The 132,993-nt window shown below is 36.7% G+C and overlaps 4 protein-coding genes, 1 long non-coding RNA gene and 4 pseudogenes across 16 annotated transcripts; 6 read left to right on the top strand and 3 right to left on the bottom strand.

Moving 5' to 3' along the window:
• Positions 1 to 2,236: 2,236 nt before the first annotated feature.
• Positions 2,237 to 2,982, bottom strand: LOC138899531 (uncharacterized). The gene is made up of 2 exons (XM_070186070.1): positions 2,569 to 2,982; positions 2,237 to 2,485 (listed from the first exon to the last, which is right to left on the bottom strand). Exons 1-2 carry the CDS (start codon positions 2,980 to 2,982, stop codon positions 2,237 to 2,239), a joined length of 663 nt encoding a protein of 220 aa, XP_070042171.1.
• Positions 2,983 to 28,471: 25,489 nt separating this feature from the next.
• LOC104086214 (putative late blight resistance protein homolog R1B-16) lies at positions 28,472 to 59,779 on the top strand. Of its 8 annotated transcripts, XM_070186049.1 has the most exons (8): positions 52,977 to 53,143; positions 53,382 to 53,446; positions 54,433 to 56,702; positions 56,781 to 56,846; positions 57,557 to 57,799; positions 58,678 to 58,742; positions 58,871 to 59,008; positions 59,253 to 59,779. In XM_070186049.1, the coding sequence occupies exons 2-5, from the start codon at positions 53,437 to 53,439 to the stop codon at positions 57,623 to 57,625; spliced, it is 2,415 nt and encodes an 804-aa protein (XP_070042150.1). In that variant the 5' UTR covers positions 52,977 to 53,143; positions 53,382 to 53,436; the 3' UTR covers positions 57,626 to 57,799; positions 58,678 to 58,742; positions 58,871 to 59,008; positions 59,253 to 59,779. The 8 variants fall into 8 exon arrangements, with proteins under 8 accessions (XP_070042156.1, XP_070042150.1, XP_070042149.1 ...); XM_070186048.1 differs by having other exon boundaries at positions 57,557 to 58,742; XM_070186053.1 differs by having other exon boundaries at positions 52,978 to 53,143; positions 53,382 to 53,502; positions 54,422 to 56,702; positions 57,557 to 58,742.
• On the top strand, positions 34,721 to 39,040 carry LOC104086213 (putative late blight resistance protein homolog R1B-12; annotated as a pseudogene).
• Positions 39,504 to 99,469, top strand: LOC104086216 (putative late blight resistance protein homolog R1A-3). 5 transcript variants are annotated; one of them, XM_070186046.1, is made up of 4 exons: positions 39,505 to 39,714; positions 40,087 to 43,924; positions 44,007 to 44,064; positions 44,666 to 44,905. In XM_070186046.1, exons 2-3 carry the CDS (start codon positions 40,103 to 40,105, stop codon positions 44,037 to 44,039), a joined length of 3,855 nt encoding a protein of 1,284 aa, XP_070042147.1. In that variant the 5' UTR covers positions 39,505 to 39,714; positions 40,087 to 40,102; the 3' UTR covers positions 44,040 to 44,064; positions 44,666 to 44,905. The 5 variants fall into 5 exon arrangements, with proteins under 5 accessions (XP_070042145.1, XP_070042147.1, XP_070042146.1 ...); XM_070186047.1 differs by lacking the exons at positions 40,087 to 43,924; positions 44,007 to 44,064; positions 44,666 to 44,905 and adding exons at positions 90,398 to 90,455; positions 96,074 to 96,990; positions 97,174 to 99,469 and having other exon boundaries at positions 39,512 to 39,714; XM_033653407.2 differs by lacking the exons at positions 39,505 to 39,714; positions 40,087 to 43,924; positions 44,007 to 44,064; positions 44,666 to 44,905 and adding exons at positions 89,466 to 89,543; positions 90,398 to 90,455; positions 96,074 to 96,990; positions 97,174 to 99,469.
• LOC104099122 (putative late blight resistance protein homolog R1A-3) lies at positions 47,834 to 102,569 on the top strand (annotated as a pseudogene).
• LOC108943385 (uncharacterized) lies at positions 69,917 to 87,581 on the bottom strand. Its single transcript, XR_001967296.3, has 4 exons — positions 87,216 to 87,581; positions 84,294 to 84,626; positions 82,681 to 82,748; positions 69,917 to 70,097 (listed from the first exon to the last, which is right to left on the bottom strand). It is a non-coding gene; the product is annotated as an uncharacterized lncRNA (long non-coding RNA).
• A 170-nt stretch (positions 102,570 to 102,739) lies between the features above and the next one.
• LOC104086217 (organic cation/carnitine transporter 3-like) lies at positions 102,740 to 106,248 on the bottom strand (annotated as a pseudogene).
• A 3,997-nt stretch (positions 106,249 to 110,245) lies between these two features.
• On the top strand, positions 110,246 to 117,987 carry LOC104086211 (putative late blight resistance protein homolog R1A-3; annotated as a pseudogene).
• Positions 117,988 to 124,742: 6,755 nt separating this feature from the next.
• LOC117274191 (putative late blight resistance protein homolog R1A-10) lies at positions 124,743 to 127,582 on the top strand. The gene is made up of 3 exons (XM_070186071.1): positions 124,743 to 124,937; positions 125,820 to 125,909; positions 126,647 to 127,582. Exons 1-3 carry the CDS (start codon positions 124,743 to 124,745, stop codon positions 127,565 to 127,567), a joined length of 1,206 nt encoding a protein of 401 aa, XP_070042172.1. The 3' UTR covers positions 127,568 to 127,582.
• The last annotated feature ends 5,411 nt before the right edge of the window (positions 127,583 to 132,993 follow it).

Here is a 132,993-nt window from a genome sequence, read left to right on the forward strand (position 1 = left end):
TCCTGGATCAACTAGAATTGAAGCATCTCTATGGCAAACAGGGACAATACCTGTGATCACAACATCGGATGACTCGGCCTTAGGTTTAGTTGGAAAAGCATAAAATTGCGGTTGGGCCCCACCAGTCTGAACTACATCTCTGGGATATGCCATAACTGGGTGGCCTCCACCTCTAACTGTCTGACCTCCACCTCTAGCAGTCTGACCTCCGCCTCTAATAGTCTGACCACTGCCCTATCACGAACCAAACCGATTGGCCGCGACGGGCACCCGATACCTTACTCAATTGAGTACCACTTAACGTATCTTTCTAATTACATCATCATAGGTAAGTGGGTCAGAAGGGGCGTCATTAGATAAACAGAGTAAACATGAGGGAATACCCGACATAGAATGACCCAACCTGATATAAAAACTTATACATGTGACATACGGGCCTATAAGGCCAATATGATCATTTATAAACTCAAAACATAGGCCGACAAAGCCATACAATTATCCGTACACATGACATCTATTTACAAGCCTCTAAGAATACATAACTGTCATAAAGGTTGGGATAGAGCCCCGCCATATCAATCATTACATGTCCTAATCATACTGACCAAATAGCAACTCCGGAGCAAATGGAGCGCACCAACACCTTCCGCTGATTGACAGCCTACTTGGAGGACTTTTAATATGTCTAACGGGACCTGCGGGCATGAAACACAGCATCACCGGGCAAAAGGGATGTCAGTACAAATAATGTACCGAGTATGTAAGGAATGAAAATCAGTAAGTAATACACATGAGAGAAACATGGAGTAAAAGACTCAATATATAAATCTGAATAACTCTGTGAATTATTTCATATTTATAATGTCATGCATATGCGAATAAATATAATATAATGCATAGGTATATGAATTCATAACATCATCAAGCTTCTGAGGGCATCCCATCATATCATCTCGGCCATTGTGGGCAAATTATCAACGTATACCAACTAATCAGGTGGTGGTGCGTATGTAACGCCATAACCTTTCCTCATACCCCCCCCGCACACACACACACACATATATATATATATATATATATATATATATATATATATATATATATATATATATATATATATATATATGCGTATATAATGCCATCTAGTCATGGACCAATGTATATGTGTAAATGAATAAAATGCATAATAAGTACATTAATAAGATTTCTCGGTATGTCATAAGATCAATATGCGTTCGAATAAATATCATGAAATAAACTTTATCAACTTACGTATTTTCTGAGACCCATGAGCAGATGATAGAATAATAGTACACATGGGGAATCAAGAACATAAGCATCTCTAGCATTTCTATGAATAGAGTCATTTATGAAAGTTGTGCATTTATTCATTTTTAGTGAAGTAAAGAGATCCTTGAAATTATGAGCTTCATCCGTAAGCTTAGCAAGCTTATGTGTTTTCCCTCTTAACCTATGTATAATAATTTCTTATCTTTGAGATTTGTGGGCCCCCCACATATGTGATGACTAAGCCACCAATCTCTCTTTATGTGCCATCTTGATTTATGAAATAAGACTCATATTTTGTGATTTGATCGAGACTTGTGGGCTGCCACATTAAGGGGGTGATGCCCCCTCTTAATCTTATCCACCAAACATCTTAATTAATTAGGTAATATCTCATTACCTAATAATTGACCAATTACTCACATAATTAAGAATTATCTCAAATTACATAAAATACTAATCACATTTAACACACTTTATACACCTTACTATCATGGTCATGCGGTACCTTGTATGGACTAGTCCATAAATACGGGGTATTATAGCTCGGACCGTATTTTATCCCAAATTGTCAAACTTCGACGAAACTCATTTTTTTGATTCGCTTATCCTCTCACCATCACGAATTTACTTATTACTTGTTTGAAATAGCATAATACTTATAATCTCCAAATAATCTAGTCCTTGAAATGATGTCAATTATCTTACGACAAATTCAACGTACAATACTACATGGTGTAACATCGTCGTAATATAATACTGCGGGGCGTAACATTATTGTAATATAAAACTACAGAGCGTAACATCGACGTAATACTGCGGGGCGTAACATCATCATAATATAATACTGTGGAGCGCAACATTGACATAATAATGCGGGGCGTTATATGCCCCTAGCTGGTCGGGCGGGCGGTGGAGCAACCGGTGCCGGTATGATGGCACGAGAATCCTAATGAGATCTGTTGCTTGACAACCTAGGGTAATACCTCCTGATTTGACAAATGTTCCCACACTCATAACACCCATATTGCTGCCGTGGCTGCTGAAGCTGAAGTTGAAACTGATCCGAACGTGTCGGATAACCGTTGTAGTGACTCTGGAGTGGTGGTGCACTAATAGGAGCTAAATTGGCATTAAATGTTGGCTGTCCAGAGTAAGGCATAGTAGGACCGTGACTCCTTGAAGCACCATGAGATGCCTGAAGTAATGAATAAAATGGCCTGGGAGGATGACCCCTACCATAAGTACCCCTACCTCCAGATGAGGCGCCTCTGAAATTACCGAATGACGGGGCCTTTTATCTGACACTGGCCCTCTCTCATGAGCACGAACTAACTCGATCCGTCTAGCAATGTTCACGGATGTCTGGAAAGAAATATCACTCCCTGCCTCCTTAGCCATCTGAAGCATGATAGTATAAGTAAGTCCATCGATGAATCTCCTCACTCTCTCTATTTCAGTAGGAAGCAAAACGATGACATGATGTGCTAAGTCCACAAATCGGGTCTCATACTGGGTAACAGTCATAGTACCTTGCTGGAAATGCTCAAACCGCCTGCGGTATTCCTCTCTCAATGTAATAGGAATAAACTTCTCCAAAAATAACTGTGAGAACTGGTCCCAAGTAAGTACAGGTGACCTAGCTGGTCTGGTCAACATATAATCTCTCCACCACCTCTTGGCGGAACCCGTCATCTAAAATACAGCAAAATCGACCCCGTTGCTTTCAACTATTCCCATATTCCGCAACACCTCATGGCAGCGGTCAAGATAATCTTATGGTTCCTCAGAAGGTGTGCCACTGAAGTGAACTGGAAAAAGCTTAGTAAACTTGTCCAATCTCAATAAGGCCTCAGAAGATATGACGGGCCTATCACCGGTCTGTGCCGCAACAATTGGCTGAATTACCCCAACTGGCGGGACTGTTGGAGCATGATTCTGGGGAGCCATCTTCTTCGGAGCGGGAGTAGTAGGAGTTTGTGCTCCTCCCCCAGCCTGTGAGATGGCTAGTGCGACTGGAAATGTACCATTCTGGGCCACGCCCTCCATAAGGCTCATCAAACGGACTTGAGCATCCTGAAGCACTGGAGTAGCTATGAATGCTCCCGGGACCTGAACTGTTCCAACATGCACAGTCTGAGCTGGAACCTCCTCTCCCAAATCCACCCGAGGTTCTACAACAGGTGTTGTTTCTCGAGCTCTAGACTGAGCTCTACCTCTGCCTCTACCTCGGCCTCTGGCGTGACCTCGGCTCGGCCTCTACCCCTGGTCATAGTTACCACCGGGGGGTCTGGTCCCTGTCCATCGGTAGATGTATTACGTGTTCTCGCCATCTGTGAGAGAGTAAGAATAGAATGGTTCAATCATTGACGATAGAATAAAATTGCATGACAGAATAAGAAAGAAGTGATATTGTTCCTAAACTTCATAGCCTCTGGAAGATAAGTACAGACGTCTCCGTACTGATTCTTCAAACTCTACTAAGCTTGCTCGTGAAACCTAAGTAACCTAGTGCTCTGATACCAACTTGTCATGACCCGAATTTCCCTCCTTCGGGAACATGATGGCACCTAATATTTCACTTGCTAGGCAAGCCAATGATAAAATAATTTAAACCATTTTTAATAATCCGTTTTAATTAATTAATAAAGAAACCCAAAAACTGAAATAAATGTCTGAATTAAAGTGATAAATCCAAAATAATAACGCTGTCTAAATACCAACCCATAACTAGAATCACAAGTGCATGAGCTTCTAGAATAATACAAACAAGGGTCTGAATAAAAATAAAGTTGTCTGAAATAAAGCACACAACTACAATAAAGTAGAAGGAGACTTCAGAGCTGCGAACACCGTGCAACTATACCTCAAGTCTCCACTGATAGCTGAATCCGAGCAAAATCTACAGTACGCCGCTGGGATCAATTTCAGAATCTGCACAAGAAGTGCAGAGTATAGTATGAGTACAACCGGCTCCATGTACTCTGTAAGTGTCGTGCCTAACCTCGACGAAGTAGTGACGAGGCTAAGGCATGTCACTTACATTAACCCGTACGCAATAATAATAATAATAATAATAATAATAATAATAATAATAATAATAATAATAATAATAACAACAACAACATGAATAGAAGTAAGATAGGTAAATCATATCAATAATTTAAATTATTTCAGCAGTCATACCCAGTTTTTTTTTCTCATTCTGTTGCGGCGTGCAACCCGTTCCCCCATATAATCCTTCAATTAAATTCTGTTGCGGCGTGCAACCCGCTCCAACAATATAAACTTAAAATATAATTCGTTGCGGCGTGCAACACGATCCCCCAATATATTCATTCGACGTGCAACCCGCTAAAATAATATAATTTAACAACTCTTAAATGTAATAAAACTACTCTAATAAATACCACATTCATTAAGAAATTATTAGGCAACAGATAAATATAACAATTAACTAATGATAAAGAAAATAATTTAAGATTTTCAGATAAATATGAAAACAATCAATTTGACGATGTATAGGCACTCATCACCTTGCCTATACATTGTTACACATGAAATTCACGTAACAAATAATTCAAGGGTTTTATTCTCTCAAGTAGAGGTTAACCACGACACTCACCTTGTTCCGCAATTTCAAACGATCACTCGACCACAGCTATTCCTTTCGAATTATTCTCCAAACCAATCAAACCTAGCAAATTATTTACCAACAATTCAATTTGAGCTTTAGAAATTATTCACAATTTGAAAGAGACTTAATTTAAGTCATTTTCAGAAAAGTCAACCAAAAGTTAACATGGGACCCACTTTTCAGAACCTCACAAAAAAATTATGAAATTCGAATACCCGTTCCGATACGAGTTCAACCATACAAAAATTATCGAATTCGACATTGGATTGCCCTTCGAATCCTAAAATTATAGTTTATGAAATTTCTATAAGTTTTCCCAAATTTTCATCTCAAAATACTAATTGAATGATGAAAACAATGATATATTCATGTATATTAACCAAATCTAAGCTAGAATCACGTACCCCGATGAATTTCTTGAAAAATCCCACGAAACATCGCCAAAAACCGAGCTCTCTTAGTCCAAAAATGAAAAATGAGATGAAACCCTCGTTTATATGGTACCACATCTGATCTCCCAATGTGCTGACCGCACATTTTTTGTGCGGTCCGCACTTCCCACATTCTGCGGCCACAATCTAAATTGTGCGTCCGCACTTCAACAACTCTGCACTACCAGACTTCAGTAAATTAACCATAACTTTCTCTAAAAATTTCCAAATGATTAATGGTACACCTTGGAACTAGACTCAAAGGGCTATAACTTTCGTTTTTGAAGTATCTCCAAATTCCTTGTAAATTAAAAGATATAAGCTTCCGAAGTCGGATCATCGAACCTGCAGAATTTCCTTTATGCGATTGCGAGAGGAATTCTACGGACCGCACAATTTGTACTGATGTCCGCACATTTTTAACTGCGGTCCGCACTATTATCACTGCCCTCGCACTTCAACTATTTCAAAATATCATCACAGTGCCGAAATGCCTAAACTCGTTCAAAACTCACTCCGAAACTCACCCAAGCCACTCGGGACCCCGTTCAAACATACCAACCAGTCCCGTAATATAACGCGGACCTACTCGAGGTCTCAAATCACGTCAAATAATGTTGAAACTAAAATTTGCACCTCGATTCAGACTTATGAGTTTATGAAATTTTCAATTCTATAACTTACGCCGAAACATGTCAATTCAATCTGGAATAATCTCAAATTTTGCAAGTATGTCCCAAATGACATAACATAGCTATTCCAACTGTCAGAATCTCAATCCGAGTCTGATATCGATAAAGTCTAATTCACGGTCAAAATTTGGAAAGCTTTAGCCTTTAGATTTTTAGTTTCCGTTAAATGGCGATAATTTGAGCTAGGAACTTCTGATTTTGATTCCGGGCATATGCCCAAGTCCCAAATCATGATACGGACCTATCGGAGTTGTCAAAATACTGATCCGAATCCGTTTGCTCAAAACGTTGACGGAAGTAAACTCAGTTGAGTTTTAAATCTCTGTTTCACATAAAAACTTTTTGAAAAAAATTACGGACTGCGCACGCAAGTCGAAAAATACTGAAAGGTGTAATTTGAAGCTTTAGAATACATAAATAATTATTAAATTTAAAGATGACCTATCGAGTCATCACATTTCCTTAGGTCGTTTTGGATGGTCTTGCAAAATTTTAGGCATCCCGGCTCCGGTGGCCCGGGACCATGCAGAAGGCGTGGGCTATAACACACGAAAATCTAGGAATTAGGTGAAATTCTAGTTTTATGGACTTAAAATGCCAAAAATGACTAACGGTCACGGCAAGGTGGGTGGTGTATTGTTTCTTAGGTCATTTTTTATGGTCCGACAAAATTTTAGGCGTTCCGGGTCAAGGCGCCCGCGCCCGTACAGAAGGCTTGGGCTATAGCACACGAAAATCTAGGAATCCGACGAAATACCAGTTTTATGACCCTAAAATGCTAAAATATAGGTAACGTTCATGGAGAGGCGATCAATATTGTTCCTTATGTCATTTTATATGGTCCGACAAAAATTTAGATGATCCGGGTCCGGTGGCCTGAGCCCATACTGTAGAACACGAAAAATCTTGGAATCATGTGGAATTCTAGTTATATGGCTTTAAAATGCCAAAATAAATGATTAATTGTCATGGAGAGGTAGTGACTGTTGTTCCTTAGGTTTTTTTGATGGTTTGGCAAAATTGTAGGCGATCAAGGTCTAGTTTTCCGGGCCAATGCAGAAGGCGTCGGCTATAGCACACGAAATCTGGGAATCGGGCGGAATTCCATTTTTATGGCCCTAAAACGCCAAAACAAATGAGTAACGGTCATGGAGAGACGATGATTATTGTTCCTTGGGTTGTTTTTGATCATCTGGCAAAATTTTAGGCGATCCGGGTCCAGTTGCTCGGGTCCATGCAGAAGGTGTGGGCTATATATAGCACATGCAAATATGAAAATCGGGCAAAATTTCAGTTTTATTGTGCTAAATCGCCAAAAAACATGGAACGGTCATGGCGAGGCGATGGATATTGTTACTTAGGTCGTTTTTATGGTCCGAAAAAATTTTAGACAATCGGGGGTCCGGTAGGCCATGCCTATGCAGAAAGAGTGAGCGCGCACAAAAATCTATGAATCAGGTGAAATTACAGTGCCAAAAAATGAGTAACGGTCGTGGAATGATGTTGACAATTATTCCTTAGGTCGTTTTTTATGGTCCAACAAAATTTTAGGTGATCCGGGTCCAGTGGCCCGGGTCCATGCAGAAGGTGTGGGCTATTATAGTACACGAAAACTTGGGAATCGCGAATTCTAGTGTTATGGTCCTAAAATATAAAAAATCGAGAAACAATCATGGTGAGGCAATGACTATTGTTCCTTAGGTCATTTTTTATGGTCTGGCAAAATTTCACACGATCGGGGTCCGGTGGTCCATGACCACGCAGAAGGCATGGGCTATATAACACACGAAAATCTAGGAATCGGGCAAAATTCAAGTTTTATGGCCCTAATATGCAAAAAAGAGTAACGGTCATGGCGGACGATTGTTCCATAGATAATTTTTTATGGTCTGAAAAATATTTAGGCGATCCGTGTGGGGGCGCCCGGGCCCATGCAGAAGGCGTGTGCTATAGCACATGAAAATCAAGGAATCAGGTGTAATTCCAGTTTTATAGCCCTAAAACACCAAAAAATAAAGAATGTTCATGGAAAGGCGGTGACTATGGTTCCTTAAGGCGTTTTGGATGGTCTAACAAAAATTTTGGCGACCCGGGTCTAATGACCCGGGCCCATGCAGAAGGCGTGGGCTATAGCATACAAATATCTAAGATTCGGGCGAAATTCCAGTTTTATGGCCCTAAAATACTAAAACACGAGTAACGGACATGGAGAGGCGGTGAATTATTATGCCTTAGATTGTTTTTGACGGCCCAAAAAATTTTTAGGCGATCCGTGTCCGGTGTCTCGGGCCCATGCATAAGGCGTGGCTATAAAACACGAAAATCTAGGAATCGGGCGGAATTCCAGTTTTGTCGTCCCAAAAGGCCAAAAACGAGAAACGATCATGGCTAGGCGGTGACTATTTTTCGTTAGGTTATTTGTTATGGTCCAGCAAACTTTGAGGCATTCCGGGTCTAGTTTCCCGGGCCCATGCAGAAGGCATGGGCTATATCACACAAAAATTTGGGAATCAGGCATAAATCCAGTTATATGGCCCTAAAAGCCAAAACACGAGGAACCGTGATGGAGAGGCGGTGACTATGGTTTCTTAGATTATTTTGGATGGTCTGTAAAAAATTTAGGCAACCCGGATCTGGTGTCCCGAGCCTATACAGAAGGCGTGGGCAATAGCACACGAAAAACTAGGAATCGGGCGGAATTCTAGTTTTATGGCCCTAAAATGCTAAAACATAACTAATGGTCATGGATAGGAGATGACTATTGTTCCTTAGGTCGTTTGTGACGATCCGACAAAATTTTAGACGATCCGGGTCTGGCTGCCCAGGCCCATGTAGAAGGCGTGGGCTATAGCACACGAAAATCTTGGAATCGGGAGGAATTCTATTTTTATGGCCCTAAAACGCCAAAAAACGAGTAAAGATCATGGAGATGTGCTGATTATTGTTGATATTTTTTTATGGTTCAACAATAGTTCAGGCGATCCGGGCCCGGTGGCCTAAGCCCATGCAGAAAACGTGGGCTATAGCACACGCAAATCTGGAAACAAGGCGGAATTCTAATTCTTTGTCCCTAAAACGCCAAAAATCAGTAACGATCATGGAGATGCGGTGATTATTGTTGGTTGGTTTTGATGGTACATCAAAATTTTAGGCGATCCAGGCCCGATGGCCCGGGCCCATGCAGAAGGCGTGGGCTATAACACACGAAATTCTGATAATTGGGCGGCATTCCTGTATTATGGTCCTAAAATGCTACAAATTGAGTAACGATCATGGAGAGGCTATGACTATTGTTTCTTAGGTCATTTTGATGGTCCGAAAATGGTGGCACATGCCCATGTAGAAGGCGTGGGCTATAATAGCAAATGAAAATCCTGGAATCACGCAAAATTCCAGTTTTATGGCCCTAAAACGCCAAACAAATGAGTAATGTTCATGGCGAGGGGGGTGACTAATGTTCCTTAGGTCGTTATTTATGGTCCGGAAAAATTATAGGCGATCACGGTCCGGTTGCCTGAGCCTATGCAGAAGGCGTGGGCTATAGCACACGAAAATTTGTGACTCGAGGAAGAATTCCAGTTTTATGGTCCTACAATGCTAAAAATGAGTAACGGTCATGGAAAGGCGGTGAAAATTGTTCCTTTAGGTCTTTTTTATGGTCCAAAATAATTTTGGTGATCCGAGTCCGGTGGCCCGAGCCCATGCAGAAGACGTGAGCTATAACACACGAAAATCTAAAAATCGGGCAAAATGTTAGTTTAATAGCCCTAAAATGATAAAAACGAGTAACAGTTATGGGGAAGCAGTGACTATTGTTTCTTAGGTTGTTTTTGATGGTCCAGATTCTTTTTAGGCGATCCAGGTTTGGTGGCCCGAGCCAACGAAGAAGGCGTGGTCTATAGCATACAAAAATTAGGAAACAGGCAGAATTCCAGTTTTATGACCCTAAAATACCAAGAAATGAGTAACGATCATCGAAAGGCCATGAATATTGTTCCTTAGGTTGTTTGTTATGGTCTTTCAGAAGGCGTGAGTTATAGCACACGAAAATCTAGAAATCGAAAAGATTTCTAGTTTTATAGCCCTAAAATGCCAAAAAAGAGCAATGATCATGGCGAGGAGGTGTATATTGTTTCTTATGTCATTTTTTTATAGTCTAAAATTTTTTTAGGTGATCCGGGTTAGTGTACCTAGCCAATGCAGAAGGCATGGGGTATTGCACACAAATATCTGTAAATCGGGCAGAATTCCAGTTTTATGGCCCTCAAAATGCCAAAAATTGAGTAACGGTCATATTTAGGCAGTGACTATTATTCCTTAGGTCATTTTGTATGGTCCGACAATATTTTAGTAGAATCGGGTACGATTGTCCAGGCCTATGTAGAAAGAGTGGGCTATATAGCACACAAAAATCTAGAAATCGGGTCGAATTCCTGTTTCATAGCTCTAAAATGCCAAAATAACAAGAAACGGTCATGACAAGGCGGTGACTATTGTTACTTAGGTCACCTTTTATGGTCCGATAAAATTTTAGGCAATCGGGGTCATATGGCCCGGACCCATGCAGAAGGCGAGGGTTATAGGAGACGAAAATCTGAGAATCAGGCGGAATTCCAGTTTTATGGCCCTAAAATGTCAAACAATGAGTAGGGTCATGACGAGGCGGTGACTATTGTTCCATAGATCATTTTTCATTTTCCTGTAAAATTTTGGGCAATCGGGGTCCGATGGCTTGGGCTCATGCAGAAGACGCGGCGAGGCGGAATCGTGCGGAATTCCAGTTTTATGGCCCTAAAAGGCCAAAACATAAGGAACGGTCATGGAGAGGCAGTGATTATTTCTCCTTAGGTCATTTTTAATGCTCGGACACAAATTTTAGGCGATCCGGGTTCGGTATCCCGGGCCCATGCAGAAGGCGTGGGCTATAGCACACGAAAATATTGGAATGGAGCGAAATTTTAGTTTTATGGCCCTAAAATGCAAAGAAATGAGTAATGGCCATGGATAGGCGTTGAATATTGTTCTTTAGGTTGTTTTTGATGGTCTGGCAAAACTTCAAGCAATATGGGTCCGTTCGCACATGCCCATGCAGAAGGTATGGGCTATAGCGTACGGAATTCTGGGAGTCTAGCAATGATAATTGTTCCTTAGGTCATTTTTTATGGTCCAACAAAATTATAGGCGATATGAGTCTGGTGGATCGGGCCTATGCAGAAGGCGTGGGCTAAACCATATGAAAATCTGGGAATCGGGCGAAATTCCAGTTGTATGGCCCTAAAACGCCAAAACTTGAGTAACTGTGGATGACTATTGTTCCTTAGGTTGTTTTTGATGGTTCGACAAAATTTTATTCGGGTCTAGTGGCCCGGGCCCATATAGAAGGTGTGGGCTGTTGCACACAAAAATCTAAGAATCGGGCAGAATTCTAGTTTTATGGCCTTTATATGCCAAACAATGAGTAACGATCATGGGGTGGCAATGATTTTTGTTCCTTAGTTCATTTTTATGGTCCGGAAAAATTTTAGGCGATCAGGGTCCGGTGACCCGGGTCCATGTAGAAGACGTGGACTAAAGCATAGGAAAATCTGGGAATCGAGCGAAATTCCAGTTCTATGGCCCTAAAATGCCAAAAGACTAGTAATGATCATGTCGAGATAGTGACTATTGTTCCTTAGGTCATTTCTTATGGTCCGACAAAATTTAGGCGATTCGGGTCCGGTGACCCGGGTCCATGCAGAAGGCGTGGGCTATAGCATATAAAAATATGGGAATCGGGCGGAATTCCAGTTTTATGGCCCTAAAATGTCAAAACACGAGTAACATTCATGGCGAGGCGGTGCCTATTGTTTCATAGATCATTTTTTATGATCCGACAAAATTTTTGGTGATCCGAGTCATGTCGCTTGGGCCCATGCACAAGGCGTGGGCTATATAGCACACGCAAATCTTGGAATCAGACAGAATTCCAGTTTTATGGCCCTAAAACGCCAAAACATGAGTAACAATCATGGCCAGACGGTGACTATTGTTCCTTATGTCATTTTTTATGGTTCGGTCTACCGGACACCCCCGATCGCCTAAAATTTTTCGAACATTTATAAACAATCTCAGGAATAATAGTCACCACCTTGTCATGTTTGTTCTTCATTCTTTAGCATTAAAAGGTCATAAAACTATAATTTCGCCCGATTTTCAAATTTGCGTGTTCTATAACCCACGCCATCCGCATGTATCCGGGTGACCAAACTTGAATCCCCTAAAAACTTTTTGGCCCGTCAAAAATGAACTAAGGAACAATAGTCATTGATTTTCCATGGTCGTTTCTAGTTTTTTGGCATTTTAGGGCCATAAATTGGAATTCCGCTTGATTCCAGATTTTAGTGTGCGATAGCCCACACCATCTGCATGCATCCGGGCGACCAGACCCGAATCACCTAAAATTTTATCGGCCCATCTAAAATGACCTAAGGAACAATAGTCATTGTTTCACCATGACCGTTCCTCATTTTTTGGCATTTTAGGACCATAAAACTAGAATTGCGCCCGATTCCCAGATTTTCGTGTGTTCTAGCCTACGCCATCTGCATGCATCCGGGTGACCGAACCCGAATCGTCTTAAACTTTGACGACCCATCAAAAATGACATAAGGAACAATAGTCATTGCTTTGCTATGACTGTTCCTAATTTTTTGTCGTTTTACGGCCATAAAATTAGAATTCTGCCGATTCCTAGATTTTTGTGTTAATTGAGCTATTTGCAAAGGCTAGAGTGGACATTCACAATTTGTTTTTCCATAGTACCACAAATAGAGTTCATGCTTCCACTAAAGCAGCCAATAAGAATGAAAGTCAGACGTCTGTTACAATTTATAATCACCACTCTTAATTAATGAAGCTATATTTGTTATTTACTTAATATTAATAATTGTTTTTGGTAACAATGTGAATATTACCATTAGTAAACCAAATTAATACACCTATAGAGCACATGTTTCCATATCCACGTTCTAGGAAGGGTACTCTGAACAATAAGCCTCCGACAACAGCTAATTACAAAGATGTAGAAGGATTGTAATTCAACTAAGTATTCTATATAAAATTCTCTACTCCTATGCGCTTTTTTGACGATCTAAGTACTTCTATTCTCTATATAATTTCTCTCTTTATTTGTGTTGCTACTTCTGCTGGTGTAGAATAGCACCCTTAAACACTTAGTAATTCTGAGCTCGCCAGGTATGGTATGTCATGGCTCCTCAAACAACTGCTATCATCTCCTTTTCAAATACTTTCTAGTGCTTCCTCTTGATACATTCCAATACATATTTCAACTCTCCATCGGAGAGATGAACATTAGTCTATTGAGTAAGTTTAACTCTCAAAGCTGTGATCCAATTACATTTCACAAATAAATGTGTACTTGTCTCCATAACCTGATGGTCACATAAGCAGCAATTGGGATTCTCTACTGATATGTGCAATCTAAGAAATCTTTCTTTTGTCAATAGCCTACCATAGACTACTAGCCACATGTGAAATATGTATCTAGGTAGAGCTACTAAGTTCCAAATAAGATCTGCCACTTTCATTTTGTTGTGTTTCCCTTCGGCTACAAGTAGCTTTTAGTGATTGAATATCCTCCCCGACTGTGAGAATATATCTTGCCTGGTCATACCAGATTTGCATCTGGTTCTTGAGGGAATTGATCTTTCTCCAGTACCAACTACTATTTTGAGGTTCATTATGGCTCCATATATCGGAGTTTTTTTTTATATACATACCATGTACCTATCTCACCTACAATGAGTTCTTCCTTTCTATCAATTTCCACAATAGCTTACCCACTGAAGCAATATTCCAAGTTCTGCAATCCTTGACATTTAAACCTCCTTTACTCCAGTGTCACGACCCAAAATCTAACTAACCCAACCCGCTAGGTAAGCCAACTTTCAATTATCCAATTATAATAACAATTATTTAAAGAGAATATCTAAAACCAATATATTTCCCCAAGAACTGGTAGTACAAATCATGAGCTTTTAATAATAGAGTATACAAAGAGGAAATGAAATAAATACATAGTCTGTTTGAATAATACATAAACAGAGCTTTTATAAATCTAAGGCTACCCTGAACAAGAGGTAGCAACAACAGGAATGCAAGTACATCTTTAAATCCGGAAATCATCGAACACAGCCACAACGACAGCCAATATCTGCACGCAATGTGCAGAAGTGCAGTATCAGTACAACCGACCCCATGTACTGAGTAAGTAACAAACCTAGCCTTAGGTTGAAAGTAGTGACGAGCTTCTACCAAGGTCATAGTCCAACTTCCATAACCAACAATAGTTCATAACAATATTAAACAAGTAATACCAGAAGTAACTCAAGAATAAATGCTCAGCTAAATCATGACTTCTTAAAATAGTTCTGCCTTTCAAGTACATTAATGAAAACTCGAATCATTTACCGAAGTTACCAAAAATATGAATAAGTTTGAAAACAGTAATTTTTCCAAAGTCCTTTCAATAATAAATAAAATTTCTCATTTTCTTTCCCAGATAACCATTGTAAAACAAATGCATCACTATGCCCATCTGTCAATATGTGTGAGAAACCATGAATAACGTGATACCGTACATCATGAGGAAAACACATCTCTATGCATATATGTCATGTGTGCATGTCAATGCAATGTATCTCAGAGATTGCACTCATGTACTCACACTCTCAGAGTACTCAATCTCATTGTCTCGCATTCTCTCTCACTGTGCTCAGCATACTCAATCACTCAGCGCTATACAATACCTCCTGCGGCGTGCAGCGCGATCCCTGTTTATTGTCGATTGCGCTCACCAGCGGTGTGTACAGACTCATGAGGGGCTCCTACAGCACAAGTGCTATAAGAACGAACAACTCACGTGCTGTACGAAAAACTCACGTGCTATAATATCATATCTAGATCCGCACGGATAACTCACATGCTATAATAATATTTGGATCTGCACGAACAACTCACGTGTTGCACGACCAACTCACGTGCAATAGTATAATATAAGGATCTGCACGGCCAACTCACGTGCAATAGTTTAATATATATAAAGCCAACATGGCCTGCTACGGCGTGCAACCCGATCCCAAAAATATCCTCATAATCAGGCCCTCGGCCTCCCTCAGTCATCAATCTCTCTAGTCTCTCTGTCATGGGCTCACAATGTTATGAGAATAGTCCAAAATAATGATATGATGTATCAATAAATAATAATAGATACTGAGATATGATATGCACTGAAATGAATATGACTGAGTATGAATTTTCAATTTAAAATATATAATTCACAACAATATGACCTATGTGGGTTCCAATAATACTGGAACATTGCCTCAACATGATTTTTAATATACTTTTAAGCTCAATTTCATTAACACATCAACCCGCATGGAAAATGACAAGATTATTTACTACACAATTTCACAGAAATAATTATGTCATAATTTCTATAGTGTACGCCCACACGTCCGTCACCTAACATGTGCGTCACCTCCCAACAATTCACGAAATACATATATTCAGGGTTCATACCCTCAACTCTAAGATTAGAAGAGTTACTTACCCCGAACAAGCTAAATCCAATGTCGAGCAAGCTAAGCAATGCTCCAGAAATTCCATTATGTGTGTATCAACTTTCAAACGGCTCGAATCTAGTCACAATTAATTGGATTCAGCTCACAAAAATTATATCAAAATACTAATATTTTCCAAAAATTCAAAATTACGCCCCAAAAATCACTCGTAGGCCCCATGTCTCAGAATCCGATAAATTTCACAAAATACGAACCCCCATTCAACCACGAGTCCAACCATACAAAAATTACTCAAATCCGACCACAACTCGGCCTTCAAATCCTCAATTAAAGTCTTTGAAGATTTCTACCATTTTCAACCCAATCTTTACCCATTTGAACTCAAAATTCTTTCCATAAACCTTGTTGATATGTATAAATAATACTATTTCACCCAAGAATCATACTCTTAATCACCCATCTTTACCCAAACTCGAAATTGAAGAGTAGGGGTTAGAACCCTCTTGGGTGAAGATCTTGTGATATTTCCTTGTTGGATTTCAAAGATTGAACAAGATCTTGATGAACAAAGCACTTGAGATTCTTCCTATCTCTAGAACACTCTCCCTTCTCTATAAAAATATCAGATTTTTGCTCCAAAATGAGTCCCCACGCCTATTTATCAAAATGGGATCGGGTTATGAAAATAGAAATATTAACCCTCCGAAAGAAGGTATGCGATCGCATAATGGACCGCAGAATGGGTATGCGGGTCGAAATATGCACCACAAAATTGATGCCCAGAAATGGGCTTCACTGGACAGGTTTACGACCATTTTGCGATCGCATAACTACTTCTGCGATCGCATAATGGTTCTGCGATCGCAGAATTGGTCACAGAATCGCATTTTTCCAGCCTTTAGTTATTTGGTCATAACTTCTTGTAGGAATGTCCAAATGATGAACGGTTTGAAGCATTAGAAACTAGACTCAAATATCTTTCATTTTATTGGTAAAAAAAAATATAACAGTTCTTATCATAAGAGTTATGCTCATTTGAAGTTGGGTCTTGTGCGAACTCACTTGAACTTTAGTCTATTATGAAATTTCCAACTTCTATATTCTATGCTGAAACCTATCGAATCAAGTCCGTTTGACTTGAAATTTTTCACACAAGTCATAAATGACCTAATGAACCTATTCCAATTTCCGGAATCGGATTCTGGCCACGATATAAAAAAGTCAACCCCCGGTCAAACTTCCCAAAAATTAAACTTTCGGCATTTCAAGCCTAATTCCACTACGGACCTCCAAATAATATTTCGGACATGCTCCTAAGCCTAAAATCACCACACGGAGTTATTGGAATCATAAAAATCCGAATCTGAGGTCGTTTACATATCGGTCTATATTCGGTCTATTTTTCTAACTTAAACTTTAAACCTTGAAACTAAGTGTTCCAATTCATTCCAAAACCTCACTGGACCCAAACCAATTACCCCGACAATTCACACAACAACTGTAAGGTAAATGTTGAGCAATAAATGGGGAAACGTGATTGTAATACTCAAAACGACAGATCAGGTCGTTACACGCAGGCAAGCAAACCTTGTCCCAAGAGACTAAAGATGCTTTCTTTTGTTCCTCTGTTTTACCCCATAGGTGCTCCCTACATTTCTTATCAACTTCTTTTAGGATGCTCTGTGGAAGGATGAAGATTGAGCCCCAAAGGTTGTGTAGAAAAAACAGGACAACAATGAGTACTTGCAGCCTTCCAGCATATGATAATTGTCTTTCATAAGTAGTTGTTATCCGGCTTGTAATCTTGTTGATAAACTGCTGACATTCAAGATGACTCCATTTCTTAGATTACAAGGGTAATCCTAAGTATCTAATAGGAAAAGTCCCATGAGCAAATCCAGTCTTTTCCAACAATTGAGCTTTAACTTGATCAAGCACACCAACAACAAACATATGTGATTTATCCATGTTGGCAATAAGTCATATAGCATCACTAATATGGTTTAAAGCCTCTAGGACTCTGTTGACTGAGTCTCCATCCCCTTTACAAAATACCATTAGGTCATCCGCATAGATCAGAAGAGTAAGTTTTAGAGATTTACACATTGGATGATATTTGAAGTCTGGCAACATGCTCATACAATTCAGGACTCTAGTTAAGTTTTCCATTACCAACAAAAATAATAAAGGAGATACAAGATCTCCTTGTCTGAGCCCTCTCTGACCATCAAAATAGCCCTGGCTTTCTCCATTAATTTTGATAGTGAACTTTGGAGTGGATACACATGTCATGACCAACCTGATGAACTTCTCAGGAAATCCAAACCCCCTCAAATCTTGCTCTAAAAATTCCCAACTTACTATGTCATATGCCTTGCTGTGATCTATTTTCATAAGACATCTTGGTGAGGTTTTTCGATTGTAGTGTCTAAGGAGATCATGGCATATTAAGATATTATGGATCATAGACCTACCTTGAACAAATGCAGATTGATTATCTGCAACTATATGACTTACTGCTTCCTTGAGTCTCCTGCACAACATCTTTGAGATGCACTAGTATAACACATTACAACAAGCTATAGGCCTATACTAACTTGCACTTTCAGGATGATAAACTTTTGGAATAAGGGCAATATTTGTGACATTGATTCATTGAAGCAACTTCCCATTATGAAAAAACGCAAAAGCAGCTTCAGTGATATCTTTTCCCAGATTACTCCAAGTTGTTTTATAGAATCCACTTCCAAATATATCTCGCCTAGGACTTTTGTTTTTGTCAATACTAAACATGTCTGCTTTGACTTCTTCCTCTATGAACTCCTTTATATGCTGCATTTGTTGTGTTGAAGCGTATTTGATTGGGCTAGAGTCGTCGCCTTGCGAAAGGTCGTTCTGTCGTTTCAGTTAAGTATCAGTATTATCTAAGGTTTTGAGATTTGGCATTGATTGTTATGACAATTCGTGTGTTGCTATCGCACAGTATTTGTGTAATGGTAGGACGCTTGCCTATGCGTAAAAGGCAACGAATAACTTGAAAGAAGGTTTTACTCAGTGCATGATTCAGAGATTCAGTATTTTATTTCCGGCGGAGGAAGGGAATTGGATTGAGAATGTTCAGGTTTGGGTTGATGGAGTGACGAGACTTGGTATTTTCGAGTGTGGTGGAATTTTCATATGTGACGTGGTGTCATCGTCCGTGTTGAACACGTTAAGGTTCGCCGATGTTACAGTCTTCTTTAATTTGCCTTCGGGGCAGGGTGTTGTGAAATGGTTCCTGAGATGTGGTTGTCAGAGATAACAGAGTCTAGCGATTTTGGAATCGAACTGGTACTTCTAGTATTGATGGCTCGAGAAAGATGATCTTCTAAGAGGTTTAGAGTTGGTAGCGACTCATGTGATCGAATGTTACAGAAATGGATTTGGGTTTGGAGCAACAATTGGGCAGCGAAGGATGAGGAAGGATATATGAGAGGTGTTTTACGATGGTTGAATTGTTAGGAGGTTAAGTGTGAAAAGTAGAAGTCGAAGCGTTGCCTAAGGGAGAGGGTTTGACCAAAGTGGGAGAGTGGCAGAGTAGTATATGGATTCTGTGGTAGGATAGCCATACGCCTTGAGGGAAGCTTAGAGCAATTTTGGGAACCGTGGTGGGCAGTGACTAGGACCATGGATTTTATTTGGATGCAACATGACTTCGAGTTTGGAATGCGTTGTTAGACTTTTAGCTGATGTCAATGGGGAAGGAGGAACCTTGGCGGGTCCCAGGGTTATGTAATTGTAGCTTCAAGCTAAGTGGGAGAGACCCACCGTCTATGATTGGATTGCGTAGTTGTCAACTTGTGCGGTTTTTGGTTATCGGTGTATTGATGGGTTATTACGACTAAGGAAAGAAAACATCTATGGTAACTTGAGCAAATGATTTGAGGAATGTGTGCTATATTTGGGTAGACTCAGAGTCTATGCTTCGTGTGGATGTGATGTATAAGGAAAGGAATTCAACCGGTTGTTTCTTCGAGAGGGTGTTCATATGCTAGCAGAGCATTGGAGTTTGATTATATTCGGAGTCAAGTCAGAGTGGGTGACTCTGAACAATGGTTCTAGTGGGTTCAAAAATTCAAAGTGCGGTGCCTAAGGATTTCGAGTCCGTGGTATGGTTAAGTATCGAGTTTTGGCAGTGGATTTTGGAAAAAGGGACTTGGAATGTTCTATGTTGTCTAAAGTCCGCGGTGAAGCATCAGAGGAACGAGAGAAAATAACTTCGGATTCATGGAAGAATTTTCAGAATAGGTGTACCAGTTGAAGATGCGAATATGCGCATAAGGAGGGTATGAGATGGTTCGTGGGTTTTGGAGACAACGTGGTTTCGTGAAATAAGGTCACTCAGGATGAGTGCGAATTTGGGTTCATGATGTTTTGAATGAGGCTATTATTATTCCTAAGGCAAGTCGAGAGTAAGTTAGAAGAAGTCGGATTCGGTTAGGTATGGTTGAATTGGCATGATTGTGGCAATGATCAGTTCCTTCAGCGTGTTGAGTTATACATGTGATTTGTGGCGGTACGTTCGAGGTTTGACGGCCGCCGTAATTGATTTTATTTGAAGGCATTCGAGTATTATGGCTTGTTATGTGTAGATGGATCCCGAAAGAATTATGGTGGTTTAGACCACCACTCGAGGTTTGTATTTTCTACGGTTATGGGAATTCAGTCACGTGTTGTAATGGTTCTCCTGAAATGAGTTAAGTAAAAGGTTTATATATGAGAAAGTGTTTATCCTATTAGTGGGTCAGGGGTTATTATGGAATTCTAGTACTCTCACGTATTGGCGTGTTAGGTGCAGTGAGCGACATGGGAAATTGGAAGCTGAAGATCAAGGTTGCGGTTCGATGTTGACAAGAATGTCACGAGCTCGGATGATCAAGGAAGAATTCAGATCTTTAGAGTAAGCTAGTATTGTCTTTAGCATCACCTGAGATTGATATCCTGTGAAAGAGGCTTTGTGTACTGATTTGCGGCTTCTTAATTTGCTTTACAACATTAGTGTGGCCGGTGGTATGGATGTGCAGTCTTGTTACCTGGTGCGAAAGGTCGTGGGAGCGTATCTCATGGGAAGATTGCACAAGTGTGACATGTAGTCACCTGATTTATTAAAGGTTAGAATCAAGTATGTAGATTGTGGTACTATCGCTAATGTGAGAATTTATGCCTGAAGGGCGCTCGGTTCATTTGGTTGTGGAATGTGAAAGTTTGTTACAGATTTGACGGTTGTTCTTATGTGTCATGAATAGGTCATTATGGGCCCTTGAGGGGATATTTAGCCAAGCATGGTATGATCAGAATCGGTTTGAGGTCCGTGGATGGATCTAAATATGAATGTGGGCTCTACATCAGACCGGATGTGCTTATCTCAGTATAACGTTGTTTTCGGAAGGGTCTTCGGGCCTTGGATGTTATTTCTGTCGTCATCTATTCTGTGTAATCTATATTATACCAGGTGGGTTGTGAGGTGGTTTGAATATTTGCACTCGTATTGAGGTCCCGTATGGTTTGTGTATTATATGAGCAGGATGGTTCTCAAGCTGTAGATCATATATTGCACCTTAGTTGTGCTTGAGTTTTGTAGTGTATGATGCTACCCGTCTCCCCAAGATTTGTATTATGCACTTGGCGTGCTTATGGTTGATATTCGGGCATTTCGTGAGTATAAGCATTACGGCTCGATGTGTGTTTTCTTTAGATTATTATGTGTGGATCGGGTGGCACGCCTCCACGGTATATGGTTGGATCGGGTGTCACCCCGCCATGGATATTTGTAGTTTGGATTGGGTGGAACGCCACCACGGGTATCATGGTTGGATCGGGTTGCACGCCATAACGGTATCGTGTGGGGATCAGGTTACACACCGCAATATTGTGATATTGAGTACAGTTTCCCATATCTTGTTTTGCTTATTGTTTCCTGAGGAAGGTTCATAACATATTTTCGGTTGTTTAAATATGTTGCGTGGGTTGATTAGATCTTTCCAGAGTTCGTTTCCTTATGTATCACCTACGAGTTTGTATCTTATTGGCACATTATGGCATCATATGAGACTCTTGGCAGTGTCTGAGGTGGCTTACTGCCTAAGCAGCTTGTACTGGGTGAGACGAGATTATTGGACCTAGGATCGATGCGATCAGATTTATATGAAGCATATTAAAGACTAAGTACTGTTATTCAGCCTAGAATGAGGTAATGGTTCTTGTTGGGAGAAGAGACTCCATAAATTGTGATTCGGCAGGTGTTTATGAGTTCTACACATCTTCTCTGTCGTGGCAATATTGCAAGAGTTAAAGCAAGGCTTAATTGGTCATGAGGTACACCACGGGCTTCGGGTCAATGGAAATGTTAATTGTTGTGCCTTGGAAAGATTGTCTTAGGCAAATGAGTTACGCGGTTCATGGTAAGAATTCAGTAAGGGTATATAATCATGTGTTGGTACATTATGTAGTGATGGATACGGTGTTCGTATGTTGGAAACAAACCTGGTAGAGAATTTTAGATGTTGAAATTTGGCTCTAAGGCTTATTTGACTAGATAAAAGGGATGATGTTCAGGTTTGATCGAGCAAATGTGCTCAACTGGGTTGTGGTAGCACAAGTAGGTGTACGAGGTGTTAAATAGTGATTTCAGACAACTCCAGAGCAGTTCTTAGCACGTTCGAGGACGAACGCATGTTTAAGTGGGAGAGAATGTAACGACCCGACCGATCGTTTTGCGCTCTAGCGCGTCATTTGATGGTTTGAGGCCTTGAATAGCTTCACTTCAGGTATTATGACTTGTACATATAATCGAAATTGAATTTTGGGAAGTTCAGAGTTAGTTTGGGAAGAAAATTTTAATTTCGGAAGCTTTAAGTTAGAAGAATTGACTAAGGTTTTATTTTTGAGTAAACGACCTCGGAATCAGGATTGGAAGGTTCCAACAGGTTCGTATGATAATTTTGGACTTGGGCATATGTCCGGATCGAGTTTTGGATGACCCGGGAGCGTTTCAACGCCTATTATGGAAGTTGGCATATTTTTAAGAATTCCCTAATTTGGGTTGAAGTGCATTTCAATGTTATTGATGTTTGTTTGGGATTCCGAGTTTGGGAATAGCTCCGTAAGGCGATTCTGGTATTGGGAGCACGTCCATATGTGGATTTGGAGGTCCGTAGGTCATTTTGGGGTCCTTTGGCGAAAGTTCAAAATTTGAAGGTTTTTGAGAAGTTTGACTGGGAGTAGACTTTTTGATATCGGGGTCAGATTTCAATTCCGGAAGTTGGAGTAGGTCCGTAATGTCGAATGTGACTTGTGTGCAAAATTTGAGATCAATCGGACGTGATTTGATAGGTTTCAACATCAAATATAAAAGTTTGAAGTTAAAAAAGTTCATTAAGTTTGAATTGGAGGGTGATTCGTGTTTTTAGCATTGTTTTATGTGACCTAAAGGCTCGACTAAGTTTGCATGATGTTTTAGGACTTGTTAGAATGTTTCGTTGGGGTCCCGGGGGCCTCGGGTGAGTTTGGGATGCTTAACGGATCAATGTTTTGGACTAAGGAAAATGCTAAGGCAGCTGGTATCTGGTGTAACCACACCTGCGAGGTTTTGGCCACAGGTGTAGAGCCGTAGAAGCGCACAAGAGGGTCGCATAAGCGGTTCTGGCTGGGACCGCATATGCGGTCAAGTTCCGCAGAAGCGGGACCACACCTACGCACGAATAGCCATAGAAGCGCTGCCGGGCCGCAAATGCGGGAAATGTTAGGCTGAGCTTGAACCGCACCTGTGATGTAATAGCCACAGAAGCGGCTATTGGACCGTACGTGCGAAGATCGTGGTTGGGCAGTATTTTCTTTAAAACAAGAGTTGGGTTCAATTTCACTTCATTTTGTCCATAGGAGCCGATTTTGGAGCAGGTTTGGAGTGCCATCTTCATCCTCTATTATGGTGTAAGTGACTTCTTCTCATTTTGGGGTTAAATGCATGGTTTATATATGGATTTAAACATGGAAATTAGTAGAAATTTGGGATTTTGTAGATAAACCTAAAAATTGGTATTCTTGGATTTTGATCACGAATTTGGGCATGAAATTGATAATAAATTATATATTTGAGTTCGTAGTGTTATGGATAGTGTTTGGCTTTGAAAATTTTCTGAATCCGGGCACGTGGGCCCGATGGTTGCTTTATTGGCTTTTCGAGCGGAGTTGGAATTTTGTCTAAATTGATTTGTTATGAGTATTAGAGTATATTTTTATTGGTTTACATATTGTTTGACTAGTTTTGGAGCGACGAGCATCAATTTGAGATATTAGAGGGCTTTGGAGCCAGATATGAAATTTCGGAGCGAGGTAAGTCTCATGTCTAACTCTGTGAGGGGGAAATTACCCTTAGGTGTTGTATATTGATGTGTGCTACTTGTTGTGGGGGCTACGTCATGCGAGGTCACGAGAGCCCGTACGTAGCTACATTCATGTTATTGTCTGGGTAGACTTAGGTTCCCATCATGCTATAGCTGTATTATTTGAGCAGTCTCTCGCCCATTAAATTCCTCTGTTTTACATTACTACTTGAGACCAGACTTTTTATTGTAGAGACTTCTCGAGTTCATGATTAGTCACCGAATAATTCTACTCCTCTTACGGCATGTTTCCGCGATATATATACTTCATTTAAAGGTTTTTGTTAAAGAAATTACAACTCACATGTTTATTCATGAGTGGGGTCAAGGACCCATCAAAACTTTCTCACTCTTATGAGATCGGGCCGTTCGCCTTGGCAGAAGTTTGTATTTCACTCTTATGGGATCGGGCCATTCGCCTCGGCAGAAATTTGTATTTCACTCTTATGGGATATGGCCGTTCGCCTCGGTAGGATTTATGTACCACACTCTCATGGGAGCGGGTCGTTCGCCTCGGTAGTTTAATATATGTATCTATGGTTCGGGCCATTCGACCCTCGGCAGTGCATAATTTAAATATTTATGTTGGATCGGTTCGTACGCCTCGGCATTTCCTATATCATATCCTCATGAAAATCGAGTGTAATATTTGTCAAGAAGCCGTGGTATCTGTAAATTTTTCCTTGATTAGAATTATAACAACCTGGTTGGTGAGATCCAGTATACATACATATATATATATATGCGCTCCGGTTGAGGAGGAATTTGCTAGTTAAGAGCTTGAGTTTATCGTAAGGAGGATAATTGTACCACATATTTATACTTGTTTATTTCACTTATTTACTTTATCTCGTATTTGCTCACCTCCTTACTGTACTTGATATTGTAGGACCACTAGCGAGTCTCGATGTCGACCCCTCGTCGCTACTTCTTCGGGATTAGGCTAGATACTTACTGGGTACACGTTGATTACGTAATCATACTACACTTGCTGCACATTTTTGTGCAGGTACATATGTGACTAGTGGCCTTGTGAGAGCAGAGACGCGTATGCATGCGGGGACTTACGTGAGGTGCATTCCATATTACGACCCGCAGCCAGCAGAGTCTCCTTCAGAGTTATTTGTATTCTTCCTGTCTAAGTTGTACTCTGGACAGATGTTGTACTTTATTTTTACTTCTTAGTTGATGCTCATACACTTGTGACACCGGGTTTTGAGGTGATTATGGGTTGTTCTATATTGAAATTGTTAAGAATATTATTATTTACACTGTAAATTCCATCTTTTACTATTTAATCGAAGGAAAATATGATTTCAAAAATATTAAAAATGAGAATCAAATCAAGTATTTATTTTTGGCTTGCCTGACGGCGATGTCCGACGCCATCATGACCTTAATAAAATTTGGGTCGTGACATCTTTCTTAGTAGGTCTTGATAGTAATCAACAAATACCTGAGCTATGCTGTCTTGATCAGTTTTTAGCTCACCCTGGTCATTCTTGATCTGAGTTATTGCTTTCTTCAATTTTCTATGCTTTATGACAGAGTGAAAGTAGCTAGTATTATCATCTCCCAATTGCAGCCAAGTGACTTCACTCCTCTATTGCAAATATACTTCTGCTAAGTAGTGTTTTAAAAGGCATTTTTGGGGCGAGGTGCACTAAAAACGCCCTGAAGCGATGGTGTGGGGCGAAAGTCTCAAGAGGCGTACGCCCATCAATTTGGGGCGTACGCCCGGGAGTTTGAGGCGCGATTTTTTAGTGAGGCGTAAGCCCTAAAGACCTTTTCAAAGTAAAATAAAAATTGTTGAATAAGTCCTTCATATAATACCCAAATTCTCAAAAGTCAGTTTGGTAATTACTCAAAAGGTTTAAAAAGGAACTGAAATGCATTAAATTTAAAAGTCAAGACCTTTTTGATTGATTGAAACCCTAATTCATGGTCTTTTCTAATTTTTTATCTTGTCCGCTAATCTGCTGATATCTCCCAAAGTAACGAATATTCAATTATTATTTTTTACAAATACAAAGAGAACTCCATTCTCCTTTATAGCAACAAGTTCAAAGTTCAAATTGAAGGTTAGTCATCCTTTTGTTCCTCCATGTAGAAAATTTTATTCTTATAGACTCAAGTTACTTGCGCTTATAAGTAGCGTGTAATAGATTGAGCGCGCACGCACACACACACACAAACACACACATATATATATATATATATATATATATATATATATATATATATATATATGCATATACTCACATATTTATAGTTTTCTTTATTTTTTATGCAATTTTACTTGTTTATAAATATTTGCTGTAGTTATATTATTTTATAAAATATTAAAAAATAAATACCTATGGGGCTTACGCCCCATGCCTCGGGGCTTATGCCTCGTTGAGGCATATGTAAAATGCCTCGCCTTACGCCCGCATCTTTTAAAACACTGCTGCTAAGTAAGATGATCTTTTGAATTTCAGATACTTCTCCTTTTCAATTGCTTGGAAGTTCAATATCTAAAGGTCTAGTATGTAATAGAATCTCAGCCTGGTACAAAGCCTTTCTATCCTATTCTGCCTTTGCTACTATATTTCTGGCATGGTCCTTATTCATCTTCTTTAACTGCTTCTTGAGCAATTTCAGCCTCTTACCTATCTGAAACATTTTGTACCCCGCAACTTGCACCAACCATCCTTATTCTACCAGTCTTATAAAGTGAGGATGTTGAATCCAATTGTTGCAATATATGAATGATTTCACATGCTTGGCCCTGTCTTCAGCAATGACTACCTTGGCAGGACAATGATCACTGATCCCTTCCAGCAAAAAAAATGGTCTTACTAGAGGGCAACACATCTAACCATGCTCCATTAATAAATGTCCAGTCTATTTTAGATAGGATTAGATGCTCATGCTTATCACTCCAAGTATATATGCTCCCTTGATAGGGTAATTCAATCAGCCCACATTCCTCAATACAATTAGCAAAATCCACCACCTCAGCCCATGATATAAGATTACCACCTACTCTATCTTCAGCTGTCAGTATTGAGTTGAAATCTCCAAGTATCAACCAAGGTTTTTGAATCTCTGCATTCAACCTAAGCAGGTTGTTCCATAATCCTATCATCTCTTCTCTTGTATTAAAGACATACATAAAAGTTACTACAAAATGAAACTTGTAGAGGAATATGCAATACCTCACATGTGATCATTTGTGCATTCATAGTCAGTGGCATCACCAGAATATAATCTGGCCTCCAGGTAACCAAAATTCTACCATTATAATGGTATTCTAGATTTGTCAAGTACTGCCACCCTCCAAAGAGATTACTTGCTACTTGGCTGACTTTGCTACTTTTATTTTGTTTTCTAGTAGTCCAATCAGTCCTACTCTTTCCTTACTGCAAAGAAGTTTGACCTCTGTTTGCTTATTCGGGCCATTTAAGCCCCTTACATTCCAACTGAGGATGTTATCCACTCCGTGAGTGAGGCATATGTTGGCCTCCCTCTTTCTCAACAGCCACATTAGTTTGGCTGCTTGTCTCTGGCAAGTACTTGAAATGTATTTTGCTTTACCATTTGCTGATTTGGCTTCTATTGGTATCTCCTTTGATTCCTTAGTGTGACCTATCATGTAGATTACATCCTAGGTTTCTCATCATGGACATATTTTTGAAATGTTTGTGCTTCCTTCTCTATTGGTTGTTGTACCTGTGCTTTCTTTGGGGTGTTACTTGTCTGCCCCTTCTCACTAATTGAAGTAGTCCTTTTCTGCTGCCCCTGCTTGTTATGTATTTGTCCCTCTAAAATCTGTGGATTCTTAAGAGGTAGCTCCTGCATATTCACTACATTGACCTCATTGGTATTTTGTTCTCCTTGGTTAGTTGCTTTCTTCTTCCTGCACATTTCCTCTGAGTGGTCATATTTCTTGCAAAATTTACATAGTGTGGGCTGCCAGTCATAACTAACCTTCTGCTCAACTATGTTACCTTTTTCATTCCTGAAGTAAATTGTATCTGATAGTTGTGCATCCAATTCCAGTTCAACTAATAGTCTTGCAAAGTTTAAACCAAGTTTCTTCTCTGTATTATGGTTAACCATTAGAGGTTTCCCAACTAAGCTGCCTATTTTGCTTAGACCTTTCGCACTCCGGTATTTGAAATTCAAACCAGAAAATCGTATCCATATAGGGACAGTACTCAACTCTTCCCTACTAAATTCTATGTCTGGGCTCCAAGCCTTTACAATAAAAGTTTTATTATCAAAATGATAAATTCCTCCTTGAACCACTTCGTTCTTTCCTTCAGCTGCATCAAACCGTACCCACACAACTCCATTCTTCAAAACTCTATACAACCCTTTTGATCTCCCCAACCATCTCTGTGTACTAGCAATATGGCATCACCTTGTGGCATATTCCATTCATGATCATTGAGGTAAGTTTTGTTGATCCATAATTTCCTTTTTCATACTTTTAAAGTTTATTTTAAAAATAATTAAATAAATTATTCATCCCTAGAACCTAATCAATATATCTTGCTAGAGTATGTGAATTTGAGGAATTAGAGAGAATGGAGTAGGGACTCTTCTTTTCTCCTTCAAACCTTCTTCCATTTATATGTTACTATTTTCCGATAAGAGTTGCTGCTTGACTTGAGCCAAGGGTCTATTGAAAACGTGCTTTTTATTTTTTCAAGGTAGGGATAAGGTCTACGTACACTCTACGCTCCCCAGATCCTACTTGTGAGAATATATTGGGTATATTGTTGTTGTTGTTTTCCGATAAGAGTAGGTTAGGTTTTTCTTCTACTGCAACTTTTATTGAATTATTTATTTTGTTGATACGCTCATTTATGTGATTATCTCTTTTGGTCCATTTTAGGATTGGATCGGAAGATGGAAATACAAAAAAGGCGGAAGAAGACTAAAGCACATTAGCTAGCTTGATTTATGATAAGACTTGAGCTGAACTTGTGTTGACTTTTGTTTGTTTGCAAATCTCTAAGTTGGTTTCACTTGTTATCTCTAAGTCAAGTTCCTCATGAATTGCTAGGACAACTACATGAATCCATTTACTTTTACTTTGATAAGAATTACTACTATTAAATGTGAATACAATTCAATATGAGAATATATATAGTCTATGCAAAAGAATAATAGTGAAATATAAGGGGCATATTTGTCCTCTTGTAAATTAAATTACGGAAAATGGTCATATTTGCTCATGTACTTTGAAAATATGCAAAAAATAGGTCTCAATTATGAATTTTGGGTGAAGTGTGTGGCCGGAGGCGTAAGCCCGGGCGCTTGAAGCGTGTAAGTCTGACGAGACAAGAGGCAGTAATTTACTCATATAAATGAACGACGTGTGTTTTGCATGTCAAATTTTTTCACTTAATCATAATTAATTAATATATATTCTCACAGTATTAAATCACTTAACCATGGTAAATTAATATGGTTTAACGAAGATTGATGTAACATAAGTTGGGCAAACTTGCAGGAATTTCTACTTCATGTAGGAAAGATGGCTCATAACAAGATGTTGTCAAGATTAATCAAATTGAGACATTTGAAATGGAGTTAACATTTTTGAGAACTTTTTTCAAGTACCCTTATGCTCTTTTGCCTAATTCCTTAGTTAAAATCACAAACAAGGCTCAATTGATCGCAGAAATATAATGCTTAACTCAGTTTTTGGTGGAATTCCAGATGAATACAAAACTAACCTTAATGTGGAAAGGATAGTATCACAGTTGCTGGTATTCATTGATTGTGTTACCAGATTAAGTTACAGTTATGAAATGAATGATTTCTCATTCTCTCGGTTGGAATATATGGATTGTGTCGACAAGAATCTAAATGATGCACCGAGGTACTTACTCAGGTCTGACCCATTTTGTTGTTTAGCTGTATTTGTAAAAATAATTATGGAGAAGATAAAATAACATAAATATAAATGAAACAGAATTTGATCCGAGCCCACTGAATTCACAGTGTTTCCTTAAGGAATTTAATCCCCTCCTAGTACCCAAGGTTGTGGATTATTTCCTCCCAGAATAGAACGAATTACACACTGGTGTAGCAATACTTCAAACACCAATGTTTCGGCGAACACAAAAATCGGCAGCAAATCACACTTACTGATGCTTTGTTTGTAGTTAAAACAATACAGAAGAAAGGAGGAGAAGTCAGAAATTGGTATGGAAAATCTGAGAGAATGGACTGGTATTTATAGCCAATGTTGAGCTCAATCTGAAGAGGTGCAACTCTTCATATCCGAAGAGGTGCCAACTGTTTCTTCAAATCCGAAGAGGTGCAAACTGTTCTTCAACTCTTCAGATTTGAAGAGGTACAAACTGTTCTTCTGAAGAGGTGCAAACTATTTTGTAAATGTCTTTTACAAAAAGTGAAGGACATATACTATTACGTTTGGATTTAATATTAATATTCCGTTTACAAAAAATCGGATATTTAATAATAATTCTATTAATATTTACTATTAACAAATAAATTTGGTCCAAAAAATTAATCAATCAATCGATCATTTGACAGAATCCGAATCCGAATCTGAAGCCGAAGCCGTAGCCGTAGCCTAAGCCGTAGCCGTAGCCGAAGCCGAGCCGAGCGAGCGAGCGATGACGACGGCGCGAAGCTTGCCTTCTTCTTAACTCTTTTAGAGCTAGAAGAAGTGCAATTGTATATATACCCATCAAAATCTCTCCCTCTTCCAATATGGGACAATATCCCTTTGTCAAGGAGGGAAACTCAAATATTTTCAATTTCTCTCCATTTCCCATTCACTCTCTTTTAAGCTACATTTATGCTTAAAAAACCCAACAATCCCCCACATGAATGGGGAATGGCTGTATCATGGAAATATGCATGAAAAACTGTGTGATTCGCAAGCAAGGATTAATTGTATCAGGATAAGTAGGTTTCCCTTTGAACTTTCCGTAGTGAACTTATGTTGGATATACTCGGTCAATCGGTAGATTTGATATCTTTGAACCGTCGAACTTTGGTGTATACCTAGACAACCATAAGTCACACAACCGACCCTTAACCGTCTTTGGCTCTCATTGTTGTGTTCGTTTCAGCCATGAACACTGCCTAGTTTAATAAGTGCGTAGAGAATTGGCCTTATAAAATTCTCCTTGAAGCGGCTAACACTTCACACTTACATAGGTGATTCCTAAACATGTCATCCCGTAGATACATTATTTGATATACCCCGTATCAAATTTAAAAATCATTAAAAAGCCTTAATGTTTTATCCTTGGTACTGAACATTATCTTATCACGAGAATGGACCAAACTTTTAGTTGACAATGTTGAACCGTCATTATTGACTTTGTTTGATCTCCTTGAACCTAGATCTTGGGATCTCCAGTCTTCTAGGTAGAGTTACCGCCACAATGGCTTGTTCTCGGCCATAGTCCCATTCCCTCGATGATTTCTCAACTACCTCTCTAGTTAGGCCTTTTGTAAGTGGATCCGATATATTATCGCTTGACTTTACATAGTCAATCGTGATAATTCCTCTAGAGAGTAATTGCCTAATGGTTTTATGTCTTCGTCATATATGACGAGATTTACCGTTATACATCACGCTCCCAGCCCTTCCAATTGCATCTTGACTATCGCAATGTATGCATATTGGTGCCAACGGTTTTGGGCCAAAATGGAATGTCTTCCAAGAAATTTCAGAGCCATTCAGCTTCTTCACCGGCTTTATCTAAGGCTATGAATTCAGCTTCGATTGTAGAGCGGGCAATACAAGTTTGCTTGGAAAACTTTCAAGATACCGCTCCTCCACCAATAGTGAATACATATCCACTTGTGGACTTAGAATCAGTTGAACCGGTGATCCAATTTGCATCACAATATCCCTCAATCACCGCAGGATATTTACTGTAGTGCAAAGCAAAGTCCTGGGTATGTTCTAAATATCTCAAAATTCGTTTCATTGCCATCCAATGAGATTGACCTGGATTGTTCGTATATCGACTCAATTTGCTTATAGCACAAGCTATATCAGGTCGTGTACAATTCATGATGTACATTAAGCATCCCAACACACGAGCATAATCCAATTGTGATATGCTTTGGCCTTTGTTCTTTGCAAATGCAAGATTCACGTCAATTGGAGTCTTTGCAACTTTAAACCCTAAGTGCTTGAATTTTCCAAGTACTGTCTTAATATAATGAGATTGTGACAATGCAGACCTTGAGGAATCTTATTTATCTTAATCCCTAGAATTAAATCAGCAACTCTCAAGTCCTTCATATCAAACTTGCTAGTTAGCATACACTTATTCGCATTTCTGTTGGCAATGTCATTACTCATTATTAGCATATCATCCACATATAAGCAAACAATGACTATGTGATTTGGAATATTTTTAATGTACACACATTTATCACATTCATTTATCCTAAAACCATTTGACAATATTGTTTGGTCAAATTTCGCATGCCATTGTTTGGGTGCTTGTTTTAGTCCGTAAAGAGACTTAACAAGTCTACATACCTTCTTTTCTTTACCAGGAACCACAAACCCTTCAGGTTATTCCATGTAGATTTCTTCCTCCAAGTCTCCATTTAAGAAGGCCGTCTTAACGTCCATTTGATGAATTTCAAGCCCATAAACTGCAGCTAATGCTACTAATATTCGTATGGACGTAATTCTTATAACCGGAGAGTATGTATCAAAATAATCAAGACCTTCTCGCTGTCTATACCCTTTGACTACAAGTCTTGCCTTATATTTATCAATAGTGCCATCATCTTTCATTTTTCTCTTAAAAATCCATTTAGAATCCAAAGGTTTATTTCCAGGAGGAAGATCAACCAATTCCCATGTATGGTTATTCAATATGGATTCTATTTTACTATTGACCGCCTCTTTCCAAAACAATGATTTCGAAGAAGACATAGCTTCTTTAAATGTTCGAGGCTCATTTTTCAATAAGAAAGTCACAAAATCTGGTCCAAATGAAGTAGACGTTCTTTGACATTTACTACGTCTTGGATCCTCCTGATTAAATATACTTTTTTTTGTTTCTTTCCTAGGTCGTTTAGATCCTTCATCAATCGACTCACATTCCTTGTTATACGGGTATATATTTTTAAAGAATTCAGCATTATCTTATTCTATAACTGTATTATTATGAATGTCGGGATTTTTTGATTTATGAACTAGAAATCGATATGCTTTACTATTGGTCGCATATCCTATGAAAACACAATCAACAGTTTTCGGTCCTATTTTTACTCTTTTGGGTTTAGAAATTTACACTTTTGCCAAACACCCCCACACTTTAAAATAATTCAAGTTGGGTTTCCTTCCTTTCCATTTTTCATATGGAATGGATTGTGTTTTGCTATGGGGTACTCGATTTAGTATCCAGTTAGCCGTAAGAACGGCTTCCCCCCACAAGTTCTGTGGCAAATCAGAACTTATCAACAATGCGTTCATCATCTCCTTTAATGAGCGATTCTTTCTTTCCACAATCCCATTGGATTGGGGCGTGTAAGGGGCAGTTGTTTGATGAATTATTCCATGTTCTAGACATATTTCTTCAAAAGGAGATTCATATTCGCCACCCCTATCACTTCTTATCATTTAATTTTCTTGTTAAGTTGCGTTTCAACTTCATTTTTGTATTGCCTGAATGCATCTATTGCTTCATCTTTACTATTAAGTAAGTAAACATAGCAATATCGAGTATTGTCATCAATAAAAGTTATGAAATACTTCTTTCCACCGCGAGATGGTATTGACTTCATGTCGCAAATATCTATGTGAATTAAGTCTAAAGGATTTGAATTCCTTTCAACTGACTTATAAGGATGTTTAACATACTTAGATTCCACACATATCTGACATTTTGATTTGTCGCATTCAAACATAGGCAATACTTCCAAATTAATTATTTTTCTCAAGGTTTTGTAATTGACATGACCCAAACGTATATGCCATAATTCATTTGACTCAAGTAAGTAAGAAAAAGCTGAAATTTTATTATTATTCTCAATAACTATTACATTCAGCTTGAAAAGGCCCTCAGTGAGGCAACCTTTTCCTACAAACATTTCATTCTTATTTATTACAACCTTATCAGATACAAAGACACATTTAAAACCATTCTTAACAAGAAGTCCAGCAGAGACTAAGTTCTTTCTAATCTCGGGAACATGAAGGACGTTGTTCAAGGTCACCACCTTACCAGAAGTCATTTTCATAAATATCTTTCCAGATCCTTCAATTTTTGTCGTTGCAGAATTTCCCATAGAAAGCATCTCTTCGGGTCCAACAAGAGCATATGTAGCAAATGCTTCTCTAACAGCACAAACATGGCGAGTGGCTCCAGAATCAATCCACCACTCCTTAGGATTTTCTACCAGGTTGCATTCAGAAAGCATAGCACACAAGTCATCGATATCTTCGTGCTTTTCAACCATGTTTGCTTGATCCTTCTTCTTGTCTTTCTTTGGAGCACGACAATCTGCAGATCTGTGTCCAGCTTTTCCATAGTTGTAGCAATTTCCGTTGAACCGCTTCTTGCTTGGGTTGTCAAGGAGAGAAACTCAAATATTTTCAATTTCCCTCCATTTCCCATTCACCCTCTTTTAAGCTATATTTATGCTTTAAAAACCCAACACATTTTTCAGTAAAGAAGTCAAAATTCTTCGGAAGACAGATAGATATTTCAAGCAATTGAAATGCATTCAAAAGAGAATGAAGTTTCTAAGATACTTATATGACACAGAGATTAATGGTTACATTGACCATGAGAAGCAAAAAGGTTTGAGCACTCGAATGCAAATCATGGCTAAAAACGTCGGACAGTTCTGTCTTGCTCTTTGGCTTAATGAGGATGGAGATGATACGGCTCATATCGAGGGTATACCTACTTATCTATTATCCGTTGTTGTGCTAGTCGAGCTGGAAATGAAGAATATTTTGCTCTGTGAAATAAAGGCTTTAAAGTTTATTCAATCAACCACGCTCAAGGACAAGAAACTACCAAAAGGATTTTCACATTATCTCCATAGTCTGCTGGTGTATCATAGGAATAAAAAGCTTGAGAACTTTCATACTAATGTCTCTGCTCGAAACATTGATATGGAAATAGACTTCTTGTTGGTTTTTCTTGGTGATATGCCAAATCATGTTGTTAATGGTAAGAGGTTAAATGAAGTCTTAGAAAAGGTAGGAGTTCTTGCCGGCGACATACTTTGTGTAATTCAAATGCAGCTTCTTGCAGGATGTACAATCAAGTATGACGCTAGCAAGATTGTGTTGGGCACGTGCCCATGTTGTGCAGCCAAAGGCCCAATGGCCTAATCTTATTCTCTTTTGGTTTCTATTTTTATTTGGAATTGGATTCGGTTTTTATTTCTATTTAGAGTTGGTTTTGCTTTAAGAGAAAGCACCACTCATTATCTATAAATAGGACAACCTTGGTGAATTATTTTATGCTCATTGGTACAAACCTTTGAAAGACTTAAGCACATAAGAGTGATTTTTGAGAGAGCTTTCATCAAGAGAGAAGAGAGGAAAAAAATATTCGTTTTGCTGCAGATTTTAATTCCGACCAGCCGATTTTAAATCACGTTTTCCGATTCGTTAATCATTGGATCGGGCTAAACATTTGCCTAAGTGTTCGTAACATCTTGGTCTTTGATTTAAACGGTGAAGATCGGATTTCGTGACCCGTAGCATCTGATTTCGAGCCTCGAACAACAACTTCATTTTTGTGAATTCTCTTCTTTCTTCAATTGATTTGTTGTTGCTCTTGTTGCTATTGTTGCTCCGTGTTTGGCACTTGTTGTGTAGCCAATTTGAAGAACTTTTATAACCCTCTTATTATTATAGTGAAGCTTTTTGGATCTTTGTGATCCCGTGGTTTTTACCTTCGATTTGAAGGGTTTTCCACGTTAAAATTTGGTGTTCTTTATCTTCTTTATTTTTGGGTTTGCCTCTTCCTCGACATAACAGTGGTATCATAGCTGGATACAGATATTGGAGAAAATTGAAGATCTAAAGGCATAAGTGGAAGAGAGGCACTACAAATCCTTAATATATAGCCAATCTCAGTTTCCCGCAGTTGGTGGATTGCGCTTTCTGGATTGTTTCCTAAGGAAATTGAATGAGATGTTGAAATCTGAATCGGATTTAGATTTCATGATGAAGCCTCATATTGACATTTTTGTAACACTCCTCAAATTTATAAAAGTTTCAAGACATGCTAAATATAGAATTTAATTTCTCTTTTTAATCTTGCCTTAAGTCTATAAAAATTATACGTTTATTACGGATTTAAACCCTTGTGATTGATTTTGAGTTACTTCTCTATCTATAAATAATTAGATATACAATTAGGAAAATATTAATAATTATAATAGTATTAATTATTAAAAGTAGGTATAATTAAATATTACTTAAGTTAAAACAACCAAAAAAAGAAAAAAAAAAAAAGAAAAAAAGGGAAAACAATAAAAGAAAGCACGTGACAGCCTTAGTCCATAAAGGGTTGTGCAAGGCAAAAGGATTAAACAAAAGGCCTTAAACAAACCAGAACGCCTCACGTTCTGTTTACTCATGCACAACAAAAGGGCTTAAAGCCTTATACGAAACAGAGGCAGCCACGAAATTTCTCGAGCACTGAAAATTCTAGGTTCACTAATTCTTGAACTCAGATATATAAATTTCCTATTGTCAATTATACTACAGTAGTAGTAGGTAAAAATTGAATAGTTAATTCCCTTCTTTCTCTGCATAAACAGTAAATTTCATGTTTAAGTGTAAAACTTTAAAATTGATTAAAATGCACTGGTTGTTATAGAATCGATTGTTTGGCGGGTATAAATTTGATTGGGGTCTATGTATTGGCTCGAAGAGTTTTGAGGTGAGTTGATATAACCCTTTACTAAAATGGTTTAACTCACAAAAGCACGCACACTTGAAAAGTCACAACAAGAAGTTTTAGAAAGAAAAGATTTTGGGAGTATCCTCTATTCTGAGAAGGGGTCATCGTCGAAGCCGAGGGTCCTGACCAAGGCATTGACTTCCTGAAACTACTTGTGCCAAAGTAGGGAGCACACGAGTCGAAGGTCTCGTTGCTGAGAATTTACTTAGCCAAGCTAAGGTATGATACATGAGCATTAAGAACCATGAAGCGAGTGGCACCTCGTGGATTGGGCCTATTCAATCAGGTTGGGATCGAACCCGTGCCGATCACACGGTGACTAAGACAGAAATAAGTCAGGATACTTATAACTCCCGAAGTATAAAGTGAAGTATTTTCTTATAAGAAAGAAAAAGAAAAGAATTTCTTTTAGAATATTCATAAAATGCTATTATGCAATTATTTTAGAATTGTTCTTAGAAGCTTTATGTTTTCTAGGCATTTAGAATCTTTGCTCGTAATGTATAATTTATTAAAGTTTCGTCCCATGTCGTTGAGACTCACTGAGTACAATGGATGGTGTTGACGTTCTCTTTTGGGAACCTACGTTAGTCTGCGGCACAACGTAGGAACCAGTTTTGCAGGCGAGCAAGCTACGGGTTAGGACTTCCCTCACTTCCAGTGCAATTGGTGAGCTCCGCTTTTGTTCGCGAAGTACTCGTTTGAGTCGTCATTATTTATCTATTTCTTTGTTTACTTAGAGAACTGGCCAAGAATCTCATGTCCTGACAAGTGTGTCAGTTTATCAGTAGAGGCTTCATAGACACAGTCGTTGGGTTAAGATTCATGTGTTTTTGATAATAACTTTGTAATATTTCAGTAGTTACTACGAATAAATTTTTGGAGTTGGTTTATTTTAGATATTTAAATTAATTAAAAGTATTTCGTTAAAGTATTGCCTTGTTGCATATAAAGTTTGAAGTTATAATAGATTTGATAAACGCAGATGGTTCACTCGGTCAAGTTTAGTGATCGGGTGCCGGTCACGGCTTGATCAGAAAATGGGTCATGACAATTTTAGAGAAAGAGCTCTCATCTCTAACATCCGTTTTCGGAGATGTTGCAAAAGTGCATCATGAGCATGAAATTCTTTAAGGTCTGTGAAAGCGTACTATCAATTTGGCATATGAAGCTGAAGTTGCCATTGACTCTATTCTTGCTCAATATAATACTCTTTGGCATTTATTTTGCTCATTTTCTGCAATCGTAAAAGAGATCAAGAATATTCGTGAGAAGGTGACTGAGATGAGGTTTAAGAACCTCCTTCCTCTTAAGCCCTGCTCTGTGATACAGCCATCTAAGCATCTGCCAATTCAACATAGAAATCTTAGGAATGATATGAGGAGATAGTGGGCTTTGAGAATGACACAAAAAGTATACTTCGGCTTCTGATTCGAGGAACAAATGAGCTTGATGTCATCCCAATTGTTGGGATGGGGGGACAAGGTAAAACTACTATTGCTAGAAAGGTGTATAATAATGACAACATCGTCTCTCATTTTGATGTTCGAGCATGGTACACCATTTCCCAAATACATAACCGGAGAGAGGTGTTACAAGAGATTTTCAGGTCCAAGTACAAGGTTGATGAGGTTGGCGAACTTGCTGACATGTTGAGGAAAAGCTTAGTGGGAAAGAGATACCTCATTGTCTTGGATGATATATGGGATGGTATGGCGTGGGATGAGTTAAGATTATCTTTCCCAGATGGTAGAAATGGAAGTAGAATAGTAGGGACAACTCGACTTGACAAAGTGAGTGAGGATGTCAAGCAACATAGTGATCCGTATTTCCTTCCATTCCTCACACCCGAAGAGAGTAGGGAATTGTTGCAGAAAAAAGTGTTTCAAAACGAAGCTTGCCCACCTGAACTACACGATGTGTGTCTAGATGTTGCAAGAATATGCAAAGGGCTGCCACTAGTGGTTGTCTTAGCAGCTGGAATAATTAAAAAGAAGAAAATGGAAGAATTTTAGTGGCATGAGGTTAAAGATGCTCTATTTTACTAATCAAAGCAAATGAACCAACAAATAATAAAAGAAATCTGCAACAAGCAGATACAGACATACAACTAACAGTGTGAATAACAACAAATTTCCGACGTCTATATCCAGGACATTATTTATGTACTTTAACAAAATATGGTGCATAAAAACAAGTTTAATATATTTGTCGACTGAATACTGCTGAAATATTCTTCTACTATGTAATATTTCATCTTCATCATCATCCTCTCTTATAAGAATGTGTAGCAATAATACTCACAAACAGAAATCGTTCCAGACACGGTGTATTTGATTGTTAATTAGAATGATAGGCAACTCTTGAGCTGTAACAGTACTACTTGCACATTAACTAATGCAACCATTGACTTTGAAGGCCAATAGGAATGGATTATCACCTGCAGATTAGCTGTCTCTCTGTATTAATAATACGATAAGCCCGCCGTTATTCATTAAATAATTCTTCCATTGACTTTTGGTAGCATTTAGATCCAGTCCAATAAACATTGAATGTTAGTTTGATTGAACCATAATTATTCATTCACTAATCTTGTTAGAGTATGCTAATGAGAGAAGGCCCTATAGACCGAAACCTTTCCTCCTTCCAACCTTTTATGCTGATATTAATCTTCACTTGTCATTAGAAGTTTTCTCCTACTGCAAACTTTGGTCTTTATCAGGTATATATTTCAATAATTCTTTTCTAATCTCACTTGACACGTTATATCCGAAAATAATTATTTGTCTCTTCAGCTATCATTGAAGTGAATTTGTTGAACCATGATTTAGCATTATAACCCCAGCAATATATTAGACACTGACAGTTTAGCTTTCTTCCTAAAATTTAACATCTTAAGAACGGAGAAGTGAAATGAAGCAACATTTACAATAGAAAGTAAGAAAATAGGAGGTTTGTGAAATTTTCCATAACCAAAATGGCAAGGAAGGTGTGTATAATCTTTCACATTAATTGTAGCTTCTAACAGTAGATATTGAAAGAGAAATGTTATTCTTAATGAAACTAATATTTCAAGAGTATGGTGAACTTGCAGGAATTATCTAAGGAAGATGGCTCGTAATGAAATTGAGGATATGTTAGATCACCTAAGAAGGATCAAGATTGGAGGTGATCTGAATAGTGTCAAGATTGATGAAATTGAGACACTTGAATTGGAGCTACGATTTTTGAGAACCTTTATAAAGTACTATCATTTTCTTTTGCCTGATTCCTTAGCCAAAATCATAAAGAAGGCCCAATTGATTGTGGAAATGCTTCACTCAGTTTTTGGTGGAATTCCAGATGAATGCAAAACTAACCTTAATGTGGAAAGGCTAGTATCACATTTGCTGGAGTTCATTGGAGGTAATGCCAGTTCAAGCTACAGTTATGAATTGAATGATTCCTATCTATCGGAATATATGGATTGCCTCGTCAAGAATCTAAATGATATACTGGTATCGCTGGAATTGGATGAGTCTGAAACTCTTTTGACGGATGGACTACTCCAGATAAATCGATGTTTAAAGCAAGTGAAAACCATTCAAAAGAAAATGAGCTTTTTTAGATACTTATATGCTACGGAGATGAATGGTTACATCGACCATGAGAAGCTGGAAGGTCTGGAGACTCGAATTCGGTTCATGGCTGACAATGTGGGACAATTCTGTTTTTCTTTGTGGATCTTGGATGAGGACGAAGATGATCTAAATAATATCTTAAGTAAACCTCCTTATCTACTATGCCTGATTATGCTTGTGGAACTGGAAATGAAGAAGATTTTTCGTGGTGAACTAAAAGGTTCGAAGTTTACCCAATCAAGAACTTTCAAGGACAAAAAATTGCCAAAAGGATTTTTGCATCATCTCCGTACTCTACTGGTGTATCTCAGTAACATAATTCTTGAGAACTTTCCAAATAATGTTTCTGCTCGAAATTTTGATTTGGCAATGGAGTTCTTGTTGGTTTTTCTTGCTGATGTGCCAAATCGATTTGTTAATGGTAAGAGGTTGAATGAGGTCTTGGAAAAGGTTGTTGCACTTGTGGGTGAAACATTATTTTTAAGTCAAAAGCTTCTTGCGAGCTCTACAATCAAATATCACACCAGCAAGACTAATCTTACTCCAACAGAGATAATTGAGAGAAGTGAAAATTTAAAGGCACAAGTAGAAGAGAGGTACTACAAATCCTTAAAATTCATTCCCTATGGTCAGTTTCCCACAGTTGGTGGAGTCAGCTTTTTGGGTTCTCTTTTAAGGAAGTTGGATGAAATATTGAAATCTGAATCAGGTTTAGTCATGTTGAAGCCTCATATTGTCATTTTAGAGAAAGAGCTCTCATCTCTAACATCCATTATAAGAGATGTCGCAAAGGTGCAACATGAACATGAAATTCTTAAAGATCTTCAGAGGCGTACTATCAATTTGTCATATGAAGCTGAAGTTGTCATTGACTCTATACTTGCTCAATATAATTCACTTTGGCATCTCTTTTGCTCACTTCCTACAATCATAGAAGAGATCAAGCATATTAGTGTGGAGGTGAGAGAGATGTGGTCGGAAAACCTTGATCTTAAGCCTTGCTATGTGGTAGAGCCATCTAAACATTTGCCAACTCAACAAAGCAATACTGTGAATGATGAGGAGATAGTTGGTTTTGAGAATGAAGCAGAACAAATAATTCGATATCTGATTCAAGGTACAAATGAGCTAGATACCATCCCAATTGTAGGCATGGGGGGACAAGGGAAAACGACTATTGCTAGAAAGGTGTATGACAATAAAATGATTGTTTCTCACTTTGATGGTCTAGCATGGTGTTGCATTTCCCAAACATATAACTGGATAGATTTACTACGAGAGATCCACAGTCAAGTTTCGAAGAACAAGGTAGATAAGGATGATGAACTTGCTCACATGTTGAAGAAAAGCTTAATGGGCAGGAGATATCTGATTGTCTTGGATGATATGTGGGATGTTAAGGCATGGGATGACTTAAGATTATCTTTCCCAAATGATGAAAATGGAAGTAGAATAATAGTAACAACTCGACTTGAGGAAGTGAGTAAGCAAGTCAAGCAACATACTGATCCTTATTCTCTTCCATTCCTCACACAAGAAAAGAGTTGCCAACTGCTGCAGAAAAAAGTGTTCCAACAGGAAGATTGCCCACCTGAACTACAAGATGTCAGTCTAGAAGTTGCAAAAACATGCAAAGGACTGCCTCTTGTTGTTGTCTTGGCAGCTGGAATTATTAAAAAGAAGAAAATGGAAGAATCTTGGTGGCGTGAGGTTAAAGATGCTCTATTTTCCTATGTTGGCAAGTCTGAAGGATATAGTCTTTCAACTATGCAGTTAAGTTATGATAACTTGCCCGATTATTTAAGACCTTGCCTTCTTTATATGGGGGTGTTTCCGGAGGATGCGAGAATTCCAGTGTCTAAGTTGATAAGCTTATGGATCGCGGAAGGCTTCGTGAAGAACATTGAATCTGGGAGGTTGGAAGAGGTAGCTGAAGGTTACTTGTTGGATCTCATTAGCAGTAACGTGGTAATGGTTTCAAGGAGAAGGTATAACGGTAAAGTCAAATACTGCAACGTTCATGATGTAGTGCTTCACTTTTGTTTTCGGAAGAGTAGAGAAGAAAAGTTTATGTTGGCAGTGAAGGGGCATCATACCTACTTTGAACCTTTAGTTTGGACGTTTAACGGCCCCATTGTAACTAAGCTTTCAGAGTTTGCAGTGAAGGGCCAATTTCAACCTTCCAATTGGAAGGAAAGTCGACTGATCTTCAATTTCACTGATGAGCCTTTCAAAACACGGAAGCCTTTCCACCAACACTTGAGGTCACTGATAACGACTACTGAAAGAGTAATTCGTTCTTGGGATCCCTATCTTCTGGTTAGTAAATTGAGACTTCTTAAGGTCTTGGATTTGAGTTCCTATGAAGTAAATATTTTGTTGTCATCTACATTGCTACCACTAATCTACCTGAAGTTCCTTGCAGTTTACACACATAAGTTCGTTTTTCATCCAAAACCACATCTGCGCCATCTAGAAACTTTAATCGTGAAGTGTGCTGGTAATTGTACAAGGTTACCAGCAGTGTTTTGGAAAATGAAAAAATTAAGGCATGTTGAGATTAGTTGGACTGATTTCGATTTGGAAAATAATAAGCAGCGGATCTTTAAAGAATCCTCTAAATTGGAAAGTTTGAGGATATTAAAGAATGTAGTACATCGAATTCGCGATGCCTATGGATTACTGGATGTTTTATCGCGGAGCTGTCCTAATCTTCAAGAACTTGCCATCAAGTTCATTGACTACATAGATTCTGATAGCGAGGATGATGCTGATAATGTGAATGATTCTGCAGAGATTTGTCTCAATTTGGAGAGTCTTACCCAGCTTCTAATACTTCGCCTTTTCATTCCCTCGTCCCAAGTTGTATCCAAGTTACACTTGCCTTCATGTTTAAAGAAGTTGGTACTACACACAGCTCGTATAGAAAACACGATTTCCTTTATTGCAGGACTACCAAGTCTAGAGTATCTCAAATTAAGAGATCCAAGGTGGGGTGAGTCAGAGGAACTTCAATCAGAAGAGTGGTGCCTCGGAGATATCACGTTCCATAAACTTAAGTTCTTAAAACTGGATCGCTTAGTTATCTCAAGGTGGGAAGCCTCAGAGGAATCTTTTCCACTTCTTGAAACACTTGTTATAAGATGGTGTAACGAGCTCGAGGAGATTCCCAATAGCTTTACAGATATTCAAACACTGAAACAGATTAAGGTGCTTTCATGCAGCAAAGACTCTCTCAAGGCTTCAGCTGTGAGAATTAAGGAAGAAGTCGAAGATATTGAAGGATGCGACCGTGTAGACATCATTATCAAAGTAAGTAGAAACAAACTCCTATGTGCTGTTTTCGAGTATCTACGTGCATCTAATTAACGTGCAAATAATATGTTTGATACAGGATGTTTATGGAAATCTCCGAAAGATGTGGTAAAGCACATGCTTGTCACAAAAATATGGTACTCTTTTAGTCTTTTCTTGTTCCTTCTTTTTTCTTTATTAGATGCTCGCTTTCCCTTAGTAGCTCCATGTCGATCTCAAACTAATGAGGATGTGTTTGAATTTGACAAGAGGGGTAGAGGGAGGCCTAAGAAGTATTGGGGTGAGGTGATTAGGCAGCACTTGGCTTTGTTCTATCTTACCGAGGACATGACCCTCGATAGAAAGGTGTGGAGGTTGAAAATTAGGGTGGTGGGTTGATAGATAGTCTAGAGTTTTGCCTTGTCTTACCAGTAGTAGTAGTACTAGTCGGGTACCTTCGTACTCCTAGTCCCTTGTTTCTATACGGTATGCCAGTATTAGCAATAGGATTGACACTATTCTTGTAGTTTCATATCCTGGATCTCTGTCATTATTCGTTGTACTATTTGCTTACACTGTCTTATTACATTGTTGTTGCTATTGTTTCTTTATTGCTCCATTTTTTACGTTCTTTAGCCGAGGGTCTTTCGAAAACAACTTCTCTACCTTCAGAGGTAGGGCTAAGGTCTGCGTACACACTACCCTCCCCAGACCCTACTTGTGAGACTCCACTAGGTTGTTTTTATTGTAATTGATTAGACAACTACAGCTTAAGCACAGATAGAGTAAGTGGAGTTCTTTCTTTGCAAATTGTTGTAGCCATGCTCATGTTGGAGTATATCATGCTGCTAGCCAAAGCGCACATCCTTTTATATTGTGACACTACTATTGATTGCTAAGGTTTTTTTTTATTTTTAAAAATTTATTGTTAAACATAGATTCATGTCTACTGGGAAGAATTTGTTCATTTTCCTCTTTTTTCTGTATGTTTAGATGTTTGAATAATGTAATCTCATTGACAATGGATGCACAAACCATATGTCATGTGTAGCATCGCAAGTATATTTATTTTTATCGACTTCATTACACCTGAAACTTACTATAGCGTAGATATCATCAGTGGCGAAGCCAGAAATTTATCTCAGGGTGTTCAAACTTGAAAGAAGTGAAAAAACAATTCCGACAAAGGATGTTCAAACTTGAAAGAAGTGAAAAAAAATTTTCTGACAAAGGGTGTTCAGTATATGTCATATATCTCTAAAATCTAATATTTTACCTATATACGCAGTGTAATTTTTCGACGAAGGGTGGTCAGTTGATCACTCTTATGACAATGTAGCTTCGCCCATGGATGTCATGCGTAGCATCGCGCATATATTTATATAATGCAAATACTGTAGCGAAAGATCGTGGGTTAATTAGCACACAATCACACACAAAGCAAATAGAAAAGAAAAAATAACACATGAATTGAATGAAGTTCGCCTGAGCTTAGTCCACGGGCAGAAGCAAAGAGAAGAAGTGTAAAATATAAGAATCCCTACCTACAACCAAGTAGTCTTAAAACTATAAGAGAATGATTTTTCCAATCCCAGAAGGACAATATGTTTTTCTTTCCCAAATCTATTAGAAAAGTAATTTTCCAAACAATAAGATAAATTTTCAAAAATTACAAAGAAATAGTTCAAGCCATAAATAACTATTATGGGTATATTTTTCCTAAGTAGAAATTCACTAGACTTTAGATTAGATGTGTCTTTGTCTCAATTTATGCATCCCTTTTGCTCTCCAGCTGTACTTTTTATCCTTTTCTTAGCTTTGCAACCCCTATGCTTTTTACCACTTTTCTTCGATATTTTTGTAAGTTCCACATCGAAAGAACAAGAAAAAATCAATTTACGTATAAGGTATTGATAACTTTTAATAGCATGAGTTTTTTTAGGGAAAACTGTTCGAACTTGACCCAAAACGAATAATATCACATCATGTTGAAAGTATCTTATGAAAATTGCGGAGTGCTGAATTGGAACATAACAACTGATATCATAGTCATAGCCAATAATTTAGCGGGAGAAGTATGAAAAATTGGAACATAACAACTGATATCATAGTCATAGCCAATAATTTAGCGGGAGAAGTATGAAAATTGCGGAGTGCTGAATTGGAACATAACAGCTGATATCATAATCATAGCCAATAATTGGAAATTGCAGAGTGATGAATTGGAACATAACTTAGTGCCTTTGCCCGTCTAAACTAGAAAAGCTAGCATCGGTTAACGTTGATGGCACACAGTTAATTATTGGCTTAGTGTCTTTGACAGTCTAAACTAGAAGAAGCTAGCATCGGTTAACGTGGATGTCATACAGTTAATCTTCAAAATATTCTACTTATAAGTTGTTTAGATCTTTCTTAGTCGTGTGAGATGTTTTTGAAAAACTATACAAGATTGGTCCAAAGTAGATAAATATCGCACATTATTAAGAGTATCTTTAGTGCTGTTTTAGCCAAACAACTTTGTTCTCTCTCCTTCAAAATATATTTACTTCTTCACTTTCGTGAATCTTTCAATTTAATTTTTGATTGCGGTTGCTTTTAATACTCATATCCTTCGATGTGAAAGAGCAAAACAAAGTTCTGCATATCACATGGATGGATTCCATTATTGCTTGGCAAGTCCTGTCATGGATCCCATTTTCCCGTCTAAAGAACCAAAGGGTTATTCCTTTAGTGGCACATTTTTTTAGTATATGCTAAAAATAATATATTTTTATACTTCAAAATAATTTAATAATATAACTATATTTAGACCACAAAGTTTCAAACAAACACCGCCACATAAATTAGGAGGTAAGAAGTTGTGTATCTATTTATATAACATACAAAAATGTATATATATATATATATATATATAATTCGGCTATTATACAGTGTCATTTTCCCATTTTACTTTCCAAATTCAAATTAATTGAGTTCCGGACTGAAAAAATCCAAAAGGATAATGATATAATTCAGAGCTCATATATAATCGGTTGGACCACACTTTATTTTCAAATTCCTTTACTCATCCACTCAACCTAATATATATCTTGAGAGTGTGTGTAACTATTATCCCTTCCTCCTCCTCCTACATCAACTTTTACTTTTTATAGGTATGTCAATAAACTTTTTCTAAGAACACTTAAACGTTATTATATATACTGAAAATTCTTGGCCATATGTAGATTTGAAAATTTTCATCATTTATTTGTTGATATGATCATTTTTGTGATTTCTTTTATTTACTCTTGAATCTTTTAAGTTTTAATTTTAATGATCATCCCTTGTGCTTCCTCTTAGGATATATTGTATCAGAAATTGGAGTTACAAAAGAAGACAAAAGCATACTTGATTGATTGTAAGACTTGGAACTGAACTTGTGTTAAACTTATCTTCTTTTGCAAATCTCTAAATTGGTTTCATTTGCAATCTACAAGTCAAGTTCTTATATTGCTAGAACAGCTACATGAATCCATTTAGCTTTTGTCTTAATAACTACTGCTCCCTCCATCTCAAACTATGTGACAATGTTTGACTGAGCATAGAGTTGAAAGAAAAAACTTTTGAAACTTATGGTTTAAAATAAAACGTATATATTTATGTAATAAATCATCTTGTTACTAGTTACTTATCTTCTCGGAGCCTTGGAGCAACTTTCAAGTGGTTTTCTTGTGACCTATAGGTCACGGATTCGAGTCATGGATACTTGCAGTAGGTTGGGCTGCCTATATCACACCCCTTGGGTACAGCCTTTCCCCGTACCCTGTATGCACGCGGGATGCTTTGTGCACTTTTTTTTACATAGTTACTTACCTTCTCAAAAGAAAAAATATGAAAGAAGGGATGTTCGTATAATATATTTGATATCGCAAAAGAGATATGTGCAATATGTCAAAACCTATGGGAAGTTTGTGAAAATTTTCATAATAAAAAATGTGCAGAATGTGTATAATCTTTCACAAGCATTATAGCTTATGATAGTAGTATTAAAAGACATTAATAAAATTTCTCTCTTAGTGAAGATTAATATGACAAGAGTTTGGTGAACTTGCAGGGATTTTCTACTTTTTAATTTATATGCGCGGAAGATGGCGCATAATGACATTGAGGATATGTTAGATCACCTGAGAAGGATTAAGAGTAGAGGTGATTTGAATGTTGTCAAGATTGAGACACTTGAAATGGAGCTAAGATTTTTGAGAACCTTTATCAAGTACCCTCATGCTCTTTTACCTGATTCCTTAAAAGAAATCAGAAAGAAGGCCAAATTGATTGTGGAAATGCTTCACTCGGTTTTTGGTGGAATTTCAGGTGAATACAAAACTAGTCTTAATGTGGAAAGGCTAGTATCAGAGTTGCAGGAATTCAGTGAAGATAACGGTACCAGTTTAATATACAACTTTGAGTTGAATGATTCGTATATGTTGGAATATATGGATTACCTTGACCAGAATCTAAATGATGCACCGAGGTACTTGGTTCGATCTGTCACTTTTTTCGCGGAAAAAATCAATATCCTGCAGAAGACAGATAGATACTTAAGGCAAGTCAAAGTCATTCAAAACAAAATAAGGTTTATAAGATACTTATATGGTGCAGAGATAAATGGTTATGTCGACCGTGATAAGTTGGAAGGTATGCAGGCCCGAATACAGTTCATGGCTGACAATGTGCGACAGTTCTGTCTTGCTCTTTGGATTAAAGTGGATGGAGATGATACATCTGATATCGAGAGTAAGCCTCCTTATCTACTATGCTTGGTTGTGATAGTGGAGCTGGAAATGAAAAAGATTTTTCTCTGTGAACTAAAGGCGTCAAAGTTTACCCAATCAAGAATTTTGAAGGACAAGAAATTACCAAAAGGATTTTCATATCAACTCCACTGTCTTCTGGTGTATCTTAGAGATAAAAAGCTTGATAACTTCCCCACTATTGTCTCTGCTCGAAACATTGATGTGGCAATAGAGTTCTTGTTAGTTTTTCTCGGCGATATACCAAATCATGTTATTAATGGTAATAGGTTGAATGAAGTCTTAGAAAAGGTTGGAGTGCTTGTGGGAGACATACTTGGTGTAATTCAAATGCAGCTTCTTTCAAGATCGACAATCAAAGATGATGCGAGCAAGATTGATCTTGGCACGATACAGATATTGGAGAAAATAGAAGATCTAAAGGCACAAGTGGAAGTGAGGTATTACAAATCCTTAATATTCAGACCATCTCAGTTTCCCACAGCTGGTGGATTGAGCTTTCTTGATTCTCTCCTGAGGAAATTGAATGAGATGTTGAAATTTGAATCAGGTTTAGATTTCATGTTGAAGCCTCATATTGTCATTTTAGAGAAAGAGCTCTCATATCTAACATTTGTTTTCAGAGATGTTGCAAACGTGCAGCATGAACATGAAATTCTTAAAGATCTTCAGAGGCGTACTATCAATTTTGCATACGAAGCTGAAGTTTCCATTGACTCTATTCTTGCTCAGTGTAATGCTCTTTTGTATCTTTTTTGCTCACTTCCTACAATCTTAAAAGAGATCGAGCATATTAGTGTGGAGGTGACCATGATGTGGTCGGAGAATCTTGCTCTTAAGCCCTACTCTATGGTAGAGCCATCTAAACATATGCCAACTCAACATAGCAATCTTATCAATGATGAGGAGATAGTTGGTTTTGAGAATGACACGAAAAGAATAATTCGGTATCTGACACGAGGGACAAATGAGCTAGATGTCATCCCAATTGTTGGGATGGGGGGACAAGGTAAAACAACTTATGCTAGAAAGTTGTACAATAATGACATCATTGTTTATCATTTTGATGTTCGAGCATGGTGCGTCATTTCCCAAACATATAGCCGGAGAGAGCTATTACAAGAGATTTTCAATCAAGTTACCGGTTCCAAGGACAAGGTAGATGAGGTTGACTAGCTGACATGTTGAGGAAAATCTTAATAGGAAAGAGATATATCATTGTCTTGGATGATATGTGAGATTGTATGGCATGGGATGACTTAAGACTTTGTTTCCCTGATGTTGTAAATAGAAGCAAAATTGTAGTAACAACTCGTCTTGAGAAAGTGGGTGAACATGTCAAGCGCCATACTGATCTTTATTTCCTTCCATTCCTCACACCCGAAGAGAGTAGGGAATTGTTGCAGAAAAAAGTGTTTCAAAACGAAGCTTGCCCACCCGAACTACACGATGTGAGTCTAGATGTTGTAAGAAGATGCAAAGGGTTGCCCCTAGTGGTTGTCTTGGTAGCTGGAATAATCAAAAAGAAGAAAATGGAAAGATCTTGGTGGCATGAGGTTAAAAAAGCTCTATTTTCCTATCTTGACCGTGAGTCTGAAGACTATAGTCGGGCAACTATGCAGTTAAGTTATGATAACTTACCCGACTATTTAAGACCTTGCCTTCTCTACATGGGGATGTTTCCAGAGGACGCAAGAATTCCAGTGTCTAAATTGATAAGTTTATGGATCGCGGAAGGTTTCTTGCAGAACATTGAATCTGGGAGATTATTGGAAGAGACAGCTGAGGGTTACTTGATGGATCTCATTAGCAGTAACGTTGTAATGGTTTCAAAGAGAAGATATAATGGTAAAGTTAAATACTGCCAGGTTCATGATGTAGTGCTTCACTTTTGCTTGGAGAGGAGTAGACAAGAAAAGTTTATGTTGGCAGTGAGGGGGAACATTCAACCTTCCGATTTGAAGGAAAGTCGAGTGAGCTTCAGTTTCAGTAATGAGCTTTCCAAGTTTACATCCAAAAAGTGGAAGCCTTTCCACCAACACTTGAGGTCACTGACAACCAGCAATAGAGGAGAATCTTCATATTGGAATCCCTTCAGTCAGGTTATTAATTTGATGAGGCTTCTTAAGGTCTTGGATTTGAGTTCCCATAAATTGGGTCATTTGTCGTTAGCTACGTTGAAACCACTAATTCACCTCAAGTATGTCGTACTTTTCATAGATAAATTCGACTTTCATGGAAAATCACATCTGCCCCATCTAGAAACTTTAATTCTCAAGTGTTTAATGCGTACACGGTTATCAGCGAATTTTTGGAAAATGAAAAAATTAAGGCATGTAGAGTTTACTAAAGCTTGTTTTTTTTTTGGGGGGAAAGCAGATCTTTGAAGAATCCTCTAAGTTGGAAAATTTGAGGATATTAAGGGGTGTTGAATTTACACTATTCTGATTGCTTGAATGTATTAGTACAGAGGTGTCCTAATCTTCAAGAACTTGAAATCTATTTTTTGAGAAATGATTCTGATGAAGAAAAGATTTGTCCCAAATTGGAGAGTCTTACCCAGCTTCAATCACTTCGCCTTTTCTTTGACTTGTTCCCTGTTGTACCCAAGTTACAGTTGCCTTCAAATATAAAGAAATTGTTACTATGCGGGACTCGGATAGAAAGCACGATTTTCTTCATTGCGGGACTATTAAGTCTGGAGTATCTCGAATTAAGGGATCCGTATTTTATTCATTCCGGGGAGTGGTGCCTTGGAGATATCACGTTCCCTAAACTTAGAGTGTTGAAACTTGTGAACTTAGGTATCTCAAGGTGGAATGCGTCCGAGGAATCTTTTCCCCAGCTTGAAACACTTGTTATAAAAATGTCCAGGTATCTCGAGGAGATCCCCCATAGCTTTGCAGATATTCCAACACTGAAACAGATTGAGTTGATGTGGTGCAGCCACAATAAATGTTTTAGTTGTCTTAATGTGCATCTAATGTGCAAACAATATGTTCAATACAGGAAATTTAATGGATGTTTTTGGCAGCTGTGCTTGTCACAATAACATGGTATAGCTTTCAGTTTTTTTCTTGTTCCTTCCCCCCCCCCCCCCCCCCACAACCATATATTAGATGTTTACTTTCTCTTAATTTCGATCTCAGATTAACAAGGATGTGTTGAATTTGACAATTGCTTAGGCAACTGCAGCAAAAAGCACAGACAGAGTGGACGGAGTTCTTTCTTAGCTAATTGTTGTAGTCATACTCTCATACTAGGGTCTATTATGCAGCTCGGAAAACCCCCGTCTCCTTATACTGTTGCATTACTACTGATTACTAAGTCTGTTTTGATTGATCGATTGAAAAGCATACGCTCTTTTTTCTGTATGTTTCTAATGATTGTAGAACAATATCATATGGTCTTCCACTTTTATGTCTTTTTTGCTTTTGTAGTTTGGTGATTGTTTCCCCTTCAATTTCTATAATCCCTTCATCTTACACCTTCTATGAGGATGGTGAGGTATCCAGCCTATACAAAAAATTGTAAGCGTAAGAGTAAGCCTACCAAGGTGAATTAAAAGATGATACTTCCTGTTCAAAAGCTGATTTGATCAGTATATTCAAAGGTTTTGATAGGCGCAAGGCCTTTGATTTAGGCCGTAATTCCCGATACCGAATGATTATTTAGAGGAAATCATTGATTTATGCAATTAAAAAATGAACGTTAAAAAATGCACGTTCTGGGACTCGAAACTACGGCAGGATACTATTCTACTACTAGACTATTGGTACATTTTGGTTTATGACTTTCTTTTAATTTATTTGTACTCTTTAATTACATTTTCGCACAAAAATAACCGACCGATTTCGGTCGGTTTTATTAAAAATATAAAATTACCGACCGAAGTCGGTCGGTTTTTTAAAATAACTTAATAAAATAACCGATCGATTTCGGTCGGTTTTTTGAATAATAATTTTAATTTATTTTATATGAAACACCGACCAATTTCTGTCGGTTTCTTAAAAAATAAATTTCGTGGGATGCTAAAATAGTTTCCCATATTTTTGCGCCAAAAACAAACCGACCGAAGTCGGTCCGTTTCGTAACCAAAAATTAAAAAATAATATTTTAACAAACCAACCGAAGTCGGTCAGTTTTTTGATTTTTTAACCGACCGAAGTCGGTCAGTTGGCCGCAGTCGATTTTGGACGAATTTCTAGACGTCGTCTTCCACTAAAACAACCAATAAAAATGAAAGTCAAGCGGCTGTTACAACAACCACTACTCCATTAATTAATTAAGCAATAATTGCTATTTAACTACCATTAATTAATCAATAACGCAATAATTCAGAGCTCCTTTCAGTCTGTTTGTGTCATTAAAAACTCGAATTATGGTTTGATCTCTTCAATTATCATCTCAGAGCACCTTGTGGCAAATTCTATTCATGATCATCGAGGTAACTTTTAATTTGCTGTTCCATAATTAATTTTCATTGTTTCTAAGGTTCTTAGAAAATTTTCAATGTTATATGGTGATGTTAATCTTTGCTAATTAGACAAGTCCTTGATAATTTGGTTGACCCGATCATTTCTACCACCTTTATAAATTATTCTTTTATCACCATAAATATATATATTTTAAGCTTTTAATTATAATTGTAAAGTTTAATTATTATCTTTTTCGCTCATTTTTAGGATTAGATCAGATATTGAAGATACAAAAAAACAGGTGAAAGAAGATAAAAGCAGGATGATTGATTGTTACACTTGAGCAGACTTCTTTCTCAAATCTCTAAGTTGGTTTCACTTGATATCTGTAAGTTCTTCAATTGCTTGTAACAACTACATGAATCCCTTTTGCTTTTTTCCTACCTTGATAACAATTACTATAAAATGTCTTAGTTTTGAAAATGATTTTTTTCCTTCAATTTGATATATATCAGACTAGCCAGAGAACATTGGACCCAAAGTATAACAAAGGGTATATTTAAACATTTTCTCATAGTACACCCTAGCTCCACCTTGGACAAACTTAACAAAAGAAGGGTATATTTTAACCAATAGTATTACGACAGAGGTATATTTGGACTCAAAGTATAACAAAGGGTATATTTAAACCTTTTCTCATAGTACATGAATATATTTTGCCCTTTTTTTTGGGGGGGGGGGGGGGAGGGGGGGAGGGGGGTTGAAAGGAGTTCGGGGGAGTGGGGAAAGGAGGTAGGGGCATTGTGTAAATAATGGTTTTTGAGGCTTTTAAAATATGTGTCATTAGCAATAATTTTAAAAGAGTCACTTATAGCAAATATTTGAAACTAGAATCACTTTTTCATAAATGTGACGAATGTGTATAATCTTTCAGAAGCTTTATAGTCTCATAGTAGTATTGCTAGACATGAATAAAAACTAGTCCCGTCGTTTCAATTTATGTGAACTTATTTGATTGAATACAAAGTTTAATAAAAAAAAAAGGAAGACTTTAGGAATTCACGGTCTTAAATATGTCATAATATTTGTGTTGCTATAAGGCTTTGAAACTTGTGGTTCCAACTTTCAGATATGTTATAACATTTGTGTGACTATGAATATTTTTCATTAAGGAAGTCGAAGTTGAACTATTTTCAAATTTAGAAAAAAGATCATTCTTTTTTAAACGGATTAAAAAGAAAATAGGTTCACATAAACTGGAACAAAGGAAATACTTCTTAGTCAAAATTAATATGACAAGAGTTTAGTGAACTTGCAGGTGTTTTCTACTTTATCTACGGAAGATGTCTGACAAGAGTTTGGAGATTTAGACCCTGCTTGGTGGCTGAGCCATCTAAACATCTGCAAAATCGACATAGCGACCCTATGAATGATGAGGAGATAGTTGGTTTTGAGAATGACGCTGAAAGAATTATTAAGTGTCTGAATGAAGGAAAAAAGGAGCTAGACGTCATCCCAATTGTTGGGATGGCTGGACAAGGTAAAACAACTTTTGCTAGAAAGTTGTATAACAATGATAACATTGTTTACCATTTTGATGTTCGAGCATGGTGCATCATTTCCCAAACATATAATCGACAAGAGTTATTACAAGAGATTTTCAATCAAGTTACCGGTTCCAAGGGCAAGGTAGATGAGGTTGGCGAACTTGCTGACATGTTGAGGAAAAGATTAATTGGCAGGAGATATCTGATTGTCTTGGATGATATGTGGGATATTAAAGCGTGGGAAGATTTAAGATTATCTTTCCCAAATGGTGACACAGGAAGTAGAATAATAGTAACAACACGACTTGAGGAAGTAGGCAAGCAGGTCAAGCACGATACCGATCCTTATTCTCTCCCATTCCTCACACGCGATGAGAGTCTAAAGTTGTTGCAGAAAAAAGTGTTTCAAAAGGAAGCTTGCCCACATGAACTACAAGATGTCAGCCTAGCAGTTGCAAAAAGATGCAAAGGACTGCCTCTAGTGATTATCTTGGTAGCTGGAATAATCAAAAGGAAGAAAATGGAAGAATCTTGGTGGCATGAGGTTAAAAATGCTCTACTTTCGTATCTAGGTGAGGCTGAAGGATATAGTCTTTCGACTATGCAGTTAAGTTATGATAATTTACCCGATTCTTTAAAACCTTGCCTCCTTTATATGGGGATGTTTCCTGAGGACGCGAGAATTCCAGTTTCTAAATTGATAAGTTTATGGATAGCGGAAGGCTTCATGCAGAACATTGAGTCGGAGAGATTAATGGAAGAGGCAGCTGAAGGTTACTTGATGGATCTCATTAGCAGTAATGTGGTGATAGTTGAGAGCAGAAAATACAACGGTAAAGTCAAATACTGCCAGGTTCATGATGTCGTACTTCACTTTTGCTTGGAGAAAAGCAGAGAAGAAAAATTTATGTTTGCAGTGAAGGGGAATTATAGCGACTTTCAACCTTCCGGTTGGAAGGAAACTCGACTGAGCATCAAATTAACTAAAGAGCTTTCCAAGATTGAATTGCTCACAGCGGAGCCTTTCCATCAACATTTAAGGTCACTGATAACAAATGATGGAGGGGAATATTCAGTATGGAACCCCATCCCTCATATTAGTAAATTGGGATTTCTTAAGGTGTTGGATTTGAGTTCTCAAGAAGTGGTTCCTTTGTCGTCAGCTACACTGCATCCACTAATTTGTCTAAAGTACCTCGCAGTTAGGACAGATCAATTTGATTTCCATCCGGAATCACATCTACGCCATCTTGAAACTTTAATTGTTCTTGCTTCCAAGAGGGTAGTGTTACCTCCGATTTTTTGGAAAATGGAAAAATTAAGGCATGTTTATATTGGTGGTGTTGTTTTTGATTTGGAAAACAATAAGCAAGGGATCTTTGAAGAATCCTCTAAATTGGAAAATTTGAGGATATTAAGGCATGTTCGTTATCCAATTAACGATGGTGAATGCATGGATGTCTTATTACGGAGGTGTCCTAACGTTCAAAAACTTTGGCTCACTATCTCTAGCAGTGAACTTCCCAAAGAGATTTGTACTTTCAGTCCCAAACTAGAGAGTCTTACTCAGCTGCAATTACTTGACCTTTTCTTTGAGGGTAGGAGATTTAGTATACCTGAGTTACATTTTCCTTCAAACCTAAAGAAGTTGAAACTTGAAGGGCCTCATATAGTAAGCGCAGCTCCCTTGATTGCGGGACTACCAAATCTAGAGTATCTCCAATTACAGGATTGGGGAACTAAGTCGGAAGAGTGGAGCCTCAAAGATATCAAGTTCAATAAACTTAAGTTGTTGAAACTGGTGTTGTTAGGTATCTCAAGGTTGGATGACCCAGAGGAATCTTTTCCTAAGCTTGAAACGCTTGTTATAAGAATGTGTCACAATCTTGAGGAGATTCCCCCTAGCTTTGCAGATATTGAAACATTGAAACGGATTAAGTTGATTGGGCGCAGGCCACAAACTCTGCAGCCTTCAGCTGTGAAACTTAAGGAAGACATCGAAGAGATTGAAGGATGCAACCGTCTTAACCTCATTATGGACGTAAGTAGAAACAAACTCCTACGTGTTGTTTTTGAATATCAACGTGCATCTAATGTACAAACAATATGTTCGATACAGGTTTGGATCAGTAAGCACCATAGCCGGCAGCTACGACTTCAAGCACAAGCTCCTCTACTGAACATGGTATTGTTTTAGTTTTTTCTTGTTCCTTCTTTTTTTTAATTAAATTAGATGCTTGCTTTCTCTAATTTCTCCATGTTGTCATGCTAACGAGGATGTTTTTGAATTTGAAAACTGCTTAGACAACTGCAGCGAAAACACAAGCAGAGTAGATGGAGTACTTAGCTATTATGCAGCTAGCAAAAATCCACATTTTCTTTTATTGTAACACCACTACAGATTGCTAAGTTTGTTTTGATTGATCAACTAGGAGTCATGCCTACTGGGAAGAAAAATTAGGCTTCGTCAGATGTTCTGTAAACATAGATTTTATTTTGAATTAACAACATTAGTTTCTATAAGATGGTGCCTTGACCTGAAATTAGTGACTTTTCAAACTTGAAAAATCAAGGGGAGCCTTGGCGTAACGGGTAAAGTTGCTGCCATATGACCAGGAGGTCACGGGTTCAAGCCGTGGAAACTGCCTCTTGTAGAAATGCAGGGTAAGGCTGCGTACAATAGACCCTTGTGGTCCGGCCCTTCTCCAGACACCCCGCATAGCGAGACGTTAGTGCACTGGGCTGCTCCTTAGGTTGTTTGAGTAGATCCAATTTTGATTCACTTGTATATATAACCCCTGCCCTGGCTGCTTAACTCAACATTAGACTTCAAATTTAGAATCATCAGATTGTCTTTGTCCATCAGCTCATTAGTTTGCTAATTGGCACTTGTAGTGTTGCTATTATCAGAAGCAGCTAGCTGGCAAGTGGCAAGTCCTTGTAGAAATTCTCCTTCCTCTTTGAAGTTGGTTTCATATCTGCAATTGAACTTAGTTTTAGCTTAATTGAAATTCATCCACCTCAGTGTTATCAAAGGCGTGCTTAAAGTACACTTAAGCCCTGAAGCGAGGCTCAAAATATGTTGAGCTCTTCACCTCGCTAACCGTGCGCTCCAGGTGTTGTTGTCAAGGCTCTAAGGTATACTTTTCCTTGTCAATGATCGTAATCCTGAAGAGGTAATACTAAACAATTGATATTTCACTTCATCATAAATTTTCTTTAATTTCTTTGTCCATATATTTGGTATTCATGCTTATAGGGATTACACATACATATTTGTAGTTTTTCTCCATTTGCGTCTTTTTTCATTGAAGCCCACACTTTATTTGCGCTTTGCGCCTAAAGCCCCAACAAACCTTAGAGCTTTTTTGCGCTTTTCGCTTTTGATACCACTTATCCACCTGCTGAAATTCACCAAGTCATAAAGTTGCTTATTGTCCTGAGTAAATGATGAGCAGCTGGCAATAGTACCTTTTTCGGACGAGATACAAATTGACAAAGCAGAGACAACTGCGGCGAAACATACAAGATGAACAAATTTGATAACTACAAGATAATGACAAGATAAGCCTTTCTTAGAACAAAACAATCTTAAGCATAGGCATCAGGTTTTAGTAGGAGATAGTCTTCAACGGCTTTGTTTATAGCCAAGACCTTCTCCATTCCTGCCTTGATTTCCTCTTCCTTGAGCTTGAAGTCTCCTACATTAGAGATTGAACCGCCATCAGCTGACTGCTCAAACTTCACGTCTTATTTGTTTTCTCAAGGTTGTTAAACAAGGCAACATCTTCGATCAATGTGCATTTGTACGTGTACATCTCCTCGTTAAGCTCATCAACACAACACTTTATGGACTTAAAATTGCTACATACGCACACAAAACTTGGAAAAAAAACCAGAGTTATCATTTTATCTTCATAAATGTTACTTATCTACTAAGCACAACTCAAGAAAATCCAACTCAGTATTCAGAAAACAACCAAACTTCTACTCAACATAAAGTTTTCGTATTTTAGTGATCAGTAAAGGAGATCAAGAAAACAAATGTCAAGCATTGTGGGGCAAGTCATTCGTTGCAAAGGTATGACATTTGCTTCACTCGATTTCTTATACATAATGTAAACTTTCTTGGTTTCCTTTTTTTTTTCCTCATTTTCTTTTTGAGAATTTTGGTAGTAATGTTGAGCTAATGATGATGTGTTTTTACAGCTGCTATTGCATGGGGGCCAGGAAAGCCGTTACTGATCAAGGAAGTGGAGATGGCACCTCCAAAAAAAAATGGAAGTTCGTCTTGAGATCCTCTACACTTCCCTCCGCTATACTGATATCTATTTCTGGGAAGCAAAGGTAATAAAAAACTGGTTACAAACTAAAACACTCTCCTACTTTCCAGCAAATACCACAATCTAGGCTGATTTTTTCTCTCAACTCCTTCGGAAATTGTAGGAGCAAAAATCAGTCTTTCCTCACATTCTTCGACATGAAGCATCAGTTTATGTTATTTCAATTGATTGATTCATTGATCGTCTCTAAAACTAAAAAGGTTACTAAATAGATTTTGTTGTTTTATTGGTTTTGTATGGATACTTAGGATTGTGGAGAGGGAGTAACAGAGCTTGCTCTCGGAGACCATGTTATTCATGTGCTCACTGCAAATCAGAAAAAGCAATATGTACAGCCTCTTACGGATTAACAATGACAGGGAAGTAATGATTCGTGTTGGACAACCAAGGTTCTCCGTCAACGGATAGCCCCATATACCATTTTGTTGACTGTGTTGCGAAAATCAACCCTCCTTTCTTCTTTTGACAAAGTCGGTGTTTGTATCCTCGGTTGTGGAATCTCGAGGAGAAACGATGATATTGCTAATCCGTTCTTCGCCTTGGTGCAACTTTGAGTGTAGCTAAACCAGCAAAAAGGTCAAGTGTGGCTACATTTTGACTGGGAGCTGTTGGCCTTGCTGTGAGTCTCCATATTGCAAACAACATTAATGATCTATCTTTTTTCTGTTTTGTTCTTTCCCATATGTTTACTTTAAGGAACTTAAATTTGAGAAGTTCCAGATTCATGATAATGGAAAACAAAATGCAGCAAGCATAAATGAGACTTCAATATATATATATGTATATATGAAATATATCTGGCAATAAAGGATTCAATACATTTGATGCCTCTGTCCAACCAATGAAGTGACAGAGGATCTTTACATTAATTTGATATAATATCATCTTGTTCAATGTCATTAATTTTAATCAAACTGTTGAAACACATATCGGTTGATCAAAGTCCAAGTCAGTTAGGTACATCATAAACTGTTTAAGCAAGAAACTCATTGATATACATCTACAGATCTACTACAATTACTACTACTGCTGCTGCTGCTATTAGAGTTACTATTTCTCTTATACATTGCTACCACTATTGCAATCTCTGGTGCCAGATTTGTAGCCTGTTTGGTCGAGCTTTTAAAATCTACTTATTTTGAGAAGTGATTTTTCAAAAGTACTTTTGGTGAAAATTAGTTTGTGTTTGGCTAATTAATTCGAAAAGCACTTTTGAGCATCAATTAGTGTTTGACCAAACTTTTAAAAAGTGCTTCTAAGTGTATTTTTCTCATAAGTGTTTCAAAAAAATACTTCTGGGGAGAAACTACTTTTTTCTGCTTCTCAGAAAATGCTTCTGCTTCTAATCAAAAACACATTTTTTTCCTTCAAAAGGTTTGGCCAAATAGGCTATTGGTTTGACTAAATCCGCCCGAGAAAGCTGCAGTTTAGAGGGTATCCATTCCCCTCATTGAAGTTGTCATCTTACTACAATAATTTAGGGGGGAAAATACGTAATTGATCCATTTCATTTATAGAATAAAAGAACGGGGATTAAAGCCGGAAAAAGAGGGAGATTACTTCTATTCTACGAATAAGTCTCTACCAATAAGTGCGTAGGTAAACCATGAACTGCAAGATACAGCAACAAAGAAGAAAAACTGTCTTTGTCCCGATGACTTGTGCCTACCTTTTTTTTTCTAACTCCAAGTCACGATTTTATTACCATTCCAATGCAAAAGATACAATTTGAAGAATGAGGTTATAGCCTGGCCTTCTATATGGATTGAGAATTTGACACAGCAAATTCATACAATAAGTCCAGAATTGATGGGATTATCTCCACACCAACATGTCAATTGGTAATGAAGTTAAGAACTCATGGTGGTTCATACACTATGGTACTTGGTCTTCTCTTCTTGACTCGGAATGCTGAAATTTGCCATCTATCTACATTTAGAAGCCCTTTGACCTACCGCGGCAATGTATCAAAATATGTGAAAATATACACTTCCTCTAATTGGTGACTTAGAGAAGCCATCTTGTCCGCAACTTGATTTGCTTCTCTAAAACAATGTCTAATGATTAGACCCTTTTATTCAACCAGCGTTTTTACCTTCATAATGACATTGTTGATTCTCCATGGTGTGGAACACATGCCTTGAATGTAGTTGTGAAGTAGAAAGGAATCAGATTCACAAATAATCAGTCCATATCCTTGTTGAACGCACCATTTTAGGCCAAAAAGAAGGGCCTCTGCTTCTGCTAAGTTACTTGTTCCTTGGCCTATTGGTATAGCATAAGCCATAAGCATTTTACCACAACTGTCTCTAACCACGCCGCCACCTCCACAATTCCCATTAACACAACTATCATCACTGTTTAACTTAACAAAGAGCAAAGGTGGTTTAAGCCACTTAACCTCAGTTATGCACCTTTCAACCAGAGAGTAGTCAAAGAGTTTACATATATCTTCCCAATTATTGTTAATAGTTAGTTTCCCAAAATGAGAGTTAACTAATTGAGCAATGTCAAAAGTGATAAGGCATTTGGATCTTGCCACTGATGGCCTCTCCATTTCGTATTTACTACAACACCTTGACCTCCACAACTCCCATACAACAATAGGAGGCATAATCTGGAAAACAAATGCAGCAACAGAGTTTATGTATTTATGATTCCAATAGTTAGCAAACAGAGTTCTTAAGGGGATGTTCATATGAGCTATTCCAACCATTCCAGCAAAAATTGCCCACACTTGTTGTGCAAACTGCCCATGACAAAATAAGTGTTCACACATTTCCTCGCCTGGGATCATTCTGGGAGAAGGGCAACAACAACATTCAGAGGCTAAGGAAATCCCAAACCTCGTGATACTTTCATCTGTTACGATTTTTCCATGGACAGCTCTCTCAGCCAAGAAATACATCTTAAATGGGACATCTTTATGCCATAACTTAGAGTCAAACGGAGTAGGATCCTTTCTTTGTCTTAATGCATTCCAAGCAGAGGCCACACTGAATTTTCCTGAAGTAGTAATTGTCCAGATTGGAGTATCATCCTCTTCTTGGCCAATTGTGATGTGAACAGAGACTACCAAAGTCTTAACAACTTCAGGAGGTGGAATATGTAAGCAAGACCAGTCCCATACTCCATCCCTATATACTTCATTAACCTTGGTATTATCATACCCGACATCTTCGCCTAAGCTGGAAGACAAAGGACCAAAATTGGTCAAATTATCATACCAAAAGCTGCTATTACATCTCCCAACTCTCCATAAGATGTTCTGCTCTACTTCATATTTCAATTTTCACATAGCCTGCCAATTATGGGATTTGACAGCTATCCATTGACTAATCAGTGGATGATAGATTCTACAATATTTGGCTTTGACAAATTGGGACCATAAGGAGTTTGTAGTTCTCAATCTCCACCATTGCTTTGCTGTGAAGGCTTTGCAGACATCCCCCAACTTTCTAAAATTAGCCCCTCCCTCTTCATACGGAAAACAAAGTTTGGACCATGCAGACCAATGGTATCTGTCGCTAGTCTCTTGCCCAGACCAAAAGAATCTAGCTAAGTACCTCTCAATTGTAGCGATAGTACCCTTAGTTGGATGGACTGCAGCCAATGTATGGACATTCAAGGCCAATAGAACATGCCTGATAAGAACTGCCCTGCCTCCAGAAGAAAGTAGCTTTAAATGCCATCCTTTGATCCTGTTAATTACCTTGCTAACCATCCCTGCAAAGGTAGACAAACTTTTTCTACCAGAATATATAGGACAACCGAAGTAATTGATAGGAAGGGGTTCATGTCTCATCTCTGTTATTTCCTTAATCCTGCGAATGGATCTTTGTGTTGCAGAAGAAGCCAATGAGAAATATGCATTTAGATTTATTGATCTTCTGCCCAAAAACTTGTTCATATGTTGCTAATGTCGCTCGGATCAGCTGAAGAGTAGCTTTCCCACCATTGCAAAATAAAATAGTATCATCGGCAAAGGCGAGATGGTTGATTTGTGGACCATGACTACTCATGTAGAAACCTCTGTACCCTCGGTGCTTCTGGAGTTCATTCAATAATTGGGATAACAATTCAACACTCAAAACAAAAAGAGATGGGGAGAGAGGATCTCATTATCTGAGCCCTCTCCCGGATTTTAAAAATTCGTGCCTACTCCCATTCACAGTTATTGTGTACCAATTGTTTGAAATATATCTATGAATAATGTCAATCCAACTATCAGCAAAACCCAATTTTCTCAGCATGAGGCAGAGAAAGGACCATGATACTCTATCATATGCTTTTGCCATGTCTAATTTCATAACCACATTGCTCCCCTCAACAGGTTTTCCAATATCATTCACAATCTCTTGAGCCAACAAAATATTCTGAGTTATGGATCTACCTTTAACAAATCCACTCTGATTATGTGAAATGATTCTAGGCAACATGGTACTCAATCTAGCATTTAAGAGCTTAGCAATAATCTTGCTAGACACATTGCACAAACTAATAGGCCTAATGTCTGAGAAGGTTTGAGGGAACTATCCTCTTCAGTGGTATTTCAGTGAGGAAAGCATTATCCTCTTCAGTAACAGTTCTCTTCACCACATCCAGCACAATAAGATCTTCAATGGTTATTTCAGCACCAAATAGTTGTTGAAAGAATATGACTACTGCTCCTGCCACCTCTTCCGTACCTTTCATAAGATTGTCATTATCATCTCTGATCCTTTGGATGTTTAATTTCTTCCTTCTATCCTTGATTACAGCATGAAAGAAAGTTGTGTTATCATCACCATATGTCAACCATTTAACTCTTACCTTCTGCCTCAGAATTGAGTCCCGCAGCTTCAAAAATATGGTAAATTTCGCTATTGCTTTAGATAAATTCATTCTGCATTCAGGAGATGGATCAGAGATCATTTCCTCCTCCAAACTTCTTATGAGAGCTTCAAGCCTCTTTGGTTCTTCATATATATCACCAAAAGCTTGTCTGGACCAAGCACTGAGAGTAGAGCACACTTTCTTAAGCTTCTGATGAAAAATGTACAAAGGATTAACAAAAACTTCTTCTGACCAGGCTTGTTGAATTTTCCCCAAGTACTCCTTATGTTCTACCCATATATTGAGAAGTTAAAAATACTTTACAAAATCAGAGCCAGTGTTGGCCGCAGATATCAGTAATGGAGCATGGTCAGAGCAAGACCTAGATAGATGGGTGACGACTGTGCTCCCAAATGAATCAAACCATTCTGCATTGTAGACCAGCCTATCCAACCTCTCCCAAATAGTATTAGGGGGATCCCTGTTGTCACTCCAGGTGAACTGAGAGCAACAATATCCAGCATCCTGAAGTCCACAGTCAGACAAACAAGCCAGAAAATCCAAACTGTCTTCAACTCTGAAAGGTCTTCCTCCTTTCTTCTCCTCACATGAAACAACATTAAAGTCACCCACCACCCCCCATGGACCATTAACCCAACTGGCTAAATCTCTAAGCTCTTCCCATAAGCGATATCTCAAAGTCTCATCATACTTTGCATAGATAGCAGAAATGTAAAAGGGTTGGGTACCTACAGAGTTAGAAATCCGCAAGAGAACGTGTTTTTCTCTATCCTCCAGAATATCTATCACATAGTCAGAGGACCAAAATATCCAAATCTTGTTGGCACAATTTGAAAAACAAGATTGATATCCCGGTATCCTTTTATATCTGTCAATCTTCCTGGCATTCACCATTGGCTCTTGTAGAATTACAAATGGTAATTTGTATTGTTGTATGAGAATTTTGAGTCTTTAACAAGTTCCTTGGGAGACTATACCTCTAATATTCCATGAGATTGTACTAATCATGAGAAACATCACATATTAGGCCATTTATCTCCAATTTGTTGTTTCTTTTGCCTCCCTCCAGGAACATTACAACTCTCCCAACATTTGAGCTTACTACCCCTCTAGGAGATAGATTGTTGAAATAGGTAACACTTTTGCGCACTTGGTTGGCACAATTACTACTATCTTCAAGTATTTGCTTTCCCCGCCTTTGTTGTTCATCATCTGATTTAGAGTTCTCCAATTCTTCTGAGAGAGCCTCCATATCAACATCATTAAAGTTCATGTTTAGACAGTTAGATCGAATATCTTCCTCACTTTTGTTGGAACAAGGATTAGTGATATTGTTGCTGCCCCCTCTAGGATCTGCATGTTCACCATTTTGAGTGAGTTGCTCATAGTCATCATTCTGAGAGTTAACCAAACATTGAACACTAAGAGCATCATGAAATGTTGGTTCACCATCTAAGGCTTCCTTCTCCTTCTCCTTCTCCTTCTCCTTCTCCTTAGCCTTCCTTGCAGCAATCCTAGCTGAAAGCTCAGGATCCAAGCCAAATATTTTACCTAGGCTTACCATCTCGTAGTTAGTTTCCTCCTTATCCATCAATGTAACCTCATCCGGGATGCCTATAGTGGTGGCAAAACGTTTCTTCTTCTTTTGAATCGCACTCATCTCCTCCTGGTTGACTTGAAGCATAAATTCCTGCATAATTTGATAATGGTCTTCTGTGGCAGGGAGAAGAGTCTCCTTCATTTGCTTCACCTTCCCAACAGTTCTCTGAATCTCCTGGAATAAAGGCTTCACTGCTTTTTTCCTAGAGGTCCTTTCTTTGTCTAGTCTGGTCGTCTTTCGGGGTTGTGAAGGCTTTTGTCCAGTTACCATGCTCCCATTGATTGTAACATCCATATTAATTTGCTACCCACTATCATTGTGATTGACAATAATGACATTTTGACCATTTGTCCTTCTGAAATATTGAGATCCTCCATTCGATTTCGAATTTTGGATCAAGTTAGATTCTTTTGCACTATTATTGGAGGCTTCGTTCCTTCTATTGTTTAAGTCTTTTCCTTTTCTTCTTGAAACTTCCTGGCATCCCCAGTAAACTTTCCTCTGCCTTCTCCTACACTGACAACTCGAATCTCCTGACCAATTGGGTTTCGAGGTACAGTTGGAGGCACTAGTTGGCCTTTTGGCGTATCCACCTGCATTGGTGTATGTTCTTTTTTTTTGTTGGATTTGCTGGCCAGACCCTGAATCCCTAAATATGTTTCCGTCTCCTTTTTTAGGCTTATCTGAGGTTGCTGCTCCCTTCCTCAATTCAGGATGTTGGACCCTGCATCTATCATCACTATGACCCCGAACTTTACAATAAAAGCAATAAGCAGGAAAGGTCTAATATTTCACTTTCTGCACAATTGCTTCCAAGCTACCATCCTTCTTCCTTATTTCAACTAATACCTCGTTAATCATAGGCTTAGCAAGGTCAATCTCAACCCTAAATTTTGCAGTAGTAGGCCTTGTCTTTGAGAAGGTGGCCTTATCCATTAGAGGCATTCCCACTAGTTCTAAAATCATGTACAAAACAGCCCATTCATAGTAATGCCAAGGTAAATCTAGAAGGTTAATCCAGATATGGGCCAAGGTTGTTTCAACACCCGCTTTAAACTTAGTCCATTTATGAATTTTCATTATATGATCCCCAAATTGCAAGAAAGGTCTAGCATATACATCCATATGATCATCCCTGTTGTCGAAATCAATGAACATGTGCTGCATATCTTTAGCTCCAATACGAATTTTTCCTCTTCCAGGAAAGATCCTTGCAAACTCATCTCTAATGAATTCGATTGAAGGTCTTGTTCTGAGGAATTTACCAATAATGGTCCATTTGGTAGCAGCGAGAAGCTCGTCCTCTTCCTCTATGAATTCTACAACTGATTTTCCTTGAACGAGCTCATATGGCCTCGGTATGAGTCGTATTTGACTTTGAGTCTCTGAAGGTTTTCGAAGTGCATCTACATATGAGTGTTCTTATTGAGATACTAATTGAGAAGCACTAGAAGTAGAGGGAACTCCCGTTTGGATCTATTCTGAGACTAACAGGTCATCCCTTTTTGCACCTTTCTGCGGCAGATCTTGTGGCCCATGGTCCAGATCTCCCTGGGTTTGGGGTGTTAATTGATTTTGTAGAATCTGATTGGGACCTAAGGGGGTTGGATTTGACTGATTTGTTTCTGTGTGAGTTGGAAAGTGGGGAACTTTGGTATGAAGTGGGTCATTGGGGTTAACCAGATCCACGATGGTAGACATTTGAAGGCTTGTCAGACAAATCTAGTGTTTGTTTGCAAGCATTACCTGAGAAGATGTTAGAGTTCATAATCTTGCGATGAGTTCTCCGGCGAAGTCATTTCTAGGGGCATGTCAAACTTAACAAATGTGATTAGGATAATTCTATTTGTCAATGATTTGCCAGGGTTCATCCCCAAAACTGTTAGAGGTTTGCAGAAGCTTCAAAGTGGAAGAACGACTTGTGCCTAGAAAAACTGTTTACGGTAAATGAAAAACAAATACTAAGAAGAAATAAATATATATCTATTATTATAAAAGTATGAATAAAATGTGAGTTTACAAAAATAATCTTATAATATCAAGTATAATAACTCACAATAAAAGAACATAACCGAAATTCTAGACAATTGCAATCCTATTAGTGTTAGGATATAATACGACAAATTAGAAATCTTACATGATTACCTTTAGGAATCATATTACTACATGCTAGCATGTAAACCTAATACCTTTATGAACACATTAGGTTTCCTATTAGTATAATTACTTTCGGGATAGAGACATATTTTTAGTCATGCAATCCTATTACTTTTAGGATATACTTCTTAAACATTTCTATTATTAATTTAATTTAAAAATTTATTATAATGTGCTATTACTAATTTAATTTGAGAATGTATTATACTGTCCAAATTTATTTAGAAAAAAGAGAGTCTATATTATTATAAAAGTACCAATACAATATTGATAGACCAAAATAGTCCTAAAATATTGAATAGAAGAATACATAGGGAAAGAACATAACTAAAATAACCTGTTTTCTTTTACTACAAGACCTTCTATGTTAATTTTTTAATATTTAATGTTTTAAAATTAAAAAATTATGTCTATTAAATTCTTATTAAAAATATGTAGCAAGGTTTAATAAAATCAATTTCATAAGAATCCTCCATATTGGCAGTACATTACCACTCCATAATATCCAATACCAAGAGAAAATAAAAATAATATTAAATGGACTACATAAAGCGTTAAAATTGAGAAAACATATCCCCATAATATATTTTTATATTATATTTGAATTATTTTCCTACTCAAATAATATATTTTTTAATTAATTTTTCGTGTAATATTGAAAAATATACCCAATTATTAAACAACAACTAAGAAAATATTTAACAATATAAATGTGTGAGAAAGAGAAAGAAAAATAGTTGGTAATAGTCAAATACTACTAATAACTCTGCAAACATAAAGATATAAAAGTGGAATATCATATCGATCTTTTTACTCTTTGAAAAGAATATTTATGATGGATAAAATTATAATGAAGATTAAATCTTAAAAACGAGATATGAACTAATATTAAGAATCTGAATTAACATAAAATAAATTATTTTTTTGTGTTAAGACCAAATAATTAAATCTTTTAATTAATTATTTAGCAAGAGAATCCAATTCAATTATTTTTTAAATTCATCATATGAGTAAAGTTATTTTTCAAGTTAAAAAAAACCTTAGGTTACATAAATTTATTCCATAAAAAGAGCGTGAAGAGATTAAAAAAATTAGAACACAAAGTAAAAATATTATTATAGTATTAAGAATCAAACGGCCATACAAGTGGCTGTTGAAGAACAATCAAAGCTAATCCTGAATAAGAACAAGCTTTCAAAACTATTGTAACGACCGGCCAGTCGCTTTAAAAGTTGTAGCCTTGCTCCCCTATTACTGCGCATTCCGTACTTTATAACTGTTATGTGACTTTCCGTAGTAGTCGGTTCGGGTCCAGAGATATTTCGGAATGAAATGAGACACTTAGTCTCTAGGTTGAAAGCTTAAGTTGAAAAGGTTGACTGGAATTTGACTTATGTGAAAACGACCTCGGAATAGAATTTTGATGATTCCAATAGCTCCGTATAGTGATTATGGACTTAGAAGCGTGTCCGAAAAATTATTTGAAGGTCCATAGTTAAATAAAGCTTGGAACGGCTAAAATAGAAATTTAAGTTTGGAAGTTTGACTAGGGAGTTGACTTTTTGATATCGGGGTAGGAATCCAATTCTGAAAATTTGAATAGGTCGGTTATGTCATTTATGACTTGTGTGCAAAATTTGAGGTCAATCGGACTTGATTTGATAGGTTTCGGCATTGAATGTAGAAGTTGAATATTCTTACGTTCCTTAAGCTTGAATTGGGGTATGATTCGTTGTTATAGCGTTGTTTGATGTGATTTGAAGTTTCGACTAAGTTCGTATGTTGTTTTAGGACTTGTTGGTGTATTTGGTTGAGGTCACGGAGGTCTCGGGTGAGTTTCGGATGGTTAACATATCAAATTTGGACTTAGAACAATTGAAACTTGCTGCTGCCTACTGATGCAATCGCACCTGCGTAATTTGGCTCGCAGATGCGAGCTCGTAGAACCGAGCATGGGAGCACAAAAGCGGAAAAGGGAGAGTGGAGCAGTGGCCGTAGCCACGGAGGAAAATTCTGCATCTGCACGACCGCAGATGCGGACGAGAGATCGCAGGTGCGCTTGGGACCAGTCCGCAGAAGCAAACCTCGAGTCCGTAGAAGCGAAGGCAGCCGCAGAAGCGAGGGAGGTCTTCGCATCTGCGAAAGCACAGATGCGGCCAAGTGCATCAGTGTCACGACCCCAAATTCCCTCCGTAGGAGGTCGTGATGGCACCTAGTCTCTAAGACTAGGTAAGCCTATCAATGCAGAATAATAATAAATATCTGAAATAAATAAACTATAATTCAAATAATTTTAACTCCCAAAACCCGGTAGAAATAAGTCACAAGCTTCTAAGAATTTATTCTCTATGTCTCTATATATCAGAGTCTAAAGAAAATAAGGAAGACAACATAGTAAGATAGAAGGGGACTCTGGAGTCTGCGGACGCTAGCAGATATACCTCGAAGTCTCCTCGTACAGCTAGTTAATGATGCCTGGTCTGATAAGATATACCTGGATCTGCACAAAAAGATGTGCAGAAGCGTAGTATGAGTACACAACAGCGGTACCTAGTAAGTGCCAAGCCTAACCTCGGTAGAGTAGTGACGAGGTCAAGTCAAGCCCTACTGGAGAATAAATAATGACATGGTAAAATGTTTAAACAATATAATAAGATAAAATGACAATGGAAATGATTCAAGTAGTATGTCACATTTAATTACACCAAATAATTGCAATTAATATCTCGTGGAAACAAAACAAACTTTCCTTTCAACTTCAAGAAATCACAACAAATAATCAAAGGCAACTGCGGCCATAAATCAATATCAACAAGGGCACTCTCGAGGTACCGCCTTGTAGTCCCAAATCATAAATAAATTCACAATATCTCATTTTTCTTATCTCACTGCGGGAGCCTTCATAATTTATTTTAAAGAAAATATTTTTCCCGAAATAGCATCCCGCGTTTTAGCCATCCTTATCACACTGTATGACTTCTAGTAGTTTTCCCTACTAGCCACACTTATCAAGCCACTCTTATCTCATCGCATGCGTTTCAATACCCAGACCTTATACCACCGCATGCGTATCAATATCATAATATATCACAATTTGCACCTCAAGTGCCCAAATATTTCAATTTGCCAAAATAAATCAACGATATTTTCCACAATAAAGAGTTCACGACGCATGCCAACATAAATCATCAATAATATTTTAAATCTTTAATACGTTGCTTCAATACCAAATTTAAAATGTCAAATACTTCATATTAATAATATTTAATTTTAAAAAATCAATTTCAAATAATGCACAGAATAAAAAAAATAAATTTCAACCAAAAAGGTAAAACAATTAGCAGGAAAAGGTCAAGCAAATTTAAAGTATACAAATCAAATCAATGATAAAGAATATAACAAGATAAAATAATTTAATAAATGCGCAACAATGATCTACACAATTTTAAAATATAATCTTTCACATTTAGCCTGTGTACACACTCGTCACCTCGTGTACACGACTTTCAATACATTTCAATAATCACATTAATATCAATTCTAGGGGAAATTTCTCCCACACAAAGTTAGATAAGTCACTTATCTCGACTTGCTCCAATTTAACCAATTAGTATGCTTTTTCCTTGATTTTCCGATTCCGGTCGACTCGTATCTAGTCATAATTAATTCGATACAGTCAACAAAAATTATAGAATCAATTTCATAAGAAAATACTATATTTCTTTTCAACAAAATCCGAGATTAACTCAAAAATGGCATGTGGGGCCCACGTCTCGGAATCTGGTAAAAGTTACGAAATATGAACGCTCATTCAACTACGAGTCCAACCATACCATTTTTACAAAAATCGGACATCACTTGAACTCCAAATCTCAAATTCTTTTGAAATCCCTAGGCCCAAATCCTCTAATTTTACCTCAAAAATATGTAATCTATTCGAAATATTCAATGATAACCCAATATAATTGACTAACAATGATCATATGTGACTTACCTCAAGTTTCCCTTGAATTCTCTCTCAAAATCACCCCAAAAACCGTGCTTGAAGGTCCAAAAATGGCAAAACTCGGAACTCCCTCTGTTTTTAACATTCTGTCCAGGATTTTCGCATCCGCGGTGATTTCTTCACACCTGCGGTCTTCGCATCCGCGGTGATTTCTTCGCACCCGCGATGACTGTTTTTGCACCCACGGTCTTCACACCCGCGGTGAGTTTTTCGCACCCGCGGTGCCTGGATAGCCCATGCATTTTCGCTTCTGCGAATCATTCCCCGCATCTGCAAGCTCGCACCTGCTGCCCTTTTTTGCGCTGGTGCGATCACACCAGCAGCCCAGCTGCTTCAGCTCCTCCTCCAAATCCAAATTCGATCCGTTAAGTATCTGAAACTCAACCCAGGCCCTCGGAACCCCGTCCGAACATACCAACAAGTTCCATAACATAACACGGACCTACTCGAGGCCTCAAATCATATCAAACAACATCAAAACGACGAGTCGCACCTCAAATAAAAATCTATGAACTTTGAACTTTCAAATTCTATATCTTGTGCCGAAATACATCAAATCAATCCGGAATGACTTCAAATTTTGCACACAAGTCATAAATGACATAACGAAACTATTCCAATTTACAGAATCAGATTCCGACTTCGATATCAAAAACTCAACACCCCGGTCAAATTTTCCAAAAATTCAACTTTCGGCATTTCAAGTCTAATTCCACTACGGACTTCCAAATAAAATTTCGATCACGCTCCTAAGTCCAAAATACCATAAGGAGTTGTTGGAATCATCAAAATTCTATTTCGGGGTCGTTAGCAAATAATTCGACATCCGGCCACTATTTGAACTTAAACTTTTAATTTTTTATTAAATTCCATATCTCGGGCTAGGGACCTCGGAATTTGATTCCGGGCATACGCCCAAGTCCCAATTCACAATACGGACCTACCAGAACTGTCAAACACTGATCCGAGTCCGTTTACTCAAAATATTGACCAAAGTCAACTCAATTGAGTTTTAATGCTCTAATTCACATTTTAATCTATTTTTTTCATCTGAAAACTTTTTGGTAAATTTTACGGACTGTGCACGCAAGTCGAGGAATGATAAATAATATTTTTTGAGGTCTTAGAATACATAACTAATTATTAAATTTAAAAATAACATTTTGGGTCATCATAATCACATGTGCGAAAGCACTGGCAGTGTTAAAACGTGGAGCCAAGTGTTAAAGCGCAGATGCGGCCAAGTGCATCGCAGGTGCATCTCATTTTTTGGACTTCAAACACACGGTTTGGGCGATATTTCAGAGGAATTTCATAGGAAAACTTGAGGTAAGTCACTTGTGATCATTGTTAGTCAATAATATTGAATTATAATCGAATAATCAGACTAGATTACGTGTTTTTGAGGTGTAAATCGGGAATTTAGACCTAGGGATTTGAAAATAAGATTTGATGATTTGGAGACCGAGTTGATGTCGGAGTTTAGTAAAAATTATATGGTTGGACTTGTGGTTGAATGGGTGTTCGTATTTTGTAACTTTTATCGGCTTCCGATACGTGGGTCCCACGTGCAAGTTTTGGATTAAATATCGAATTTTGTTAGAAAATTTGTATTTTCTTATGGAATTTATTCCTATAATTTGTATTGATTCAATCGAATTAATTATCACTAGATTCGAGCCGATTAGAGTCGGAAAATCGAGGAAAAGATACTACTTGACAGATTGAGCGCGGTTTGAGGTAAGTGACTTGTCTAACTTTGTGGGGGAAAATTTCCCTTAGGATTGGTATTGATGTGATAATTGTAATGTATTGAAAGTCGTGTACGCGAGGTGACGAGTGTGTACAGAGACTAAATGTGGAAGGCTATGTCTTTAAATTGTGTACATCACTGTTGCATATTAATTAAGTTCTTTTATCATGTCATATTCATCATCATTGATCTATTTTTATATTTTTAAAATTTGCCTGACATTTTCTTGTTAATTGCTTTACTTGTTTAGTTAAAACTTTATTTCTTTTATTCTGTGCATTAATCGAAGGTTGAATTTATTAATTGAATTATTATTAATATGAAGTATTTGACATTTTTAAATTTGGATTGAGGCAACGTGTTATAAACATTGTGAAATATTATTTTTGCTGAGTTATTCATTCCCGAATAGTTTTTGAGATTTTGTATACTCATTGTGAATGAGTCGTGAGCTCCTTATTCTGGAAGAATATTGTTGTTGATTTATTTTAGAAAGTTAAAATATTTGGGCACTTTAGGTGCAAATTATTATATATTGTGATGTTGATACGCATGCGGTGGTATAAGGTCTGGGTTGAAACGCATGCGGTGAGATCAAGGCTAAAACAGGGATACTATTTCGAAAAAAATGATTTCTTTAAAATTTAAAATGTGAAGGCTCCCGTAGTGATATAAGAAAATGAGATATTGTGAATTTATTTATAATTTAGGACTACGAGGCGGTACCTCGGGAGTGACCTTGTTGATGTTTCTTTATAGCTGCATTTTGACTTTGGTTATTTTGGTGATTTCTTTATAGTCGTAAAATTTTGTTTTCTTTCCGCGAGATATCATTTGTCCTTATTCCGCTGAAGTTAAATTGTGATATACCACTTACTCGATTCATTCCCATTGTCATTTTGTTATTATTATATTGCTAAACTTTTCATCCTGTCTTTTATTATTCCAGTAGGGCCTGACCTAACCTCGTCACTACTTTACCGAGGTTAGGCTTGGCACTTACTGGGTACCGCTGTGATGTACTTATACTATGCTTATGTACATCATTTTGTGCAGATCCAGGTACTCCTTATCAGTCCAGATATCAATGAGCTACCTGTGTACAGAGACTTCGAGGAATATCTGCTAGCATCCGCAGATTCTGGAGTCCCCTTATGTCTTATTATGTTGTTTTCTATATTTGTTTTAGACTTTGACATATAGAGACATTGAGGATAAATTCTTAGAAGCTTGTGACTTATTTCTACCGGGTTTTGGAAGTTGTAATTATTTAAGTTGTCGTTCTTATTTATTTCAGTTGTTAAGGATTGAGTTTCATATTTATATTCAGTTATTCCGCATAATTAATAGGTTTACCTAGTCTTAGAGATTAGGTACCATCACACATCCTACAGAGAGAATTGAGGTCGTGACAACTATATTATAAAGAGTCGACTCTTACAACGGGATTATCCTTTGTAGATGCCTCCTAATAAATTGAAATAATATTTCTATGTCATGCATTATTTTTCAAATCAAGAGGCATGATACTGTTAGCAATAATAACAAATGGTGTACCAACAATGATATTATTATTAGGCCACTCACTTTAGATTTTATATACCTCTTCAAACAACCAAAATAATCATCACAAATATATCAAAGTAGAGCAATGGTACTAAATTTATAAGGAAAGCAAAATTGATAACATCGGATAAAGCGCTTATGGCTAAGTGTCAAGTGATCGAAACAACTGCCCGAAGTTCTGGAGATATATTTAATATAAATAAACCGTTTGGTGAAAAATTAATGGTTTAGAAGGTGATTTTTGTCAAGTACTATTAATAGTTGCAAAATCGATGAAAGCAAAGACTGTAAAAACTAGCTTGCCAAAATTATATTTATGGCCTCAAATGAAAAGGATTCAACTGACAAGAAATATAAAATAAGAATAGATCCATTATTAAGTAATTTCTTGCTTCGTGTCAGAAACAAAAAAAGAGTGTCTAATAAAAGAGATTTGGTTCTTCCAAAACACTTGAAAAATATTTATATCAATAGATTAAGAGCCCCTTTGGACATAAGAAATTTTTTCTTTTTTTCCAAAAAAATTCATTTTTTTCGAAATCAGCGTTTGTTCATAAAATTTCCAATTCACTTGAAGATGCATTTTGGAAATTTTCGAAAATTTAAAAAACTCCAAAAACTTGTTTTTCAAAATTTTCACTCAAATCACTCACAAAACTTCAAAAATAGCTCAAAATTATATTCATGTACAAACACAACTCTAAATTTTAAATACCATTTTGACTTGAAAATTATTTTCCCCATATTTGGGAATTTTACAATTCTTATGTCCAAACGCACACTAAAATGTAATTTTGTGCAAATTGCATGATAGAAATTAAAAAGTCATCTTAGCTAGCACAAATTAATATGTTGATCAACTAAATAAAAGGTTGATTACGAAATTTTATGGTAAAAATAAGATATACTTTAGTTTTTGACTCACCAGAATAAGATACAAATAATTACTACCCAGAAGACTACTTAAATACTCTAATACCAAGTGGCCTTCTACTACACAAGTTTGTTGTCAAGTTTATTTTTTCTTATGTATGTTAGTGTCACCTATATGTAATAGACTAAGTTAAAATTTGTAACACCCCGGAAACATTTCTAAGTGTTTTAAGACCATTAAGAAGATTGGCGGGTGCTAATTATATCTATTCGGGTATGAACAAGACTGGTAATTTGAATGATATCAATTAATCATGATAATATATGTATGAGGTGCATTAAAAATGGTTTAGGGTCTAAGAAGAGCCCTAAGGTTAAGTCAAGTTGAAAATTATATGATGGGATAAAGTTTCAAGTGAGTTTGCACAAGATCTAACTTCAAACGAGCATAACTCTCAAGATATGAAGAGTTATATGGTGTATAATCTATCAAATTAAATCCCTTCGAGTATAGTTTCTAATACATCAAACCGTTCGTCATTGGGAGATTTCTACAAGAAGTTATAACCTTTTTACTAAAGAGTGACAGAACAGCTACGCGAGTCTTGTTTAGCCTATGCAATGCGTAGGCAAAATCAGTATGGAAGTGAAGGGGAGGGTTAAGTTGCGTATCCAATCTATGTAGTCTATGCAGCCAGCCTACGCAGCTCATTTTCTATAAAATAAGGGAGGTTCGGGGAGTGAGAAAAAAGATAACATTTTTGGCTAAGTTTTGGGTTCTAGAGAGAAGGTGGAGCATCCTCAACCCAAATACACATCAAAGGTGAATTTTATGATAATTTTATAATGGATTAACACTAGTTAATGGTAGTATTAACATCTACACGGATTGAAATCAATAGGGATTTCTCTAATCTTCAAGAATCATTCAAAAGGGTTCAAGTTAGGGTTTGATCTACAAGAGGTAAATTCTCCACCCTACACTTAAATACAACTATGGATTAAGTATTTGGAATGTATTGTGAAGTAAAAAGTACCAACTGGTTGAAGAATTATGCTAGTCCTTGAAATAGGTATTGTGAGTTAGGGTTCTTGAATGGAGAAGAAGATGAATAGTGAATTTTTGAATTTTGTTAGGATGGTTGGTGATTCTAGTACTTCAATAGCTTAATAATGATTAACTATTGAATCATATAACCTACATTGGGGCTTAAAAGCCAAGGATGAAATTTATTAAGGATAAAAGGGATATGTATGGGTGAATTGGGCTTGTTGAAGACTTTAATTGAAGATTTAAGGGTCGAGTTGATGTTGGAATTTAGTGAAATTTTATGGTTGGACTCATGGTTGGATGAGCGTTAATATTTTATAACTTTTGTCGGGTTCCGAGATGTGGCACCCACGGGCGATATTTGGATGAAATTTTGGATTTTTATGGAAAATTTGTATTTTCATATGGAATTAATTCTTACAATTTTTATTGACTGAATCGGATTATTTGTGGCTAGATTCGAGGTGTTTGGAGGCCAATTCACGAGGCAAAGGCATAGCAGAATAAGAAATTACACGATTTGAGGTTAGTAACCCTTTTAAATTTGGTCCTGAGAGTATGAAACCCCGAATCATATGTTATGTGATTGGTTTTGAGGTGATGCACATGCTAGGTGGCGGGCGTGTAGGCATGCACCGTAGGAATTGTGACTTGGTCAAATTCCATGGAACTGTGTAGGGTAATTATCTGTTGATATCCGTAAATTCTCTACGTATTAGAAAAAATTGAGCTAAGACTTGTATTAAAAATCATGCTTAGACATATGTTGTTATTATTGGTACCCACTGGGGTCATTTTTGTGGTTTAATTATATGTTCAAATTGTAATTTCACACTCAGTCATGTTTATTCATTTCATATCATATCTCAGTCTCTGTTGCTATTTATGAAAACATCATATTATCAATTTTGGATAGATTTTCATGATGTTTGAGAGCCCGAGAGACTGTAGAGGTTGATGACTAAGTAAGTCGAGGGCTAATTGTGAGGATATTTATGGATCGGGCTGCACGCCGAAGCATGTTTTATTGATTTATGCCATGATTGGCTTGATATAGCGCTTGGGCTGAAGGAGCCCCTCCAGAATCTGTACACACCCCCAGTAAGTGCAGGTACCTACTAAGTGCGAGTGTCGAGTGCCGAGTGATGAGTGACTGTGAGGAATGAGTGACTATGAGGAAAGAGTGACTGTGAGGTTGGAGCGAATGAGAGGACTGAGTAACTGTTACTCTGAGAGGATGCATTGATTTCATTATTTGCTGCATTTCAGCTGTCATATATCATTATTTTGAAAGTTTCGGAAAAATATTATTTTATGTTTTCGGTCAAACTTGTAATGAAATTTCAGTGAAATTTCAGTGAAATCTTAAATGTTGAACTTGAGAGCATGCCTACCCTTTTATGTTGGAAAGTACTGTATTTGGACTTTTTTTTTGCTTGTCACTACTTTCAGTTCCTTATTTATTATTGTTACTTGCTGAGTTGATTGTACTAATTCTACACCCTACACTTCGTGTGCAGATCCAGGTGATTCCGGACACAATGGGTGTTGATTATTTCACATAGTTGATTTTCCGGAGATTCAGAGGTAGCTGCTATGTTTCGCAGACCTTGTCTCTCCTTCCCTACCCTTTTGTTTATTGTATTTGGTCTCGGATTATTATAGACCGGGTTTTCCAAACTTGTAATGTATAGATGCTCATGTACTCAGTGACACCAGGTTTTGGGAGTGCATTTATATCAGTATGTGTTGGGGTTTCTCTTAAATTAATTATTATATTTTCCGCATTTAAAAGAAATTGTGGTTTATGGAGGTTGTCGGGTTGCCTAGTATTAAGATAGGCGCCATCACGACAGGTGTGATTTTGGATCGTGACAAGTTGGTATCAGAGCCTAGGTTACATAGGCCTCACGAGTCATGAGCAGGTTTAGTAGAGTCTTGCGGATCAGTACGAAGACGTCTGTACTTATCTTCGAGAGACTGCTGAACCCTTAGGAAAATTTTACTTTCTTGTATTTTATCGTACGAAATTGATTCAGCTTGAAACATAATTCTTTGAATTCCTTCCACGCATTCGTGTGCGCATGTGGGCGCTCAGTATCAGCTGTGTATTGTTGGCTTGTGATTCCATGAATGAGGTTCGAGATGAGTATTATGTGCTTTGTTGAGGGGGCCGGTCTGGAGGACTTGAGGCCGGAGTTAGACCGTAGCTTATGATCGGTAGTTTCGATTGTGAGAACCAGTGCACTTGGACTTATATGTTCGACAGTATTCCTATGAGTGGAATTTGTGGTTCGATGAGCGGTTGAATGACTATATGATACGTATGATGTGAATGCAGGATGTGTTAAAATGGATTGAATGAGACAAATAAATTTTACTTGTGACTCAAGAGTTTGCTATTGGGTACTTGATTCCTGTTTTGATGTGACGTACAGTCTTGAGTTGTGAGTGCGTTGAGGGATCTGTCATGCTGTTTAATTATGGAGCGAAGTAGATCTTCATGTCGTGTTGATGAGTTCAAGCTTAGAAATATTAAGTGATTCCGTGGTAGTTGTGGATGCGAAAGGGTATAGCTATATGTCAATTTGAGGCTAAGCAGGTAGGTTATCTCTTGCAGAGTAATCTACGTAGGTGTGTTCCTTGTAATATTGAGTGGAGAGTTTCTTTTCTACCAACTAGGCGTATATGTTGAGATTTGAATTTGAATCCTGTTGAGAAAGTTGATTTGACTGTCCCGAGAATAAATGCGAACTTAGTGGATGATTGAGGTATTTTATGGTGAGTATTGCGTAAGCTTGAGAAGAATTTTCGTTGAACTGACTGCGGTATTATGGCAGTAATAAAGTATGATATTGTGAGTTATGGAGTGTTTTGTTGTATGACTTTGAGCCAAGTGGGGGAGCCTGCTATTGACAATTCAATTTCATGGATATATGTTAAATTTTAATTTTGGTTTGAGGCATACTTGTGGGTTAGTTATGACTTGCAGAGGTGGAGATCGAGGATGACTCGGGTAAGGAAATTTTTGAATATGGGTTACATTGTACTTTATGAAAATATATAAATTATGGAATGATTAAGTTGTTATTTTGAAGGATGTAGTGCGCACGAATTATGAATTTGATTGGTCGTGTTAAGGCAAGGTTACTTCTTTGAGTGTTGAGTATGCTAAAGTAACACGTGTCTTTCGGCCCGTTTGGGCAGAGAAAATTAGATTTGAACAGAGTGGATGACTCTCGAGAGGGTTCTAATGGATTCAAAATATATATGTGGCAATTGAAAAGTTTTTGAATTTGTATATCACTAGAATCGGTTACTTACACTGGATAGTATCGAGAAGTGCGATGATTTTGTTTGACTATGGATTCTACATTTCAATATAAGAAAGGAAAGAGGAATAATTTTAAATTCAAATAAGGTCCTTAAGAGTGGGTGTCTCAGTTGTGGTATTTATGGAGGTGCTTAAGAAGAATATAGTGGGCTTTGGGTAAGGATCGTAGTGTTCTGACAAGGAGAAGTGTCAACTTGAGGGTAATTCAAAAGAAACTCAAAGAAAATAGGACAACTGGGTAGTAGGCTAGACCAGTATGGTAAGGGTATGTTCGGTTCTTTTGGGATAATTATAATGTGGTGAGACTTTACAGATGTTTCGGTGGCAATATTCTTGGGTTTGGTGACCTGCGTGGATTGGTCGAGTTAGAGAAATTCGGTTTTGATAGCTTGGTTATGTGCAAATGGATTTGAAAGTGTTCTTGATGGTTTCTACCGTGGTTTGAACAAGATATTTATACTCGTGTGGGAGACATGTTGTGCATTGTGAATTCCTCATGGATGAGAGGAAATGGAAGGTTTCTAATTGATCGGGTATGTAATATGCTTGTGACTCAGAGTTAATAAAGAGATTCTCATGCTTGTCACATGATGGCATAATAGATGTGGTGTGTTGTGCGGGATTAAGACTTACATGTACAAGGCGACAGTTCATTCTGGAAAGCAAAACCACGAATTATGGACAGAATGGTCAATTTTAGATGTTTAGACGGATATTATAACTACTCGGTAATCCCTGAGAAGGGTGTGCATTTCAAAAGAGGCATTGTGTTTTGACTTTCAGATGTCATTGGTATTGCGATACTCACATGGTTAATAGACTGTTGATATTCCAATTATTACTATGTGGCATGGGAGGAAATGTGGAAGTAATCTGCATGGGATGATTGTGCGTGAAAGATGTGTTAGTCATTTGAGTGCTGGAGTTGAGACGAGTCACAGTGATTCCTGTGTTCTATGAATGTGGAGACTGGGGGTTCTTAGAAGCATATTGTTTCAGGGTTGCGGCCTATTTGAGGTGAGTATTTTATTTTAACTCAGTGGAGGCACTAATTGTCTTTGTGATGACTATGCACTACGAGTGCGTATATATATATATATATGTGAGGTTTGAGCCCATGTGCGGGCATCGGGGCAAGTATTCAGACTCGGGAAAATGTTTAGACTATGATATGCCTAGAGTTGACGGTTAAGCATAAAGTTATGACGTTTCTCGTATTTGTACCTTTGTTGAGAACCATCCGGGCTATACTTGAGGTTACAAAGAGGCTAATTCCTTGAATAAACTGGGTATTTACTATTTCTGCATTCACTTGCCGATTTGAGTTGTGATAGCGTACTTTGCACATGCCTACTCTATGGCATGTTATTTATACCAGTCGAGGAGCATGTGAATTTTATTTCATTTATCATAGAAATATGTACTTATTTGGTTGCTCCTATATGATATGCTTGGACTGGAGGCCTGCGACCATGCCAGGCGGATTATGTTATTGACACGTGAGTTGTCCGTGCGGATCAATATATTGATACGATAGCACGTGAGTTGTCGGTGCGGGTTGATCTTAATGTGAGCTCTAGGAGAGCTGGTTACCGTTATTAGATTCGTGTGTCTTGATTTTGCCATGTATGGTGAGCTCAAAGCATGTCAGTTGTAGAAGTGCTTGTTGAACTTGCGAAAGGGTTATCTTCTTTGAAACATTTTTTCCATTTTTGGGTACACGGATTACGCAGTTTGCGGATTGGATTAGATTGGTGTGGATGTGAGATTCGGGTCTTGAAAAGAATTCTGGATGTTAGAAATGAGGCTTCAAGGTTTTTGGGCTAAGGTTAAATTAATGATTTTCAGTTATGTTGTGATGACGTGGGATCACCCCCGGGTATGTGCGTGGTAAGGTGAAATAGTGATTCGAAAGTTTAGGAACAACTCTTAGCACGCAGTTTACATCACAGTTTTAGAGGGAAGTACAATGAGAATTAGGTACACAGGAACATCTGGATATGCACGGACAACTCACGTTCTATAGTATCAATATTTTACAATCACGCCCTCGGCCTCACTCAGTCATAAATCTCTCTAGTATCTCGGGCTCTCAGTAATCATGAAAATCGGCCCAAAAATGATGATATGATGTATCAATAAATAGCAACAGAGACTGAGATATGATATGAAATGAATGCACATGGCTGAGTGTAAAATTACAATTTAAACAATTAATTTAACAGCAATATGACCTTTATAGTTCTCAATAATACTGGCATATAGCCTCAGCATGATTTTTAACATGATTCTTGGCTCAATTTCTTTAACACATAAAAGTACATTGACAATGTCAAGATTATTTGACTATACAGTTCCATAAAATTTGATCAAGTCAAAATTTCTACGGTGCACGCCCACACGCCTGTCACCTAGCGTGTGCGTCACCTCAAAGCCAATCACATAACACAAAAATCTGGGGTTTCATACCCTCAAAACTAAATTTAGAACTGTTACTTACCTCGAACTGTGTAATTCTTTACTATGCTATGCCTTTGCCTCGCGAATCGGCCTCCGAACCCCTCAAATCTAGCCACGGTTAATTCAATTCAGTCAATACTATTTATAGGAATTAATATCATATGAAAATACTAATTTTATAACAAAATCTGAAATTTAACTCAAAAACCGCTCGTGGGGCCCACGTCTCGAAATCCGACGAAACTCACAATATTCGATAACCCATTCAATTACGAGTTTAACCATACTAATTTTATCAAATTCCGATAATAACTCGACCTCCAAATCTAAAATTTTCATTCTTGAAAAGTTTTGCAAAAACCTTGATTTCTCCCATTTAAATCTGAAATAAATGATGAATATAACCATGAATTTATGAAATATAATCACTTTTGGATATAGGACATTAACCCAAGTTGAAGTCGTGAAGAAATCCTCAAAATCGCCCAACAACCGTGCTCCAAAAATCCAAAACGAAATGAAGGAAATGACCATTTCTGGTCCTTAAGTTTCTGCCCATCCGTCACTAAAAGTCCATTTTCCGTCACTAAAAATCCATTTTTTTCCATCACTAAAAGTCCACACCAGAACTTGCTTGCACCAACATTTATTTCTTTCACTAAAAAGGCTCTAACTCCATCATACGAACTCGGAATTCGACGATTCTTATTTCTATGAGTCACAAATAATAATACGAACCTAGTCATTTAATCAAAACTCAATTCGGAGCTCATTTGCTCAATGCGATACCAATTTCGTTCGTTAAATAATTAACTCATATTTAGCACTAAAAACCTAATCACGACTTGATGAAATTAGACCAAACTTTCCAGATCACTCCTATAATTCATTATCAAAATCTCGGAAGTCTCAAAATCAAATTTTGATCTCTAAAACTAAAAATGGACCTTTGGATCATTATATGCTTCTGCTCAAAATACCAAACTCTTCCAAAAATTCTTCCAAAACTCATCCGAGACCCACGGGACCCCAACCAAGTATACTAACAAGTCCCATAATATGGAACGAACTTAGTCGATGCCTCAAATTATATTGAACAATGCTAAAACACGAATCACACCCCAATTCAAGCCAATTCAAAACTAACAAATTTCAAATTCTACATTCGATACCGAAACCTATAAAATCAATTCTGATTGACCTCAAATTTTGCACACAAGTCATAACATAACAGAGTTGTTCCAATTTTCAGAATCATATTTCGATCCCGATATCAAAAGGTCAACTCTCCGATCAAACTTTCAAACTTAAATTTCCTATGTTCGCCATTTCAAGCCTAATTTAGCTACGGACCTCAAAATAAATATTCGAACATACTCCTTAATCCAAAATTACCATACGGAGCTATTGATATCATCAGAATTACATTCTGGGGTCGTTTACACATAATTCACCATCTATTCAATTATTTCAACTTAAGCTTCCAAAACAAGAATTGTCCTTTCAATAAAATCCCGAATGATCTGAAAACCAAACTTGACCACCCTCGCAAGTCATAATACACATTTCAAAGCTACTCGAGACCTTAAGCTATAGAACGGAATGCTAATTCTCAAAATAACAAGTCGGGTCGTTACAGTAATTCCTTAATACCTGCAATGTTTTGCTGCATCGGCATGAGCTAGTATGAGGAAGAGGATTTGTTGGCTTCAGATTTGATTCCTCCACTGCTCTGAGTAGGGATGAACTCTGGTGCTTTGTCTTTCTTAAGCCAAGTTCCCTCAATCAAGGTATACCCCATCATGGCAATGGCAGTCTTATTATAGGTGCTGGAGATAGTCTTGGGAGCATAGAGAGATAAATCCACTTTCATGACTTTCAGGATGTGAGAGATTAGTAAACCATAGGACAAGCTGCTCGCAGAAGATGAAGCATCCCTGATACTTTCAAGCATGTATTGACGTACCCAGGCAAACCAGTTGATAGCTTTACCATTCACCAAACAATACAAAACAATATATCTCTGAGAGACAGAGTACTCAGAGAACCAGTACGGGGTAGAAAAGTGGTTGCAATAATACGGGCTAGAACACGATGTTCAAATTTCAAGTTCTTTGGTCTTATATCGAGGGGGGGTTCAAACAATACACTCTTGGCCTCTTCAAAAGATACTTCAAAATTGTCTGGCCAGGAATGTTGCACAAAAAAGTTGTATCCAATAAACTTTGTAGAAAAGATTTTCTCAAACTGATAAGAATCAAGAATAATACGAGTTCCTAAGACCATGGATTCTAGATCGTCTTTATCATTCTCAAAAAGATTTGCATAAGGCATACACACAGGTTCTTCATAGACAGTATTACCAACAGTAGCAAATAGAGAGAGAAGTTTCTGAGTTTAAAAAATAGAGAGAATATCACAGTGAGAGTTTTGCATAGACTTTAAAATTACAGTGCGACCAAAAGTAATCGACTTTCCTTTGAAGGCGACAAACCTAGCCTTCTCTTCAAGGCCATAGAAATTCATCTTGTCTTAAGGACCAAACTCTATACTTTCAGTTTTTTCCTTTTTTTGAGACGATTGTTTGGGGATGGACTCCATTGGTCGTTTTCCCACCCTCTTTTGGGAGATAAGAATGTCTTCTTGAAAACCACTCGAACCGTTTTCTATCAATAAATGATCTGTGCTTTCGGAGGATTCGATATCAACAAGGTTATTTCTTGAACCGGTGGCTTCTTCTAGGTGTGGAAGAGGAAGGAGAGGGTGTGATTTTAGCCATGAGTAGAAAAAGACAGATAGATAGAAGTTTGGTTTCTTCGAGAGAATGGGAGATATAATCGAAGGAAGAGGGGTTAAAAAGGATTAGAGAGGTCGCTTCGATTCCCGAAGAGACGTATGAAAGGCAACTGAAAAGTTGCCTTCTGCAAAACCCCACCGTCAGTTCACAATAAATGCAAGCGTAGACTAATCAAGTACCTAAAAGGTTTTTTGGACAGAAATAACAAGATATATGGAAATAAACTAAAGTAATTATGGAAAATACTAAACACAGTTATGAGGGAATTGTACATATACCAATTTTGTTCCGAAGGAAAAAAAAAAAAATTTCAAGTAAAGGTTTTGTAAAACTGTCACACCCTTTTTTTACTTTAACTACCCCTCTTTAAAATAAATAAAGTAGTTTTGTAAAGCTCAAAAGGGTTTTTCGAAATTGAAAAGTGACAAAAAATATTTGTTTAAAAGAGTTTTTCTCAAAGTCGTCACTTGGCATATAATCTCGGTGTGCCAAGTCACCATTTAAAAGCAAATTTTCCCTTAAAAATATATTTGACTCTAAATCGGTTTGCACCAGAGATTCTAGATAAGGGTGTTCATTTGACTCGGGAGAAAGTGTTAGGCATTCCCCGAGTCCCGTGAAAATCACGGTTGCGTACATGATCTAATTAGCTATAAAGAATACTTAAACTGAGGCAACAACACACGAAAGAAAAATAAACACACAAGAGACTCGAGGTCATCCTCATCTAAATAAAATAAAATAAGAGGAAATACTAAAAGTCTATACTATGCTCACTCCACGATGTCCGTCCCAGCCTCCAATTATATTCACTACGGGGCATACCCCGAATAAAAATATATACAAAATCCACGGGGCATTTCACTAAGTATAAACTAAAGGGAACGAAATCTCACCTCAAATAAAAATGGAATAAAGGACCTAAGGTTTGCCTACTCATGCGTGGTCGGCCTAAGCATGCTACCAGCGATAAGCAACAAATAAAAGTAATAAAAACATTTCAAATCCAAATTGGCATTTACGTTTAAACCTGAATCCTTCAATCTAATCCTACGGTTCACTAAATATTTAAAGCAATTCAAGCTCAATCCCCACAACCCTTTTCACAACAAATTTCACTAAACTATAATCTCATGTCCAATATCTGTTCACAAATATATTCCACACAAAAACTTACAGACAACTCGCACTACAATTCCAATCAAGTGACTCAAAATAATGTCAATCCCGAATAACACGATTAAAGAGAAGTGGGATAAACATGATGTTAGCCTACTAAATCTAAAGCTAACTGCATATTCTAAAAGGTAATTAATCTTATGAAACCGGATCTGTTATTAATTCTATTCAATTGCGTCTATTACATATATGACTAAACTAATTTTATACCTTAACACCAATTGACATTAAAATATTAACTAAAAATAAAAACTCCAAGTTCAACATAATTGACTCTACGTCTCCAGACTTGTTAACTTAAAGACTATTTCTTAGATTTATGAAACAAAAGAGAATTTATTCACTTAGAATGGAGGATGCCAGATTTTGAATCTTATCGCAAAGTTTAACTAATAATCCAAACTTCAGTCAATAGCACAAAATCAAGCACATTAGGTCTAAAGGAAATTGCAACACATTCTAAGATCTACTGACAATCAGCAGAGAAATGAGAACTCACTCAAACCAATTTCCCATCAGAAATCTAGCAAAACCATAGTCTGGGCTCAAGCCATATTAAAATCGACATTAGAATAGAATGAGAGAGCAAAGAATTGAACCTGAAGTTTCTTTCAATTAATAAAAATTCCAGCAGTTACACGGACAGAAACAAAGGGACAGTTGCGACCGGAATTCGACAGACGATCAAACTTCGAACAGAAACGCGAACCGAAGCACGAACGACACCTCAAATTCATTCGAACTTCATGTTTTTGGAACCATATCCGAAATCAGAAGCAAGAAGCAGAGGTTTTTTTTTTCTTCTTCTTTCTCAAACTAATTAGCCCGAACAATCAAATTTTTGTATGTGTTTCCGTCGAGTTAATGGCGGAGAAAAGAGCTGGGGGTGCGGCTCTAGAATTGTAAGAATGAGGGGGGTTCGGTTGTTTTTAGAATGGAGGAATTCCGCTAGTGTTTTGGGTGTTAATTTGGTTTCTATACAGTGGTGGGGAATAAGTATTGGCGATTGGATTAAACATAATTAGTGACCAAGATTTAATCTTGCATTTACGTGGAGAGTGGACTAATGAGTTGAGAAGAATGGATCTTTGTTTTGCTGGGCTACTAAAATTTGAAAATGAACTCCTAATTAGCCCAAATTCAATTATTTCTCAATGAACAAAAATAAAAATACTACCAAAATATATTAATTAATCTTAGTTAATAAGAATAAACTATTAAAGTGAACTATATATAAAAATAAAAATATTTTTGGTATTTTTTAAATATTATAAAAAAGGTAGAGAAAACTATGTTCAAGTAATGGTAAAAATTAAAATACTAATAAGTTTAAATAAATAAAAAAGGATAAAAATAAAAAGATATATAATAAGAGAAGAAATATTATAAAACTATTTTTTGTGTTTTTAAACTTAGGTTTTAAAATAAAAATTAAAAGTTGACTGAAATTCTATTAAAATGAAAATAAGTAAATATTTTTAAAATACTGCTTTTAAAAGTTGCGCGGGTCAAAAATTACGTGCTTACAAAAGTATCCGCTAACTGATTTTCAGTATTAACAAATTCTAACACGACATCTCCTTTAGCAACATGATCTCGTATAAAATGATGCTTAATCTCAATATGGGTAGCCCTAGAATGATGTACAGAATTTTTTGATAAACAAATAACACTGGTATTATCACACATAATAGGAACAAAATTAAGACATAAATCATAATCTAACAGTTGATGCATGATCTATAGTACTTGTGTACAGCAGTTGTCTACTGCCAAATATTCCGCCTCCGTGGTAGATAGGGCCACACAACTTTGTTTCTTGCTGTGCCAGGATATAAGAGATTTTCCAAGTAATAGGCGCGTTCCACTTGTGCTTTTTCTATCAAGTTTATCTCTTGCAAAATCTGCATCCGAAAAGCCTTTGAGATCAAAACTTTCATACCATAAACCGTAGTCGACTGTCCCTATCAAATATATGATAATACGTTTAACAACAGTCAGGTAAGATTCATTAGGAGCTGACTGGTATCTAGCACATTTGCAAGCACTAAACATGGAAGGCCAAAGTTAACGGACAGAAGTAAGAAAAATATGACAAATCTTGTCTTAAACTACAAAATCATATTGGAATTATATCTAGTTAAACTGCTGCCTTACTCGGGGTTCAGTTCAGGGAGCTACAAAACACACAACACAACTCTGAGAAACCACAGAGGAATAGTAATTCGGACAAAGTTTCTTTTTTTGAAAGATGGTTTTGGCGTAACCGGTAAAGTTGTTGTCACGTGACCAGGAGGTCACGCGTTCGAGCCGTAGAAATAACCTCTTGCAAAAATACAGAGTAAGGTCGGTTACAATAGATCCGTGTGGTCCAGCCCTTCTTCGGACCCCACGCACAGCGAGAGCTTAGTGCACCGGGCTGTCCTTGTTTTTAAAAAATTAATCATCGGAAAAAGCAATTCGTGAGCTCTACTACTTTGTATATTAACCAATGCAACCATTCACTTAGAAGGCCATTGGAAATGGATTATAACCTGAAGATTAGCTGTCTCTCTGTATTAATAATATACAAAGCCATGTTATTTATTATTCATTAAAAATACAACCATTGACTTTGGAAGGCCAATAGGGAATGGATTCTAACCTGCCAATTATCTGTCTATCTGCACTAATAATATGATAGCACATGTTATTCATTAAAAACTGCAACCAATAACTTTTAGTAACATTTGGATCCAGTCCATATATATTAAACATAATTTTGGTTGAACCATAATTATTTATCCACTAATCTTGTTAGAGTATGCATGCTAATTTGAAGAGGCCCTAAAGAGAGAAATCTTTCCTCCTTTCTACTGATATTAATCTTTTCTTGTTATAGTTGTCATAAGTAGTTTTCTCTTACTGCAAACTTTGGTCTTTATCAGGTATATTTCAATAATTTTTTTCTAATCTCACTTGATCCGTTAAATTCGAAAACCTTATTATTTATTTTGTTGATCTGATCATTTCTGTGAGTAATTTTCATTTTTTTACGCCCCGAATCATCTTTTTTATCTTTTCTTTGGTGGAACCTGCTTTGAATTTTAAATATAGTTATCAATAGAGGCGAACCCAAAATATAAGTTCATGGGTGCATTTTTTCACTAAACCAGAATCTGTTTTGTATATAAGGTGTCATACTGCTACTGATAATAGATTACTATTTTCTAAATACATGTATACATAAAAATTTTGCCGAAACAATGACCCATTTCTCTATAACATAGGTCCGCTTCTGGTTATCAACTCCTTTTTTTCTCTTTTAGGATTGGAACAGAAATTAGAGATACAAAATAGGTAAAACATCAAGACTACTCTTCACGCTTGCTTCACTGTAAGTCTGAATATGAACTTTAAATTGTTTTCTTTCTTGTCGAAATCTTTAAGTTTGTTTAATTTGCAATCTAAAAGTCTAGTTCTCATATACTCCACAACTATTAATCTCTTCAGCTATCAAGAAAGGTGAATTCGTTTGAGTCATAATTTACTGCCATATTTCCCAAGTTTTTTTGTTTTTTTTTTCAAAATCATAATTATATACCTTAAACTTTATTAAGCATCACTTGATATGTTGTATCTGAAAACCCTTGGACCATATTTTTGGTTAGATTATATCGGAAGATTTTGATCTTTTTTTCTTTTTTGATATGATCAATTCTTCCACATTTTTTTAAAAAAAAAAACTTTTCTCTGTTGGAACCTTAGTTAGAATACTTATCAACTCTTTTGCTCCTTTTAGGAATGGATCAGAAATTGAAGATACAAAACAGAAAAAAGAAAAGGCAAAGAAGACAAAGGTACTCTTCACACTCAATATTGAAAGGCTTAAAAGATTTTAATCGCATTTTGCATTTACCATGGTAACAGCTGCTCCCTCCCCAATTTACATGACACTTTTTGCTTTCCGAGATTCGAATTTCTTAATTTAATCGTGTATTTGGATATATAGCCTGTTTGGCCAAACTTCGAAAATCAAACTTATTTTGAGAAGTGTTTTTTCTCAAAAGTAATTTTCTCGAAAGTACTTCTCTGAGAATCAGTTTATGTTTGGCTAATTAATTTGAAAAATACTAGTAGCATTTACTGTTTGGCTAAGCTTTTAAAAAGTGCTTCTAAGTGTATTTTTCTCAAAGTGCTTTTCTAAAAAGTGCTTTTGGAGAGAAGCTACTTTTTTCTGATTCTCTAAAACTGCTTCTGCTTCTCTTCAAAAGCACTTTTGTTTCTTTCAAAAGTTTGGCCAAATACTTTAACTTTGAAAAAAAATGCTTTTAGATTTGGAGAAGCTTGGCCAAACAAGCTAATAGAATCTTGAAGTTTTTTGAATTTTTTTTTACATATTTTGAAACTAAGTAAAAAGTGCTATAAGTCACAATAATTAATAATTCAAAGTACTTAGAAAGCATATGAGAATTTTGCGGTCAAAGAATAACTCGTTTGACTCTCGAAATTTGAAAATCGAAATGTAAATTGGGATGGAGGGAGTACTATTAAGTATTACTCTGTCACGACCCAAAATTCACACATGTCGTGATTGTATCTATCTCAGTACTAGGCAAGCCGACAACATCAATAACCCACATTTTTCTTTTAAGTTTGAAAACATAATAATTTGAATTTAATAAAAGACCTCACAATTTCAGATATAAATACACTCCCAAAATCTGGCGTCACTGAGTACATCAGCATCTATATATACATTACAAGTTTGAAAAATACGGTCTATAATAATATGAGACCAAATACAATCAACAAAAGGATAGTGAAGGAGAGACAAGGTCTCTAAAACATGGCAGCTACCTCTAAATCTTAAAAAAAAAACTAACTGTGTAAAAGAATCAATACTCGTTGTGTCCGGGATCACTTGAATCTGCACACGAAGTGCAGGGTGTAGTATGAGTACAACCAACTCAGCAACTAACAATAATAAATAAAGAACTGAAAGTAGTGACGAGCTACACAGCTAAGTCCTAGTACAATACTTTCCAACATAAAAAGGCAGGCATGCTTTCAAGTTCGATATTTAAAACTCCACAAGAATTTCATATCAAATTTGACTGAAACAGAGATAATGTCTTTCAGAGTTTTCCAAAAAAACAGTGATATATGACAGCTGAAATGCAACAATAATGGAATCAATGCATCCTCTCAGAGTAACAGTCACTCAGTCCTCTCATGCACTCCAACCTCACAGTCACTCTTTCCTCTCAGTCACTCATTCCTCTCAATCACTCAGCGCTCGGCACTCGCACTCAGCAGGTACTTGCGCTCACTGAGGGTGTGTACAGACTCTGGAGGTGCTCCTTGTGCCTAAGCTCTATATCAAGCCAATCATAACATATAACAATGAAACATACTACGACGCGCAGGTCGATCCCATAAATATCCTCACAATTAGGCCCTCAGCCTCACTTAGTCATCAAGCTCTCAAGTCTCTCAGGCTCAATATGTCATCAAAAATCAGCCCAAAAATGAGAATATGATGTATCAATAAATAGCAAACAGAGACTGAGATGTGATATAAAATGAATGAACATGACTGAGTGTGAAATTACAATTTGAACATATAATTCAACCACATAAATGACCCCAGTGGGTACCAATAATAACAGCATATGCCTAAGTATGATTTTTAATATATGAGTTTCAACTCAATTTGCTCTAACACGTAGAGAATGTACGGATATCAATTGTGCATGCTCTTTCTGGCTACGTGAGTACACCAGGATATCATCAATAAATACTATAATAAAATAATCAAGATATGGCTGGAACACACTATTAATCAAGTGCATAAATATTGTTGGGGCGTTGGTCAGCCCAAAAGACATCACAAGGAATTCATAGTGGCCATAACGAGTCCTGAACGCCATTTTTAGAATATCTGAATCCCGAATTTTTAACTGGTGATACCCAGATCTCAAATCAATTTTGGAGAACACCCTCGCTACCTGAAGATGGTCAAATAAATTATCAATACGTGACAAGGAATATTTATTCTTAATTGTAACTTTGTTCAACTGCTTGTAATCAATGCACATTCGCATAGTACTATCTTTCTTTTTCACAAACAGAACCAGTGCACCCCAAGATGACACACTAGGCCTAATAAACCCCTTTTCAAGAAGTTCCTAAAGTTGCTCTTTTAATTCTTTCAACTCAGCTGGTGTCATACGATACGAGGGAATAGAAATGGGCTGGGTGCCCGGCACCAAGTCAATACCGAAATTAATATCCCTATCGGGTGGCATACCCGGCAGGTCTGCAGGAAATACATCTGGAAAGTCTCGCACTACTGGTACTGAATCAATAGTAGGAGTACCTGCATCAACATCTATCACAAAGGCCAAATATGACAAATATCCCTTCCCAGCCATATATTGGGCCTTCAAATAAGAAATTACCCTACTAGGAACATAATCTAGAGAACCTCTCCCTTCAACAATTGGCAACTCCGACATTGTCAATGTCACGGTTTTTGCGTGATAATCTAGAATAGCATGATATAGACACAACCAATCAATACCCAGGATTACGTTAAAATCAACCATACTGAGTAATAAAAGATCTACTCTGGTATCCAGTTCCCTAATAGTTACCACACACGACCGATACACACAGTCCACAATAATAGTATCGCCCACTGGCGTAGATACACGAACAGATGAAATTAAGGACTCACGGGGCATATCCATATAATGAGCAAAGTACGATGATACATATGAATAAGTGGAACCATAATCAAATAATATAGAAGCCTCCCTGTGGCACACTGAAATAATACTTGTGATCACTGCATCTAAGGTAACAACATCTGGCCTGGCTAGGAAAAACATAGAATCGGGCCTGACCGCCACCTGATCGGCCTCCCCCTCAATGCATCCTCTCAGAGTAACAGTCACTCAGTACTCCTATTCACTCCAACCTCAGAGTCACTCATTCCTCCCAATCACCTAGCACTCGACACTCGCACTCAGTAGGTACCTACACTCAGTGGGGGTGTGTACAGACTCCGGAGGGGCTCCCTCAGCCCAAGCACTATATCAAGCCAATCATGGCAAATAAGAACGAAACATGCTGTGGCGCGCAACTCGATCCCATAAATATCCTCACAATTAGGCCCTCAGCTTCACTCAGTCATCAACCTCTCCAGTCTCTCGGGCTCAAGATGTCATGAAAATCAGCCTAAAAATGATAATATGATGTATCAATAAATAGCAAGAGAGACTTAGATATGATATAAAATGAATGAACATGACTGAGTGTGAAATTACAATTTGAACATATAATTCAACCACAAAAATGACCCCAATGGGTACCAATAATAACATCATATGCCTAAGCATGATTTTTAATACGAGTTTCAACTCAATTTGCTCTAACATGTAGAGAATGTACGGATATCAACAGATTATTCAACTACACAGTTTCATGGAATTGACCAAGTCAGAATTTCTATGGTGCACGCCCACATGCCCGTCACCTAGCATGTGCGTCACCTCAAAACCAATCACATAACACATAATCCGGGGTTTCATACCCTCAAGACCAAATTTAGAACTGTTATTTACCTCAAATCGTGTAATTCCGCTATGCCTTTGCCTCGTGAATTGGCCACCAAACGCCTAGAATCTAGCAACAAACAATTTGATTCAGTCAATAAAATTTATTGGAATTAATTCCATAAGAAAAATACTAATTTTCCAACAAAATTCGAAATTTAGCTCAAAAATTGCTCTTGGGGCCCACGTCTCGGAACCCGACAAAAGTTATAAAATATGAAAGCCCATTCAACCACGAGTCTAACCATACCATTTTTACCAAAATTTGACCTCAACTCAACCTCCAAATCCTCAAATATTATTTTCAAATCCCTAAATTAAAATCACCGATTTACACCTCAAAAACATGTAATCTAGTCGGATTATTCGATAATAATTCAATATTATGAAGTAGAAATGATCACAAGTGACTTACCTCAAGATTTCCCGTGATTTCTCGCTCAAAAATTGCCTCACCCGCTTTTGGAAATGTCAAATATGGCAAAATTTTTCGAACCCTTCTGTTTTGTACACTGCCCAGTGTTTTCACACCTGCGGCTCATTAAGCCGCTTCTGCGACCAAGATGCCGCTTTTGCGGACACGCTTCTGCGGTCTTGCCCAGCTCCCCTCACCCCCGCTTCTATGACTTTTGAGTCGCTTCTGCGGACCTTGCGCACCTGTGATACCCATAGCGCTTCTGCGATCTCGCACCTACGAGCCAAGTTCCGCAGGTGTGATTGCACTAGAAGGCAGAAACTTCAGATTTCCCCTAAGTCCAAATTTGATCCGTTAACCACCCGAAACTCACCCGAGGCACCCGGGACCTCAACCAAATATACCAGCAAGTCCTAAAACATCATACGAACTTAGTCGAGTCTTCAAATCACATTAAACAACGCTAAAAACACGAATCAAACATAAATTAAAACCTAATGAACTTTAAAACTTCCAATTTCTACAAACGATGCCGAAACCTATAAAATCACGTCCGATTGACCTCAAATTTAGCACACAAGTCATAAATGACATAACAGACCTATTCAAATTTTCAGAATCGGATTCCGACCCCGATATAAAAAAGTCAACCCCCTGGTCAAAACTTTTCAAAAATTCCACTTTCGCCATTTCAAGCCTAATTCTGCTACGGACCTCCAAATAATTTTTCGGACACGCTCCTAAGTCCAAATCACCATACGGAGCTATTGAAATCATCAAAATTCAAATCCGAGATCGTTTACACATAAGTCAATATTCGATCAGCTTTTCCAACATAAGTTTTTAATTATGAGACTAAGTGTCTCATTTCACTCTGAAATTCTTCCGGACCCGAACCAACTAACCTGGTAAGTCATAGAAGAACTGAAAAGCATAAATTGAGCATTAAATGGGGGGACGGGGTTATAATACTCAAAACGATCTGCCGGGTCGTTACATAGGAGTAATTATTTTTGTCGTGACAGCATGTGGATCTCACCTCCATCAGGTGAGACTGGTCGGGTTTTTTTTTTTTGGGCGGGGGGGGGGGGGGGGGGGGGATAAATGACAACAAATAGTAAAGTCCAGGGTAATTAAACCTGCTAAGTTCAGAAGGAGGTAATTGAGATAAAAAATAGTTCAGGTGTGCACTGAACGGGGTTCCGAGATATTCTGTCAAATAGTTCTATACGCTAAATATGGAAGAAAATAAGTTCACGTGGTACTTAAAATCACATGGGAGGTATGTATTACAAATCAAACATAAAATGAGTTTTTTTACAGGAGATGCATAATCTTTCACAAGTAGCTTGTCACAATAGATACCGAAAGATATGAACAAAAATGCTGCTCTTTATAAAACTAATATTCCAAGAGATTGGTGAACTTGCAGGAATTACAGGAGGTGGCTCAAAATGACATTGAGGATATGTTAGATCACCTAAGAAGGATCAAGAAAGGAGGTGATCTGAATAGCGTCAAGATTGATCAAATTGAGACACTTGAAATGGAGCTAAGATTTTTGAGAACTTTTCTTGAATACCATCATGTTCTTTTACCTGATTCATTTGTCAATATTGCAAAGAAGGTCCAATTGGTTGGGGAAATGATTCAATCAGTTTTTGCTGGTAATACTGATGGATGCAAAACTAACCTTAATGTGGAAAGGCTAGCATCACATTTGCTGAAATTCATTGAAGGTAAAACCAGTTCAAGGTTCAATTATGAGCTGGATGATTCCTATCTGTTAGAATATATGGATTACCTCGACAAGAATCTAAATGATGCACCGAGGTATCTAGTCAAGTCTGACCCTTTTTTGAGGAAAGGACTCAAAATCCTTCAAAAGACAGATCGATTTTTGAAGCAGGTGATATTCATTCAAAAGAAAATGAAGTTTCTGAGATACTTATATGGCACAGAAATAAATGGTCACATTGACCATGAGAAGCGAAAAAGATTGGAGATCCAAATGCAACTCGTCGCTGACAATGTGGTACAATTCTGTGCTACTCTTTGGACTAATGAAATTGATGGAGATGATACATCTAATATCGAGAATAAGCCTTCTTATCTGATATGCCTGGTTGTGCTAGTGGAGCTGGAAATAAAGACGATTTTTCGTGGTGAACTAAAGGCTTCAAAGTTTAGTCACTCAACAACTTTCAAAACCCAGAAATTGCCAAAAGGTTTTTCACATCATCTCCATAGTCTTCTGGTATATCTCAGAGAAAAAAAGCTTGGGAACTTTCCTAGTAATGTATCTGCTCAAAACATTGATGCGGCAATAGAGTTGTTGTTGGATTCTCTCAATGATGTGTCAAATAGTGCTACTAATTGTAAGATGTTGAATGAGGTCTTGGAAAAGGTGGGAGATCTTGTGGGTGATGTTCTATGTGTAATTCATAGATCTATAATCAAAGATAAGACTAGAAAGATAAATCTTTGCTCGGTACAGATATTGAAGAAAACTGAAAATCTAAAGGCACAAGTACTAGAGAGGTACTACAAATTGTTAAAATTCACTCCATCTCAGTTTCCCACAGCTGGTGGATTGAGCTTTCTGGATTCTCTTTTAAGGAAATTGAATGAGATGTTGAAATCTGAATCAGGTTTGGACCTCAAAATGAAGTCTCGTATTGGTATTTTAGAGAAAGAGCTTTCATCTCTAACATTTGTTTTCAGAGATGTCACAAAGGTGCAGCATGAACATGATATTCTTAAAGATCATCGGCAGCGTACCATCAATTTGGCATATGAAGCTGAAATTGCCATTGACTCTATTCTTGTTCAGTATAATGCTCTTTGGCATTCTTTTTGCTCACTTCCTGCAATCATAAAAGAGATCACGCATATTCGTACTGAGGTGACCAAGATTTGGTCGGAGAACCTTGCTCGCTGGCCTTCCTCTGTTGTTGAGCCATCTAAACATCTCCCAACTCAACCTAGCAATCTTATGAATGGCGAGGAGATAGTTGGCTTTGAGAATGACACAAAAAGAATAATTCAGCATCTGATTCGAGGAACAAATGAGCTAGATGTCATCCCAATTGTTGGGATGGGGGGACAAGGTAAAACAACTTTTGCTAGAAGGTTGTATAATAATGACATTATTGCTTCTTATTTTGATGTTCGAGCATGGTGCATCATTTCCCAAACATATAAGCGGAGAGAGCTATTACAAGATATTTTCAGTCAAGTTACCGGTTCCAAGTACAAGGGAGATAAGGATGACATTCTTGCCGACATGTTGAGGAAAAGCTTAATGGGAAAGAGATATCTCATTGTCTTGGATGATATGTGGGATGGTATGGCATGGGATGACTTAAGCCTTTGTTTCCCTGATTTTGTAAATAGAAGCAGAACTGTAGTTACAACTCGACTTGAGGAAGTAGGTAAGCAGGTCAAGCACCATACTGATCCTTATTCTCTTCCATTCCTCACACCAGATGAGAGTTACAAATTGTTGCAGAAAAAGGTGTTTCAACAGGAAGATTTCCCGACTGAACTACAAGATGTGAGTCAAGCAATTGCTGAAAGATGCAAAGGATTGCCTCTAGCTGTTATATTGGCAGCTGGAATAATTCAAACAAAGAAAATGGAAGAATCTTGGTGGCATGAGGTTAAAGATGCTCTATTTTCCTATCTTGATGGTGAGACTAAAGACTATGGTCGGGCAACTATGCAGTTAAGTTATGATAAGTTAGCTGATTATTTAAAGCCTTGCCTACTTTACATGGGGATGTTTCCGGAGGACGAAAGGATCCCAGTGTCTAAATTGATAAGTTTATGGATCGCGGAAGGGTTCGTACAGAACATTGAATCTAGGAGATTAATGGAAGAGGCAGCTGAAGGTTACTTGATGGATCTCATTAGCAGTAATGTGGTAATGGTTGCAAAGAGAAGATATAACGGTAAAGTCAAATACTGCCAGGTTCATGATGTAATTCTTCACTTTTGCTTGAAAAGGAGTAGAGAGGAAAAGTTTATGCTGGCCCTAAAGCATTATAGACAATTTGAAGCTTCCCATTGGAGGGAAAACCGACTGAGATTTGATATAATGGATGACGATGAATTGAAGCCCAAGTTTGGATTGCTGGGCTCCGAAACACGGAAGCCTTTCCACCTAGCCTTGAGGTCACTGATTTGGATCAATCGAAGACAATTTTCGGATTGGGATTCCTTCTACCTTCAGTGTAGTAAATTCAGGCTTCTTAAGGTCTTGGATTTAAGTTCAAATAGAGTGGATCATATTTCATCAGCTACATTTCATCCGCTAATTCACCTCAGGTACTTTGCAGTTTTCGTAGAATATATTGATTTTCAATATCTGCCCCGTCTAGAAACTTTAATTGTCAAGTGTTCAGTGGGTCCAGCGTTACCAGTGATTTTTTGGAAAATGGAAAAATTAAGGCATGTTATGATTTCTAGTATGAAATTTGATTTGGAGAAGAATAAGCAGGGGATCTTTGAAGAATCCTCTAAATTGGAAAATTTGAGGATATTAAGGAAAGTTGAAATTGAAGATGGTGATGCTGATATCGTGCATGTCTTATTACAGGGGTGTCCTAATCTTCAAGAACTTGACATCGAATATTCTGCAGAGATTTGTCCCAAATTGGAGAATCTTACCCAGCTTCAAATACTTCGCCTTTCCTTTTGGAGGTTCATAGTTGTATCAAAGTTACACTTGCCTTCAAATTTAAAGAAGTTGGTACTAAAAGGGACATATATAGAAAGCGCCATTTCCTCCATTCAAATACTGGCTGCTGGGAAGAATTAGGTCATCTTCTTCTTTTTTCTGTTTCACTTCTAATGTTAGCACCTTGGCAAATTACCTTTTGATTGACTTACTAATAATGTCCATTTCTTTTTTTGTATTATCTCAAAATCATGCTTTCACAGTTGTGCTGATTTTTAAGTAATGCACTGTAGATCATAAATTACCTGGCCAAATTCTAATGCGCTACCTGGACTCTGATAAGAAGATATTTGTACTAATTAACTACTCTTTTTCATACTGGTCTTGTATGCGATAATTAATGCCATGGGCTAAAATTGATTACATGACACCTCTAAACCTGCATATTTGATGATTAGTGACTACTTGAAAGATTAGAAGCAGTTAACAGCTCTTTTGTTTCTTCTGTTGATGTTGGGACTAATGTCAGATATGTTGAGCAATAGCAGTTTTGCACAGTTAATTAACATATATAGGAACGGTCATATATACTTAACTAACAGATAGAAAATGCTTCTTTACTAACTATATACGCATGATAAATGTGTTTCATTTGTTAGAATGTTCCCATGTCTTTATTGTTACAATTACTCCTATCTGATTCTTGAGTCATATTAGCTATTCAGAAAATTCCATTATCAACTAGTAGTACCAAATATTACTAACTTTCCCTCTTAAAATTCTTGATGATAGCGCGCACTTTGCTCAAAAGTTTGGATGATATTGTTTGTCCACTTAAGAGCATCAAGACTACATTGACCTTGCTGGGAGCTTGGGGTCATGGAGTATTTGATATGGTTTGACCGCGTGCATTTTCATGTTTTCTACAGTCCAGTCATCCGATGACAGTGTTCTAATGAATCAAGAAAACTTGTTTGGCATTTCTTTATTCAAAGAAATGATCTCCACTATTGGCTTGCATTCCCAGTTTGCGATCATGTGGAGTGTTTTCTTTCTCAGTTGTAAAACTGTTTGCATATTTCCTGTTCTGTTCTTCTTGTATTTGCTTAATTGTGTCATTTCTCGCACAAGTTGTGTTGCTTTCAATTGTCTAACTATCATATTTTTGTTGAAAGACATGTACTATTCCAACCAAATAAAGTGTTTGTCTTCTCTTAATTGTTTGTCTGCACCATTATACTCTTCATGTCAAGCTGACATACATTATCCATGACTATTTTTTTCTCATTTAGTAGCTACAGGCCCTATAGGACTAACTTCTGTATTTAATTACTTCATTCTTCTGATTTAGGCATACAGAAAATTCAGTATATAAGTAAAAGTTTAAGTAATACTCCCTTCGTCCCAATTTATGTGAAGGTGTAGAGTCACACGAATCCTTCTTTGATTGCGATCCTTTCACGTGCGGTTTTTGATCCATACTTATCTCATCTGCATGCTCTAATGTGCAACAATATTCTTAATACAGAAATAATAGGACTATCTCTAGCATATGTGAGTCAGGACCTTGTCATAAAAACATGGTATTACAACAACAATAACGACCCAGTAAAATTACACCAGTGGGGTCTGGGGAGGGTAGTGTGTACGCAGACCTTACCCCTACCCCGAAGGAGTAGAAATGTTGTTTCTGAAAGACCCTCGGCTCAAGAAGATGAAAAGAGGCAATATCAGTACCACCAACAGATACCATAGGAATAATAACAGCATCATAAAGACCAGAAAATAGATGAAAAACAAAAGTGATAGCCAGTAAATAGATCCGACACTATGAAAAACGAAAGAGTAGCGAGAACACAACATTAACCACTAGCAATCTAAGACAAAAATCCTATCAGACTAGCCTCACATAGGTACGAAGAGAAATAGACTCAACTACCTCCTAACCTACAACCCTAATACTCGACCTCCTATCAAGGGCCATGTCATCACACATAAAAACATGGTATTATTTTAATTTTTTTTTTTTGTTGTTGCACCTTCTTCTTTTTGTCATCTTGATTAGATGCTTGCTTTCTCTTTACTGCTCCATGTTGATCTCAAACTAACGACGGTGTGTTCTTATTTGGCAATTGCTAAGATAACTGCAGCAAAAGCACAGACAAAGTGGATGGAGTTCTGTCTTAGTAAATTTTTGTAGCCATGCTCATACTGGAGTCTCTTATGCAGCTAGCCGAAACACTCATCCTCTTATGTTGTGAGGTATATAACTCACAAAAGAGATATGCGCAATATGTCAAAACCTAAGGGAAGTTTGTGAAAGTTTTCATAATAAAAAATGTGTAGAATGTGTATAATCTTTCACAAGCATTATAGTTTATGATAGTATAGAGTATTAAAAGACATTAATAAAATTTCCCTTTTAGTGAAGATTAATATGACAAGAGTTTGGTGAACTTGCAGGAATTTTCTACTTTTTAAGTTGATGAGGTGCAGCAAAAATCAATCTCTGGTGGCTTCTTCAGCTTTTAAAATTAAGAAAGAAGTTAAGGAGAATGAAGGATGCGATCGTATTGACCTCATTACTTATGTAAGTAGAAACAAACTCCAATATGCGATCGTATTGACCTCATATGGTCTTCCAATTTGATTTCATTTTTGCTTTTGTAGTTTCTTTAAGTTTCTATGATCCTTTCATCTTACACCTTCTATGTTGCACCTGCAAAATTGACCTCTTTTAAATTCACCAAGTCATAAAGAATGAAGCTAATAAGTTTGTTCTTAACATTCATCATTAGTACTTTTAAGATAATGACTGATTAATGATATTTTGTTCTGACAAAATGAGCAGCTGGTTACAGTGTCTTTCTATGTACAAATTGGTGAAGCAGAGACAACTTCAGCCAAGCACACAAAGTGAACAAATTTGAGGTATTATCAATTTCGGCTATTAGTTTGAAAGCGGCTATACAGTGTCATTTTCCCTATAAATTTGACAACTACAGGATAAAGACTAGATAGCCTTTCTTACAACAAAACAATCTTAAGCATAGGCATCAAGATTTAGAAGGAGATAGTCTTTATATATAGAAGAGAGACTTTACGCTTACTTTTATGATAGATATTTACCAATGACGGCATATGCCAACCAGGGACGAAGCCACCCTTTGCTAAGGGTGGCCAATTGACTACCTTTCGTCGAAATATTACGAAAAATTACATTATGTATATAAGTAAAATATTGATTTAGAATTGACCAACCTTCTTCGAAATATTACGAAAAATTATATTATAATGCCAACCACGAACCACAAGAGAGAGCTACGAAGAATGAGAGCCAAAATGGCATGAATTCCACTCTTTGTCCTGATGACTTGTGTCTACATGTATGAATAGCAAAACGGTTAAGGCAAATGAAAAGTAATTCTAAAAAAAAGGTGTACACGCGTTAAAATATGAAATCAATTCAACCCCTATTTGCAATTCCTTGAATTTTTCACCCTCAAGTATAACACAACATATGCTACAAATTCCACTTAGCATAGCAAATCCAAGTAATGAACCTTTCCTACTAAGTTTCCCAATAAGGAAAAGAATCAATATGGAAGATGGCAATTCAGATAATGCATTCAAAGTAATGCTTAAGTAGAGATTGAAATATAAACTTCCAGCACCTAATGGCATACCATAATAAGTCATACCAATACCAAATCCAACACACATTAGTGTTACTAGTTGACGAAAAGACCAATTTCTTTCAACCAATATCTTGATAGCTGAATAGAGATCAACTGCATTGTTGTTGACTACTTCCTGATTTTCAAATTCAATGGACGAACCAAAGAAACTCAAGGTTAAACTACTTCTTGTTTGGAGGTGCAATGCTTTTCAAAGTTTGAACAAACCCCTCTTTGTTTCCTTTGATATAAAGCCATCTAGGAGATTCAGGTACTATAAAATAGACTAAAAATGAGTATAAAATTGTAGGCAAACAAGTCCAAAGGTAAAGAATTCTCCATGTAGAACCTCTGTTTATAAATGCCAAAGTTGGTAATGAAATAAATCCCACAGTGAAACAGAGGAAGCCAATGATTCCAACTTTGCCTCGCCATCGTCTTCCCACATGTTCTGTGGACAAGACAAGCGTGCAAGTGCCAATTGTAGAGCTACTGCAATACAAATTGCAATGTTTAGAAAGAAAGTGCCGAGATTTTCCCCCTCTCGTTGTTAGGTGCAAATTTGAGGAAACTCAGCACATAGACGAGAAAAAGCTGCACCAATCCCATTCGTCGTCGACACTAGCACATTGTTTGATGGTACAAGCAGCATACCTAGCTGAAGCCAAGTTTGAGGGTCTGTTTATTATCCGATAGTTAACCCATTTTTTTCCATATTAAAATATAAATCGGGTCGAATAATTTATCCGTTTTGCATAACTGTTTCTGACCCGTCAATATCCGACCCGACCCACCCTAGATGGTACCAATAGAGCACAAGTGCAAACATTCGTAGACCGGTAAAAAACGAACAAATTAATCTAAAATTTTCTTGCAAGGTGTTTGCGCGCATTTTTTGACAGTAATTGAAATGCATTACAACAACATAAATATATAAGTAAATATGTAATGGTCAAATGCCACGGTCAAACACACTCAGAAATGAGAAACAAAAGTACATTCCATGGCATAATAAAATACATCAATAGATTACTCCTTGATTTGAATCTACTTATAACTATTCCACCTTTGATATCCAAACCAATTACAACCCAAAATAAAGAACACGAGTGCAAGTTTCTAAAGTTCTTTTCCGGGGAGGTCTACGTATATACTACCCTCAGACTCCAATTGTGGGATTTTACTGGGTTTGTTATTGTCGTTTGATCAAGCAAAAGATTTCTATAATAATCAACATACAATTGTTCTTTCCTTGTCCTCCTCTTCATCCATTGTATCACTAAGTGTTCTGCCGTTTGTTCTGGTAAACACACAACAAAGCAACCACATATTACTATGCTCAAACCAAACACACCAAAAGAATACCATTTGTTGTTACTCCCAATTGCTATGAGCATTGGACTGAAATCTCCGCCGAGAACCATCGCTTGTCTCACCATTGCCACAGTCGAGTTCCTCACACATGTCGGAAAAAGTTCCAACGCGTAGATCAATAGAATACCGAGCGATGTACATGCGCTGAAATATGAAATCAATTCAACCCCTATTTGCAATTCCTTGAATTTTTCACCTTAAAGTATAACACAACCTATGCTACAAATTCCACTTAGCATAGCAAATCCTAGTAATGAACCTTTCCTAATAAGTTTCCCAATAAGGAAAAGAATCAAGATGGAAGATGGAAATTCAAGATGGAAGATGTCATGCTTAAGTAGAGATTGAAATTTAAACTTCCAACACCTAATGGCATACCATAGTACATACCAATACCAAATCCAACACACAATATTGTTGCTAGTCGACGAAACGACCAATTTGTTTCCACCAACATCTTGATAGCTAAATATAGATCGGCCGAGTTGTTGTTGAGTACTTCTTGATTTTCAAATACAATGAGTGATCGGAAAAAACTCAAGGTTAAACTACTTCTTGTTGCTGGAGGTGCAATGCTTTTCAAAGTTTGGACAAAATCCTTCTTTATTTCCTTTGATATAAAGTCATCTAGGAGATTCAGGTACTATAAACTGGACTAAGACTGAGTATAAAATTGTAGGCAAACAAGTCCAAAATTAAAGAATTCTCCATGTAGAACCTCTGTTTATAAATGCCAAAGTTGGTAATGAAATAAATCCCATAATGAAAGAGAGGAAGCCAATGATTCCAATTTGGCCTCGCCATCGTCTTCCCACAAGTTCTGAGGACAAGACGAGCGCGCAAGTGCCAATTGTAGCTCTTCCAAAACCAGAAAGAAACCTCAAGAATGCATATATCCATATATTGGTGGAAAAAGCAGTGATTGCTCCAGTAATGGACATCAAAAGACATGACAAAACCAGCATGTTTTTTCAACCAAGTGAGGAGTCGGCTAAGGTGGAGAGAAGGAAACCTCCTGAAATTTAAGCAGAGGCGTACCTCGATTGTTAGAAGTGAATTCAATTGAACTCATCATATTCAGAATACCCTATAAATAAAAATGAAAACAATCTTGAATGTAGTATAACTTTTACTCCATATGTCCCATTTTATGCGAAAATGTATGTCTGGGTATGAAATATAAGAAATAACGGAAGGTTGTTTTCACACACACATATATATATATAGAGAGAGAGAGAGTGTACCAAAATTGTGCTTACTACCAATAACTAAATGAGCGGCGGTGAGAGTATTGCTTCTCATTTTATTTTGTTTCTCCCAATAATGAATGAACTTTTATACCATCAAATAGGACCAAACAAGTCACATCCCTAAAGGTAAAATTGGGATGCTAATTTCAAGTAGTTTCCAAACAGAAAAATAGCTCATTCTTTTTGTGACTAACTGAAAAAGAAAAGTGGTCGAATAAAGTGAGATAGATGGAGTAAATGTTTGACTCATATATTGAAGGAACTCAGAATCTCGAATCCATCAACTTTAAATCATAAATTCGTCTTATACCTCTTAGACATCCCATGAAGAAGGAAGAGCAGGAAGGCCGACGATGATAGAGCCACCACATTGTAAAGACCACTCTGAAACAACTGAAATATGTGCTGGTAAATCCCAAGCCCATGCATCCTTTGGAAGATTACAAAAATTGTTGTCAATGGATGAAGAAGAATTGCAGGATATGCAATGCCAAGATGGTTGTGCATCAGTAAAAACACAAATAAATGTTTGTTGAGCATCAAAAAACCAAGCAAGAGAGACAAGTATGGCTTGCAAAAATTGAGCCCATCCAAATTCACCTATGCAACTTTCTATTGTCTCGTCAAGAGATGATCATGCTTTTCTCTTCAATTTGCTATCACTTAGAAATGGTTTTGTTTCTTCAGCCATTTTCCCAATCTGTCTAAATACTTAATTGATTAAAGTATATGCAAAAGACTGTGTGCGAAGGTCTCTATATACATGCAAAAGAGCTTTAGTTCTATGCACTATCAGTGAATAGATGTTTTACACTATCAGGTTAAGTTCACTTACGATAATAGATAGATCTTTTATACCATTAGATTAAGTTCACTTACGATAAAAGATAAAATATTCATAGTAAATATGATATAGTAACCTACTAGAAGTCAAAACTTTGACTAAGACATGGATCCTAGTTGTACAAGTATATAGAATACATTTTATGAATTGTTCATTTTAAATATATTCAATCTAAGAAAAATCATATCTTACTAATGTGAATTAAGTGTCTGTTATATTGGTGAAATTGGATACTTGAAAAAGTTGAAATTTAACAGATCCTCTCACGCATTTCTTCTTGGGAAATGATTTAAATGAATAAAAAAAATTATCAAAAGAGAATTTTGTCTTTATACATACATGGATTTTATGAATTTTCTGAATCAATAATAATAATGCAACTCTGTTGATATGGTTTCTTTAGCCAAAATCATAAAGAAGGCCCAATTGATTGTGGAAATGCTTAACTCAGTTTTTGGTGGAACTCCAGATGAATGCAAAACTAACCTTAATGTGGAAAGGCTAGTATCATATTTGCTGGAATTCATTCGAGGTAATGCCAGTTCAAGCTACAATTATGAATTGAATGATTCCTATCTATCGGAATATATGGATTGCCTCGTTAAGAATCTAAATGATGTACTGGTGTCGCTGGAATTAGAAGAGTCTGAAACATTTTTGACGGATGGACTACTCCTTTAGATAAATCGATGTTTAAAGCAAGTGAAAATCATTCAAAAGAAAATGAGATTTTTTCGATACTTATATGCCACGGAGATGAATGGTTACATCGACCATGAGAAGCCGGAAGGTCTGGAGACTCGAATTCGGTTCATGCCTGATTATGCTTGTGGAACTGGTGTATCTCAGTAACAAAATTCTTGTTCCTTCTTTTTCTTTATTAGATGCTCGCTTCCCTTAGTTAACAATTGCCTGATGTTACCACAGCCTGAGAACCAACAATGTAATCTCATTGACAATGGATGCACAAACCATATGTCATGTGTAGCATCGCACATATATTTATTTTGATCGACTTAATTACATCTGAAACTTACTATAGGCGTAGATGTCATGTGTAACATCGCGCATATATTTATAAAAATCAAATACTGCAGCGAAAGATCGTGGGTTAATTAGCACACAAACACACACAAAGCAAGTAGAAAAGAAAAAATAACACATAAATTGAACGAAGTTCGACTAAGGTTAGTCCACGAGCAGAAGCAAAGAGAAGAAGTGTACAGTATAAAGAATCTGTACCTACAACCCTTATATATAGATTCCAAATAGTCTTAAAACTACAACAAGCGGTTTGATAGGATACATAAGAATAGTGATGAATAAGGTGTATTAGAAATGTAGGGATTAATAATGCATGTGTTAGTAATGAAAGTATCAGTTATGCAGAGATTATTTCTTATCCTCTGTTTGGTGTGGTGTATTAAAAATTAAAATGCATTACATAATTTTTAAGAAAATTAGTTGTTTATAAAAATATCCTCCATAATCTTTAACTTTAAAGAACTTTAAGGATAATTATGTCTTTAACCATGCTAATGCATGCATTAATAGCCTTGGTATTGCTAATACGATAGTTTGCTATGTATTAGTTATACATAGGTTGAAAACATGTATCAAACAAGGCATTAGTAATACCAAAAGCTAAATCATGATTTATACATAGGATAAATCATGCATTATTTTCTCTAATGCAACCTACCAAACGACCCCTGAGAGAATGGTTTTTCCTATCTTACAAGGATAATATGTTTTTCTTTCCCAAATCTATTAGAATATTAGTTTCCTAAATAATAATATAAATTTCCAGAAAGTACAAGAAAATAGTTCAAAGTCATAAATAACAGTATGAGTATATTTTCCCTCCGTATAAATTCACTCGATTATTAGATTAGATGTGTCTTTGTCTTAATTTATATATGCATCCGTTGTGCTATCTCGCTGTACTTTTTATCCTTTTCTTAGCTTTCCAACCTCTTTTCTTTTACAATTTTTCTTCCATATTTTTATTAGGGGCGAACAAAGTTTCACATTGAATATAAAAAAAAAATTTGACCAAAATCATACTCACCCACTTAAACTTGTTTAGATTTTTCTCTCTCACACCTTATCTAAGCCATATTTCAATTGAACATATATACTATTCAAAATTGTTCCTATTAAACACTTTTTGTTGACATGGCATGGTGTGTAATACACCTATAAACAGCGCGTAAAGGGCATATATTTAGCCCATTTTAAAAAAAAATCTCTTCTTCTCCATTCTCTCTTTGCCACCACATCCTCCATCATCAACCATTATCCTGCCGTCGCCGTTCTCCATTTAAAACACCAAAAACAAACGTGAGAAACAGAAAAGGGAGGTAAGATCAGAGACGGATCTAACATTTAAAATTTATGGGTTCCTATAACCACCTTAAATTAATATTTTTTAATTTTTAATAATCGAACTATGGAACGAGTACCGACGATCAAAATATATATTTAAAAGAATAACGAACCACTTAAATACGGCACAAGTACCCATGTTTGGTTCTCTTTTTAGTTTGACTTTTATTCATTTGTTATGTTTTGTTTCTAAAAAAAAAAAGAATAAAAGACACAGAAGAAGTATATATGTAGGGCCGAGATGTTTATAAAGCTTTGTGGAAAAAACGGAAAAAAACAAAGAAAAAAACTGAGAGGGATCCGCCCCTGGGTGGGACGATGAGTGGCTTATTTGGTAAGAAGAAGAAATTGAGAGGGAGGGTTGGGTAGGTGTGGGGTTGTGGTTCAGAAAATAGTTTTTCTTTTTCCCTTAATCATCATTTTGGACCCAAATGACACATGTTTTCTGTTATTTCGTCACTTTACCATGTTATCAACGAGTGTATTATACTCTTTTTATTTTTCTGTCGGTTGTCAAAAAAAGTATCTAATAGGTACAAATTTGAGCAGTATAAGCATTCAATTGAAACATGGCCTAGATAAGGTGTGTGAGAGGAAAATTCATTAGGGGGCCGCGTATGATTTTGGCCAAAAAAATTATTCTATTTATAAAGTGTTGATTATTCGTAATGGTGTGAGAACTTTTAGGAAATACAGTACAAATTCGACCCAAAACAGACAATGTTACATTATGTTAAGAGTATCTTGGGGATGTTTTAGCCCTAACAACTAATATCATATCCGATGATTTGAAGGGACAAGTATAAAAATTGCAGAGTGATTACTTGGACGTAGCGTAGTGCCTTTGCCCGACTAAACTAGAAGAAGTTAATATCTAGGTTTCGGTGGCTATAAATACTTGATTGACGTGGGTGACATATAACTAATTTTCGAAATGTTCTACTTATAAGTTGTTGGATACTCTTAGAGGTATGATAACTTTTTTTTAAAAAAACCGTACATCTTCGTCGACGAAGACAATATTATAACATATTAAAAGTATCTTTGGGCACCAACTTTGTTCTCTCTCCGTCAAAATATATTTACTGTTTCACTTTCAATTTGATTTTTGATTATTGCGGTTGCTTTATTAGTCATATCCTTCGATGTGAAAAAGCAAAGCAAAAGTTCTGCATATCACATACTCATTATATATATGTGGGACTCCGTTATTGCTTGACAAGTCCTGTCATGGATCCCATTTGCCCGTCTAAAGAACCAAAAAGTTATTCCTTTAGTGGCACATCTTTTTAGTATAATATGCTAAAAAAGCATTATTATATTTAAAAATAGTTTAATAATATAAATAACTTTAGACCACAAATTTTAACCAAATAGTTCCATATATGAGGTTTTTATGAGGTTTTTAGGAAATCTTCAAGACAATTATTCATCCACTGAACCTAACATATATCTTCCTCCTTCCGAGCTTCTTCATTAGGTAGTTTTCTCCTACAGCAACTTTTAATTTTTGCAGGTATTTCAATAAACTTTTTCTAACAACACTTGAAACATTATACTCCTATATATATCGAAAATTCTGGGACATATATTTGGTTCAATTTGAAAATTTTCATCATTATTTGTTGATATGATCATTTCTGTGATTTCTTTTATTTACTCCTGAATCTTATAATTTTAATGTTCATCTCTTGTGCTTCCTCTTAGGATATATTGTATCAGAAATTGGAGTTGCCAAAGAAGACGAAAGAAGCCAAAATCACGATTGATTGATTGTAAGACTTGAACTGAACTTGTGTTAACTTATCTTCTTTTCCAAATCTCTACGCTACTAAAAACAGGAATGAGGGACGGACAAATTCTGTAGTTAAACAGAAAAATTCATCAGTAATCCTATATTTAGCGACATATTATCAAAAAACTATGTTAGCTACTAGCGATTTAGCGACAGATTGACAATGAAGTTCGTAGTTAATTCCAATTTTTTTAGTAGTGCTAAATTGGTTTCATTTGCAATCTACAAATCTAGTTCTTATATTGCTAGAAGAGCTACATGAATCCATTTAACTTTTGTCTTAATAACTACTACTCTCTCCATCCCAATTTATATGATAGTGTTTGACTGATCATATAGTTTAAGAATTTTTTTAAAAACAATTATGGTTTAAAATAAAACTTAGATATTTATGTGACTATAAATCATCTCGTTACTAGTTACTTACCTTCTTGGAGTAGCGGTCATATTGTTTCCTTGTGACCTATAGGTCACAAATTCGAGTCGTGGACATCAGGATAGGCTGCCTACATCACATCTCCTTGAGTGCGGCCTTCCCCAGACCCTGAGTGTATGCGGGATGCTTTGTGCACCGGGTTGCCCTTTTTTGTTTTACTAGTTACTCACCTCAAAAGAAAATATGAAAGAAGGGAAGTTGGTATAATATATTTGATATCGCAAAAGAGATATGCGCAATATGTCAAAACCTAAGGGAAGTTTGTGAAATTTTTGATAATAAAAATTTGCAGTAGAGGTGGGCGTTCGGGCAATTTGGATTGGATATGAAAATTTCGGTTTGGATATTCAGTTTTCGGATTGAAGAAATGACAATCCAACTAAACTCGGAATGGATCGTATTTTTTAAGTTTGGATTCGGATTGATCGGTTTGGATATTTTGTATTTTCGATTTTTAGCTTATAAGCTGAGATGCTTCTTCTTTCTACGATAATGACATCCAAATGACGCATATTCATATTAAATTACCTAAAAAGTTTCTCATTTTCACCGCAATCATCCAAATAAAGTATTCAAGTAATGAAATCATCACCAAGGAAATACAACAAATACATTAATAAATCCAATAAGAAGTAGTAATAATTAAATCATATCCGAATATAAAGTATTATGATAATAACTTAGTAATTAGTATTGAATATATGAGATTATGTCTAATGGTTATGATATTGGACTTGTCACTATTGGCATACACTACTAGAAATCCGCTAAACACCGACCAAAGTTGGTCGGTTATGGTCAATTACCAACCAAAACGCGACCATTTACGTGTGGACAGTATTTTGACGGTCGGAGACCAAAGTTGGTCGGAAATTACCGACCAACTTTGGTCGGTCAATTAAATTAAAAAAAACATATTGCAAAAAACTTTGGTCGGTTTTTTAATTATGTAATCAAAAGATTCACCATCTGGGAATAGAACCGGGGTCTGTACTGTGGCAGGATACTATTCTACCACTAGACCATTGATGCATTTTGTTTTAAGACTGTCTTTTATTTGATTTATACTCTTTAATTGTATTTTTGCACGAAAATAACAGACCAAAGTTGGTCGGTTTTATTAAAAAATAAAATTACTAACCAAAGTTGGTCGGTTTTTTAAAATGACCGGCCGAATTAACCGACCAATTTTGGTCATTTTTTAAATATTAATTTTTATTTATTTTAATTGAAAAATCGACCAAAGTTGGTCGGTTTCTTGAAAAATAAATTTTGCGGGACTCAAAAATAGTTTTCCGTATTTTTGCGCCAAAGAAAACAGACCAAAGTAGGTCGGTTTCGTAAAAAAAAATTAAAAAAAAAAATATTTTGAAAAACCGACCAACTTTGGTCGGTTTTTTGGCCGGTTTTTTGACCGACCAAAAAGTTGGTCGGTCGACTTTGGTCGGTTTTTGCCGAATTTCTAGTACTGATATGAATAATAAACTAATTATAAAGTATAAAAATTGAAGATTTTCGGATATCAAAAAATCTGAAGTGCCAAATCCAATATCCAATCCGAAATCCAAAAATTTTAAAAATTAAATCCGAAATTCAATCCATAATATGAAAATCCAAAGCAAAATTCCAAATAATTCGGATTTCGGGTTTGCCCAAACTATGCTCACCCCTAATGTGCAGAATGTGTATAATCTTTCACAAGCATTATAGCTTCTAATACTCTTTTGCTCCTTTACAGGATCATAAAATTGGAGACAGAAAAAAAAAAAAAAAAATGAGAAAACTAATCTTTTCACGCTTGCTTCATTGTAAGAGTGAATATTAACTTTTGATTCCGTTCCTTCTTTTCAAGATTTGAGGGAAAGAATTAAGTTTAAATAGATGAATCATTATTTTACGTTGCACGTATATCCTGAGTTATTTAGTGCCTATACTACCTAAGATTATGAAACATGTTCTGAATAATAAAAGATAAACTAAAGAATATAAAGAACATATTTTGAATAACCATTTTATACTTGTGTTATGCATGCTGTTAGCGAATTCAGTAGTATGTAATGATTGGGATTAACAACTTTGGAGATGTCATGCAAATAAGTAGTAACACCATTCATTCATTTGTATTTTCGGAAACATAAATATACTATCCTAATTAATCTGCTTAGCGATATAGTGCAATGTTAATTATCTACTATCATGTAAAGGAAAAAGAGAAAGAAAATAACAAATATACATGAGCCTAAAAAGATGAGATTTTGAAAACAGAGTTCGGGTATGCTAATTAAATTTTGATGGGCGATTTTGTAATTTAAATTTGAACACTAGGGGTTTCCCACTTTTAGTATAGTAATAGTATGATTTATGTTGGTTTCACTTGCTATTATCTCATTTTTCACTAATTAATTTGGTAATGATTGATCAACTAAAATATTTTATGAAGATGAACTAAAGTAGGGTTCGTGGAAACAGTCTCTTGTAGAAATGCAGGGTAAATCTCCATATAATAGATCCTTGTGATGTGTCCCTTCCCCAGACCCGCGCATAGCGGGAGCTTAGTGCATCGAAATGCCCTTTTAAAACCATTCTACCCTCACTTTGACTATGTGATTTTATCCTGAAGTAAACATCATTTTGTCTAACTTCCATATGATTAAATAGAAAACTGAACTTCAAGGATTTTAAACTAGAAAAAAATTAAAATGACATTGGATGATTAAGACACTTGAAACAGAGCTAATACTACATTAAAAAAATGTTATTTTTAGTGAAACTAATATTACAAGAGTTGGTGAACTTGCAGGAAGTTTCTACTTTATCTACAGAAGATGACTCAAAATGATATTGAGGATATGTTAGATAACCTAAGAAGGATCAAGAGCAGAGGTGATCTGAACAGCATCAAGATTAAGACACTTGAAATGGAGCTAAGATTTTTGAGTACTTTTCTCAAATACCATCATTTTCTTTTGCCTGATTCCCTAGTCAAAATCGCAAAGAAGGCCCAACTGATTGATGAAATGCTTCAACCAGTTTTTGGTGGTAATCCAGATGAATGCAAAACTAACCTTAATGTGGAAAGGCTAGTTTCACAGTTGCTGGAATTCATTGAAGGTAATACCAACTTAAGGTACAATTTTGAGTTGAATGATTCCCATCTATCTGAATATATGGATTGCCTCGACAAGAATCTAAATGATGTACAGATGTTCTTGGAATTGGATACTGAGTGGACGAATAAGCGATTTTTAGAGCAAGTGAAAATCATTCAAAAGAAAATGAGAATTTTGAGGTACTTATATGCCACGGAGATAAGTAGTTACATAGACCATGAGAAGCTGGAAGGTCTGGAGACTCGAATTCAGTTCATGGCTGACAATATGAGGATGAAAATGATTTGGTGAGTAAACCTCCATATCTATTATGTCTGATTAAGCTAGTGGAGCTTGAAATGAAGAAGACTTTTCTTGGTGAAATAAGGGCTTCTAAGTTTAGTCACTCAACAACTTTCAAAAAGCAGAAATTGCCAAAAGATTTTTCACATCAGCTCCACAGTCTTCTGGTGTGTCTCAAGTGCAAGAAGCTTAAGAACTTTTCTGATACTATCTCTGTTCGAAATATTAATGTGGCAATAGAGTTCTTGTTGGTCTTTCTTGCTGATGTGCCAAATCATGTTATTAATGGTAAGAGGTTGAATGAGGTCTTGGAAGAGGTTGGAGCTCGTGCGGGCGATGTTCTATGTGTAATTCATAGCTCTATGATCAAAGATGATACTAGCAAGATAAACCTTTGCTCTATACAGATATTGGAGAAAACTGAAAATCTAAAGGTACAATTGGAGAGGTACTACAAATCCTTAATATTCACTCCGTCTCAGTTTGCCACAGTTGGCGGATTGAGCTTTCTGGATTCTCTATTAAGGAAATTGAATGAGATGATGAAATCTGAATTAGGTTTAGATTTCATGATGAAGCCTCATATTGTTATTTTAGAGAAAGAGTTCTCATATCTAACATCTGTTTTCAGAGATGTTGCAAAGGTGCAGCATGAACATGAAATTCTTAAAGATCTTCAGAGGCGTACTATCAATTTGGCATACGAAGTTGAAGTTGCCATTGACTCTATTCTTGCTCAGTGTAATGCTCTTTGGTATCTTTTTTGCTCACTTCCTACAATCTTAAAAGAGATCAAGCATATTAGTGCGGAGGTTACCAAGATGTGGTCGGAGAACCTTGCTCTTAAGCCCTGCTCTATGGTAGAGCCATATAAACATATGTCATCTCAACATAGTAATCTTATGAATGATGAGGAGATAGTTGGTTTTGAGAATGACACGAAAAGAATAATTTGGTATCTGACACAAGGGACAAATGAGCTAGATGTCATCCCAATTGTTGGCATGGGGGGACAAGGTAAAACAACTTGTGCTAGAAAGTTGTACAATAATGACATCATTGTTTATCATTTTGATGTTCAAGCATGGTGCGTCATTTCCCAAACATATAGCCGGAGAGAGCTATTACAAGAGATTTTCAATCAAGTTACCGGTTCCAAGGACAAGGTAGATGAGGTTGGCGAACTAGCTGACAAGCTGAGGAAAAGCTTAATAGGAAAGAGATATCTCATTGTCTTGGATGATATGTGGGATTTTATGGCATGGGATGACTTAAGACTTTGTTTCCCTGATGTTGTAAATAGAAGCAGAATTGTTGTAACAACTCGTCTTGAGAAAGTGGGTGAACATGTCAAGTGCCATACTGATCTTTATTTCCTTCCATTCCTCACGCCCGAAGAGAGTAGGGAATTGTTGCAGAAAAAAGTGTTTCAAAACGAAGCTTGCCCACCTGAACTAAACGATGTGAGTCTAGATGTTGCAAGACGGTGCAAAGGGTTGCCCCTAGTGGTTGTCTTGGTAGCTGGAATAATCAAAAAGAAGAAAATGGAAAGATCTTGGTGGCATGAGGTTAAAAAAGCTCTATTTTCCTATCTTGACCGTGAGTCTGAAGACTATAGTCGGGCAACTATGCAGTTAAGTTATGAAAACTTACCCGACTATTTAAAACCTTGCCTTCTCTACATGGGGATGTTTCCAGAGGACGAAAGGATCCCGGTGTCTAAATTGATAAGTTTATGGATTGCGGAAGGCTTCGTGCAGAACATTGAATCTGGGAGATTAACGGAAGAGACAGCTGAAGGTTACGTGATGGATCTCATTAGCAGTAACGTGGTAATGGTTTCAAGGAGAAGATATAACGGTAAAGTCAAATACTGCCAGGTTCATGATGTAGTGCTTCACTTTTGCTTGGAGAGGAGTAGAGAAGAAAAGTTTATGTTGGCAGTGAGGGGGAACATTCAACCTTCCGATTTGAAGGAAAGTCGAGTTAGCTTCAGTTTCAGTAATGAGCTTTCCAAGTTTGCATCCAAAACACGGAAGCCTTTCCACCAACACTTGAGGTCACTGATAACCACCAATGGAGGAGAATCTTTATATTGGAATCCCTTCAGTCAGGTTATTAATTTGATGAGGCTTCTTAAGGTCTTGGATTTGAGTTCCCATAAATTGGGTCGTTTGTCGTTAGCAACGTTGAAACCACTAATTCACCTCAAGTACGTCGCACTTTTCACAGATAAATTCGATTTTCATGGAAAATCACATCTGCCCCATCTAGAAACTTTAATTCTCAAGTGTTTAAGGCGTACGCAGTTATCAACGAATTTTTGGAAAATGAAAAAATTAAGGCATGTAGACTTTATTAAAACTGGTTTTTGTTGGGAAAATCAGATCTTTGAAAAATCCTCTAAGTTGGAGAATTTGAGGATATTAAGGGGTGTTGAATTTAGACTCGATACTGATTGCTTGAATGTTTTAGTACAGAGGTGTCCTAATCTTCAAGAACTTGAAATCTTTTTTTTGTGTGAATATGGGAGAAATATTGATGAAGAAAAGATTTGTCTCAAATTGGAGAGTCTTACCCAGCTTCAATCACTTCGCCTTTTCTATCCCTTGTCCGCTGTTGTACACTTGCCTTCAAATATAAAGAAATTGGTACTATGCGGGTCTTCGATGGAAAGCACGATTTTCTGCATTGCAGGATTACCAAGTCTAGAGTATCTCCAATTAAGGAATCTGAATTTTATTGAATCTGAAGAGTGGTGCCTTGGAGATATCACGTTCCACAAACTGAAGTTGTTGAAACTGAGCTACTTCAATATCTCAAGGTGGGAAGCCTCAGAGGAATCTTTTCCTCAGCTTGAAACACTTGTTATAAAAGTGTGTTATTATCTCGAGGAGATCCCCCTTAGCTTTGCAGATATTCCAACGCTGAAACAGATTAAATTGATGGGGTGCAGCAACAATGAATCTCTGGTGGCTTCAGCTTTGAGAATTAAGAATGAAGTTAAAGAGAATGAAGGATGCGACCGTATTGACCTCATTGAAGCTACGGTGATATATTAGAATAAACTGATGTAAGTAGAAACAAACTCCAATTTGATGTTTTAGTGTCTTAATTTGCATAATGTGCAAACAATATGTTCAGTACAGGATCTTTAATGGATGTTTCTGGAAGCTGTGAGTCAAGCACGTGCTTGTCACAATAACATGGTATAGTTTTCAGTTTTTTCTTTTTCCCTCCTTCCTTATATTAGATGTTTGCTTTCTCTTAATTCCGATCTCAAATTAACAAGGATGTGTTGTTTCTTAGGCAACTGCAGCAAAAGCACAGACAGAGTGGACGAAGTTCTCAAATTAACAAGGATGTGTTGTAGCGGAAACCTCAATCTCCTTATACTGTAACATTACTACTGATTGCTAAGTCTGTTTTGATTGATCGATTGAGACGCATACCCTCTTTTTTCTGTATGTTTCTAATGATTGTAGAACAATATCATATGGTCTTCCAATTTGATTTCATTTTTGCTTTTGTAGTTTCTTTAAGTTTCTATGATCCTTTCATCTTACACCTTCTATGTTGCACCTGCAAAATTGACCTCTTTTAAATTCACCAAGTCATAAAGAATGAAGCTAATAAGTTTGTTCTTAACATTCATCATTAGTACTTTTAAGATAATGACTGATTAATGATATTTTGTTCTGACAAAATGAGAAGCTGGTTACAGTGTCTTTCTATATACAAATTGGTGAAGCAGAGACAACTTCAGCCAAGCACACAAAGTGAACAAATTTGAGGTATTATCACTTTTAGCACGCGCCAGAAACTATTTACATTTGGTAGCCGAAAAAATGTTTAAAGTTTGTATACTCTTTGTATTTACAATAAAGAATGTATATATATATACAAAAATATACATTTTTCGACTATTATTTTGAGAGCGGCTATACAATGTCATTTTCCCAACAAAACAATCTTAAGCAATAAGCATAGGCATCAAGATTTAGAAGGAGATAGTCTATAACAGCTTTATATATAGACAAGACCGCATTTCCTGCCTTGATTTCCTTTTCTTTGAGCTTGAAATCTCCTATAGCAAGTTCTGTTACTATCTTTCCACAATCTTAAATATCCAAGAAAAAACTTATCACCATTGGCTCAAAATTACTACCAAATTTCTCAAAAAGAAAATGAGGATGAAGAAGAAAAAAACCAAGAAAGTTTGTCATACCTTTGCAACAAATGACTTGCCCGACAATGTTTGACATTAGTTTTCTTGATTTCCTTTGATTTTCTGAATACTGAGTTGGATTTTCTTGAGGTGTGCTTAATAGACAACATTATGAAGAAAACTCTAACTCTGGTTTTTATGTCTTTGTGTGAGAATGTAGTAATTTTACGTCGATAAGGTATCGTTGAATTAACTTAACGAGGAGACATATTGTGCTCACTGTAAATCAGAAGAAAGCAAAGGAGAAACCATGAAAAATTATGTACCTTTAAATAGTAGTTTCTCTTAAGAGGTTCAGTTGTTGATTGATCAACTGCTTCTTTTCTAGGCCTTGCTGCAACTTTGTATGTTGTTAAACCAGAAAAAGTATCAAGTGACAGAGGATAAATTTAACCAAAAATTTAAAAACACATATAGATTGATCAAATCCAAATTCAGTTAGGTACAACAGAGATTGTTTAAACATCATATACTACTACTACAATTATATCTGATTTCTATTACACATTGCTGTCATTATTGTCATCTCCAGTACCCTGTTTATAAACAGCGTACAGGATAAGCTGCACAATGCCCAAAATGAGGCCGACAATATGTGCACAGACCTTAACCCTACATTCAAGAAGCAGAGAGGTTGTTTCCGAAAGTACCTCGGCATAGGCCCAAAATGAGGCCAACACCAGCTGAAATTTGCAATAAATCAAGAAAAGTAAATACGTTGAGAATTAAAAAAGAAAGGCGCTTAAAAAGAGAGACTTTACGCTTACTTTTAGGGAAAATGCATAAGTACCCCCTCAACCTATGACCGGAGTTCCAACTACATACCTTTCTTTTTCGAGGACCCTATTACCCCTGAACTATTATAAAGTGAAATTATTACCACCCTAAATGCTGGCGTGACAAAGTGTGTGTTCACTCTCTCAAAGCCCAAAAATTTACTTACTGGTCTTTTTCTTTTTCTTTTCTTTTTCTTAATCTTTTGTCTTTTACCCTTTTTTTTCTTCTTCCCAAGATGATAGCCACCTTTAAAAGGCATTGAGCTCCATTTACAACACCATTCCTTTGAAAATTCATTTTTTAATTTTAGATTGGTATTTTTTCCTCAAACTTTTATGGGTTTATTCTTATCTTTGCATTAGCAAGAAAATAAATTTAAATGTGATTGTGTGTACACATGTCATCTTTTTATTGGATATTACACTTAATTAATTATGTCAGTAACTTAAACAAATATTTTTTCCTTTCTCTTCGAAAATATACAATACTTTTCTTAAAAATTCGGCAGCAACGACGACCAAAGAAATTATCACTACGTGAATATTATTTCTTTGGCCGAAATCGATATCGGAGAATTAAAATTTTGGATTTCATTGTTGTCATGTTGGTGGTGATACTAATATTGTCCGTGGTGATACTAATATTGTCACTTTTTGTCCTTTTGTTTTCTTGAGCCGAAAGTCTTTCGGAAACAGCCTCTCTACTCCTTCGGGGTAGGGTTAAGGCATGCATACACACTACTCTCCTCAGACCCTATTAGTAAGATATTACTGGGTTGTTGTTGTTGTATTGTTGTCATGTTGCTACTAGTCATGATAAAGAATAGAATAATAGATCAAAATAAGGAACATAATGGGAGAGAAAAAAAAGAGTGACAATATATATATATGGCAGGCGAGTGTATTTCACCTCCCAAGAAACATCTAGTTATGACATTTCAAGGAGATATTTATTCCTTTTTAGAATAGTTTAGGAGGGTAATAGAATTCCCGTAAAGAAAAGATGTGTAGTTGAAACTTCGGTCATAGGTTAGGTTGAGAGGGTACTTATGAATTTTCCCTTACTTTGATGAATAGATCTTTACCAATGACGGCGTATGTTAACCACAAACCACAAGAGAGAGCTACAAAGAATGAGAGCCAAAATGGCATGAATTCCACTTTTTGTCATGATGACATGTGTGACCAAGGGCGGATGCACGTTTAACGAAGCGGTGTCACGCGGCACCGCTTCGTCGAATTTGTTTACTAAATATATGTATTAATACTGTAAGAAAATAGATAAGTAGGAAAAAATAACACCACTTAACACAAATTGTTTCTTGGTGCGTTGGTTATGTACTTGATTTTGCTCTAAGAGGCTAGAGGTTTGAACCTCGTATGGTTAAAAATTATGAAGTAGAATTGAACTTAGGACCTTTTCTAACTTGAAACTCAATAAAACCAATAGACTAAGATTACTTCTTGTCTAGAAGTATGACAATTAATGTTATTATTCTCGTTTTTGTGTAAATTTCGACACCGCTTATAAACATTCTTGCGTACGCTTGTGTATACATGTATGAATAGCAAACAGGTTAAGGAAAATGAAAAGAAATACTAAAAAAAGGAATGAAGTGTTAAATTAAGAACATAGGCTTACTATGATTGAGAGGGGTGATCCATACATAAGTAAGGAGACAACGGTGGTAGCAATACCACAAAAATTCTTTCTACTATTTTTCCATGAAGAGCAAGCATGGAGATAATAGCTACTGCAATACAAATTGCAATGTTTAGAAAGAAGAGTGCCGAGATTTTCCTCCTCTCGTTATTAGGTGCAAATTTGAGGAAACTCAGCACATAGACAAGAGCAAAATTAAGCTGCTCCAATCCCATTCATAGTCTACACTAGCGCATTGTTTGATGATACTAGCGGCATACCATACCTATGATAATTTAATTAGTACACAAGTATTAAAAAGACACTTTAAGAAGGAAAGAAATTTGTCTCGGCAACAGAAAACTAATTACCATGTTGATAATAGACAGTTCAGCATTGTAATCATGTATGGACTACTCGAGATAGTCGCTGGAGCACCCCCTCCATTCACCTTTTGTTCCCATATGCATCGACCTTTTCTAAATCGACATATCTAGGTTCTCCCAACATGTTCTCGTTCTTTCGAAATGACATTGCCAAAAGTCGAATCAAAGGCTTTACAAGAGAGCTTCTTGTTGGATATTAGGTTTGGGTCGTGGGTCGCCCATGTGGACTAACCCGACCCGTTTGAGAAGAGATTAAACTTAAGGAGGTTACTAACGTCATCGATATGTGGGCATATAGGGGTATTTCACACTTGCTATTTGAAAAGAAAATAAAATATCTTATTTATTGTGGAAAGGATTTTTGAAAAAAATACAGTTTTCTAACTATCTCATATTTTACGACGATTTCGGTAAAGGATTTGGGTTTTCACTGATATATTTTAAAAGTGGAACTATTTTCGGGAATTATGAATAAGCTGAGCATTTTAAATTCCGAGTTACTTCTTTATTTACTTGCCTTGCATTGTTATGAAGTACTATTGGTTATTGAGTTGGACCCGACCTATGTTACAACCCATCACTACTTTCAACCTAAGGTTAGGTTTGTTACTTACTGAGTACATGGGATCGATTGTACTCGTACTATACTTCTGCACTTTGCGTGCAGATGTTGGCTGCTGATGTTGTTGTTTTCGATGTGAGCTGGAATTGAAGATGTACCTGCGTTCCGTTGTAGCTGCCTCTTGTTCATCGTAGCCTTAGATCTATAAAACTCTGTTTATGTACTTTTCAAACAGATGATGTATTTACTTCCTTTCAGCTTAGTAAACAATATTCTTAGAAGCTCATGATTTGTACTACCAGTCCTTGGGAAATGTATAAGATTCAGATAATTCCTTTTGTTTAATTGTCTTGTTAATATTATTGGAATTGGATAGTTATTAGCCGGCTTACCTAGCAGGTTGGGTTAGGTGCCATCACGACTAGTGGATTTGGGGTCGTGACATATTGGTATCAGAGCTCTAGGTTCATAGGTTCTACAAGTCATGAGCAAGTGTCCAGTAGAGTCTTGCGGATCGGTATGATGACGTTCATACCTATCTTCAAGAGTACTAAACATGGTTTCTAACATGGATCACAGCTCAGGTGCTCTAATACGTAGAGTACAGTAAAATGTTCAGATAAGATAGCTACACAGTTTCCGTGGAATAGACTAAATCACATTCACTACGGTGCACGCCCACACGCCCGTCACGTAGTATGCGCGTCACCTCAACATCAATCACATGACATGTAATTCGGGGTTTCATACCCTCAGCACCAAGTTTAGAAGTGTTACTTACCTCGAACAAGCCAAATCCAATATTGAGCACTGCCAAACGATGCTCCAAAAATGCCGTCACGCGTGTACCGGCCTCCGAACGGCTCAAAACTAGCCAAAACCAACTCAAATACATCAAATAATGCCAAAGGAAATAAACCTAATCGATAAGGTCGAAGTTTTAATCAAAAGCCCAAAATCGACCAAAAGGTCCAACCCGGGCCCGCACCTTGGAACTCGACAAAAATTATAAAATTCGGCAACCCATTAAATTACAAGTCCAACCCATACTAGTTTCACTCAAATCCGACTCCAAATTGATGTTCCAAACTCAAAAATTCGCTTTATGAAACTTTAGGCTAACCCCCACCCCTCCTCCCCCCTCCATTTTTCTCATTAAAATTCATCAACCAATTGCCAAAAATAAAGATAGATTCATGAAATGTAATCAAAACTGAGTGTAGAACACTTATCCCAATCCTTGTGATGAAAATTGCTCCAAACATCGCTCCATTCCGAAGTTCATAGCTCCATATATGATAAAAATGACCAACTCTCGAACTTATAACATTTTGCCCAGCGATTCTCGCTTTTGCGAGTAAAGGGCCGCTTCTGCGACAAACGCTCCGCTTCTGCGGAGAAGCTCTGGAGAATTGGACCTCGCACCTGCGGAAAACATCCGCTCCTGCAACATCGCAGTTGCGACAAAAGGACCCGTATCTGCACCAAAGCCCGCTTCTGCGCTCAAATCCCGCACCTGCGCGCACGCAAGTGCGCTACAAAAATTCGCATCTGCGGTGATCCCTAGCCAAGCCTTCCTTCGCTTCTGCGACCGGTTGTTTGCATCTGCGGACGCATATTTGCGTCCATTCTTCCGCAAGTGCGCCTTCAGCAATGCAATAAGAAACGAAAATGATCTGAACCTTGTCCGAAACTTACCAGAGCCACTTAGGACCTTGTCCAAATTACCGACATGTCCCATAACATAACACGGACCTACTTGAGGCCTCAAATCACACCTAGCAATATCGAAACGATGAATCACACCTCAATTCGAACTTGATGAACTTTGAACTTTTACACTTCTAAAACTCGTGCCGAAACATAGCAAATCAATCGAGAATGAACCCAAATTTTGCACACAATTCCCAAATGACGTAACGAACCTATTCCAACTCCCAAAACCACAATCCGAACCAGATATCCACAAGGTCAACTCTCGGTCAAACTTTTGAACTTTCCAAACCTTCAAATTTCCAATTTTTGCCAATTTGTGCCGAAACCTTCTAGAATCATCCAAATGCAAATCTGGGTAAACGCCCGAGTCCAAAATCATCATCCGGACCTATCGGAACCATCCGTTCAGGGGTCAAATTCACAAAACGTCAAACGTGGTCAATTTTTCCAACTTAAAGTTTCAATAATGAAATTCATTCTTCCAAATCGATTCCGAATAACCTGAATACCAAAATCGACGATTCACATAAGTCACAATACATCATATGGAGCTACTCATGCCCGTAAATCACTGAGCGAAGTGCAAATACTCTAAACGATTGGTCGGGTCGTTACACCTAACATATTAAATTTTCCAAAAATTACTTTTTTTTGTGGCCAAACATGCTCTAAAACGAGTATTATATATTGATGGGAACCACAGATAGTGGCATCAACTACTTGCTAATATTTTTATGTGCTACATGTTTTTGTAAGAAATATTAAATTGCTGGTGGCTTGGCCGGTGAACATTACATAATAAGAATATAAAAAGACCGTTGAGAAATTATATTGGATGTTCACACTTATGTCTTCCATTCTATATATATATACAGGTTTAGTAAAGTTAAGATGTCGTTGCACCTATATATTCTCTCCATTTACATTAATCTTGCTAAATTGGAGTAGTAAAAAGTAAGAAAAATGGCAGATGTAGCACTGCAATTTGTAGTGGATACCCTGGTGCCGATTATAATTGAAAATTGGAAGCTAATTGGTGGCACAAAAGAAGATTCTGCACATCTATTGGGAGAGCTTAATCGGTCAAAGGCCTTTCTACAGGATGCTGCAAAATACCGTGAGAGCAACAGCGAACAGTGGAAATACTTTATCAAAGAAGTTCAAGCAGGGCGGCTCAACAGATCTACATATTTAAAGGCCCTTACAATTTTTTTCAAAAAAAAAATAAGAAAAAGAGAACAAAAAATAAAGTGGTGGACTATCGAATATTGAGGTCCAGAACTCAAAATAAAAACTTTGATTTGGCTATCATCATAAACAAAAATAAAATAAACGTACATAACATAATAGCTTACGTTGCGAGTATTAACGGTGTAAAAAATATTTACTTCGTCTGATCAATTTAAATGGTGATTGTAGTTCATTCTATTAAGTAACACTTATTGGTGAATATCTAAAATAAATTGTAAATAACCTAATATAATATGTAAAGAAAATCGGTGCATGAATGTTTTTGTGTTCATGTAGTTTCAGAGAACATTATAAAAGAAATTTATTATAGTGTCGATATATATAACTTAAATCATATATGTAAAAGATAAATTTAAAATAGAAAAGTGAAGCAAATATACTAATTAATGAGGGAAGAAAATTATCATAATTTATAAATTTATTGTATAAAATAACCTCAATCAAGTAACAAAAAATATAATGTAACACTTTTCTTTATATTAATTATTTATATAAATTATATAGTATATAATAATAATAATATTAATAATAATATAAAAAAATATATATATATATATATATATTTAAATAAATTTGGTGCCTCCAAAATTTGGGGCTAACGCAATCGCCTCACTGCCCAAAGCCTTACAGCCGCCCCTCAGTTCAAGTTATGATATATAAAGCTGAGGGTCTTATTGATAAGCTCCTGATTAAGGGGAAGAGAGAAACATAATTGTGCAAAACTTGGATACTAAATATGCCAAAAAAGTTTGGGATCTTGCAAATGAGATTACCGACACCCTTGAACAGGTGAAGAAGATTCGCGAACAAAATCCAGAGGCTTTTCATGCTAAGTCAATGCTTGATTATCAGCCGGATATCGTTGCCCCCGGGCCACAGGTATGTATAAAATTATTATTTCCAATGGTCTCTACCTCGATCACACAATATTCTACCTCCGTGACCTTACTTGTGGAATCATGTTGTTGTTGTTGATCTCAATGGTAGTTATATATGATTGTCAGCCTATTTTACATTTTCTTTATAACTTTACTTTAAATATATATTTAATGCACATAGTATTAAAATTACTATCATAAAAAAAATACATTTTTGCTATGTGAAAAGTTCTCAATCTAACGTTAATTAATAGAAGCTTTGTAGACACACAAAAGTTATACTTCGTGAACCTATTTTTTTTTTGGTCCGTTCCAAAAAGAATAATCCCTTTCTAAATTTGGAAACAATTCAACTTAAACTTACAATTCTACTTTTAATGAGAAGCTTTTATAACCAAACAAATAATCTCGACCTCTTTTTGACTTGTTTAAGACAACAAATTTCAAAAGTCTTCATTTTTTATTAAACTCCGTGCCCGATCAAACATGTTCACATAAATTAGAACGGAGGGAGTAGCATTTTTAAAACAACAAATTTGATAAGTCTTCATTTTTTTTCTCTTTCTTTAAAACTAAGAAATTTAAGATTGAAAAAAGAAGAAATTTGATCGTCTTTAATTAACAGGATACTTTGTTGGAAGAAAATGAAGTTGTCGGCTTTGACGAGGAGGCCAAAAATGTGATCGACCGTACGTCTTTCTGAAGGAACCGATGATTTAGATGTTATCCCTGTGGTAGGTTTGGCTGGACTTGCTCAAAACCACACTGGCAATAAAAATCTATAATGATCCTAAGATTTCCTATGAATTTTACCTAGGACCACAACAATACAAACCAAAGGAGGTCTTTCTTAGTATACTGGAAGGATTCACGAAACGCACGACAGAATATCAAAATATGGCTGTCAGTGACTTGACAAACATAATACGTGAATTCATTCTGAAAGAAGGTAAATGTCTCATTGTGTTGGACGATGTGTGGGCGACAGACGTTGTGGATTCTGTGATGAAAGTTTTCCCGGAAAACAGAAAAGGCCATCGAATCATGTTCACCACTCGTGACCTGCATATTGGTAGATATGCCAATCCTGAACCTCACTCATTGAAATTTCTGACGGACAAGGAAAGTTTCCAACTGTTGGAAAAAAGAGTTTTTGGCAGTAATATTCGAAAGTGTCCTGAAGATTTAATAGCACATGGAGAAAGTATCGCTAAACAATGTAGTGGATTGCCACTTGCTTTAGTGGTAATTGCAGGCGCTCTAAAAGGACATACAAGCGAAAGAGTGTGGCAAATGGTTAAGGACAATGTAGGAAAGCATCTTATAAATAAGGATGACCCTCAAAGCTGCTTGAAATATGTGGAAATGAGTTATGGTCATCTGCCCGAAGATATGAAGGCGTGCTTCCTGTATTGTGGCGCCTTTCCACAAGGCTTTGAAATTCCTGCTTGGAAGTTGATCCGCTTGTGGATTTCCGAGGGACTGATAAACTCCAACTTAGATGGCAGACCCGAGGATATAGCGGAGATTTACTTGAACGAACTTGTCAACAGGAATTTAGTGATTGTAATGCAGAAAAGTTTTCAATCCTATGCCCAACCGTTGTGTAATCCTTTTCAGTTGTTCTCTAACTTCAATTACTTTTCTCTGCATATATAGATATAGTGGCACTTGAGTACTTGTTTAGTCTTATTCATGTGAATTCCAAAAATAATGGCACATTTATATATTTCCTTAATAAAATTGTTATTATAGTCACACAAAAGTTATGACATGTTTAAGGCCACAAGTTTCAAAAGTTTTATACTCACACAACTGTTATCACATATTTAAGACCACGTATTTCAGAATACTCCCGTTCTTTCTTAAATTGTGTGCTGAGTCAAACTACGACAAACTGATTGAAACAAACGGAGTAAATAACTAGAGACAAATAGCCAGTTATCCTAACTCCAATTGAGGATGAGATAGTTAGTTGGGATGAATCAAAAGAGAATGGATGCAAAATACAAAAATTGTGTTTTTACTTGGCGAAAATCCCAGGAAGGACGATCTTTTATTATTATTGCAACAAGAGGAAAATAAAAAACGAAAGGCGATAGCTAAGCAGGATAAAAGCAGAAAATAAAAAAATTAGCCTCCTCTGCAAACTAAATTCTAAAGTTTAATTAAGCCAATGATGTCTAAATGATCTGGCATGAATAAGTAAATATACGAAATCTTGTCAATGGGATCAATTGAATTATATTAAACTTCCCTTTCAACTTCTTAACTGTTCAAATCGCAACTAAATATAAAGACAAACAATGTCACTCAAATGCAAATTGCCGAAGGTGCACTTCATCATGTACTTTCAGTATAATGCAAATAAATTGTTATTGAGGTGAACCTAGGAAGCAAAAACAAAAAACCAAAACCTCGGCAGCTGCAAATCTCAACTTTGCTTCATCCAACTCCTTCTGTACTCCTCTAACAGGAATCCAAATAGACTGCATAAATAACAATATGTTGGTCTAACAAAAGATAGAAGTCATGTTATATTGCTAAATTTAAACATGTTCAAATTTATCGTTTATTGCTTCATTTATTGATTAATACACCGTGAGGAAGAGAGTAAAAGAACGAAAGGTGATGCCTTGCCATATTTATCGTTTCATGGTGAGGTTGAGACTAAAAACACGAAGGGTGACGTCATGGCATTATTATTGTTTCATTCTCAGGTTGAGAGTAAAAACACGATGGGTGATGTCGTGCCATCTTTATTCATTATGTTTATCCGTTTTCATTGGTTGATGATGTATTTGCATGTCTTATGTAGTCATTCATGTTGTAGTTATCATATCTTGTTACCCCTTTCGCATGTCCCCTCCCAATCCTACATATTAAATCTTTATTTGTTACTATGTTGTACATATATCTACGTTTGTACAGGTTAAATTACGTGAGTGTCCTGTCATAGCCTCGTCACTAACTCGTCGGGGTTAGGCTCGGCACTTACGGAGTACATTGGGTCGGCTGTACTCATACTATACTCTGCACTTCTTTTGCAGATTTTGGTACTGGTCCCAACTATATGTGAGATGTATCAGCTCGGATTATCACATTTGGAGACTCGAGATAGATCTACTGGCGTTCGCAGACCTTAAAGTCCCCTTCCTCTTTCCCCATTTACTGTTCATTTCACTCGAAATAGTTGTATTTATTTCAGACTCTGTTTGTAGAACTTCTAGACTTGTGACTCTAGTTCTAGGATTGTACTTAGATATTTTTGGTTATTTGACCTTTTCACATATCATTATAGTTTTATTTGAGTTTAAATGAGTTTTAATTACTTGAATTGTTTAAAATGGCATACAATTTACTCTAACGTTGGCTTGCCTAGCGAGTGAAATGTTATGCGTCACCACAGTCCCGAAGGTGGGAATTCCGGGTCGTGACAGAAAATCTATATATGTTTTGTATATATATACATTATATATGTTATATACAAAAATTATACAAATTTTATACACTTTTTTGGCTACTAAATATAAATAGTTAAAAGTTATAATATCCCTATATTGTGCTAACTATTGTACCTGTAATTTTGGCCTTTATGGTTACTGTTGTGTCTAAGTTAAGCCTTTAGATTATACTCCTTCCGCTTCAATTTTTATGAACTTATTTGATTGGGCATGATGTTTAAGAAAACAAAATTGAATTTGTTGTGTAAATGAGGCACATATATTTTGTCTCACTATAAATTATTATATATAAAGGTAAATTATTTTCTAAATATGGAAACATATCATTCTTTTTAGTACGGATTAGAAAAGAAATAGATTTACGTATGGAGGAGTTTATGACCGTCCAATTTCGAATTTAGTCAAATTTCAATACCCGATACTAAATATCGAGCGAAAACCCTTTTTAAATAAAAAAGACTAGCCTCTATTCATTTTCCACTAGTTACATTTTTAGCTTGTGTTTTGTTTTGTTTTTGTCCTTGCTGTTGCAACTTGAAATAAAGTCTAGGTCGACATATCTTGTCTTGTAGTCTATTAATCTTGAGGTACTGTATGTACTTTTATTTGTTTAATAAGCACAAATTAAGTAATATTAAAGTGTCCAATAAGTGCAAGCCTATTAGTTGAAATGTCAAAAGTTGGTATCAAATTTAGGGAGTTATTTATGCTCCCGTTTGGCCAGATTTTGGTTACTATTTTTTAAGTTTAATTTTTTTTTTCAAGTTTCAAGATTTATGACAGTTTTTGAGTGATATTTTTCCATTTATTCACAAAAATTTAAATTTGTTTTTCAAATAAAATACATGCACAAACACAATTTTAATTTTTAAATATTATTTTCCAACATAACTTCAAAAACTCTTTTTCCAAGTGTTAATTAAATATATGTTTAACTATGTATTCATTTGTGCTTATGTTTTATCATGCATTTTCATAAGTGAATTTCATACTCATCTTCATGCAAACACTTATACTATAAAAGATATATTATTCCTAAATACAACATGTTTATACGAGATCATTACATTGTAAGTGTACCTTATTATTGGTAAATTTTGGACTTCACCAAAAATAATTAAGGAAGTAATGATATGCAATAAATAAATAAAGTTAAAAATATTATACTTGACTCAAGACACATTATGGGGATCACGTTTCTTTCACGATCCATCTTATCCTTTCATCGATAGAAGTTAGCAATAGCATTATTCTCATATTAGCGGAATTATGGTTGTTTGTCTCCTTATATGGTCATAGACTCTCGAGATAATTCATATTTCAAGACTAGCTATTTTTTAGAGCTGAATTAAGTTTAAAATTCATTTCTTCGTTCGAGCGTGTGGGGGTATTAAGCAGGGGCTGAGGAAGAGCATTAGTCGCGGGTTCGAACAAACTCAACTTAAATCTTATATTTGTATTAGAAAATACATAAAATATGTATAAATTTCTAATTACGAACATAGTAACTAAGATAAACTATGAGTTCCTAATAAATTAAAAATTTATAAACACCAAATTTGTTGAGGGATGGGTTGTTATATGGTCTTGGGCAAGAGTTGGAGTCACTCGGCCACCAATTATCTACATTTGGCCCATTGTTTCCCATTAAAACAATTCGCCCCAAGTTGATCTAGTTAGTGTTCTCATTTATAATCCAAGTTGATACTATTTGTCATGTGGCTGGCTATACGACATTGTTTTTGTTTATTTTTGGAAAATTTCTAGGAAACCGTAGCCGCTACCATTCGGGTGTGCATTTGATATCTAACTCAATGTGCAATTGCTCGCAAATCACACAGAAGATATAAATTGCATTAGGCACGCCCGGTACGACTAGCTCTGACTGGGGAGACTACTGGTGAGGGAAATCGATCTCAGATCTCCCATGTGAGAAACCACTCACCCAACTAACTCAATCAACCCTGGCGGCGGCGTGACTTCACAGTAGATCTTTGTGAAGGCTTTCTTTTTGTCATTTTTCTCCTTTGTTTAGAACAAGTTGTTCTGACAGTTGGACGAGAAACTATTAAGTTCTATAAATAGGGGAGAAACATTGTTTTCCTTTTTACAGCAAAATATTGAAACTCCAAATAGCTCATCAAAATGTTTTCCAAAACTAACCTTTTTCTTTGCCTTTCTTTGGCTATTTTGCTAATTGTAATATCCTCACAAGCTGATGCAAGGGAGATGTCTAAGGCAGCTGCTCCAATTACCCAAGGTTTATTTACTTCTTCAATCTATTACTACTCCAGTAGTTATTTTCATTTTTAACATTTTGAGTCTGCGAACGGATGTTATAAATGTTTAAATATTCATGTAACATTTGGCTTTGAATTTTGTGATATTAAATATGTCATAATATCTTATAAAGAAATCTCATTAATGAAAAAATTAGAATTTCGGAATTAAATAATTATTAAACGTTGGTAGCATTCTTTGCTGGAGTGACTTAAAAGGAAAGTAAAACACATGATTGAAACGAAGGGAGTAAATGTTTACATAAGTATTATTTAACATTTTGCTGAAAGTTTAATGTCGTTTTGAAACTTTCTGAGACATTCTACATCTATAATATTTAATAATCTAAGGATATCGCAACACCGTTTATAATAGTTTAAATTCTATTGCTAGAGCAAGGACACTTCATTTGAATTAGCGACCTGTCCTGCCAAATGTGTGATCATTTTATTTTAAAACTTAAGTTATTAGAGGAGGAACCTACGTTCATCCTAATTTATTTATGTTTGCAGCACTGAGAATTAATATGGTCACAAATTAATTTCCTCCTTTATTGGTTAACCTATAACTAATACATTACTCTACATAACCTAATTTGATGCAGAAATGAATTCAAACAACATTACTGATCAGATGACGGGTGCCGGAATCATCCGTAAGATACCGTGTTGGTCACGAAAAGGTGCAAAACCAGGATGCAAAATCTTCGGCAAAATCGCCGGCAAAGCTTGTAAAATTTGCTCATGTAAATACCAGATTTGCAGCAAATGTCCTAAATGTCATGACCAAAATATCGCCGGCAAAGCTTGTAAAATTTGCTCATGTAAATACCAGATTTGCAGCAAATGTCCTAAATATCATGACCAAAATTAGGCCTCAGAGACTATGTACTTGTGCTGGTGTGAGTTTAGTTTTGAGAATAAAGGGAAAGTTATGAATAGCCTAATATAATTCTATTCACTTTCCTCTAGTTAATTTCTCTTAGTTTGTGTTTTGTTTTGTTAGTAGTTCCTATTGTTGCAACTTGCAACAAGTCTTGGGTCAACATGTACCTCTTGTCTTGTAGTCTTTCGACTGTATGATATTGTACCGTATTGTATTGTATTGTATTTTTCTTTAGCCACTTGTTATCTGAAATCAAATCCAATTAAATCTAATTCGCGTTGCATAGGTTCTACTACAGTTAGACCTCTTTATAACATCTTTATATAATAGTCATTCAATGTAAAAGCCAAATTTTTCTTCGAACCCATTCTTTTAACTCATGAGTTTTATTAATTTTAGTGATTGGAGTTAAGCTTTAGTAAAGAAAGAGCTTTAGGAAGTAATTGACTTAGATTC

This window comes from Nicotiana tomentosiformis, chromosome 9 (assembly GCF_000390325.3).
Source record: "Nicotiana tomentosiformis chromosome 9, ASM39032v3, whole genome shotgun sequence".
NCBI lineage: Eukaryota > Viridiplantae > Streptophyta > Magnoliopsida > Solanales > Solanaceae > Nicotiana > Nicotiana tomentosiformis.

Bases quoted from the DNA above. Each gene is read 5' to 3' on its own strand.
- LOC104086214 (XM_070186048.1), top strand. The intron at 56,703-56,780 runs GTAAGTAGAAAC...TGTTCGATACAG, and splicing joins GTCTTAACCTCATTATGGAC to GTTTGGATCAGTAAGCACCA. The intron at 56,847-57,556 runs GTATTGTTTTAG...TGGCACTTGTAG, and splicing joins AAGCTCCTCTACTGAACATG to TGTTGCTATTATCAGAAGCA.
- LOC117274191 (XM_070186071.1), top strand. From the start codon at position 124,743: ATGGCAGATGTAGCACTGCAATTTGTAGTGGATACCCTGGTGCCGATT. The intron at 124,938-125,819 runs GTTCAAGCAGGG...ACCCTTGAACAG, and splicing joins GGAAATACTTTATCAAAGAA to GTGAAGAAGATTCGCGAACA. The intron at 125,910-126,646 runs GTATGTATAAAA...TCCCTGTGGTAG, and splicing joins TCGTTGCCCCCGGGCCACAG to GTTTGGCTGGACTTGCTCAA.
- LOC138899531 (XM_070186070.1), bottom strand. From the start codon at position 2,982: ATGACGGGTTCCGCCAAGAGGTGGTGGAGAGATTATATGTTGACCAGA. The intron at 2,486-2,568 runs GTAATTTCAGAG...TCATTACTTCAG, and splicing joins ATAAAAGGCCCCGTCATTCG to GCATCTCATGGTGCTTCAAG.
- LOC104086216 (XM_070186044.1), top strand. From the start codon at position 40,103: ATGGCTCGTAATGAAATTGAGGATATGTTAGATCACCTAAGAAGGATC.